The sequence below is a fragment of the Pan paniscus genome, chromosome 10, assembly GCF_029289425.2.
Source record: "Pan paniscus chromosome 10, NHGRI_mPanPan1-v2.0_pri, whole genome shotgun sequence".
Lineage (NCBI taxonomy): Eukaryota > Metazoa > Chordata > Mammalia > Primates > Hominidae > Pan > Pan paniscus.
Genome location: NC_073259.2, coordinates 28,184,223 through 28,300,644, shown reverse-complemented (window position 1 = coordinate 28,300,644; position 116,422 = coordinate 28,184,223). Strand labels below are relative to the sequence as shown.

At 38.7% G+C, this 116,422-nt stretch overlaps 2 protein-coding genes and 1 long non-coding RNA gene across 3 annotated transcripts; 1 reads left to right on the top strand and 2 right to left on the bottom strand.

The window, feature by feature from the left end:
• Positions 1-70,974: 70,974 nt before the first annotated feature.
• On the bottom strand, positions 70,975-78,175 carry LLPH (LLP homolog, long-term synaptic facilitation factor). The gene is made up of 3 exons (XM_003824791.6): positions 78,040-78,175; positions 76,225-76,442; positions 70,975-71,352 (listed from the first exon to the last, which is right to left on the bottom strand). Exons 2-3 carry the CDS (start codon positions 76,433-76,435, stop codon positions 71,174-71,176), a joined length of 390 nt encoding a protein of 129 aa, XP_003824839.1. The 5' UTR covers positions 76,436-76,442; positions 78,040-78,175; the 3' UTR covers positions 70,975-71,173.
• Positions 78,176-78,182: 7 nt separating this feature from the next.
• LOC134728470 (uncharacterized) lies at positions 78,183-111,854 on the top strand. Its single transcript, XR_010108892.1, has 2 exons — positions 78,183-78,310; positions 110,845-111,854. It is a non-coding gene; the product is annotated as an uncharacterized LOC134728470 (long non-coding RNA).
• Positions 82,030-115,316, bottom strand: TMBIM4 (transmembrane BAX inhibitor motif containing 4). The gene is made up of 7 exons (XM_003824789.5): positions 115,194-115,316; positions 98,427-98,535; positions 97,358-97,463; positions 92,990-93,023; positions 90,933-91,050; positions 83,817-83,862; positions 82,030-83,259 (listed from the first exon to the last, which is right to left on the bottom strand). Exons 1-7 carry the CDS (start codon positions 115,288-115,290, stop codon positions 83,053-83,055), a joined length of 717 nt encoding a protein of 238 aa, XP_003824837.1. The 5' UTR covers positions 115,291-115,316; the 3' UTR covers positions 82,030-83,052.
• Positions 115,317-116,422: the final 1,106 nt, after the last annotated feature.

Here is a 116,422-nt window from a genome sequence, read left to right as displayed (position 1 = left end):
TGATTCAATTAGGCTGGGTTGGTTATTTTCACAAGCTGATTGGGAAATGAAAACTACATTGTGGTGAAGCACAAGCTGGAATGAGGACAAGATGACACTTATCTCAATCAAAGAAGTACCAGTGGCAAATATGAGCTGTGGATAGACAGATCACTCAGCTCCCAACATATTTGAATTTGCTTTCATCACAGATCATTTTCAGTTCCCTTCCTAGATACTCCACCCACAGTCCTACCCAGAGAGCACAGTTGTTAGAAACTGTTTGCTAACACAGTGCTAGTCTGCCAAATACTGGCCCAGGACCTGACATTGCCAAATCTGCCTGCCTTTCTAAGAGGACCTGAGCAACCTATTTCTGAGAAAGCACCTGCTGAAGAAAGAAAGAAAAGCTTTAGCGCTAGATAAAAATAGATCAATATTACTGCTTGTCCTGAGAAGAAGTAAGGATGACCGTGTGACTTTTTTTCCCATGCTCTTCGAATTTTCCATAGTTAAAATGTAACTTTCACAATTGGAAAAAGTAACTTTTAAAAAGTAAATAAGGAAAGGTGTATCTTAAATTGGAGTGTCCTAGCATTAGAAATTATAGTATAGAGTCATTGTAATTGCTGCTGTTATCAGATATTCTTGTTTGTATTTTAAATTCAAACGCGTGTTAAATTCAATAATGTAGTCACTTTGAAAAAGGACCCTCAACAGAATACACACAGTTGCTTTTTTCTTGGATGACAAGATTTCAAGCATGAGAGAGATCGAAAATGGTTTTGTTTTCTTCCTTTTCCCTCCAAGTTTTCTAAAATAAGCATGAATAACTTTTATAAATTAGAAACATACCAATAAATGTTATTATTTGGAAAGAAGATTTTAGACTCGCTGAAGCCCACAGATATTTGGACTTTGCCCTAATTTATTTCTACTCTCCAAGATTTTGCAGGATTTCAGAGTGGTGGACAATTTCTTAAAATAACATTCAATAAATTCATTTGCTTTTATGATTTTATAATTAGATACCTTGTAAACATTCTTGATTTAAGTCTTTTTGGTGTTGGCATGAATTGAATTCAGGAAACTGTACAGTTAACACAATTCAATCTCATTTGGATATGGCCTTTTAAATGAGCAAGCATCAGATTGACAATGTAGGGTTTGTGAAAGTGTCTCATTACCTAGGATTATCATAATCCTGGAAATGACACATTTTTAAATTTGTAGATTCATTTTAAGACCACAGAGAAAGCTGAAAGAAGGATCCTATATTTATTGTGACCAGGTGTTCCTGGCCCACTATCTTTAATAGCCAAGACCACATTGCTCTATCCCCAGAGCTCTGTTCAGGAAGGTATAAAAGGTATGAACATTTAAGAGGGCCTGGTAAAATCTTCACCTTAACTGCTCAAAGTGTACCTCATTCTAGGGGTAAAACTTAGCAGCTTCCAACTAAAGGTGAGTGGCACATTTCTTAAAACAGATGTTGAAGTCAGTAAACTCAGTCTTTGTCTAACGTATCATCCTACTGGACCAAATAAGAGTTTAGGAAATTGAATTCATTAAAACAAACAAACAAACATGAAAAGGCAAACAAACATGAAAAGGCAAATGATAGAACTGGCCAGTTCCATTTCTAATGGCCTGAGTGGACTCATTCTAGAATTTTTTTTTTTTTTTTTTTTTTTTTTTTGAGACAGAGTCTCACTCTGTCACCCAGACTGGAGTACAATGCTACAATCTTGGCTCACTGCAACCTCTGCCTCCCAGGTGCAAACAATTCTCCTGCCTCAGCGTCCCGAGTAGCTGGGATTACAGGTGCCCACCACGACGCACAGTTAATCTTTGTATTTTTAGTAAAGACAGGGTTTCACCATGTTGACCAGGCTGGTCTCAAACTCCTGACCTCATGATCCACCTGCCTCGGCCTCCCAAAGTGTTGGGATTACAGGCATGAGCCACCGTGCCTGTCACATTATAGAATTTCTATGTTTCCACTTAATGACAATCTTTAACATTGAAAAACACAATTTAAGACATATAGTACTTTAAAATAATACTACTCAGAAAAAAGAGAAAGATGCACACATCAATCTGTTTTAACTTACAGGATCTGCATTTATAAGCCTAAAAGAAATTATACATTTTAAATACAACTCTGAATAATTGCCTTCTTCAATGGGTGCATCACTGAGAAGAAAGTTCTCTTAATACTTTATTCCATTAACAGCTTTTTCCACAAAGACTGGGTTGATCTTTAAAGATGTATTACTTTATTTTTTTATTTTTATTTTTTTTTTGAGACAGAGTCCCGCTGTGTCACCCAGGCTGGAGTGCAGTGGCGTGATCTTGGCTCACTGCAACTTCCGCCTCCCAGGTTCATGCCATTCTCCTGCCTCAGCCTCCCGAGTAGCTGGGACTACAGGCACCCGCCACCACACCTGGCTAATTTTTTTTTTATCTTTAGTAGAGACGAGTTTTCACCATGTTAGCCAGGATGGTCTCGATCTCCTGACCTTGTGATCTGCCCACCTCGGCCTCCCAAAGTGCTGGGATTATAGGCGTGAGCCACTGCGCCCAGCCAAGATGTATTACTTTAAGCAGCAAAGTTCAGCTCAGTGAATGGCCTACTGAAGGGCACACGAGCAAAGTGTTCAGCACTGAGACCCAGAGGCCACTGGTTTCTCTGCAAGGTTCTGTAATTACTGGTGAAGTCCTTGGGCCTGAGCTAGGCTGTCTGTGGTTTGCTTTGCATATACTGGGATGTGAAAGGTAATGAAGCATATGGTTAAGGGCTGGCACTATTCTGCAGCCAGACTGCTTGTGTTCAAATACCCAGGTCCCCTACTTACTAGCTTGTGATCTTAAGTGGCCTATTTTAGTTATTTCTGCCTCTGTTGCCTTGCCTACGGATGAGGATAATATTAAAAATATCACTATATCATAAGGTTGTTGTAAGGTGTCAGTGAAGTTAATTCATGTAAAATTCTTCAGGCAATGCCTGATACATAAAAAAGTGTAATGTAAGTATTAACTGTATTTATAAACGCAGTCAGTGTGAAGATACAAGTGAGAGAAAAATCAAGAAGGAAGTAAGAGCACTGCCGAAAATTGTCTTAGAAAAAATTACAAATGATATGAAAGTCATCTTAGAAAAAATTACAAATGATATGCATGGTTCTAAGTTATGAAGTCTCAGAGGGTTTGTTGGGTTTTTTTTTTCTTCCTCTTCCATCTGGGTGAAAGTCTCCAAAAAATTTGAATAGAGACTTCTATATCATCATCCAAACTTTCCCATAAACAAAAAATAATCTCCCACAAGGCTGAGATAGAATTTTAAAGAAATAGCAGACACTTGTGAAACATGTTCCCCCATAAAATTAATGACCAAAACTTGTTCTCAATTTCACGCAGAACCTATTGTGTTAAGAAGTGAATCACTGGGGGACTGAACATCAATTGCTTGCCCGTGTTCAAAATATTTTTTAATCACAGACCGCCAGTGGGAAATGGCACAGAAGAATAAGGAGGCTATCTAACGAATGGGAGGCACAATGGCAAGAGTCTAATTCAGCAGATTTTTCAAAGGCCTTTCCAACAGCTATTATAGCAGTCAAATGAAGGGGAAGGTAACAGCGGATTATTACCTTTCACTCAACACTTTTTCCTCTGCCAAGAATTTTTTAAATGTCACAGGAATATAATTCACATGCTTCACAGATTGTGAACAATTTTCTCTAAACCTTCAACCATGTATCCAGCAGCACCTAAGCTCAATATAATCCGAGCACGACAGCAAATGGCCAACACACCATCTGTCCTGCCACTCCAACTCCCCAAGGTATAAATGAGAGGACTCCATGCGGCACTTGACCACAGAGGCAGAAAAACAAATGCTGCTGGGAGTGGTGTGATGTGAACATGCTGTAGCTCTGCCAAAACACGTGAAAAGCTGGGAGCCATAGCACAGAACGAGTGCAGTGAGAAACTCTTCTTGATGGTCATTTTATCAACTTGGCTGACTGTAGAAAGGGAAAGATCCTCCTGAACATTGCAGTGCCAGTCATTCACGAGCTGTGAAAGCTTGCTGTATGCCAGGCACTGTGCTAAAAGCTTTACTGCAAGTATTATCTCATTTATCCTATAAACCCTATTTTACACTTAAGAAACTGAGGCACATGCAGGTTAAGTGTTTTACCCAATGTCTCCCATTAGCAATTGTGATACTGCATAATCAACACTCACTATGCACTTGAATGAGTAAGTGAATAAATGAGTGAATGCATTTCAGAGTAGCTAGTTTCTCAACATACAAATTCACTAGGTATTCACATATTGCTAGATCTGAAGGGAAAGGACACCATAAAAGGGTGAGGATCTTTGAAAATGACTCAGATTCCTTAACAGAATGGCAAAGAATCATTAATTGCATATTGCAGAGAAACATAGTGACCATCACACACCCTCCTCCTCCTTATCTTTTCTTCTGCTGTTGAATTTCCCATGAATATGTTTAAACTGGCTTTTCACGGTTCTGGGTAACCATTATGATTGTGGTTTTGTTTGGAGCTAGCAGTTTATTGGTCTCCCATAAATGGTGGCAATTCTCTCACAGTAGCAGTCATCTGGTAGGAAGCCAGGCACTCATTTGTTCGTTCATTTATTCTACAAGTACTCATGGACTATCTATCAAATGTCAGGCCCTGAAGATATGGTGGTGAACAAGATTCAGTCCTGCTTTCAGAGTCTTACAATCTAGCAGGAAAGCCCAGTGGTAAACAAATAACTAATTGCCCAAGAGTTAATAAATTACAGTTGACATACATGTTATCACAAAGAGGTACATCACACAGAAAGATGTAACGGTGTTGTCAGCCCAGCCTGGAGGAGTCAAGGAAGGCTTCATTGACATGACGTTCAAGCTGAGACCCATGGAAAATGAATGCATGTTTGTTGAGAGGCGTGGGGATCAGGTAGCGTTAGGTAAAAATATTCTAAACAGAGCATTTGCAAAGACTTTGAAACAGGAAGGAGCTGGATGCAATATGAGTGTTCATTTTAATTATTAAATAATGAACAAGTGGCTCATGCCTGTAATCCCAGCAGGGGAGGCTGAGGCGGGAGGATCACTTGAACCCAGAAGTTCAAAACCAGTCTAGGTAACATAGGAAGACCTCTTCTCTACAAAAAAAATTTTAAAATTAACCAGGCATGGTGGCACTCCCCTGTGGTTCTAGCTACTCAGGAGGCGAAGGTGGGAGGTTTGCTTTAGCCCCAGAGGTCACATTCCAGCCTGGGCGATGGAGCAAGACCCTGTCTCAAAAAAAAAAAAAAAAAATTAACTCTTTATTGATTGGCAATAGAGTAGTATCTTCTGGAAACTGCCATATAAGCTGAGCACTAAAAAATAAGATGCTACAAAACAGACCCCAAAAATGTATTCAAACCCTAAACAATCACCATTGGCAGTGGTATAGAAACTCTTTTGGAATTATTTGCTTTAGAAGCAACCTCTGAAGTATTCATGAATCCACCATGAAGATCCTATGTCCTCTCTCAGCATCTGCCTGCCCCAATCCAGCATAAGATGGCAGAGGGAAAGGGGGAGAAATAGAAAGAATTCTACAGTCTCTGTCTGTTTAAAAAACATTATTTCCAAAACATTCATTTGATGATGATTCTGCTCTTCCAGCAAAGCAAAGCAGGGTGGCAGCTGGCCCACTGCACTTCCCTGGCCCCGCCACCCCACACACTTCCTTCCCTGAATTCCTCCACCCACCTTTAAAGTTAGACGTATGCATTTGCCAAAGTAAACAGAGATGCCTTAAAAATATATATATATATATAGGAGGGAAATGCGGAGACAGGGGAACATAAATCCCTCCAGGACTTCTTGCACTTCGTGATTCACACAGCAAAATCATCTGAATGCCAACCTGACTCCTGTAGCTTTTCAAAACACGTGAAAAACCCGGTTCCCCAGCTTAAGTGGCCTAAAAAGCAGGCCCCCCAAATGATCGCATTCAAGGTGTGTGGTCCAGAAAATTAATCCATTTGGAGGACAAAGCCCACACCTCTTCTTTGCAAGTTCATTTGGTTTCCTTACTCATTGTTTTCTTCAGGTAATGCCTGCAACCTAAGTAGGATCAGTAAATTAAGTAGCCCTTGATAAAGGGAACACAGGAAACATAGGCGGGAGGGAGGGAAGGAGCGGGTAGAGGGAGGTGCCGAAGAGGGAGTCGGGAGGCCTCCTTCATACTGGGACCTTAGGAAGAGATTGATCAAAGCCTTCTGATGCTTCAGGTTCTGGGTAATGCAGCAAAGAGCTAAAATTACTAAATTTTTACTTAGAAATGATTATGAAGCTGAATCACGGGTCACTCAGCATTTTCCTAATTTGGAACCCCTGGAGGCTACTCTGACTAAAACAGTCCCAATTTGGCATGGAAATGAACTAAGAGCCTCCCAGCGCACATGGGCTTTTCAACAATCTCAAACCTTTTTCAAGACGCCAGGCAGGGATTTAACTTTGCCCACCTCTCTACACAAAATCACTCACAGTTTATGACTGGCTTTTAAAACTGAATTCTGAAGAAATTATGTACTGATTCAGCTTATTCTGAGTTCTGTTTTGAGTTTTAAAGCAATCCCATTGTTTTAACCAAACAAAAAAGTTTTGACTTCAGCATAATAAATAAGAAAAAAAAACATATAAGCTATAGATTGAATTCTCTTTTCTTCAGAAGATTTCCTCTCTACCAATAGTTCTTAAAGGAAAATCAGGGCCTCAAGGCTAATGTTCTCATTTTCATTTTGTCCTCACTCAGTTTCCACAAGCACAACCACTACCTTGCCCAATTGCAGGAAACATGGTTTTTTTTTTTGTATTTTGTTTTTGTTTTTTTGTAAACCGTAGTGTGAATGGTACAATGTGGAATAACTGTTCCAAAAGTATATCAAGGATGGAGGTTGTAGAATATTCTAGAACACTGGCCTTATGTACATCAGCTTCTACATTTCCACTGTGCTTCTCCCAACCACTCTCTCTCCAAAATAATTCTTTTTGTCACAAAATCCCAGTGCAAGGGAGAAAAAGAGGACTAGGGGAATCCGGGCCAGGTGAGAAACAGGTTTATTAGAAACACACATTCAAACATCCTTCTGAGCCACTGTTGCCCTGAAGAAGCCTAAAGTTGATTTCCTTTTTGCATCTTCTTAAATTGATGTATTTTCCACAGAGTGCCATTTCATCCCCCCTCATTGTGAATACCACACAAAGATTCACACAACTTTTGGAACATATAACTATAGTTCATTTCACGCTTGTAACCTTGAGCTTCTTGCATCAACTTAGTTTCCTGTTGTTTCCCCCAAGCTTTTGCTCTTCACAGAGGGACATCTCTGTGAAGTTTTTGCTGATAAAGTTAAATTGACCCTAGTGATATAGGGCAATTTGAACTGACAAAGAATTCAGACTAGGTAGGATAAGGAAAGGTGCTTGGAAACTAATGACTTAGTTTTTGAATGCTCTGTTCCCAGGCTGTACTCCCGGGAGTATCAAACTTCTAGGACACTTAATATGTTGCTGAGGGTGTGCTACTTCAGCAATGAACTGTTTACTATATAGAGAACAAGAGAAAAAACAGATTTCCCCCAAAAGTGTTGGAGAATGCAAAGATATATTTAATAACATTTGATGGGGGTGGAGAAAGAGCTTTTTTTCAAGAACTTTTTTTGGCACCACAAAATTAAAGGATTTTCTAACCCTGTCTTCTTTTCGTCTTTCCCAGAGAAGGAAATTGTAAAGGCCAGCCCTTGAAAAATAATATAGCAAAATCTAACTTTATTCCCCTAATCTCTTAATAATGCTGCAGCTGGCCATGATCTATTTAGCATAACACAAAAATAATGCATTTGTACCAAGCAGATTTGAAATGCTTTAAAATAATGAAAGCTATTTACTTGATTGATTAAGTTAAAGTGTTTACATAAAAGTGTCATATTTTGACATCAGTCATACAACACCACATCTGGTACTTCTAATTAAATTGTGTGAAAAAGACTACATTTTTTATTCGGTTGCAACAATATGGCTAATGGGAAGTACAAACGTATTCGTCATGCCCAGAGCCTGTGATCTGCAGTTATGGCATGTGGCTGCTAAAATCCCCAGATTTGGATTTTGCAAAGCTTTCGTAGGCTCTAACACATGTTTTGCCTGAACAAAGACTGAAAAACTGAGCTCCACCTCTGTGAGTCAACGGTTACTATTTTTCCTATTTTGATTTAAACCTCTCCAAGCGCCATCAGAGAACTAAAATGTAATGAGAACTAGAATAAAGTTGTCTTAAGGAATTGGTGCTCAGAGCCCAGGTAAGGCACTTTGTTTTGTTAAGCTTTAGTCCTGCAGATTAGGAAATAAACTCAAGAAACTTTAATGGGGGAACAGGGGAGTGAAATCCTATTATTCATTCAGAGCAGGAGCTCATTTATATCTTAGGTGAAGTGTAGAACTCATACATACCTCAAAAATGGCCTGCTCCTTACTGAAGCACTTGATTTAAACCACGGAGATTTTTTTTCTTCCAAAGTTAGGATGAAATATTTTACATATAGCAAATAAAGGACAAAATGGCTTGGCAAGTTAAGGCATGCTTACTTCACTTTTAATATAGACAAATAATAATTCAAAATCCTCTTTTTATTTTTTTAAGTAAAATTATGTCCATCCCATGTGCAGATTCAATTTACAGACTAAGTACACAACCAAATCTAGCCTCCCTGGGAACCATCCACTCGCTTAAGAAGGTGGAGGAGACACTGCTGTATTTTCTTAAAGAGATTTCTGGCATTTTTTTCCTCCTTCGTTTCGCCTTAAAGACTACCTTGAGAAATGTTGCCCAGCAGTAAAAGGAAAATGAGTTCAAGCTTCAAAATCAGGAAATTTGGGTAGTAAAATGTATGTTATAAAGTCAATGTTGATCGAAAAATAAATCGAGCCCTTTTAAGTAGGTTGTCAGCCATGAGAAGTGAAGACCATCTGACTTCCTATAGAATTATTCAGCCTTCCCCAGGCAAAGGCTGCCTCCAGAAGGCTCGGAAGGTGCAAAAGTCTACGTTGACCCAAGACGGTAAAGCATTTGAACACACATATGGGATATGCACTTATTTACCATGTACTATGTTCAATTTAAAGAAAATAAACGCAAAGGCAGGAACCACGAACAAATAGAGGGTACGATTTTCCATAATTGCAAGGAGACTTAGGTAATGCTCTATGCGGTGTTTGATTTAAAATGTTAAAATATTAACAGAAGTTTTCTACAGCAGAGTGTTCCTATCACAGTGAAATGACTCATAAGAATGCTAAATTCAAACCAGATGGGCACAAACATTAACTGAAAAAAAAATCGGATATTTAGGGGTCAGCATGGGTCTTCATAAAAATGAAGACCTTGTCTGAGTTATTGAAAAATGAACTTTCAGTGATAAAAAAGAAAACAAGAGAAAATAGTAGTGACTTTATTTTAATTATACAAGCCACTGTCAATTAGAAGAGCTAACATTTACAAAACTTTGTATTGCCATTTTAATTTGAAAAAGATGACTATGGTGATCTTGAGACTTCAGATAAACAGGGATGTCAGTATCTCCTTTATAGCCAGAGTCAGGGACTCATTAGTTCAGCTGTGTGCCATGCTAATAGTCTACCAGAATCTCCTCGCTTCTCACCGAGAAAGAACCATCATTGAAGATTTGTGTAGTAGAGAAACCTCCAACCGTCAATCTGCAGCATAATGCCAGCCTTTGCTCTTCCTTCAACAGACCACAGAGGAAAATTCTCATTCCTGGGTCAGACATCCCACCAAATCTCCTCTGCTCTCTTGTTAAAAATATGTTTTCTTGCATTTCTCCTTTTTTGTTTGTTCCTCCAGAGCTTTTTACCATTTGCAGATTGTCTGCAACATGTGCTGGGTTTAAATGTGTACATACCCTACAGGAAGAAAAATATGCGGGCTCAGAATTAATATTGTTTTTGACTTATAGGGAAATTCCAGTTGTGTTTAACTTGGACTGTGGGATCCAGGAACTTTACAGAGAGGAGAAACCAATGTGTTTTGAGCAAAAATGTGTATGGGGAGTTCCCTACTGTTTTGTTGCTGGAATCTTGGACAACACAGAGAAAAATGACAAGCACATAATTTAGTCTGGCAGCCATACCACTCTGTGCTGTGAGCCTGTCAGTTCTTTCTAGCTAAGTAAGGGCTGGCCTGCTTTGGTGCAAGGATGAGAGACCTCCCAGGAACAAGTAGGTACTTCAGGAAATGGTGTTTCGCATTCAGTAGGTGGCCTCTCCTCTCCGGGTCCATGTGAATCGATGCCCCGCGTGGTGTTAGGGGGCACTGTCTGCACTGAGCTGTTTACCTTTTGTATGAAACTTAAAACCACAGACCTAACCATTTGTGGTCACCAGAGATCTTATGGCAGACTTTCTAAGAGCAGTTGTGTTAACTCCAGAATCCTGGCCGGAGTCCAACTAAAGTAATTACATTCTGCCTCCCTAAAATCCCCCCTGCAGTTTCAATTGAATACAATAGTCTTAGCCCTCTGTCTCAAAGCTGGGCATGATGTTAGCATTCCATGCAGGAACAGCCTGTGATTCCATGCTAAAAGAAGTGATTCCCCAATCCTCACCAAGGTGTAGTGATGCTTAATTAATTAGTGCTCATAAAAGCCTGTGGAGAACCACAGTTTCAAAGTGCTCACAGTACGCAAAGTGGCAGGAATGTTCACATGTTCATCTGTCTGTAAGAGCCAGCAGTCAGTGTGGTCTCAGACTGCCTTCACAGAAGCAGAAATTCAGGACAAGGGAGGTAGGGTTGTGTCCCATTGCCCTCTGGCCTGGAAATATATCTGGAGCAGTGTGCTCAACTCTGGAGATGCACTTAAAAAGGGTACCTCATCTAGGTAGAGCAAGTCCTCAGAGGCCATCAGAATGAGGAAGGATCTAGAAATGATGTCATATGAGGGATGGTTAAAGAAACTTGGGGCGTTTAGCTAAAAAGGAAGGAAGGAAGGAAGGAAGGAAGGAAGGAAGGAAGGAAGGAAGGAATCCATTCACCAAGACCAAATTCAAGTCTATCAGATGAAATGCATTCCTCCAAGAACTCATTTAGTCCTCACTGTCTGTAGCACTAATTTGGACCTTTTCATAGACTCTTATTGGCTATCTAATTAATTCTGAATGTCTTCACTCTTTCAACATGTTTCTAAGACTTCCCAGAGCAGGCACCATGCTTGATAGGTCGTATCTGTAGTAGTGGTAAGCAAAGTAAATTCAACTCAGTCCTTTGCAGGAGCTGTTTATTAAGAACCTGTGACATGTGTGCTGGGTGTACAAAGATGAGTAAGATAAACCTGCCATCAAGTGTGACTTCTAACTGTATGGCATAAATGATAAAAGAACAGATAAATAAAAGAAAGAAAAAAATCCCACCAAGTTAGAAGGTTCAGGAAAGATATTTATGAAGGAAGAACACATTTTTTAATAAGTTAATATGTCAGGGGAAGATATTTTGCAGGGAAAGAGCCTTAACCCTTTCTCCACTTAGAAAAAAAAAAGTGCAGCTTTCTGCCAGCACTCATTTAATTTGACATAAACACACTCCTTGAGGCTGAAGAAAATCTGACTGATTTTCAATGTGAAAATAAAATATAAAAACTGTTCTTGGAGTTATTTCTAAACAGAACTAACATCAGAATTGTCTGATTCATTGAAATAGTCTATTTCAGAAAAAAATCAGATTCATCAATCTTCAGCTAACAACTGTTTGAGAACAATGTTATCACGTATAGGAATGTCACATTTTCTAGGATTTGACATTTTCAGCAATCAAGAATTACTCTCTCTCTATATATATATACACATACACATATATACATGTATACACATATATTATATATACGTATTTATATATTACATATAAACATATATACATAAAATATGTATATATTATATATACAATATATACATATATACATAAAATATGCATATATTATATATACAATATATACATATATACATGAAATATGCATATATTATATATACAATATATACATATATACATGAAATATGCATATATTATATATACAATATATACATATATACATAAAATATGTATATATTACATATAAAATATATACATTAAAATATGTATATATTATATATACAATATATACATTAAAATGTGTATATATTATATATCCAATATATACATTAAAATGTGTATATATTATATATACAACACATACATAAAAATATGTATATATTGTATATAAAAAACATACACAAAAATATGTATATATTATATATACAACACATACATAAAAATATGTATATATTATATATACAACACAAACATAAAAATATGTATATATTATACAAACAACACATACATAAAAATGTGTATATATTATACATACAACAGATATATAAAAATGTGTATATATTATATATACAACACATGCATAAAAATATGTATATATTACATATACAACACATACATAAAAATATGTATATATTACATATACAACACATACATAAAAATGTATATATTACATATACAGCATATACATAAATGTGTATATTTTATATATACAACATATACATAAATGTGTATATATTATATATACAACAAATACATAAATGTGTATATATTATATATACAACATACACATAAATGTGTATATATTATATATACAACATACACATAAATGTGTATATATTATATATACAACATATACATAAATGTGTATATATTATATATACAACATACACAAATGTGTATATCTTATATATACAACATATACACAAACGTGTATATCTTATATATACAACATATACACAAACGTGTGTATATTATATAGACAACATATACACAAACGTGTGTATATTATATAGACAACATATACACAAACGTGTGTATATTATATAGACAACATATACACAAACGTGTGTATATTATATACACAACATATACACAAACGTGTGTATATTATATACACAACATATACACAAACGTGTGTATATTATATAGACAACATATACACAAACGTGTGTATATTATATAGACAACAAATACACAAACGTGTGTATATTATATAGACAACATATACACAAACGTGTGTATATTATATAGACAACATATACACAAACGTGTGTATATTATATAGACAACATATACACAAACGTGTGTATATTATATAGACAACATATACACAAATGTGTGTATATTATATACACACATATAAACATATCTGTGTATATTAAATACACACATATATAAATATGCGTATATCTTATATATACACATATATAAATATGCGTATATCTTATACATACACATATATACATATGGGTATATCTTATATATACACATATACATATATGTATATATATTATATATACACATATATGTGTATATATTATATATACATGTGTATATGTTATATATACACATATATGTATATATTATATATACACATATACACACATATATGTATATATAATACACACATATATACACATATATCCATATATAATAGATACACATATATGTATATATTATATATACATATATATACACGTATATGTGTATATTATATGTCCACTTACATACATATATGTATATATTATATGTCCACATATATACATATATGTATATATTATATGTCCACATATATACATATATGTACATATTATATATACACATATGTCTATATATTATATATACACTTATATGTATATATTATATATATGTATATATTATACATACACATATGCATATATTATATATACACGCATACACGCATACGTGTATATTATACATACACACATACACGTATACGTGTACATTATACATACACACATACACGTATACGTGTACATTATACATACACATATATACACGTATGCGTGTACATTATACATACACATATATACACGTATGCGTGTACATTATACATACACATGTATACACGTATGCGTGTACATTATACATACACATGCATACACGTATGCGTGTACATTATACATACACATGCATACACGTATGCGTGTACATTATACATACACATGCATACACGTATACGTGTACATTATACATACACATGCATACACGTATACGTGTACATTATACATACACATGCATACACGTATACGTGTACATTATACATACACATGCATACACGTATACGTGTACATTATACATACACATGCATACACGTATACGTGTACATTATACATACACATGCATACACGTATACGTGTATATTATATATACACATGCATACACGTATACGTGTATTATATACACATGCATACACGTATGTGTGTACATTATATATACACATGCATACACGTATGTGTGTATATTATATATACACATGCATACACGTATGTGTGTATATTACATATACACATGCATACACGTATGTGTGTATATTACATATACACATGTATACACGTATGTGTGTATTACATATACACATGTATACACATATGTGTGTATATATTATATATACACATATACATATATGTGTGTATGTTATATATACACACATATGTATATATTATATATACAATATATACACATATATGCATATATAATACATACACATGTATACACGTATATGCATAGATAATACACATATATACACGTATATGCATATATCATACACATATATACACGTATATGCATATATAATACATACACATATATACACGTACATGTATATAGAATACATACACATATATACACGTACATGTATATAGAATACATACACATATATACACGTATATGTATATATTATATATACACATATATACACGTATATGTATACATTATATATACACATATATACACGTATATGTATATATTATATATGCACATATATACACGTATATGTATATATTATATATACACTATATACACGTATATGTGTATATTATATATACACATATACACGTAATTGTATATGCTATATATACACATATACACGTATATGTTTATGCTATATATACACATATATGTGTATATTATATAAACACATATACACGTATATGTATATATTATATATACACGTATATATGTGTATATTATGTATACACGTATATGTAGATATGATATATACACATATATATGTGTATATTATGTATACACATATAGGTGTGTCTATTATACATACACATAGGTGTGTCTATTATATTTACACATATAGGTATGTCTATTATATACACACATATGTGTCTATTATATATATACACACCTATATGTGTCTTATATACACACCTATATGTATATATTATATATACACATATATACACATATATGTGTGTATTATATAGACACATATATACACATATATGTATATTATATGTACCCATATATGTGTATATTACCTATACACATATATACATACACATATGTGTACATTACATATACACATATGTGTACATTACATATACACATACATACACATATATACACATACATGTGTATATGATACATACACATATATACACATATGTGCGTTATATGTACACATATAAACACATATATGTGTACATTGTATGTACACATATAAACACATATGTGTACATTGTATGTACACATATATACACATATGTGTACATTGTATGTACACATATATACACATATGTGCATATTGTATGTACACATATACACATATATACACCTATATGTTTATATTGTCTGTACACATATATACACAGATATACACATATGTGTATATTATATGTACACATAATATACACATATATACACATATGTGTATATTATATATACACATATATACGCATATATGTATATTATATATACACATACATACACATATATACGCATATATGTATATTATATATACACATATATACACATATATACGCATATATACGCATATATGTGTATGTTATATATCCACGTATATACACATATATACGCATATATGCGTATGTTATATATACACATATATACACATGTGTATATTATATATACACATATATACACATATGTGCGTATATTATATATACACATATATACACATGTGTGCGTATATTATATATACACATATATACACGTGTGTATATTATATATACACATATATACACATATATACACATGTGTGTATATTATATATACACATATATACACGTGTGTGTATATTATATACACACATATACACGTGTGTGTATATTATATATACACATATACACGTGTGTGTATATTATATATACACATATACACACGTGTGTATATTATATATACACATATACACACGTGTGTATATTATATATACACATATACACGTGTATATTATATATACACAAATATACACGTGTGCATATTATATATACACATATATACGCGTGTGCATATTATATATACACATATATACGCGTGTGCATATTATATATACACATATATACGCGTGTGCATATTATATATACACATATATACGTGTGTGCATATTATATATACACATATATACGCGTGTGTATATTATATATACACATATATACGCGTGTGTATATTACATATACACATATATACGTGTGTGTATGATATATACACATATATACGCGTGTGTATATGATATATACACATATATACGCGTGTGTATATCATATATACACATATATACACATGTGTGTATATCATATATACACATATATACACATATATACATATGTGTGTATATTATATATACACATATATACGTATGTGTGTATATTATATACGCACATGTGTGTATATTATATATACGCACATGTGTGTATATTATATATACGCACCTATGTGTATATTATATATACGCACATGTGTATATTATATATACACATATATGTATTAGATAACTTTGCCACAAAATATCTCACTTTCATTGTTATTATTTTTGCATCGCTCTTATATAGTGACCTTGGAAACAAAAGACATCTTTCTATTTATAGCATTCTGCTTTTAGTAATCATACTTTCATTTTAAAAATATAGTAATTTTTGGCCTGGCGTGGTGACTCATGCCCGTAATCCCAGTACTTTGGGAGGCCGAAGCGGGCTCCCAAAAGTCAGTATATTCCGAATTGACCCTTCCTTCTGTTTTCTTTTCCTTCCCTAACTACATCTTCTACTTCAAGAAACATCTTTACATAATTTGCAGAAATTACTCTGTGTTTTCCCACTTTCAGGCCCTTGCACTTACACCCTCTGCCTGTTTGCCTCCTGAATACATATATATACACATATATATACACATATATACATATATATGTATGTGTGTATATATATATAATAAATATATATACATATATATTTTTTTTTCATAGAGAGTTTTGCTCTTGTTGTGCAGGCTGGAGTGCAATGGTGCAATCTGTGCTTACCACAACCTCCGCCTCCCGGATTCCAATGATTCTCCTGCCTCAGCCTCCCGAGTAGCTGGGATTACAGGCATGAGCCACCACAACAGGCTAATTTTGTATTTTTAGTAGAGACGGGGTTTCTCCATGTTGGTCAGGCTGGTCTTGAACTCCCGACCTCAGGTGATCCGCCCGCCTCAGCCTCCCAAAGTACTGGGATTACAGGCATGAGCCACTGTGCCTGGCCAAAAATTACTATATTTTTTAAATGAAAATATGATTACTAAAACCAGAATGCTATAAATAGAATGATGTCTTTTGTTTCCAAGGTCACTATACAAGAGCGATGCAAAAATAATAACAATGAAAGTGAGATATTTTGTGGCAAAGTTATCTAAGGGCAAACACTGTGGCCGCAAGCTCTGCCGGCAAGTATTCAGGGGGCAAACAGGCAGAGGGTGTAAGTGCAAGGGCCTGAAAGTGGGAAAACACGGAGTAATTTCTGGGAATTATATAAAGATGTTTCTTGAAATAGAGGATATAGTTTGGGAAGGAAAAGAAAACAGAAGGAGAGGTCAATTAGGAATATATTTTGGAGGGCTCTGAGAAATTAGTATTGGCTATGGTTTTAATGTGTCCCCCAAATTTTATATGTCGGAAACGGAATCCCAGAATTCATATGTTGATGGTATTTGGAGGTGGGGCCTTTGGGAGGTAATTGGGATTAGATAAAGTCCTCAGGGTGGGGCCTCCATGATGGGACTGGAGGCTTTCTAAGAAGAGGAAGAGAGACCCAGGCTGACACTTGGGCTCCTACCCTCTTTCCCTGTGGCTCCTCTGCCGTGCTATGACCCCGCATGAGGCCCTTGCCAGAAGCTGACCACATGCAGCCTCTCAACCTTGGACTGCTCAGCTTCTAGAATTGTAAGGAACAAATTTCTTTTATTTGTAAATTACCCAGCCTCAGGTATTCTGTAATAGGAACAGAAAACAGACTGAGATAGTGCATTACTGTTCAGCAAAGAGCAGTTGGCTATTGAAGGGGGAGCTACTGAGATGAGCCCTCCACCTCAGGATGCTGCTGTAGCAGGGCTGTGCCAGGCAGATGAGAGAGCCGAAGGCTGGAGTCCAGGTCATTTCTAGGCTAACCAGGGAGGGGGGCTATGGTGCAAAAGATGTGGGAGTGGGGGCCCCTTTCTCGATATCATAAGTAACCCCATACTGGTTACCAACTTGACTTTCTGTGAGTGGCATAGCTCACCCTCACTACTTTCCCTGCTGCCCACCACCCCCACACTGGCAGGCTAACTGCATGGTACGCCCTGGGGGGAATAGGCTGAGAATTCTGAGCCTCAACCCCACCCAGTCTTGGAAATTCTAGCCCTTTATCTCTTTGCCCCTATAACCTGTATCAGAAGCTTAGATTAATCGCTGAGGGACTGCACACAGGGAGGGATGGGGTGTTACTGGGGAAACTGGATTTACCCTCTAGTTGCTAGGTCTGGCTCCAAGCTAGGTTTCCTCGTTCCAAGTTCTAGGACCCTTGATATGAGCCATTCCTCTGGACCCTTTCCTCAGGGAGTTTGGTGAGGAAAGAACATGTTAGCATATCCTTAGAGACTGCTGTGGCCTAAGAATAGAAAAAGAGGAAATCACTGCATTGTGGGGGATTCCAGTCCCTCCACTTCATGCTTCTCTTGGGCCCAGAGAGAAGCTGTTGTCCTTTACAAACAGTGCAGTGCATACATCCAGGGCATAAGAGTTTTGTTCTTTCCTGCGCTTTGAGGAGACTACAGTGTATTTTGCCTTAAATATATGCCCCAACATTTACCAGCTTCACAGTCTGCATATTTCACTTCTAACACTGAGGTTAAAACAAAAATGAATACAATATTTTCTAGACGTGAATGAAATCAACAAGTTTTGTTTTGTTTTTTAAACTTTTGCCATAAATTGTGACTAGTTTTAATGATTTCACAAATTGCTATCTCTAAATTCTAGGAATGTGTGTTTGAGGCTCCCCTATTTTGAGATTATAGACAGGCCAAAGATACAATCTGAACAAATTTTTTATCAAGATAAGGGATAGGGGCTGGTGACATAGAATAAGGGTGTTTCCAAGAGGGTTCAGGACTGGGAGGGAAAATAATCCAAAGTTGTGACCTGTGTTGGACCAACAGTGAAACAAAAACAGCATAAGCTTCCTCTTAGAGAGTTGTGGGAACCTAGAAGTTCCTCTTATGCGAACACCTTCACTTAACAAGTGAGAAACATTAAAACTGAAAGAGAAATTTTCCTAAGCCCTGTTATAAGAAATAAATGTGTAGGAACAGATTACAAGGCAGTATCTATAGTTTTAAGGGTTGGTTCATCGAGCCTATGTTTTGTTGATCTACTAACTACAAATTTGAATGCGAGAGGGACCAATATATAAAAATCCATTCCTTGTCTGAGTTCTTCAACCTGCAAACACACTCAATGATAACTGAAGAATATCAGGATGTGTCTATTGCAAGCTGTTTGTCTTATTTCAGCCTATTAGCATCCCTGGGAGGACGGCATTATCACCTCGTTGTAAAGATGAGGAAACTTGTTTGGCTAAAGTGACTCAACTTGTAAGATATCAAAGTGTGATGTGTCTGGCTTCCAAGCCTAATGTTTTCAGTTGCAATGTAACTTTTTCTATGTTGATTTCCCATTAGCGCTAGGTCTACATGTGAAAATTTCAGTTCTAATTTCCGTTTTAGGAATGGTTCACACTCTGAATCATGTGAGGTTCGTTACGTGGCTTGCGACCAACTGGCCATTACAGTTAATCCCTCAAATCTCTTCCAGGGTATCACCAAATCATTCTCCAAATAAAATTATTCAAAAATGAAATCCAAAGATAAGAAAAAAGTGAGCAGAGGGGAGTCCATTAAGTTTCATCTTCTTCCAATTAGTTCAACACTCTTCACTTATTTGGCTGTTCCAAAGATATTTTGTCCTTCTTAAAAATGGAGGTGCGGCCGGGCGCGGTGGCTCACGCCTGTAATCCCAGCACTTTGGGAGGCTGAGGTGGGCGGATCACGAGGTCAGGAGATCGAGACCTTCCCGGTGAACACTGTGAAACCCGTCTCTACTAAAAACAGAAAAAAATTAGCTGGGTGTGGTGGCGGGTGCCTGTAGTCCCAGCTACTCGGGAAGCTGAGGCAGGAGAATGGCATGAACCTGGGGGGCGGAGCTTGCAGTGAGTGGAGATTGCGCCACTGCACTCCAGCCTGGGCAACAGAGCGAGACTCCATTTCAAAAAAAAAAAAAAGGAGGTGCAAGGTGCAACAACATTCCATTCAAAAAACAGCTAGCATATCTTCTGGCATTTTTAAAAAAGAAGTTTAACCCAGAAATCCTATAAGATTCTTTTTTTTTTTTTTTTTTTTTTAGACAGAGTCTCCCTCTGTCACCCAGGCTGGAGTGTAGTGGTGCTATTTCGGCTTACTGCAACCTCCACCTCCCCGGTTCAATTGATTCTCCTGCCTCTGCCTTCTGAGTAGCTCTGAGTACAGGTGCATGCCACCACATCTGACAATTTTTTTTTTTTTTTTGTATTATCAGAAGAGTTTTGCCATGTTGACTAGGCTAGTCTCGAACTCTTAGCCTCAAGTGATCCTCCCACCTCAGCCTCCCGAAGTGCTGGGATTACGGGTGTGAGCCACTCACCCGGCCAATTCTGTAAGATTCTATAAGTTCTCCTGCACTTGCCAGGTGTGGCAACTCATGCCTATAATCCCAGCACTTGGGGAAGCTGAGGCAGAGGCCAGGAGTTCTAGGTTACAGAGATCTATGATCGTGCCACTGAACTCCAGCCTAGGCAACAGAATGAGACCCTATCTCTATTTTTTAAGAAGGGAGGCTGCTGGTTGAGGTGGCTTACACCTGTAATCTCAACACTTTGGGAGGCCAAGGTGGCAGGATTGCTTGAGGCCAGGAGTTTGACACCAGCCTGGGCAACATAGCAAGACCTCATCTCTGCTAATATATATATATATATATTTTTTTTTTTAATTAAATGAGCATGGTGATGTGTGCCAGCTGAGCTTAAGTCCAGGAGTTCAAAACTGCAGTGAACTATGATCATGCCACTGCACAGTCCAGCCTGGGCAACAGAACAAGACCCTGTCTCAAAACAAAACAAAACAAAAACAAACAAACACAAAAAACCACAAAGTTTTCTGCAGTTGATCATGAGAGGCAAGCTGTCTCTTAAACTGAGAGCAGAAAAACAATGGCAAGGAATATAGGAAACTTTTTTGATATCTTCAAGGTGTAGAAATTTTATAGTGGAAAAATACACTGCAATGCATTCTGTAGTTAATGCAACCATTTGTTCTTTTAACAAATACTTATTGAGTACTTATGATGGATTAGACACTATCAAACTTGCAATATAGCCTCATAATTGAGATCTGAAATAAATAAAGATTTAGGAACTCTTACCTCACTAACCTGGAAATATGATCTTAGCAGTAAGCTGTATATTTCCATCCAGTGATGATAAAGAAAAAAGGGGGAAAATTTTGTTGTAGAAGCCATATGTGTTGATAGTAGTTGCAAGGAATAACAGCACACACTTCTTATGAACTTGAAATAATGCTTCAAGCATTTCTTGCTTTCCACACAAATATATATCCGGCCACAAATGTAAACACTGTCCTCCCACATAGTCCTGGCATTGCAGAAAGAAAGAAGGATGAAACAAGGAGATCTCACCTCATGACCTCTGTATCCCAGCTCACACACAGTAACAGGACCTTTCCTGATGCACTGTAGTGAAAGTTCAATCAGATATCCTTGAATGATATACATACTTTTAAATACAAAAGAAGGAAAATACTTTTATGATATTTTAAATTTGATCCTCTAGAAAGAAAATAGATTTCAGTGATTATACTATCACTATTACTATTGCTATTACTACCTTAGACATAAATAACAGAAAACATTTTTCTTAGAAAAAGTCAGAGGGTTTCTGACACAAAAAGTGAAACACAGATTATTATTATTTTTTATTTTTTGAGACAGAATCTTGCTCTGTCACCCAGGCTAGACTGCAGTGGTACGATCTTGGCTCACTGCAGCCTTGACCTCCTGGGTTCAAACGATTCTCGTGCCTCAGTCTCCCGAGTAGCTGTGATTACAGGCATCCACCACCACACCCAGCTAATTTTTGTCTTTTTAGTAGAGATGGGGTTTCACCATGTTGGCCAAGCTGGTCTCGAACTCCTGTCCTCAGATGATACACCTGCCTTGGCCTCCCAAAGTGCTGGGATCGCAGGCGTAAGCCACCATGCCCCACCCAGATTAATTAATTTACCTAATCACACAGGTGGTTTCTAAAGGACAAAAGTAAAAACTACATACTATTTTTGGAATTGATACTACTATTTGGGGACACAGCATTCACTTCCAGAAATTTATTCTACAGATATGCTCACATGAGCGTGCAAAGTGTACAAGGATGTTCATTGGTGTTAAAACAGAGAAAAATCAGAAATGAGAAATCGAGTGTCCTTCAACAGAGGATTGGTTAAATGAATTATGTTACATCCACAAATGGAAAATGAAAATTTCCTTTAAAAAATGATTTAGGCCAATATGGGATGATATGGAATAACCATAATATATAAGGTCTTTTGACTCTAAGTTTAGTGTTCAATACACTATGTTGTCCATTTTGGTTAAAGTTGGGTCAGGAAAACAGAAGTCACTCTATGGAGGAAGGGCTTTAATGGAGGGAAGTAGAGGCTTACACAAACATTGGTAGGGTTGGGGAACAAAGGTCAGGGAAGCCATCACCCGTTATCCCAGTCTGCAAGACTATGTGAGCGGTTCTCAAGAGCTCTTCCGGAGGCTCTCAGCCTGCACTAAAGCAAATGACTCTCAAAAAGCCATTACCAACTACAGCAGCCACTTGCAGGACCAAAGCAGGTAATCAGCAGGAGCTCACCCAGTAGCAACCATAGACCATCCATGTGTGATCAGCCCACACGCTGGCCTGAAACTGCCTCTGGAGAGTAATAGTCTCTCCTCTTCTCCCTTCTAGATCTCACCATGGATCTCGCACTGGCCCACTCAGGCCCAGAAACAAGTGAAGAGGGAGATTCTTGGAAATGTGTTGCAGAAGAGACTGGGGAAGCTGGGGTGGCAAAGATGAGGATTTGACCCCAGATAGCCCATCAATTGCCATTTACAATTGAGGTTACCATTGTAACCTCATTTGTAACCATTGAAACCATTGTTACATTTTATTTATTTATTTATTTATTTATTTATTTATTGTAACCATTGTAACAATTACAATGGCAATCTATTGCCATTTACAATAGAGGTTAGCATTAGGATCCTTTGACTGGTGGGCCAAGGCATATTTGAAATATAATTTTACAAGAAAAATTTTAACTTATACCCAATTTCTCTAAAACAGCATCTTTGGGACATGTGCTCAATTCTCTCTTGAAGGTAGAAGTCATCTCTTATTTTCAAAACTGAGAAATCAAAAAGAACTTCTGAGCTTCAAAAAATGTGCTGCCTTTTCTTTGAGTCCTTGCAGTAGAGGGAAGAATCTACAGAAAAGTTTGGCCTTTTGATTTACATAATAATAGCATCAGTTAACCCTTCAACTAGTGTAGTGCTTATTTGTGCAAGTGCAGTTGCACCCAAAATGTTTTGTGTAATCCTCCAGCAATCCCTGAATTAAGTAGTAGCAGCCTCATTTTACAGTTGAGAAAAATCAAGACTGAGAAATTTCCGCAAGATCACGCTGTACTGTTTTGTGGAACCTAGACCTGAAGTCCAGCTCACTCTAAAACCCATGTTCTAATCAACTCAAGGATCCATATCTTCATGAATTGAAAACTCTAAGAATGATGTCCTTTATGAAATATGATTTGTGAGGCTGAGGCAGAGAGAGGAAAATGCCTTATCATGAGTTGAGGCAAGTATTTAATAAACCTTGAGTTTAAATAAAAATGTTGAATGCTTTACAATCCCCTCTAAAATATTTGCACTATTGTTATTTAAGCATCTGTATCGCCAGTCGTACCAAGTCGCCATTCTTCAACAGTACCGTTTGCTTCAAAAGAGGCAAAATTCACAGTGCAGAAGGATGAAACTAACTTTTTTTCTTAGAGAAAAAGAAACGGAATTTCTCTGAATGTCTTGAGTACATGGTATAAGAGAATGCACTCTGGATGGGAAAAGAATTTTCATTTTCAAGAGGAATTTGATTTTACCCATGGGCGAATAGGTGGTTTTATCTGTGCCCTGAGGCTTTCTCTTCCACCTCTGCTTTTGCAATATCTCTGCTTTGTTTTTGATGAGGTTAGTTTCCAATGGGTTACAGTTCTTGTACTGTCTGCACAAAGCCTATTAAGCTACAGGATTTTTATGAAGATGGTCTTCAGAGCATCAGATGAGTGGCTACTTGATTCAATTTGATTCAAGTATAAGGCAATTTGATTCAAGCATAAGGCAAGTTCAAAGAGGATCAAAACTATTAGTAACCTGGTAAATTAGTAACCAGGTAAAGTCTGGTTCTAAGAGAGCTCCAAGTTCCAAGAAGCTTTCTTGAGTTAACAGCTGTGCTAAGAATAGACCTGGGTCATTGGTTTCCCCTGGTTAGTATACCTACAATGGACCTGATTGAAAGGCTAAGCCTCAGCAATGTCACTTTGTCCCTTTGATTCTTGATAGCCTATGCCACTGTTTGACCTTCAAAACACTCTAGAATCCCCCCCTTCTTTCTACCTTCAGATGACAGCCTAAGCTCAACCTCTGTTCTGCCCCTCCTCTTCTTGCACTTTGTCCTATGCTTCATGTCTTCCTAAAAGAAAATGTGATGAATAATATAGTATATAAATCTCTTAGATACAAAAGACAGAAACTTACTCAATTTAGCACAGGAAAAATAAAAGATATTTAACTGGCTCATAAAAATGATGCCTATTCTATCATCAGACATAGTTGCATCCAGGGACTCTGACAATATCAATTACATTTGTTTTCTCTACCTTTTGACTCTGGTTTTCTCAGTGTTATCTCCATTCTCCCAATTTCTGCCCTCATGTTGGCAAGAGAGCTGCCAGAACTCCATGCTTACAGCCCATCTTCTCAGCAACTTCAGTAGAAAGGGAGTTTTTTTTCTTAAAGCTGGTTTGTCAAAAATTATGAAATTGGGTTTACAGATCTGATTGGTTCCATGTCCACACTCAAAGCCAGGAGCGGAGTCAGCTCTCCACAAACTGCAGGGGGTAAGAGTGGAGACAAGAAATTAGGCAGCTGTCATCAGAAAAAGGGGGAATGAACATTGAATGGATAAAACAAAAACTATATGCACTACAAAGATAGGGTCCTCCTTACCCCAGAAGTCAAGTCTTGTGAGGGAGATATATACACAAATAGATAATTACCAATCTTGTGCCATCCTGCAGGTCTTCATATTTCCCAAAGAAGTATATCTGTACAATAAGTATTGCCAAGAGTTTATTTTACTTCACTGCTATTTTTATGAATTGCTGCTGTTTTGAGGCAGAAATACTAAAACTGATTTCTTTGTATCCAATTCCATAAGAAATTCTTTTAATTTTGAAAAAAAATATCTCATGCCTGACAACTATTTTATTTTTGTGACTTTAGGTCTTTGTTTTTATGCATACATATATTTTTTATAGTTGAAATCTTGGTGATAAACAACATTTTGCATTCGATTTTTTAAAAGTTATATAATTATAAAAATCTTTCCTTATTGTTATAAAAACAATCTAATTATCTGATCCAGTGATTGCATAATATTCCCTTGAGCAAATCTCCTATGGTTTCCTTAACCATCTCAAAACATATGTGGTTTCCAAATATTTACTATTATACAATCCACTGCAGTAAACATCTGTGTATATGCAGGGTTTTTTTCTAAAAAATTACTTCCTTAGATTACATTTCCTAGAGTAGGATTATTGGGACAAAGAGATAAAATACACAAAAAGAGTTACAAACATGGGATTTGAAATCAGATATCCCTGAGTTCGAATCCCAGCTCAGTCATCTATGTGACCTGAGACATGTCACCGATCCTGCTTTTCTGAATTTCCATATCCTATCTGTAAAATGGGCATGAAGATATCTATTTCTTAAGATTGTTGACAGACGCATGAAGATATCTACTTCTTAAGATTGTTGACAGACTCATATGGAATCATTCATATAAAGTATTTAGCATAGTATATGACACACAGTAAGCACCTCCAATTATAATTATAGTTAATATTGGGGCTGTTGTCCTATGAATCTTGATGACATATTGTGATATTGCTTTCTTAGAAAATTTTACTAATCTACACAGAAATCTACCCAGTATTATTACATTTGTAATGAATGTTTTATTATATTTGTCAATCTTACAATTTACCAATTTCAAATGGTACTACAAGGCATTTTAACTGGAAGTTTTCTGATTACTAAATAAATTAAACTTTCCCCATGTATTTCAAAACCAATTGTTCTGAACTAAAAGGACACTATCCTTTCAAACCTCAAGAAGAGGGTCACTTAGGATTGGTTGTTCCCAAGATTTTCCTAATCAAAAAATACCCAAAGGATAGGATGTATCTCATCCACAACAGTGACATTTTATGGCAGAGTTTTTTTCACCTGAGGACCATATCCCTTGGATGTCATACTAGAATTGGAAAACACATGGTTTGAATAAGTCTCTCATTTGACTTACCTCATTCAGTTAAGAATCAGTCATCTAAATAAACATATACATTCAACTGTATCAATGGTTTAACATAGAAATATCCACACCTTTTCATCATCCTGGTTTTTCTATCTATGAATGTGAGACTGGTCAGTCCATAAGATTGGAGGATTTGAGAAACAGGCAATACAGAGTGGGTGTGTGTGGAGGTCCCCCTCAAATGCGACCTCAGTCATACACTTGCTCTACTTCTTATCAATATAGAGACTCAATTCTACCATTACCCCTGTAGCTGCAGCAAAAGCCAGCAAGTACTGGGGTGATAGGAGAGTGATGTGGTGCAGTGAGAGACAGAAGGCTCATTAACACTTGCTGACCCAATGATTGGTTTCCCCACCCCTCCCCTGACCCAGTGATAGAAAGGAAATACAACCATGAAGGACCATGGATGGCCCCAACATCAAAAGGCCTCTCTTCACACAGGGTCAGTGTTTTGGGCCCAGGCAGGACAGAGGGCATCATTCAGTAAATAAAAACAAGAAAAACAAAAACAAAAAAACAGTGAAACAAGGGAGAAGTGGGAAGAGAGGCTCCATGGGAAAGGAGAGGCAGAGAGCTAATTTATAAAGAAAAAAATGTAGTGTTGCTATCTTCTTTGCCATTTTCAGCTCAGAAAGAGAAATCAATACTGGATTTCTAAGCCCATAAATTGGCCTTATAATATGGACTTCCCAATACCACTCCCAATACTCACTGAGGGTGGGTAATATGTAGCAGTTTCTGTAGTTCATGCACACCGAAGATCAAACTGAGCAGCCCTTGATATGAAAGTGATGGAGTTATTGCTTTAAACCATGATTCCTGTCTGATAACATAGCAGGAAAGAAGCCTCCTAAATGACTGAGAAGAAATTTACATCCAGTCAAACAGGTTACAGACTGAAGCAGAATAAACTTCACCTGGGAAAGTCAGATAGGCTTCTGGCTGAAGATGGCATTAGCTTCTGCACTCTCCCAAGACTTAACTAAAGCAACAATAAAGAAAAAATTTCAAAGCGTATACCCACAAGTATAAAGAGAAAGAGAAAACAATAATAACAAAATTTTGGAAGCGAGAAAGCTGTTGGACAAATGGAAAGGCATTTGGCAGACTTGAGAGCTAAAACTTAAGCCAACAACTCGGAATGCTGACGAGCATCTTGAATTACGCTGGGGACCCACAAAAGGCTTAAATATTGGTGGCACAACATCTTTGGTAGCAGGGATGAGGATGAGACTGAAAACAGAACTGTTGGAAATCTCTTTAAGAAGTAATTAATCCCTCAACCGATCCTTCTATTCCACTCCATGCAGTTAATTAATTGCTCTTTTTCCACCCCAGCAGAAGACAGGAGGCTCAATCTCCAGAGAATAAAACAGAGGGTCTCCAGACTGGAGGACACCAGGCTCAGTCAAGTGCAATGATGTTATGTTGAAGACATAGGGAGTAAGAGAGAAGTGACATTCTTTATGTTGAGATTACCCAGATTTCTTCTCCCATTGAGCTTCCAGAACCCTGAAATGTAAGCAAGAGACTGGAAAAGTCTTCTCCAGTTTATGTGATTAGCTTTTGAGAAAAATCCTCAACAAAATGGCCCAGCCAGCTACTAGTCCACACACTCCAAACCACTCCCACATGCACAGAGCTTCCAATCAGCAGGATAAAGTTCAAATTTAATATAAGCAGACAATAAGGATCACTAGACCTTTGAAGAAATCCTCTAATGCAAAAAACAGAGGCCCAAGCAAACAAGGAGAATAAAACAATGCAGGGGAAACAAACTACACAGTAGAAAAAAAAGTCAAAAAGTGCCCTGGAAAGCCTAAGAAAGATAAAACAGTTGTAACACAAGAATAGAAATCTATTAAAAAAAAAAAAAAATGTTCAGAGAACAAAACAGGGATCTTATATATTAAAACATAGAATAGCAGACATAAAAACTGAATTGAAGGAATTCAATTACATTTTTTATTAATTTATTTTTTTGAGACGGAGTCTCACTCTGTCGCCTAGGCTGGAGTGCAGTGGCGTGATCTCGGCTCACTGCAAGCTCCGCCTCCCAGGTTCACGCCATTCTCCTGCCTCAGCCTCCCAAGTAGCTGGAATTACAGGTGCCTACCACCACGCCTGGCTAATTTTTTTTTTTTTTTTTTTTTTGTATTTTTAGTAGAAACGGGGTTTCACTGTGTTAGCCAGGCTGGTCTCGATCTCCTGACCTCATGATCCGCCCGCCTTGGCCTCCCAAAGTGCTGGGATTACAGGCATAAGCCACCGCACCCAGCCTCAATTACATTTTTTAAAGGTCAACATTAAGAACATATTTACTATTTGTCATGTCTATGAGGGTAGGGAATACCTTAAATGATTATCTAGTCATTTTGAGATATGCATTAGCAAGTAGGAGTTCATGTGGAAATGCTCTAGATGTGTACGATTACCATTAATATGTGGAGCTTTAAGAAAACTTATAGAGGCCAGGTGCAGTGACTCACACCTGTAATCCCAGCACTTTGGGAGGCCGAGGAGGGTGCATCACCTGAGAGCAGGAGTTCGAGACCAGCCTGGCCAACATGGTGAAACCTTGTCTCTACTGAAAAAAAAAAAAAAAACAAAAATACAAAAATTAGCCCCAGGCATGGTGGTACACGCCTGTTATCCCAGCTACTCAGGAGGCTGAGGCACGAAAATTGCTTTAACCCAGAAGGCAGAGGTTTCAGTGAGCCGAGATCATACCATTGCACTCCAGCCTGGGCAACAGAGTGAGACCCTGTTTCAGAAAAAAAAAAAAGAAAGAAAGAAAGAAAAAGAAAACTTATAGAAACAGTTCATCGAATTTTAGCATTTGAAAGCATGGTTTCATATCACCAAATCTGTACCAAATACTTGGTACTTTACAATCACCACCACCTCATGTCAATTTATTGGAAGACCTACTTGGTAGATTCGATTACTTTTTGGATTTCCTCTCCATTCCACTGATGTTAGGCACAAACAAGTGATTTGTTTTGGTCAATGGAATGTGGGCTGAAGTAATAGGGCACCAGTTCCTAGCTTAGGCTTTAAAAACCATCACTTGTTCCACTCACTTCTCTGGGAGCTTTTGGCTTCTGCCATGGGAAAAACATGCCTCAATTCACTGTTGTTCCTCCTGCTTGGACACTAGAACCAGGCATGATAAGCAGAACTGAATTCCATTTGCATCCTAGCCAACCCATTGACATATGAGAAAAAACTACATGCTTACTGTATGTATTGCAGTTGGTTATCACACAGCAAAAGTAACTAATAAACTTACAGATTTTTCAAGCATGCTTCCAAATTCTATTTGAAGAAAGGCCTCCCAAATTTCACACTACTTAGAAGCTATATACAGAAAAATATTCAGGCTTTATTTTCCCTTCTATGTGACATTCATATTACTCCTCATTTTTATTTAGTTTTGTTTTTATTTTATAGGTACCATTTTCTGAATTGAGCACGTGTTCATACCCATTTTTAGAATCCCATTACTTACCCCTAGAGCATCAGCAATCTTCCAAACGTGGCAGAACTAAGTCACTTAAACCAATCTTTCCACTGATGCAAATTAAAAGAGTGGAAGTATCATCTTAAAAAGCATCAAGAAGCTAACAAAATAGGGTAGTATTATTGGGCTAAAATCAAGTTGAAGACAAGACCCTAGAGAGGTAAGCCTAGCATTCAAAGCTGCTTTGCCCTGAGGGCATTTGTTGATCCATAAGAAACAAGTTTTGAAACTAAACTATGCTTTGAGTGGGCTTCAAAGTTTGACAGGATGAAAGTAAAAGCCTGGAGCCTACCAAAGGCAAAGACTCTGATAAACTCTCTCTTACTTTTAGATCAGAGTAAGGATGATGTGGGAGTAACCCAGCCTTCACATGGATATACAGCTAGCATCATCTGGGTAGTTCATGAAACTTCAAGCCTTGAAGGTGTATTATGGTGGTCCCATATTGTTCTTGTTCCCAGGCTCATGGTTGAAACAAAATAACGTACTGTAGAGCAAAATTGATTTGTAGGCATCAAAGAGAGTTTCAAACTAAAGTCTGTGTATCTAATACATTTTTCTAAATATGATGCCCAGCACACAGCCAAAAATAACCAGGCACACAAGAAAACAGGGCGCTGCAAATGACCACTAAAAGAAATAACAGATAACAGACCCACAAATACCAAAGACATAGAAAGTATCAAATGAAGACCATAAAATAATTATGCTTATTTTTTACAAGGAAATAAAAACCAAGTCAAAATATATCATTGGAGAACTAGAAACTATGAAAAGTGGCAGAGCATATTTGAAAAAAAAATTCTACACATTCAAAAATATAAAAAATCAAGATATTAGACAAATAAAAGGAACTATCTCTATCAGATGCAGCAGGGCAGACTATGATATTACCCTTCTTCCAGGTTGACAAATTTCTGCAGCAATAATTCTGGCTGTTAGAAGAGAATTCATATAATTATTTTAATTTTTCTAGCTATTTCTAATAGTTGGTGTACAAGTAAGGCCGCATGAGGGAAAAGCTGTCTATGTGCCAACATGGAATGCACTCTGTTAAGTAGCAATATCTTATCTGACTTTAGTTTGAATCTCTCTCTTTGTCTCTCAAAGAATGAATTATTTCTGTTGACTGGAGTAGAAAGCCAAGTCAAAAAAATACAACAGACATTGATCTGTTCTGTGATTTAAGGCAGTGGCTGGCAAATGTTGAGCCGCCAAATACAATCATTTTAAGGAGCAGTTCCATTATAGGATGCTGGACCGCAGTCCCCACTAGCTATTTGTGCCTATAAGGCAATTTGTTTCAGAATGTAGGAGGAATGGATCCAGAAGAAAATTTAGAAGATAACAAAAAGCATATAAGGAAAGTCCAACAATATGTCTCTCTCTTTCTTACTCTTTAAAATAATAATAATAATAATCCAGGCTGGGTGCAGTGGCTAACACCTGTAATCCCCACACTTTGGGAAGCTAAGTGACAGGATCGCCTGAGGCCAGGAGTTTGAGACCAGCATGAGCAATATAGCAAGACCCCACCTCTACAATAAAAAAATTAGCCTGCCACATGGTGGTGCACACCTGTAATCCTAGCTACTCAGGAAGCTGAGGTGGGAAGATCACTTGAGTCCAGGAGTTCCAGGTTGTAATGAGCTATGATCACACCACTGCACTCCAGCCAGGGCAATGCATCAAGACCCTGTCTCAAACAAGCAAACAAACAAACAAACAAACCCTTTACTTTTAAATGTTTTTACCAAAGGAAGAATAACCTGTCATTAGTGGACCCTACAAATTAACTCTGGCATATTGGTTTTCTCAGCCTTTGAGGAAAATAACTTCCCTATGATACAAAGCCCTGAATCAGCATCTAAGATGTAAATACTTATGGACTTTTTAAAAAGTGAGCTGTGTTTAGAATATAGTAGGCATTCAATAAATATTTAGTAATATTAATAATATTTCTATGTTCATTACTAACATGCCTTAATCTTTAAGATAGATACAGTTGTCAAACTAAGGCTCAGAGAGGTTAAGCAACTTGCTGAAAATCACACAGGACGTACGGGAGCAACAACTCAAAACCAGCTTGGATACGAGATAGCACTAGACAATAATATTCCTTGTTGAATGAACTGAGGAAACTCCCAGGCTTTCCAATACTTTTAACTCCCTGTGAGGTGGGGAGAATCAGACTTAGCTTGTTTTTGTCATTTAGCAGCCATTAGGCATATTTTTCTCCCTATGCTTTCTCCTTTTAAAAGTCTTAAACATTCCTGGGGACACTACAGCAATATATTGGTCTCATGATTAACTGTTTGCTGGAACAATGGCCTGGGCCCTTTTTGTGTATTTCAGGCAATTCCTCAATAGTGTTCATATTTAGTTTTTATGGTTTGCCATTTGAAAGATCTATTTGGAAGACTGAAAATAAAACTGTTTTTCCCACAGACTAGTTTCTGTTTCCATTTGGCAAACTTTAACACTTCTTTCTCCTCATCTTTGGAATTCAACTGAGGTCAATATGGCTTTGTTTTTGGCCTCCTTTTTACTATTTTCATCCTTGTGCGCCAGGAAGGCCAATGAGCTCATGAAAACATGGCTGCCCCAGGAAAGGATGATACAGACTCCTAAAGCTGAGGACATTTGAATCTGTGTCCCAATGCCATATACAAGGGCACTTTCCCCCATAGGTCAGCGCTCCTACTGACACTAGAGACTCCATCGCTGCTAACAACAGGACTTGGGTGAAATCTGTTGACCAGGATTTCACCAGCTTGTCCTTACCTGCCACTCAACTTCTTGAAGGAGTTTCCCAAACCAACTTGCAACTCAAATAATTGAAATTCCCACAGACACCCAACACCTGCTCACCCTCTCTGGACATTCCGAGGACTTCTACTTCCCTTTGATATCCAGTTACCTCAAAGAATGAGTATTTATTTCACCATCTGCAAGATATAACTCTGTGTCAAGTGTCAAAGCTAGCAATGAAATAAACTCTGAATAAATAATGGGAGTCAATATTTGTGATTACAAAGAGATCAGTAAGTCTGTCAGTCGCTGCATACAAAAAGAAAGAGTGCCCTTGAGAAGGGCAAAGAGGCATCCCTGAGGGAGCCCTTGCACCTTCAAAGGGAACAAAATTACAAACAAAACACATTCATCCCAGGAAGCTCATCTTGTTCTGCCCACAAGTTGTGTGTGCCTTTAGTTTTGAGTCTTGAGGGCTCCCAGTTTCTCCTCTTATGTGTACCTATGGAACTTTGCTATCTCTCATTAATATTCTTCTGATTATTGGTCCCCAATTTTGCTTCATGTCTCTCCTTAATGTTCTTCTGATTATTGGTCCTCAGTTTTGCTTCAGTCTCAAATAGTTTTGTCATGCAACTTGAGTCTCTGATCTTCCAATCTGTCCTTTAGTTTTTGTTTGTACTCCACCACATCTTCTTTGACCACTTACCTAGTAAGAAAATATCCACACAGAGACAGTGGAAGGTTTTGTTCAGACTTTCCACTCAAGGCAATGGTTTTTTTTTGGTTAAAGGATTGCTTATCTTCCAAATACTATATCTATCACTAAATTCTAAGAGTTATTCCCTACTCTAAAACCTTTAGGTTTGAGTGTGGGCTGGAATCTGAGATAGAGTGGCATTCCTATACTAAACTATATCCATATATCTTCTCATCTTGATCTTGCTGTACGTGTTTGTGTACATAATTCCACATAGATGCATATAGCAAAATAGAAACATTTATTTCAGTTGTTCTTTAAAAACACACAAAGTATCGCACTGCATTTCTCTTTCTTCCTATGAGTGCGTTTCTTTCACAGGGGTATTTAGATAACCAAAAATATTCTCCTGAGTTTTCCTGAGCATTGGTATGACACATAACCACTAAACCTCATATTAAGAAAAAGCTGGCTTAAATAAGAAATTGAAAAATCTGCCTGCAAATAATACTGTAGAAGTTTACAGTCCATCCTAACCATCAAGGATATTTTCCATAACTTTAGGGTTTGATAGTAAAATATATACACACACATATGTATGTTTCTAATAACACAGCACTAAAGTAAAATAAACCTGCTTGTCCAAATACGGTTGCGTTTCAGTCAAAGTTTTGCTTAATGTTTTGAGAAGCGCTTTGGTGAAGATAAATATTCTCAGCCTTAGATTTTATGTCAGATGCTCAGGGTGCCATCTACTGGCCGACTCTGGATTGGGACAGTTTTGATTTCGGTAGGAACCAAACTCCATGTTGCCACTGATCCACAGCTTCAATGGTGGCCCAATTTTAAGATAATGCCATCTGTGTTGATTTCCTTTTTCACAGAAGGACATCCAGATTGTTGAGTTTTATTAGAATGAGAAGGCATTTTGTTTTTGAACAGCGATCTTTCTTTCTTCTTCTTTTTTTTTTTTTTTTTTTTGACAGAATCTTGCTCTGTCCCCCAGGCTGGAGTGCAATGGTGTGATCTCTGCTCATGACAACCTCTGCCTCCTGGGTTCAAGCGATTATCCTGCCCCAGCCTCCTGAGTAGTTGGGATTACAGGCATGTGCCACCATGCCTGGCTAATTTTTGTATTTTTAGTAGAGACCGGGTTTCACCATGTTGGCCAGGCTGGTCTTGAATTCCTGACCTCAGGTGATCCACCCGCCTCAGCCTCCCAAAGTGCTGGGATTACAGGCGTGAGCCACCGAGCCCGGTTGAACAGCGATGTTTCTAATGACACGAGGCCTGAGCTGCGTACTGCCCTGTCACATCAGATTGCTGTGTAACTGCAACCCGATGCCTTGCTCTGTCTGGGACTGTCTGAGTATCAGGTTGAGGATAGGGAGCAGGACTGGCCAACTATGTCTTCATGGAAATACCATCCTGGGAGCATACAGCATTCCCAGTAAAGTGATGCCGATGAGAAACGAGGGAAGGGGTTGTGTGTTGGTGCCAACACAGCCATCTCTCTGAAAAAAGAGACCTCCTTTCTGCCCTGCAGAAGCCAGGAGGTTACTGCAGGCTGCAGAAGATGTGCACCTTCCCAAGAGATTTTTTTGGCAAGTTCTCTCTTGAGGTCCCTTCCTGAAGAGCAGGTCCAATGCCTTCCTCCTTCATGATCTGCCCAATGACTGCATGCTCATTTTATGGTATTTTATCTTTCAGAAGCCAAGCTTGTGCCGCCCGGCCCCTTTAATGTTTTCTGTGTCTCAGGTGCAAAAGGGTTCTTGTGGACATTCCACACAACACTAAAGAATCCATTTATCATCCTGCCCAGCCCCCTGTGGAGCTGCTCTGAGTTTAGAGCTCCCACCGGCCTTGACGCTTTTGAAGGTAAGTCCACCTCGGCCACAGCCAGAGGGTTTCAGAGCTGCCCCAGTTGTTGTTGAAGCTGGGGACTGAGCAATCATGGCCGTTTTACCCAAGGGGGTTGTCCACAAATCAGGAAGTGTCCTGTATGTCTCTGTGTGGAGACCACCTGATCATACTTCTAAAATCTCTTATTAAAAAAAATTTATGAAGAAACCATTTTCCGAGAATTAAATTAAATTCCAAACCTGATGTGTATGTTGAGGCTAGAATCCAAGATTCAGAGGAGGATAGAGTCCCTCTTCAACCAAGTATCAAGCTAGCCCCTTTGAAATGCTGTGATTGCCTGAGGTGGCTAAAAAAAGCTTATGTAAAAAAAAAAATTGGTAGAAATTGGGAATCAAAGATAATGTCTTCACCCTTTACATCAAACACAGGTTTATTTGTATGTCCTTAAAAATATTCACATGAGCCCAGCACAGTGGCATGCGCCTGTCTTCCCAGATACTTGGGAGGCCGAGGCTGGAGGATCACTTGAGCCCAGGATTTCGAGGGCAGATTGGGCAACATAGCAGGGCCCCTATTCACATGACTTATGCAACAATATCAGAAGCATACTGATCATTTTAACAATTAGTCTCTCTCCCTGAGAAATAAGAATAGAAACTTGGAAAAGACCGTGGTGTTTCCAAGAGCATACAGCATAAAGTCCTGGACCCCAAAGAGAATTTTAAACAACACATTCTACAAGCATAAGTGATTTAAAAAATAAAGGTTGTTCACAAACATTGTTTTATCTTAAAGAGCCAGTCTCACTTCAGTTGGCACAGAAAAGAGACATAGAAAAAAATGGATGTGTCCCGAAAGATTTGATGATGATGAAAACACTGCTACAAACCAACTAATACTTCACGTGTCAGTATGGTAGACGGAGGTTTCATTATCCAAAACAAGATGGCGGTTTTTCTGCCTAAGAAATCTGGACTAAGAAGACTTTCAGAAAATGATATGTCTTCAATAATTTAACCAAAAATGAAGGGATACAAAACAGATTTGTGAAGCTCAGAGAAAGAATACAAGATAAAATATTGACATCTTCTGTTGTGTCCATTCAGGATCCAAATCCAGCTCATATAATTTGCAACTATTCGACTGGATAAAGGAACATAATAGAGGTGCGAGTTTTAGCCTGGGGCTTTTAAAGATTATCTTTAAAGTTTTCCAAATAAAGCTAACAATTTGAAAGTACTGTTTTTACTACAAGAAGGAGCCCAGATGATTCTAGAAGAACACCAGAAACATGGCACATCCAGGAAAAAAAAAAAAATGCCTCTATTGAGTTAGAACAATGAGCTTATCTGCGCAGCACAGAGAAACTAAGGTAATCTATTCAGTGCCTAAACTTCCTGCTATTCCAAGCATTCATTGGTCTTTTTCTAAAGAAAGGTACCACACGTTCTGAATTTCCTGTAACTGATTTCCTGTTATATTCCAAGGATCTGCTGGGATCTAAAGAGTACAGCAAAGGAAAATTAAGGCATGTTGAGTTCAATGAAAGAAAGAAAAGAGTGATGAAGGGAAAGAGAGAAGAAAATATCCAGAGAAGAGAGAGAGGGGAAAAGAGAGAAATCATCAGAGAGACGAGAGGAGGTGAGGGGATGAAGGCAAGAGAGAAAAAGTGGCAGAGAAAGGAAGTTGAAGGAAAGAGGGAGGAAAAAAGGAAGTGAGGGAAAGGCATAAGGGAAACAAATCAACAGAGAAAAGATAGAGAAAGAGGGAAAGGGACGCAATTTCAAGAAGGAAAAAAATGAAAATGCCAAAGGGCAGGTCGGGAGAGGAAGATTCCTGGAGAGGAATCGAAATAATAAAATCGTTATCCAGTCATTTAGAAACTCAGCAGGTCAGAGCTGGAAGGAATATTATAAGACATCTTGTGCAACCCTTCTGAGTACAGATTCATAAATAGAGGCCCAGGGAGGTTAAAAAACAAAATGAGAGCCACATAGATGAATACTGTTTTTGAAAAAAAAATTCTTAGTAACAAAAGAAATAGGTGCCTTAAAGGCAGCTTTTTTGAAAATTGAATGTCTGACCAGTACCTCCACACCTTGCACTGATGTTGCATGTTAGTCTGAGAGCTGGGAATGGACGCAGGGTATCAGTAAGTGGTCCATATCCAGAAAGAATTCAGAAGCAATTGTTATTCAGCATTGTCTGTATCATTACTTGGCTCGAAATCAAATCCCAGTGCAACTGACAGCTCCATAATCCAAGAGAAGTACAAAAATAAAAGAGCAGTAATAACAAAAATCGAACCTGTCTGGTATTTAGAAGAGAGTAAGAGCTTGAACTCCAGGATTAGGCTGCCTCGCTGTGAAACCTCCTTGAATCATCATCTGGGTGACCTTGCAAAAGCATTTTCTTTACCTCAGTTTCCTAGTCCATAAATTGAGACTTTCTGGCCTCTCTACTATATAATAATAAGTTGATGCAAAAGCAACTGAGGTTTTAATATTAGGTTGGTGCAAAAGCAATTGCGATTTTGCATTACTTTTAATGGCAAAAACCACAATTCCTTTTGCACCAACCTAGTAGTATTTGGCACCCAATATTGTTGTGAGAATTAAATAATCTGTGTAGTGTGTGTTTTTTATACTTTTATTTTACATTTGGGGATACACGTGAAGGTCTGTTACATAAATACGTGTCACAGGGGTTTGTCGTGCAGATTATTTCATCACCAAGGTATTAAGCCCAGGATCCAATAGTTATCTTTTCTGCTCCTCTCCCTCCTCCCACCCTCCCACCTCACCTCAAGTAGACTCTAGGTATGTTGTTGCCTTCTTTGTGTTCATAGATTCTTTTCTTTTTCTTTTTCTTTTTCTTTCTTTTTTTTTTTTTTTTTTTTTTTTTGAGATGGAATCTTGCTCTGTCACCCAGGCTGGAGTGCAGTGGTGTGATCTCAACTCACTGTAACCTCTGCCTCCCAGGCTCAAGTGATTCTCCTGCCTCAGCCTCCCAAGTGGCTGGGATTACAGGCGTGTGCCACCACACCTGGCTAATTTTTGTATTTTTAGTACAGATGGGGTTTTGCCATGTTGGCCAGGCTGGTCTTGAGCTCCTGACCTCAGGTGATCCAACTGCCTTGGCCTCCCGAAGTGCTGGCATTACAGGCATGAGCTACTGCACCATGCCAAGTTCTTATCATTTAGCTCCCATGTAGTATGTTAAGCACAGTGCCTGGCTCCCCAAAAACAAATAGCTCCCAAATCTTGTGGCTGGGCATGGTGGCTTACTCCTGTAATCCCAGCACTTTGGGAGGCCAAGACAAGAGGACCAGTTGAGGCCAGGAGTTCGCGACCAGCCTGGGCAACATAGCGAGACCTCGTCTCTACCAAAAAAATAAAAATAAAAATAAGAAAATTAGGCAGAACGATTGCTTGAGTCCAGGAGGTAGAGTGCCACTGCACTCCAGCCTTGGTGACAGAGTGAGACCCTGCCAAAATAAATAAATAAATAAAGTTAAAAAAAAAAAGGCTAAGGCGTTGGCTCATGCCTGTCATCCAGCACTTTGGGAGGCCAAGGCGGGCAGATCATTTGAGGTCAGGACTTCGAGACCAGCCTGGCCAACATGGTCTCTACTAAAAATATAAAAATTAGCCAGGCATGGTGGCACATGCCTATAGTCCCAGCTACTCAGGAGGCTGAGGCATGAGAATCGCTTGAACCTGGGAGATGGAGGTTGCAGTGAGCCAAGATCATGCCAGTACAGTCCAGCCTGGATGACAGAGTGAGACTTTGTCTCAAAAATAAATAAATAAATCAATAAATAAAAATTTAGAAAGACGAGAAAAAATTTTAAAAAAAACACATAAGGGGAAAAAATAGTCAACATGTGCCATGTCGTCAGGAAAAAAAAAAAAAAAGTTTCTGATTCATTGTTATTTGAGCCTCAGCACCTCCCAGGCTGTGTTTAAAGCATTGAATTTACTATGCCATTTTTATAAAATGTTTGGTTATGAAATGTCTTTGACATTTGCTATGAATGAGTAAGATGGGGTAGTTACCAGGCTGGCATCAAGCCACTTGAACCTCTCTCTGAGACAACCTGTCAGTGGGGTTTTCCCAGCACTATTTCCCTATTTTTGAGACCAGTTACCAGCCCTAGTTATGAAGGAGAAAGTTATTTTGGTGTTGGACCTGCTTGGCTCCAGACCCACTGAATGCTATTTGCTTGAAATGAAAACAGAAAGTTTAAACAAATGCAGGACTTATTAACTTACAAACATTCATGTTGATCTGTTGCTTTTACTATTAAAATCGCCTTCTATCCATTTCAGCTGAGGTGCTGATCCCTTGGTGATCGCTTCCCTGGCTTTCATGTCAATTCTGAGTGCTCTTTTATTACAGGAAGTGAAGTAAATCAGTGGGGAGGCTGATTAGAATCCCCGTTAGAGGCAAGTGGATAAAAATGAGGTTAGGGAATGTGAGTGCATCTCTAAATCACTGCACTTGACCAAACAAATTACTTTTAAGTATGCCTTCTCTTCAACCCAGAGCAGCACATAGTGATCCAGGAAAAAAAGAGATTCAAACTCAGAGAGATATGCAAGAGGCCTTGGCTTTTCATATGGATGCTCGCATGTACACACACACTCACACATGCACATAAGTGCAAGAGTGATTTTCTTTAGTTGAAGCGCTATTTTGCCTCTGTAAAACTTCTCCAGATGTCTTAAGTCCGCTTTTCAATAACATTAATTCCTATTTATGGTGTACTTTCTAAAGGCCAGTCACTGGGCTGGGAGTGTTACACATGTAATTTCATTTAATTTTCACAACAAGTCAGTGACATGCAAATTGTTGCCCTTTTATAGATAATGAAACCGAAGCTCAGAGAATAATAATATTAATCATAATAGTTACATTTTTTGAGTACTTATATGTGCTAAGTGGTTTTACATATGCTGCTTCATTGAATCTTTTAAACAATTCTGGGAGATAGATTTGTGTCCCTATTTTAGAGGTGAGGAAAGTGTGGCTTATAATTATTAATAGTTTGCAATAGCTACCACTTACTGCATACTAATTGTGTGCCAGGCACTGTGTCATATCTTTTAAACACAGCACATAATCTTTTGTAATTCTTACAACCTACTAGGATAAATCTTATCCCCTTCACTTTAAAATAAGTAAATGAGGGCAGAGCAAGCCAGACAACTTGCCCAGTATCATTCAACTAAGACAAGAGAGAGCCAGGATTTGAATTAAGAACTGGTGATTTCAAAGCCTGAGGAATCTATGCCAGGCAGTACACCTACTTCATTGCTTTTCTAATTTTGCTTTACTTTTTCTTTATTTATAGGAATCTAAAGGGTATAAGGAAAGAATATCCAGCTCTGAAAGACATGGATTCAAAACCTATTTAGAGGGGATCCTGCTGTCCAAATATTGGACAATTTGGACATCAAAATAAGTAATGATAGTAGTAGATTACAACTTATTTTGAATCCACACTGATATGAATGAATGGATGGATGAGCGAATGAGTGAATAAAGCAGAAGAGAAACCTCTTCCTTAAAGTAGAAACCATGCCAAAAAATACAGAAAGAATGATCAAATTAGAAAGCTACCATTTGGCAACCACTAAGTTATAATTAATTCTGGCAGAAAACATCAATGAATGCAAAACTAGTTGGTGAATGAAAAGTGAGGAATTAGATTTTGTATAACCTAAAAGTATCTCCCTAGAAAATATTTATTTATTTATTTATTTGTTTGTTTTTTGTTGTTGTTTTGGTTTCTTTTATTATTATTATACTTTAAGTTCTAGGGTACATGTGCACAATGTGCAGGTTTGTTACATATGTATACACGTGCCACGTTGGTGTGCTGCACCCATTAACTCATCATTTACATTAGGTATATCTCCTAATGCTATCCCTCCCCACTCCTCCCACCCCACAACAGGCCCCAGTGTGTGACGTTCCCCTTCCTGTCCAATTGTCCTCATTGTTCAATTCCCACCTATGAGTGAGAACATGTGGTGTTTGGTTTTTTGTCCTTGCAATAGTTTGCTGAGAATGATAGTTTCCAGCTTCATCCATGTCCCTACAAAGGATATGAACTCATCCTTTCTTATGGCTGCATAGTATTCCATGGTGTATATGTGCCACATTTTCTTAATCCAGTCTATCATTGATGGACATTTGGGTTGGTTCCAAGTCTTTGCTATTGTGAATAGTGCTGCAATAAACATACGTGTGCATGTGTCTTTATAGCAGCATGATTTATAATCCTTTGGGTATATACCCAGTAATGGGTTGGCTGGGTCAAATGGTATTTCTAGTTCTAGATCCTTGAAGAATTGCCACATTGTCTTCCACAATGGTTGAACTAGTTTACAGTCCCACCAACAGTGTAAAAGTGTTCCTATTTCTCCACATCCTCTCCAGCACCTGCTGTTTCCTGACTTTTTGATGATTGCCATTCTAATTGGTGTGAGATGGTATCTCATTGTGGTTTTGATTTGCATGTCTCTAATGGCCAGTGATGATGAACATTTTTTCAAGTGTCTGTTGGCTGCATAAAGGTCTTCTTTTAAGAAGTGTCTGTTCATATCCTTTGCCCACTTTTTGATGGGGTTGTTTGTTTTTTTCTTGTAAATTTGTTTGATTTCATTGTAGATTCTAGATATTAGCCTGCCTTGTCAGATGAGTAGATTGCAAAAATTTTCTCCCATTCTGTAGGTTGGCTGTTCACTCTGATGGTAGTTTCTTTTGCTGTGCAGAAGCTCTTTAGTTTAATTAGATCCCGTTTGTCAATTTTGGCTTTTGTTGCCTTTGCTTTTGGTGTTTTAGACACAAAGTCCTTGCCCATGCCTATGTCCTGAATGGTATTGCCTAGGTTTTCTTCTAGGGTTTTTATGGTTTTAGGTCTAACATTTAAGTCTTTAATCCATCTTGAATTAATTTTTGTATAAGGTGTCAGGAAAGGATCCAGTTTCAGCTTTCTACATATGGCTAACCAGTTTTCCCAGCACCATTTGTTAAAAAGGGAATCCTTTCCCCATTGCTTGTTTTTGTCAGGTTTGTCAAAGATCAGATGGTTGTAGATGTGTAGTATTATTTCTGAGGACCCTGTTCCATTGGTCTATATCTCTGTTTTGGTACCAGTACCATGCTGTTTTGGTTACGGTAGCCTTGTAGTATAGTTTGAAGTCAGGTAGCGTGATGCCTCCAGCTTTGTTCTTTTGGCTTACGATTCTCTTGGCAATGCGGGCTCATTTTTGGCTTCATATGAACTTTAAAGTAGTTTTTTCCAATTCTGTGAAGAAAGTCATTGGTAGCTTGATGGGGATGGCATTGAATCTATAAATTACCTTGGGCAGTATGGCCATTTTCACAATATTGATTCTTCCTATCCATGACCATGGAATGTTCTTCCATTTGTTTGTGTCCTCTTTTATTTCATTGAGCAGTGGTTTGTAGTTCTCCTTGAAGAGGTCCTTCATATCCCTTGTGAGTTGGATTCCTAGGTATTTTATTCTCTTTGAAGCAATTGTGAATGGGAGTTCACTCATGATTTGGCTCTCTGTTTGTCTGTTATTGGTGTATAAGAATGCTTGTGATTTTTGCACATTGATTTTGTATCCTGAGACTTTGCTGAAGTTGCTTATCAGCTTAAGGAGATTTTGGGCTGAGATGATGGGGTTTTCTAGATATACAATCACATCATCTGCAAACAGGGACAATTTGACTTCCTCTTTTCCTAATTGAATACCCTTTATTTCTTTCTCCTGCCTGATTGCCCTGGCCAGAACTTCCAACACTGTGTTGAATAGGAGTGGTAAGAGAGGGCATCCCTGTCTTGTGCAAGTAGTTTTTAAAGGGAATGCTTCCAGGTTTTGCCCATTCAGTATGATATTGTCTGTGGGTTTGTCATAAACAGCTCTTATTATTTTGAGATACGCCCCATCAATACCTAATTTATTGGGAGTTTTTAGCATGAAGGGCCATTGAATTTTGTCGAAGGCCTTTTCTGCATCTATTGAGATAATCATGTGGTTTTTGTCATTGGTTCTGTTTATATGCTGGATTACATTTATTGATTTGTGTATGTTGAACCAGCCTTGCATCCCAGCGATGAAGCCCACTTGATCATGGTGGATAAGCTTCTTGATGTGCTGCTGGATTCGGTTTGCCAGTATTTTATTGTGGATTTTGGCATCGATGTTCATCAGGGATATTGGTCTAAAATTCTCTTTTTTTGTTGTGTCTCTGTCAGGCTTTGGTATCAGGATGATGCTGGCCTCATAAAATGAGTTAGGGAGGATTCCCTCTTTTTCTATTGATTGGAATAGTTTCAGAAAGAATGGTACCAGCTCCTCCTTGTACCTCTGCTAGAATTCTACTGTGAATCCCTCTGGTCCTGGACTTTTTTTGGTTGGTAAGCTATTAATTATTGCCTCAATTTCAGAGCCTGTTATTGGTCTATTAAGAGATTCAACTTCTTCATGGTTTAGTCTTGGGAGGGTGTATGTGTCGAGGAATTTATCCATTTCTTCTAGATTTTCTAGTTTATTTGCATAGAGGTGTTTCTAGTATTCTCTGATGGTAGTTTGTATTTCTGTGGGATCGGTGGTGATATCCCCTTTATCATTTTTTATTGCATCTATTTGATTCTTCTCTCTTTTCTCTTTATTAGTCTTTCTAGTGGTCTATCAATTGTGTTGATCTTTTCTTTTTTTTTTTTTTTTTTGAGACGGAGTCTTGCTCTGTCTTCCAGGCTGGAGTGCAGTGGCACGATCTTGGCTCACTGCAAGCTCTGCCTCCCGGGTTCACGCCATTCTCCTGCCTCAGCCTCCTGAGTAGCTGGGACCACAGGCACCCACCACCATGCCCGGCTAATTTTTTGTAGTTTTAGTAGAGACAGGGTTTCACCGTGTTAGCCAGGATGGTCTTGATCTCCTGACCTTGTGATCTGCCCACCTCAGCCTCCCAAAGTGTTGGGATTACAGGCATGAGCCACTGTGTCCAGGCTCTGTTGATCTTTTCAAAAAACCAGCTCCTGGATTCAATGATTTTTTGAAGGGTTTTTGTGTCTCTATCTCCTTCAGTTCTGCTCTGATCTCAGTTATTTCTTGCCTTCTGCTAGCTTTTGAATGTGTTTGCTCTTGCTTCTCTAGTTCTTTTAATTGTGATGTTAGGGTGTCAATTTTAGACCTTTCCTGCTTTCTCTTGTGGGCATTTAGTGCTATAAATTTCCCTCTACACGTTGCTTTAAATGTGTCCCAGAGATTCTGGTATGTTGTATCTTTGTTCTCATTGGTTTCAAAGAACATCTTTATTTCTGCCTTCATTTCGTTATGTACCCAGTAGTCATTCAGGAGCAGGTTGTTCAGTTTCCATGTAGTTCTGCGGTTTTGAGTGAGTTTCTTAATCCTGAGTTCTAGTTTGATTGCACTGTGGTCTGAGAGACAGTTTGTTATAATTTCTGTTCTTTTATATTTGCTGAGGAGTGCTTTACTTCCAACTATGTGGTCAATTTTGGAATAGGTGCGGTGTGGTGCTGAGAATAATGTATATTCTGTTGATTTGGGGTGGAGAGTTCTGTAGATGTCTATTAGGTCCACTTGGTGCAGAGCTGAGTTCAATTCCTGGATATCCTTGTTAACTTTCTGTCTCGTTGATCTGTCTAATGTTGACAGTGGGGTGTTAAAGTCTCCCATTATTATTGTGTGGGAGTCTAAGTCTCTTTGTAGGTCTCTAAGGACTTGCTTTATGAATCTGGGTGCTCCTGTATTGGGTGCATATATATTTAGGATAGTTAGCTCTTCTTGTTGAATTGATCTCTTTACCATTATGTAATGGCCTTCTTTGTCTCTTTTGATCTTTGTTGGTTTAAAATCTGTTTTTTCAGAGACTAGGATTGCAACCCCTGCCTTTTTTGTTTTCCATTTGCTTGGTAGATCTTCCTCCATCCCTTTATTTTGAGCCTATGTGTGTCTCTGCACATGAGATGGTCTCCTGAATACAGCACACTGATGGGTCTTGACTCTTTATCCAATTTGCCAGTCTGTATCTTTTAATTGGAGCATTTAGCCCATTTACATTTAAGGTTAATATTGGTATGTGTGAATTTGATCCTGTCATTATGATGTTAGCTGGTTATTTTGCTCATTAGTTGATGCAGTTTCTTCCTAGCATCGATGGTCTTTTCAATTTGGCATGTTTTTGCAGTGGCTGGTACCGGTTGCTCCTTTCCATGTTTAGTGCTTCCTTCAGGAGCTCATGTAGGGCAGGCCTGGTGGTGACAAAATCTCTCAGCATGTGCTTGTCTGTAAAGGATTTTATTTCTCCTTCACTTATGAAGCTTAGTTTGGCTGGATATGAAATTCTGGGTTGAAAATTCTTGTCTTTAAGAATGTTGAATATTGGCCCCCACTCTCTTCTGGCTTATAAGGTTTCTGCTGAGAGATCCGCTGTTCGTCTGATGGGCTTCTCTTTGTGGGTAACCCGACATTTCTCTCTGGCTGCCCTTAACATTTTTTCCTTCATTTCAACTTTGGTGAAACTGACAATTATGTGTCTTGGAGTTGCTCTTCTCGAGGAGTATCTTTGTGGCGTTCTCTGTATTTCCTGAATTTGAATGTTGCCCTGCCTTGCTAGGTTGGGGAAGTTCTCCTGGATAATATCCTGCAGAGTGTTTTCCAACTTGGTTTCATTCTCCCTGTCACTTTCAGGTACACCAATCAGATGTAGATTTGGTCTTTTCACATAGTCCCATGTTTCTTGGAGGCTTTGTTTGTTTCTTTTTACTCTTTTTCTCTAAACTTATCTTCTCGCTTCATTTCATTCATTTGGTCTTCAATCACTGATACCCTTTCTTCCAGTTGATCGAATCGGCTACTGAAGCTTGTGCATTCAACACGTAGTTCTCGTGCCATGATTTTCAGCTCCATCAGGTCATTTAAGGACTTCTCTACACTTGTTATTCTAGTTAGCCATTTGTCTAATCCTTTTTCAAGGTTTTTAGCTTCATGGCGATGGGTTCGAACTTCCTCCTTTAGTTCAGAGTAGTTTGATCGTCTGAAGCCTTCTTCTCTCCACTTGTCAAAGTCATTCTCCGTCCAGCTTTGTTCTGCTGCTGGTGAGGAGCTGCATTCCTTTGGAGGGGGAGAGGCACTCTGATTTTTAGAATTTTCAGCTTTTCTGCTCTGTTTTTTTCCCATCTTCGTGGTTTTATCTACCTTTGGTCTTTGATCATGGTGACATACAGATGGGGTTTTGGTGTGGATGTCCTTTCTGTTTGTTAGTTTTCTTTCTAACAGTTAGGACCCTCAGCTGCAGGTCTGTTGGAGTTTGCCGGAGGTCCACTCCAGACCCTGTTTGCCTGGGTATCAGCAGCGGAGGCTGCAGAACAGCGAAGATTGCTGAATGGCAAATGTTGCTGCCTGATCTTTCATCTGGAAGTTTCATCTCAGAGGGGTACCCGGCTGTGTGAGGTGTCAGTCTGCCCCTACTGGGGGGTGCCTCCCAGTTAGGCTACTCGGGGGTCAGGGACCCCCTTGATGAGGCAGTCTGTCCTTTCTCAGATCTCAAACTCCGTGCTGGGAGAACCACTATTCTCTTCAAAACTGTCAGACAGGGACATTTAAGTCTGCAGAGGATTCTGCTGCCTTTTGTTTGGCTATGCCCTGCCCCCAGAGGTGGAGTCTACAGAGGCAGGCAGGCCTCCTTGAGCTGTGGAGGGCTCCACCCAGTCTAAGCTTCCCGGCTGCTTTGTTTACCTACTCAAGCCTCAGCAATGGTGGGCGCCCCTCCCCCAGCCTCACTGCCACCTAGCAGTTTGATCTCAGACTGCTGTGCTAGCAATGAGCAAGGCTCCATGGGCATGGGACCCTCTGAGCTAGGCATGGGATATAATCTCCTGGTGTGCCGTTTGCTAAGACCATTGGAAAAGCACAGTATTAGGGTGGGAGTGACCCAATTTTCCAGGTGCCATCTGTCACAGCTTTGCTTGGCTAGGAAAGGGAATTCCCTGACCCCTTATGCTTTCTGGGTGAGGTGATGCCTCGCCCTGCTTTGGCTCACACTTGGTGCACTGCACCCACTGTCCTGCACCCACTGTCTGACAAGCCCCATGAGATGAACCCAGTACCTCAGTTGGAAATGCAGAAATCACCTGTCTTCTGCATCACTCACACTGGGAGCTGTAGACTGGAGCTGTTCCTATTCGGCCATCTTGGAACTGCCCTCCCAATACTTATTAATAACAAGGGGAAAAGTAACTTTACAGTAGAGAGGCCAGAAAGATACCCCAGTCTTAATTAAGAGGTGAAGGTTAACACCACCAGTAAGAGGGGAAAAAAATCACATGCCTGTCAGTAAGATGCATTGAAAAGAACACAGCATTCATGATATCTTGTCAAAAAATGTATACCAGGGTCTCATCATGAGAAAACATTAGAAAAGCACAAATCAAGAGACAGTCTACAAAATGACAGATGTATAATCTTCAAAAATGTCAAAGTCATGAATAGATTGAGGATCTGTTTCAGTATAAATGGTGTGGAGACATAATTGAGTGCAACTTGTGTCCCTAGATTGGATTATTTGCTGGAAAAGTTGGAATGAGTTCTCTGAGAAAAAAAAAAAATATATATATATATATATAGCAAATATATATATATAGCAAATATATATATATATAGCAAATATATATATATATAAAGACAGAGAGAGTGCTTTGTACCATTCTTGCAACTTCTTGTTAAGTTTAGAACTTGTAAAATTTTTAAAAAATTTTTCTTTTTCTTTTTCTTTTTCTTTTTTTGTAAATCCAACCACTTTCTTCGTGACCTTTGGCAAGTCATTGGACTTCTTTGAGTTTATTTTGTTTTGTGAAAATAGGAAAATAATTGAGTAGTTTTGTTGAAATGATAAAAATGAGACAGTATATACAAAAACACTTAGCATTTATTAGATGATTAATAAATACTAGTTTCCCTTTTTCTTTTCAACCTGCTTATCTAATACTCTGAACTTGATCTGTGGGTGTCAGGAGGAATAGCATGATATGTTTTGTTTCACAGAGTGAACAAGTGTCAGTGTTAGAAACATTCCAGAAACTTCACACTCAGGGCTTTATTTTGGGTGACCTTTTAATCTGCTTAAGAATTATTTTATAGGTCAGTGTTTTCCAAAATCAGGGTCCATAGATGTATTCTTGGAGGTCCAGAGAGCTCTCTGGAGTTATCTTTGTGTGTTTTCATTTAAACTATAATAAAATTAATATTCTCTTATTAGCATGATCAGATTTAATTGAGTGATTTCAGTGTCCATATGTGCAATGTCTTTGAAATTTTCAGAGCCCACATTTACAATTGCCTAAATACCAAATAGTTCTACTTTTATTATCATGGGTGAATGAGAAAAAGAAGTAGACTCTATAAGTTATTATGCATTTGCACCAAGTGAAGGCCACTGCTAACAAATATGGAATCTTTGCATGACTACAAAAAAGATGTGCCTTACCTCTGCCTTTCAAACAAACTGTCTTGCTATAAACAATAAACCTAATAAAGTAGTAAGTTATATGTTGCTTAAAGGTGATAAGTGTTATGAAAAGAGAGAAGGCAGAATAGGTTAATGAGAATCAGGAGTACTAGAGCAGGATTGGGGAGGGGTGTCAGGTTGCAATATTAAATATATTGGCCAGAGTTGGTCCCATTAGGAAAGCAACATTCAGCAAAGACTATTAGCAGGTGAGAGAGATATCTGGGGCAAATATCTGAGAGCAGCAGATACCTAGAGGACAAGTGCTTGAGAAAGAGAAAGCTATGTCACTAAAGCAAGAGTATGGCTGATGTGTTTAAGAAACAGCAAGGAGTCCAGAATGGCTGGAGCAGAGTAAGTGAAGAAGAGAACAGCAGGAAATGATTGTCAGAGAAATAAAGTGTAAAAAAATGATAGGGCATTGTAAGGATTTGGGTTTTTAGTTTAGATGGAATGAGGTTTTGAGCAGAAGATAACTGGATGTGAATTACATTCCAAAAGGATCGCTCTGAGTAGACAATAGGTTGGCAAAGTAAGAACAAGGAGACCTATTTGGAGGCTATCTTAGTGGTCCAGATGAGAGATGACCATGGCGTAGACAAAGATGGTAATTAGTGAGGATGCTAAAAAGTGGTAAGATGCTGATTCAATTCTGAAAGTAGAACCAATCACATTTGTCAAGAAATTGTATAAAGATGTGAGAGAAAGAGAAGATTCAATGATGACTCCAAGGATGTTGGCCTAAATGATTGGAAGATGGATTTTCCACTTTGAGAGAAGGCTGTAGGTAGAGCAATTTTGGAAGGGACACACTTGAGTTTGAGACATCTGTTAGACATTCAAGGGGATTGTGCCTCTGGAGCTCAGGAGAGCTGGTCGGAGATGGAACCATGGGTGTCCTTAGTATTTACAGCTATGAGAGTAGTCAATGGAAAGGAATGAGCCCTGGGACTCTCCAGTGGTGAGTGCTTGTGGAGAGAAGAAGGAGCCACAAAGGAAATTGAGAGGGAAGCTCCAGTGAGACAGGCAGAAAACCATGAGTGAAGTGTCTTGGAATCCAGATGAAGAGTGGCATTATAAGTCCAACTCTCCACTGGCATAGTTGGAATGTGTCCCTTGCAGTGGGATTAGGTGCCCTTATAAAGAGGCTTGACAGAAGTTCATTCCTTCTTGCACTTCCACCTTCTGCCATGTGAGGACACAGCACTCTTCCCCTCTAGATAATGCAGCCCTCACCAGATACCAGATGCCAATGCCTTGATTTTGGCTTCCCAGCCTCCAGAAGTGTGAGAAATAAATTTCTAGGATTTATAAATCACCCAGTCCCTATAAATCATCCAGGTATTTTGTTATAGCAGCACAAATGGACTAAGACATTTATTAACCTGTAAGAAGGCTATACATCCATGCCACTTGCCATGCAGCTTCACAGCGCCCTCCCACTGTGGGTGAAGGTACTTTCCCACCCCTGCACTGGGCTTGGGTATGTGACTTGTGTTGGTAGATGTGAATGAAACAGAGGCTTGAAGTGGACTTGCCTTGTTTCTTTTATCTCTTGCATTCCTGGCATTTTCCTTGAAAAGGACATGTCCTGGATAGCTGCTGATTGAGGGAGAATGAAAGACTCATGGGGCACAGCTGAACCCAATGTATGGTTTAAACCTATCTGCCCTCATCTAACCAGCAGACCTGTGAGCATAAGAAAGCAATGCTTATTTTTATAAGCCACTGAGTTTGAGCTGATTGTTATAACAATGATAAGCTTGCTGGTTTATTATTATAAGCCACTGAGCTCCTCATGCAACATCATTTCAGTTAACTGTGTCCCCAGTTACACAAGTCCCCAGAAACACTTATACCACCCAAAGAAAAGGAGAGTCTCCCTACCTTGATCAGACCTGACTTCATTTGATTTAAATAGATGTAACATTTCTTCCACCTGCATGATGTGGCAAAAATTTGTTCCTGCTCATGCATGCGTGTGTGTGTATGTGTGTGTGTGAATATTTCTCAGTCCATGCCCATGGTCATCCTTTAGAACCACTAGATTAGATGACCTCTAAGGTTTCTTCCAAATCTAAAATTTCATGATTCTGTATCGTCCAGTTCATGCCATTTGTTCACTGCTTCACCTGTATCTCCTCCATTCTGGCAGCTTCTGCTTCAAGTTAAGTGGAGGTCATTGTCTGCCCCCTCTGCTTTAGTGTCATTATTTCTGAGATCCTTTGCAACCAGAAAAGGCAAGAGGCCTCCACCCATCCAGAGGTTTGTATCACAGCCTTAAGATAAGAGGGCAAGGGACGAGTACAGAGATGGAGTGCATGTGGTGTGAATAATCCCACGGTGTGGGGAGGAGCAGTAGGAACAGTTGTTGCTGGAGGATACCAACCTTGATCCTAGACTTCCAAATCAAATTGCTGCTTGCAATGGGTTAAGTCAGCTCTGGGAAATAGGGCAAATAGATTTGCCATTTGAATAAAGAGTATACAACAAAGGAAGAAATTTACATAACTGTGGAATATTGGAAAGTCTCATCATCATGGATATCCCACTGACATCTTGGAAATTCCTAGACAGGGCCTGTCATTAAATACAGGTGGATATTGGGAGAATAATTGCTGTGTGCTCTCTCTGTCTGTCTCTGTTTCTGTCTCTCTCTCTCTCTCGCTGTCTCTCTCTCTCTCACACACACACAGACGCGCGCGTGCACGTGCACACACACAAACACACACACACACAGAGAAGCTTCCTATAACTTCTGGGGAGCATTCAAAGCTAATGGGATATAAATTCCATCTTTTAAGGAACTCCTGGGTCCTTTTTTAAAAAAAGAAAATTTTAGAGAGAGTCTCTCTCTGTCTCCCAGGCTGGAGTGCAGTGACGTGATCATAGCTCACTGCAGCCTCAAACTCCTTGATTCAAGCGATCCTCCAATCTCAGCCTCTTGAGTAGCTGGTAGTAAAGGTGTGCACAACCACACCTGGCTAATTTTTTTTTTAATTTTGTAGAGAACCTTGTCCCTGAGCACTTTTAGAGTTACAATTCGTAAGATGTCAACATAGAAAGCAGACTGGCATTCACATTAGCCATGAAAAGACTCTTTCTATCTAAAGAGCTTAAAGTTTACTGGATTAAAAAGGAATTTCCTTCTTTATCTATAGAGATTATAGAATTGCTTCTTTTGTGATTTCCTTCTCTGTCTCTCCCGGAAGGCTGATCTACTCCTACTTTATTCTTACTGATCCAAATCATCCTACTCCAAAGAAGCTGAGTTGAGGTTTAGACAGACCACAGACTCTGTTTTATTGTCTCACTACTATAAAAGAGGGATAAAGATCCAATAAGCACTGCTCACTTTTCTTGAACATCTTGAGACCCTGGTCTCTTTCACTGGTAACCTTTAATTCTGGTTCAAGTGGTGAGAATGTATGTGTGTGCACATGCAAATGCATATGTTAGAAATGAGAATACATTTTAAAGCACAAAATAAACTTTTCAGAAGCATACCCGATATTAAGTCACTCTGGGAAGCCATATGCTTATTGCAATTTTGAGGCATTCATTCATCAGCAAGGTTTTGAAGGCTGGCTACACTGAGTGGAATATGGTCATTTAACAATGTAATCTTTGTAAGGTTCATCAATCTCATTTGAATAAATATATCAGTTAAATAGATCAATTTAAGTTAAATAAAATTATGGTACATACATAAGATGGAAAGTATTTCCAACTCTGAAGCTCTTAAAGAGAATTATTTAGCCCACCTCCAAGATATGCTGTTAAGTGAAAAAAGACAGACGCAACAGTGTGTTTCGTGAGCTACCATTTATGTAAGGAAAAAAAGGATATATATGTATATGCTTATATTATAAAAGCCCAAAACGTTTCTGAAAGACTACATAGGAAACTATAACTGTGGTTGCCTGTGGGAGGGTGGCCCTAGACAAGGCATGAAACCAGAGAAATGTATTTGCGACTGTGTATTTGAATTTGTCGTACATGTATATATTTTGCCTATTCAACAACAACAAAAAACTCAAAATAATAAAAAAGAAGTCACCTTTAGTCCCATCTTTAGTAGTTATGTGGTAGAGCACTCTACTGACATGAGGCTGGGCTTTGGGATCAGACAGGTGAAAATTTGGATCCAGGAAGGGCTCCGTGGCTCACGCCTGTAATCCCAGCACTTTGGGAGGTAAGAGGGGAAGATCGCTTGAGCTCAGGAGTTTGAGACCAGCCTGGGCAACATAGTGAGACATCCATCTCTATTTCTATTAAAAAATAATAATAATAAAATAAAACAAAAATAAATAAATAAAAGATTTCAATCCACATGTTAACTGGGAGGCTTCCTGGAGGTGCCTTACCTTCTCTGACTACCCATTTACTTCTATGTAAAATGAGGAAAATGATAACCACCTAAAAGGATGGCATCCAGGATTAAGAAAAATAATGAAAGGAAAGACCCAGTAGGCACTCAGAAAACTTTATTCCTCTTTCCTCCCTGCATGTAGGAAGGATCCTGGATTGGTTATATGATGTCCTTAGTAATTTTTTTTTTTTTTTTTTTTTTTTTTTGAGACGGAGTTTCACTCTTGTTGCCCAGACTTGAGTGCAATGGCGCCATCTCGGCTCACTGCAACCTCTGCCTCCCAGATTCAAGCGATTCTCCTGTCTCAGCCTCTGAGACAGTAGCTGGGATTACAGGCACATGCTACCATGTCTGGCTAATTTTTTTGTATTTTCAGTAAAGACGGGTTTCATCATATTGGTCAGCCTGGCCTCGAACTCCTGACCTCACGTGATTCGCCCACCCTGGCCTCCCAAATTGCTGGGCGCCCGGCCTGCCCTTAGTAATTTTTGAAGAGTTAATTGATTGCAGCCTGTTTACATTCAAAAATATTTGATAAGAAGTGCCTCCATGTGCTACAGGAACAGATCCTGGGAGCCGACCTCGGTGCCTCAAAACCAAGATCCCAGCTGAAGCATTGTCTTGGAAGGAAGGTGGGTGTGAAGAAAAAAAGGAAAGAAAGGAAAAAGCAAATTTTTCTCTTTGTCTCAGTGCATGAAATTTCACCATTAAAGTTCTCTCTTTTATATCTTGGTGGCTAGTAAATCCCTAACAGCCCTAATATAGATGATATTTAAACCTCATCTGCTAACACTTTGCAGGGAATTCGTTTAAGCAATTAAAATCTTCCCTTTCCTCAAACACCGCCATCCGTAAAACAGAGAACCGTGAAAGGGAAGGCCAATGGCCCTCTAGTCTAGTCCAAACTGCAACCTGATAAGATTTTAGAAGTCACTCCTTCCTCAAGACCCTTTACTGCCATCTGCTGGAAAAATCTGGTATTAACACACAGATTGCCCTATGACTACAAGACAATGGACCCTCTGGGATTGTGCAACAAACACACCGCCTGCAGAACTGTGAGCAATGCCCCAAAACAAGCTTCACAGTTTTGCCAAGGGCTGGCACTACTGCAGCACAGCCGCCCTTGATCGGTTGCTGTCCCTTCAGGCGTGCGTCCCATGTGAATTCTTTCCTGCCAGGACTTTCCTGGATAACTCTTGCCCATCCATGGTACTAGATGATTATAGCTCCCTTTCCCCAGAACCTCTAGAATGGAATATCTGCAGGGCCCCTTCAGACCATTTCAAAGACCCCTTTAGGTGTCCATGACCTCCCCAGGTGAAAAATTTTTTAAGGAATGTGAATTCATTTTTCCATCATTACTTGAGGCAGCACCATAAATTGTGACAGTGGAGGCCTAATGGAATGCAGCATCGCACGCGAGCCCCATGGATGGGAAACAGACCTGATTAGGTGCCATCAAAACAACACAACTGGCCATTGGAAACTCTGCTGAGGTCTCAGGTGCTGAGGAGCAGGAGAGAAGAAGAGAAAGAAGTCCTGTGAGGCTCACACAGCCGGCCAGCCTCTCATCTCAAAGACAGAAATGAGGTTTGGCTTCATTCTTTTCTGCCCACTGATTGCTTTATTTCAAATTACCCTAACTACTTAGCATGGCAAATTAAGTTAAAACCCCCAAAAGTTTGCGGAGAATGTCATCTAATCTGATTAAAAGGAATAGTCCCGTCACAAGCTAGGGAGGAAATGGAAATTACTCTGAGTGCAGTGCTATTAAATAATTTGCATAGACTTGCATATGGTATACATCAGAAAAGCATATGCTCTTTAGATTTAATGAAATAATTTTCCCTCTCTAAAGACTCTTACAGTCTCTGTCCTTCCCTATCTGTCTTTTCCTCTTCCCAGCTGTCTCTTTTTGAATGCTAAAATTATTTCATGAGGAGGGTACATAGCAATGCACAAATTACATGAAATATGTTAATAATCTTCCTGCTGGCAGGGCTGGGAGGCCCTGAAACTGCATTGCCAAACTTCCCAAATGTCCCCCTTGTCAATCTCACATAATTAAAGGCTCCCTTTACAACCTTAAAAGGTTCAGTTTGATTCATTTGGGGCGTCCATTGATGGGGGAAGGGTGGTTAAAACCAATCCTTTGGCTCTACTTTCCCAAATAATGTCTTCCTAACTCTATGCAATAGCATCTAAATCAAAATGAAAATAAAAGGAAAAATTGCCATCAAGCCCATGTCATCTACATCAGTTGAGTCTGTGACACTGCCATTGCGGTTGCACACATACAATAATCATCCTTGAAAGATTTTTGTGCCTGCTCTGCTTTTCAGGATTCAAAACCCTTGACAAATGTTAGCTGCTATTAAAGCATCACCCCCATTCTATCAATGGAAACAAGGAAGCCCAGATAGGGGAGTATGATGGGCTAGTGGCTCTTGGCCGGGGAAGGGAAGGGGAGGGGAGATGAAATCTAACTATTTTTGTATTCTCTATGGATATTCACTAGTTTTTTAGTAATATTTTAGCAGATCTCATGTTCAGTTGTAATGTAGCCAACAGAGGAATTCTAGTGAATTCCCCAACAAAATTACATTAGGATCAAATGTGATCGTTATAAACACTATCCAGATGTTGGGGATGGACTGGATATAACTCTTTAAGCTCCAAATTACAGTATAATAAATGCAAGCATGGGGATCTGCCAATACATCTGAACTTCATGTCGGAAACCAGGTCTGACCTTAATTTAACTCTGTAAGGACCTAAGAATTTCCCCACTTGTATAGTTAGGATGCATTCAAACATCTCCAAGTGCCATATTGTCATGAGTTTTATCACTTACTTGAAGCATGACCATATCAGATTCTGGAGTCAAGCCAATCTTAATGCAAGCATTTTATTAACACATTTAGAAAGGAAACAGAATCACAACTAGAAATAACTATTGAGGTTATGAAACAAACCTGTGAAATGAAATACAATATAATATTAAAATCACATTTGTCCTTGGTAAATCTCAGGGAGTTAAGATAGTATAATAAGCACACACTAAAATATTGTACTACGTAAACCAGCAATGCAAATTACTACAGGCCCACAGAGAAAGAAATAATTTGGCAAGAAAAAATTTCATCTTCTGCCCCTGAAATCTTTTCATTATGCAGGGTTGTTAGAAATTGATAACTTTGTGTGATAGCTCAAGATCAGGACCGAATATATCATAATTAGAATATCAGTGGTTATAGGGAAGATAAATAGTTCAAATATTCTAGTGTCAAATATTTTAAAATAATAGGCCCTTTGGAAAGCTGGAATCAATAGACTAACCAATTTATTAAGTAGTAAACTATGGGATGACTGCTATCTGTGTGATATCGTGTTGGGTAATGCTGGAAGAAACAGAAAGTAAAAAGAAAGATTTTAAGGAGTTTCAAATATGTATCAGGTCCTTTAAGAAATGCACGTTCTTTATCTGATTTTAATGTAGGATGTATCAAACCACAGAATGGTCTCCTCCCTGGGGAAACTTAAAATATAGTGCCAAAGTTATGAAATATACAACCCCCCAAAATTCAGAAGTTAAATCATCAAACAAAATAATAGATGTCATGGCCGAGTGTGGTGGCTCACACCTGTAATCCCAGCACTTTGGGAGGCCGAGGTGGGCAGATCACCTGAAGTTAGGAGTTCGAGACCAGCCTGACCAACATGGCAAAACCCCATCTCTACTAAAAATACAAAAAAAATTAGCCGGGCTTGGTGCCACATGCCTGTAGTCCCAGCTACTCAGGAGGCTGAGGCAGGAGAATTGCTTGAACCCAGGATCCAGAGGTTGCAGTGAGCTGAGATTGCACCACTGCACTCCAGCTTGGGTGACAGAGCAAGACTCCATCTCAAAATAATAATAATAATAATAATAATAATAATAATAGATGTCACAAGTCAGCATAAGTAAAGCATTGAGGGTCTCTGTGCATCTCCCACCACCAACTCTCCAAATGAAAAAAGCTATTTGTATCAGTTGAAAAGTATTGAAAACACCTGAAATCTGCTACCAAAAATGTGAATGCTATGTCATAATTGTTTACCAAGAGTTTTTTTAAATCATTCTTTTTTTACAAAAAAAGTAAAAATTTATCATTATCACATTCATACAGCCTGTGAATCTCACTTTGCTCCTTCCTGCTCCCAGCCCCTTATGTTTTTGTCACTTGTTATATGACATTGAGGTAGACCAACAAAAAAAGAGTTCTCAGAATGGCAAATTTGAGTGAGCTGGCACTGTGGGCCTCAAAATCATCTCAGAGGAATAATCAGAGGAATATATATCTGTCCATTGACAGATAACCTGATACACAATGTGTGATATATGCATACAATGAGATATTCCTTGGCCTTAAAAAGGAATGAAGTACTGATGCATACTACAAGATGGATAATAGAGAACCTTGAAAACGTGAGGCTGAGTGAAAGAAGCCAGACACACAAGGACAAATATTCCATGATTCCCTTTATATGAGGTATCTAGAGTAGTCAAATTCAGAGAGAGCAAGCAGAATACTGGAGACTAGGGGTGGAGGGAGGGGAGAATGGGGGGTAATTGTTTAATGGGTGCAGAGTTTCTGTTTGAAATGATAAAAAATTCTGGAAACAGTAGTGACAGTGGTGATGATTGCACCACGCTGTGAAGGTACTTCATGCCACTGAATTGCACACTTAGAAATCATTAAAAAGATAAATGTTTATGTTTGTATATTTTACCACAATAAAATATCTACTGTTTTCTCTCAGGAAAAAGCAGTAGAAGCCAAGATGCCCTGGCAGTGACAGCCATGGAGTGTGCGAGGAAAAGAGATTACAGAGCGTAGGTGGCATGGGTTTACCTAAGGCAGTTTCCTCCCAGGGCCGGTCAGTGTGTGTCAAACAAAAGGGACTGTCTAGCTAGAGATCACTTTAGAAGTGTCTGACCCATCTAAAGGCAACAATCTCATCAAAAAAACAAAGCAGAACACTGTACAAAGTCTCTCCAGGGCAAGGGTACCAATTTGTCACTCCTGGTATTAGACATCAATATAATGTTAGACCTGCCAGATTGCAGTGGTTGTGAAATCAACTGGAAGTGAAGAAATGGAAGAGAGTATGCTAAGAAGCTTCAATTTGGTCTTGCAGCCATAGGAAGTTTCCTAGCAGGAGAATGACTTACTGAAAGGAATGTTTTAAAAGGCTTAAATTTTACAACCCTTCAAGGGTGCCCCAGACAAGCACTCCCACACTCCTGGAAGGATTACTAATTGTTTCAGCCTTTCAGGAGAGCAGTTTGGCAATACAGATAAGGAGTCTTAAAGAAAAGTTCATACTCTTCTAGAACCCTTCCTCAAGAATATAATCAGATAAGGATTAGACTTACATGTAGGTCATTAATATTACAGAGAAGTATTTTAATAGCCAAAAAAAAAAAGTTTTTTCAGAAAAAAATTAAATGTCCGAAAGTAGACAAATAAAAAAATATATAGTTTATCACAAGACAGAATGAGGGAACTTTTCAAACAACACTCTTAAAAAATTTCCAGCAGCATGGGAAAAAAATCCCCATGATATAAAGCTAAGAAAGCAGAATATAAAATTATACAGTATTAAGACAATTATGAAAATATACACAGAGTTACACATTCTCTGGGTGGTTGGATTATGAATGATTTATTTCATTTATACTTTCTTGGGTTTTAAAATTTTCTACAACATACATGTGTTACTTTTATGAGAAAAAACAATAAAAGTTATGGAAAGAAAAAGAAGTTGACAACCACACAAGATGAATTAGAAGGGAAAGAGTAGAGACAAAAACAAAAAAAATCTGGCCTTTGATGGAGGGCATGGGGGAGGGGGGAAGTTTGTTACTGTTGTTTTGTTTTGTTTCAAGTAAAAGATGTTATACTACCTGTGGAACAAAGAGGCACAGCCACCAATAGGAAAGGATTGGTTATTAACTACGGTAGAAACAGACCTACAGAAAAGATCACTAGTCACACACCATAGCTTTATTTAACAGCTCCTCTTTTTATAGAAAAGAATACAATTAATTTTGACATTAGTCCAAATGTTATTATTTGTGTGGTTAATTGTCACCTATTTATGGTTTTGAAAAAGATTGGTCTGTGAATACAAAGACTCTTGGGCTCCTGGTCTCTGCCATGAACTACTAACCTCTTGGGGAAATTGGCCTCAGTTTCTTCATCTGTTAAGAAGCACAAGTTAAAATAGATGATCTCTAAAATGTTTTCCAGCCTTAAATGCTATGACTATTTTAGTCCATATTAATTTCATATTAATGAAACCAACCTGTAAGTGTATTTTCAGCTAGACCACCCACCAAATCAAACTAAATTGGAATGTCTTTACACGTGCCAGTATTCTAGGTGCCATATTAAATTAAAAGAGTTCTTTCTCCAGCATTTAACATTTTCAAAAATTGTTTGTAGACTTAAGGGAAAAGTGAGTTATGAGATTTGTGAAAAAAGCTCTACAATGGGACAATCTTTTTTTTTTTTTTTTTTTTTTTTAAGTCCAAAGACTAAAAGAAGCTTAGTTGAGGTGGCAGATGGGGAACACACCTAAACATACAAACAACCTTTGGTACCACCTGCCTTGCGTTGATACAGAGTGAGGGTAAGCTTGTCTTTTTTTTTTTTTTTTTTTTAAATACAACTGCCTTCCAATAAGAAACTTGGAGGGATTCTCCAAATATAAAATGCAACAGGATGGAAACATAAAACCAGATCCAACTCACCTGAATTTTCAAATAAAGAACAAAAGCCTTCATTTAATAAACAGAAAATATTTCATTTTTTTACTTTTCATTTTTCTTTTCATTAGTGGTACTTCTTGCTATAGAAAATATTTTAAAGCAGCAGTCTGCAAACTTTTTCTTAAAAGGCCAAATTTTAATTTAGGCTTTGCTGATTATACAAGAATCTCTGTCACAACTATTCAGTTCTGCCTTTGTAGCACAAATTATTCATAGACAATTCATGGACAACTGGACATGGCTTTGTGCCAATAAAACTTTTTTACAAAAACAAAGGGCCAGCCCATTTGCATACTATCTTAGTCTATTTTCTGTTGCTATAACAGAATACCTGAGACTGGATAATTTATAAAGGAAAGTGATTTACTTAGCTCACAGTTCTGGAGGCTGGAAAGTCCAAGATCAGGTTAGCGCATCTGGCAAGGGCCTCTTGCTGCTCCATAGCATGGCAGAAAAGAGGACGGGCAAGTGAGCCTGTGTACAAAGAGGTGGGCTAGCTTTATAACAACCTGCTTTTGCAGTAACTAATCCAGTCTCAGGAGAGGGAAAACTCACTCACTCGAGAATTAAATCAGCCCCTCGAGAACAGCATTAATCCCACTTAATGACCTAATCACCTTTTCAATGCCCCACATCCCAACACTAGCAAACTGGGGACAAAATTCCCAACACATGAATTCTGAGGGACTCAAACCATAGCACCTACCCCTGTTGTAAAGCATTTTTTCAGTTCACATTGAATCCAGTTATTAGAAGATAAGGGTGAAAAGGAAGAGTAAGAAAAACATAATGAGTGGAAAGACTGAGGTGTATGGGAGGAATGAGTGGGAGGGAGATAGAGAGAAAATGCAAGAAGAGTAGTGACTTGAGCCCAAGGAGGAAATTAGAGTTAATACTCACACGGTAGAGGCCAATGCAGAAAGAAAAAAAAAAAGAGGGAAATGAAGAGGAAGAAAGAGAAAAAGTGATAAAGAGAAACAGCACAGAAGCATGAAACCTGTTTCTATTATTGTCATTGGGCCACAAAGAAAAATGCTAGGGGTTATTTATAAACAGAAAGCACTTATAACTAAATTTGGTGTTTTTTTTTTTTTTTAATGTTTGACTTGCAGCCTTAAATCTTTTATTGTGCAATGGCTTCTGTCTGTAATTCCAGTACTTTGAGAGGCCATGGCAGGAGGATCACTGGAGCCCAGGCACCTTGGGCAACATCGCAAGACTCCGTCTCTACAAAAAAATGAAAAAATTTGGCCAGGTATGGTGTCATGCCCCTGTGGTCCCAGCTAGTCAGGAGGCTGAGGTAGGAGGATCACTTGAGCCTGGGAGGTCAAGACTGTAGAGGGCTATGATTATGCCACTGCACTCCAGTCTGGGTGATGGAGTGAGCCCCTGTCTCAAAAAAATCAATCAAGATTTATTTTTTTAAAAAAATTTAAAAACCTATAAGAAAAACAGACTGAAGGAGAAAGGCTAAAAGTAAAGGAATCCAAAGAAAAGAATTTATAACAATTCCTGAAAGGAGAGCACCAAATGGGAGCAGGGGCAGGACACAGTGACAGGCAGGAGAAAACGAAAAGCAAAGGGTCATTTTTCCTGTCCTCTCAGTCTCTGCTTCCTGGAATTCCAGGTGCCAAGTCTGATCTGCAACCCCTAGAAATTTCCTGTTCAAAATGGCCAGTTGACACATGTCCAGCAATGGCTTGGCAGCCATCCCTCCTCAGCCCTCCACTCATCCCAAGCCCAAATGGTCTCAGCCTACCAGTCACTTGCCTTTCCAGAAATGGCTAAATGTCAAATCCCTCCCTGGCACTGTGAGTGTGTACACTGACAAGGGTGGAAAATTAAGCATAGATCCGTTTCCTCATCCATTGGTCACACCTTAGCATTTCCTTTCAAGTAAGAATTACATGGAAAGGACCTCCAGACCTAGGGGTCCTGTAGCACTTTGGTTCTAATGACTAAAGCAGACTTTTCAGTTCTGACCTTGTAAACATCATAACCTGGGGTGTGGGTGACAGAAAGGAGAAAAAAGGCCTAGGAGCCATTGGGCAGAATTACATTTAAGCCATCTCAATTAAATGGGCATTAATCTCTCTCCCTGCCCCTTCTATTTCTTTCTCGCATGCTCCATTTGTCCTCCAGAGACAACTCAAACGACCTCTTTTCAATCCATACCTGGCTTTAAATAACACTCACATTCAGGAAGTTCTTCTTTACATTTAACCCAAATCCTTTCTGCTAAGTTAAAACCTGTTTCCTCAGTGGAGATTTGGAACAGCTGGTTCCCATTCTCTTTACGGCAACTCTTCTTAAAGATTCATAGGCTTATAAAGGATGTCCATACCAACCCCACCTAAGGCATACAGCTCCCTTAAGCATTTTCCAATAATATTTTCCTATGCATTTATCAATAATCAATTGCCTAGTCTGTAGAGATCTGACTCATTGCGCAAATTTCTACAGCTCAAGGAAGACAATATCCAGTAACTCAAGGGGCAAAAGGGCATAAAGGCAATCATTTTTTACTTGAATTATTAAATACCTGCTTTTGTGAAGACACTGCTAATTTGAAGTTTGGGACAGAACAAAGACTAAAACTGAAGCAGAGTGTGTATGTCTAAGGAAGGAAGCATGTGGGAATGACCAATCCTTAGCCAACTGCCTACAGCTCTGCTCAAGAACATTATCTCTTTGTGAGAGCAAGGAGATGGATTTTAGAATTTTAACAAATAGCACCCAATGTTGGTCTCTCAATAAGATTTGTAACTGTCTTCTCCTGATCACATATCTCAAACCATTTCTTCTCTAAAGCATTAAAAAAATATATCCATAATAATACAAAAGATGACTTTTAGGAGCAAACAACATATGTTCTTGAACATCTGTGCTTTTCCCATGCAATTTTTTTTTCCATTATTGTCAAGAGAAAACTAGTTTAGTGGAAAGTTTCTCCACAGAGGCACAAGTCTGTAATACTCCCTGTTGATTACATATAAAAGACACAAAATATTAGTTTATTAAAAGCAGCTTCAACCACTGCTGTACAAAGCAGTTCTCTGATGGAACAGATTTATGAAGTAACAGCTGAAAGGTATGCAGATCACAAGATACATGACAAATGTACTTTATTACATGGATCAGAAATACCACATGTACTAACAGTTACTGTACAATGATACACAACACCCAACTAAGACTATTTAGAGGTTTTGCTGATATTGAAAACTATAAAGACACAATGTGAGAGTAAGAAAGTGTTTCATAAGATAGCATAATGCCAAGACAATTCATCGCTTTAGGATATTAAATACATTCCGCATATTAAAAACTTAATGTATTATAAAGCTATGCCATTCTTTAAATGAAAATTCGAAGGACTTTACGCCATTCATTTTTTTTTACAGGACTATTGCAGTACCATTCATTGTTTAAAGCAGATGTTTATAACATTTTTCCATACTTTAAAGTGGAACTTAATGGAATGAATACCAGACCTAACATTAACAAAATTAAAGAGATTTCATATTTTATTTCCACCAAAAAGATACTTAAGTCTACGGTTATGTAGTACCAAAAAACTATGTAGAGCAAAACAAGCATGATACATTTCAAACATGACAATTTATTACAAGGCATTTTTTTTTTTTTGGCTGAAAAGAACTTTAACAGCTTTCAACCCAAATTCCAAGAACAGTTGGCCCTCTGTATCTATGAATTCTGCATTTGGTGCTTCGTCCTGAGATAAAAAATATTCAAAAGAAAACTACAGTTGCATCTGTACTGAACATGTACTGACTTTTTTTCTTATCATTATTCCCTAAATACAGTATAACAACTATTTACATAGCATTTTCATTGTATTATAAGTAATCTAGAGATGATTTAAAGTACAGTCATGCATTGCATGATGACATTTCAGTCAATATAGGCAGTGGCCTCATAAGATTACAGTAGAGCTGAAACATTCCTATGGCCCAGTGACACTGTAGCCATCTTAACATCACAGTGCAATGCATTACTCACGTGTTTGTGGTGATGCTGGTGTAAACAAACCTACTGTGCTGTCAGTCATATAAAGGTATAGCACATACAATTATGTACAGTTCATAATACTTGATAATAATGACTACGGTTTATGGCTTTATTATACTTTTTATTTTAGAGTGTACTCCTTCTACTTAAAGAAAAAGTTGACTGTGAACAGCCTCAGGCAGGTCCTCCAGAAGGTATTGCACAAGAAGGTGTTGCTCTCATAGGAGATGGCAGCTCCATGCCTGTTACTGCCCCTGAAGGCCTTGCAGTGGGACAAGCTGTGGAGGTGGAAGACAGTGTAGATGGAGGCTAATGTGTTTGTGTCTTAGTTTTTAACAAAAAAACTTAAGAAGTAAAAAAAGAAATTAAAAAATTAAAAATTGTGGAAATAGAAAAAAGCTTATAAAAATATAAAATATTTGTGTACAGCTGTACAATGTATTTGTGTTTTAAGGTAAGTGTTATGACAAAAGGGTCATACAGTTTAAAAAATTAAAACGTTTATGAGGTAAAAAAGTTACAGGAAGCTAAAGTTAATTTATTATTGAAGAAAGTTTTTTATAAGTTTATGTAGCCTAAGTGCACAGTGTATATAAAGCCTACAGCAGGCCGAGTACAGTGGCTCACGCCTGTAATCGCAGCACTTTGGGAGGCTGAGGCAGGTGGATCACCTGAGGTCAGGAGTTCAAGGCCAGCCTGACCAACATGGAGAAACCTCATCTCTACTAAAAATACAAAATTAGCCGGGCGTGGTGGTGCATGCCTGTAATCCTAGCTAGTCGGGAGGTTGAGGCAGGAGAATTGCTTGAACCCAGGAGGTGGAGGTTGAGGTGAGCTGAGATTGCGCCATTGTACTCCAGCCTGGGCAACAAGAGTGAAACTCCATCTCAAAAAAAAAAAAAAAAATCTACAGCAGTATACAGTCATGTCTGAGGCCTTCACATTCACTCATGGCTTACTCACTGACTCACCCCAAGCACGAGTCCTCCAAGCACTATTCATAAGTGGTACAGGTGTACCATTTTTTAATCTTTTACACTGTATTTTTACTGTACCTTTTCTATGTTTAGATACACAAATACTTCCCATTGTGATACAATTGCCTACAGTACTCAGTACAGTAACTTGCTTGACCGATTTGTAGCCTAGAAGCAATAGGCTATATCACATAGCCTAAGTGTAGTAGGCTATACCCTCTAGATTTGTGTAAGTACAGTCTATGATATTCACACAATGATTAACGATATTACCTAGTGACACACTTCTCAGAACACATCCCAGTCATTTAGTGACATATGACTATATATGGGAGGATGGGCATGGGTTATATGCAAATATTTCACCAGTTTATGTAAGCGATTCGAGCATCTGTGGATTTTGGTATCTGTGAAGATCCTGGCACCAATCCCCGATAGATTCTGAAGGATAACTGTACAATGTTTGAATCCATTTTGCTACATTCCAACCAAATGCCTGCCCACCTTAGACTGACACCTCAAGGCTCCCAAGGTGCCCATTTCAGCTCCCAAAATCTTGGTTAGAAGGCGCTTCCTTAAATCAAATAAAAGTCTGTCTCTCTGTAGCTTTCCATCATAGGTATTCATTCTATACTCTGGGACAGGCGGCTTGCTCACTACTTAGCAGTTGCATGACTTTGGGTAAATTTAGTTAACCTTTCAAACTGTTTTCTCATCTGAAAATAGGGATAATTAAAGTATTGATCCCACAGTGTTTTAAGGATTAAATAATACACGTAAAGCATTTAAGAGAGTACGCATTCTCTAAATGTTGGCTGTTGGGTTATTTTTACTGCTTGCCTACCAAATTAAGCTCATTTGGCAACACATTGTATTTTTTCCCCTGCTCTAAAATAACTGCAAAAGACTCTTGGCATTCAACTGCGGAAAATTTAGGGTTTTGTAAGCAGGCCCAAAAGTGGCCCCGGGCCTCCTGGCTACCTGACAGTCCTCTGGAAACAGCAGAGTGACCTTTGACCTGATGTAAGTATTTAACAGTCCCACCTCACCCCTAAACATTTCCTTGTAAAATTGGTATGTGTCTACTGCAACGGTGTTTTTATTAATACCTGCAGGCAAATAGAGGGAAAAAGACATATATTTTGTGTCTAGCACAAATTTGAATCACTCTGCCAGATGGCATCAGAAGTTAGTCACTTAACTAGTAAGATTAGCCAACAGCTTAGCATCTGCATTTCTATTGTAGTATTTATAAATTTGGCAATGCCTTAGATTCCTCCCAATTTTATGTTGTGGTCAGCACTTCCCTAAATTACACATTGCTGCCCCTCACCATCACCACCAGTCCATTTCAGATACTTGATTCAAGTCATTTATAGCTATTTTTCTTCTCCAACTCTTAAGCCATATTCCAGAAACACGGATCCAAATTTTGAAAATATCTGAATTTCCTAATAAGCAAATATATACTGCTGCATCCTTATTTGATGTGAATTACATAGTGGGAAGAGATATCTACACTAATGTGACAGTAGAAAACAGGATGTGGTCAAAACCACTACTTGATTCTACCTTAGAGCTTCAACTGCAGTTTGCATTTCTTCTCTGATTAGTACCTTGGGCAACTACTGATCATGGCCTACACCTTCCCCTTTTGGATTGGTCAGCCCATTCCTAATGAAGTGTCACCTGAGGAAATCCAGTCTGCCTTAGGCCTAGAGATTTGAGGAGGGTTCTATACATCATTATTCTACTTAAACCTGCTCTTTATCTGATCCTGAGCCCACATGAACCCAATCTATCACAGGTTGACCCAAAAATAGGTATTCTGTCCTAAAATCACCTTTCTCTCTTAGCAAGAGTTTGCACATCCTTGAGAGGCAGAATGGCATTGTAAGAGTATAGGCTCTAGAGCCACCCTGCCTAAATTTGAATCCCAGATTTCAGTTTTAGTTGTATGGCCTGTGTGCCTCAGTTTCCCCATGTGTAAACAGAGATTACATTAGTACCAAACTCAGATAACATTAGTACCAAACTCATGAGATTGCTGGGCAGATTAAATGAGTTAATACTTGAAGCAGTTTTGATCATCTTTAAATTGTATTTTGATTTCAGACTTAATTTCTTAAAACACAAAAAGTGTTACATTCAATTCCTAATGTGATTTAGCTCACTCAATCTAATTCCAAAATGATTTGGTGCTTAGCTTGAGCTCCATCTTGTGGCTTTACAGCAATTCTCTGGAAAATGTCAGTCAAAAAGATAACAAATTTCAAAAAAATAAGCTAATTATTTAAAAGATAAAAGGACTATGCTATACTTCTCGATTTGTAATCTTTAAAAATAAAGTGCCAAAGATGTGACCATACCCCTGCACTAATTTTGAAATGCTAGTCTAAATTTCCTGCCAATATTTGGAGGTGGGGAGAATCTTGCTGGCAGTGTTCAGGAACTCAGTGCCTTAGAGGGTACTGACAACACTGTGCCAGTAAACTTCTCTTCAGCAGTCGCCTTTCCAGAGGCCATGTGACACTTGAGAACATGATTCCCAAATATGTTTTTTGGTAATGGTGCTTTGATTTTTGATTTTGTTAACTTTCAAGTTAAATCCTGAATGGACAAACTTCATGACTGGACACAATGAAGTGAAAATCCTAACATCAGAGAGGCTCTGGATGAAAGCTCAAAGCTACTATCAACAGAATCAAATTAGAGGTTATCAGCCACAGAAAACATGAACATAACCCTGGCATTGGTCTCTACCTGACAATGCTGCCAAAATGTAAATAAGTGCCAACTGTGTAATATCACGAATGTAGACTTTTTTTTTTTTTTTTTTTTGAGATGGAGTTTCGCTCTTCTTGCTCAGGCTGGAGTGCAATGGTGTGGTCTTGACTCACTGCAACCTCTGCCTCCCAGGTTCAAGCGATTCTCCTTCCTCAGCCTCCCAAGTAGCTGGGATTACAGGCACCTGCCACAATGCCCAGCTAACTTTGTATTTTTAGTAGAGACAGGGTTTCACCATGTTGGTCAGGCTGGTCTCAAACTCCTGACCTCAGGTGATCCATCTGCCTCAGCCTCCCAAATTGTTAGAATTTGGTGCCTGGCCCCCTTTTTCAAAAATCATAAAAAATGTCTACATTAGGCCGGGTATGGTGGCTCACGCGTGTAATCCCGCCACTTTGGGAGGCTGGGGCAGGGGGATTACTTGAGTCCAGGAGTTTGAGACCAGCCTGGGCAACATGGCGAAACCCTGTCTCTACAAAAATACAAAAATTAGCTGGGCATGGTGGCACCCACCTGTAGTCCCAGCTACTGGGGAGGCTGAGGTGGGAGAATCGCTTCAGCCTGGGAGGTGGAGGTTGCAGCGGAGCCACACTTGTGCCAATCACTCCAGCCTGGGTGACAGAGTGAGATCCCATCTCAACAAAAAAAAAAAAAAAAAAAAAATGTAAATAATTCAGCTACTGTATTTAGGCTGATATTGTCAGTGGCTTAACTGGTTGTTTGCAATTTTTTTTATTTTATGAATAAAAATGTACATATTCACTTTTCCCTCACAAATGCTATTGTTATTCATACCTACACCAAAGGCAACAAAGATCATGAATGATATCTTTCAATTCATATCTTTCTTAGCTGTTAAGAAATTTTAAGCATTTAAAGTTATCTACCAACTTTTCAATAAACTATTGAGAAAAATAAGAAAAGCCTACTATATTTAAACAATTCCAAGAGTTTACTGGCATCAAATTTTATAAGCTTAAATTTTCTGAAACATTTGGGTCATGTCCTCTTTATTACAATACATGTCCATGTATTGTGCCCCAATTTAGCAGTGTGCCTGGCACAAAGTTTGTGACCTCATGACCAAGTGGCCTTATTCTATTTCACATTTTACTTGAGTTCTCCTGGGAAGTTAACATCTTCTTCTAAACAGATACACAGCTCTCAGCCCTATGAGAGCAGAAATCTTATCTTATTCAATCTGTCCCAAGCATCTGGAAAGTCCCTGGCCCACATACTAGGCACTCAGTAAGTATTTCGTTGTTCCAGTTAACATATGAGATGGTTAATCTGATTATAGTGAAATTCAGAGGGAATGCTAAGTTTAGATTGCTTAACTAAAAGTAAAATAAAAATGAATTTAGCAAACTGTAGTAAGACAGATTTAACTAAAAATCATTTCTCAGAAAACTAGTTTCAAAGAGTAGACGCTAAACAGGTTTCTTTGCTGCTGGAACCCTGTAGGACTATTCTAATCCTAAACTAAAATCTTTTGTAAATCTTCAGGTATGTAGCATTTCCCAAATCGATATGAACACAATTTATTTTTTTTAACCAAGCATCCAGAGGAAACTGATACTGAAGAACACACTCTGGGGAATGCTGCATGATACTATATTAGGCCACACAATATTAACACTAAAGAACATTAAATCAGTTTCCATGAAAAACCTGAAATGTTCTAATTTCCTAAAAAGCATACTGATTTGTATATGTTAATATTCTACCTAAAATTAAGACAAGAAAACATTTAATTGAAATCTGGTCTTCTCTAGGACTAAAAAACCTTAAGCATACATGAAAGAAAAAAAAATCAAACTTGAAGATCTACACACAAAATATCTTTTATTCTGTGGAATCAAAGCTCCACACAAGTACTTTATAAGATCCATTAATATTGTATTTTTTTTTTTTTTGAGACAGAGTCCTACTCCATTGCCCAGGGTGGAGTGCAGTGGGGCAATCTCGGCTCACTGCAACCTCCATCTCCTGGGTTCAAGCAATTCTCCTGCCTCAGCCTCCCGAGTAGCTGGAACTACAGGTGCCCGCCCCCATGCCCGGCTAATTTTGTATTTTTAGTAGAGATGGGGTTTCACCGTATTAGCCAGGCTAGTCTCGAACTGACCTCGTGATCCACCTGCCTCGGCCTCCCAAAGTGCTGGGATTACAGGTGTGAGCCACCATGCCCAGCCCTAACGTAGTATTTTTAAATGATATGATTATACAACAACTTTCTTTAAAATCTAAGTTCACAAAAATTTGTCAGTACATCATCTGTTTTATCTCTATTGACTATAATTACCAGTTGTAAGAACAATTCTAACCATATTAATACCTGACAGAACATTGAGGCCTGATTATAACTGGATATTGGGTAGCATCCAATTAAAGTATCAGTAGAGCTTGGATGTATCCAAGAAAATATTTTATTCAAGTTCCCAAAACAAACTTGCGGAGTTATGCTGGGTTTGAATTGAAGAAAAAAGGCCAAGTTAAAATAGGAAAACAAATGGTTTTCATTTGGTGGCAGATGAAATCAAAGTATACAGGTGTATACATTCTAATCCGTCATCTATCCCATGTGGCATTTTCCAAGGTTTTAAGAGTCTACCAGGCCAAACCCTTTGCCACTTTCACTGCTTTTGCTTTGCTTTTCCCCTTTCTTTTCTCTCGCTTTGCCTTCAGCCTTTTTCTTTGCCTTTGGTTCATCCATATTGGGTACTGTCCATGCTGGTCCAGAAGAGTCTTTTTGTTTCTCTTAATATCAGTCTCCATTTTCATGTCATCTGCATAAAAAGATGGAAAAACTATTAACACCATGTATGAAAAAAACCACCCTGTGAAAGCATATTAATGCATTGAGAACATCAGAACATTAGAACTGAAGGTAGACCGAAAATAGAGAAGAAAAAAACTTTCTAAAGAATGTTGGCATGACTGTCCTTCCTTAGAATAGTAATGTTAAATAGGAAACATTTAGGATGCATGGCTCTGAGTTAGTACATTAGTAGATATATGGTTCTGAGCACATGTGAGTTACAACAACATTTCTCATATTAAGTGATTCCTTGAGTTCAGTAAGCATACCTACACTTCTAAGGGATACACCTTAGATGTAATGAACTGATTAGGAATGACTGGCCATTTCTTATGAACTTGAACTAAATTATAATGAACTGAGAACGAACTTCTAATGAACTCGATGGAGTAGTCAGCAGCAGGGTTGTAATGGCAGAGACAGGCACTCAACAGAGAAGACCTGGACACATCCTGGGGCTGGCATACTTTTCCTAGCTAGGTAACACCCAGAGATCCAGCTCTACTGATAGGAGACTTGGCAGGAAGCTCACTGCAAACATGCTGTGGTACACCTATCACCTTCTCCACTGTGAAGGACATGCTCAGAGTCCCTCACTGGGACCTCCTTATCAGGATACACAAAGTCTTCTATTATCTCGACTACCTGGCATTATATTAGATATTCGCCATTGTTTCCACAGTATCTAGAATAGTGTCTGGTATATAACAGCCACTCAATAACTAGGTGTCGAATGATTATTTTAGGTGCTGTTCTAGTTTATGGGGATATAGTGGTCCATATGAACTCCTAGCCCTCACGGAGTTTATAGTGTTCTGTTGACGGGAGAATAACAAAGCAAACAGAAAGAAAACCTCAGCCAGGTATAGTATCTATAGGCATTTGTAGTCTCAGCTATTCGGGAGACTGGGGTGGGAGGATCATTTGAGGCCAGGAGTTCAAGGATGTTGTGGGCTTGGTCACACCTGTGAACAGCCACTATATTCCAGCCTGGGCAACAAAGTGAGATCCTGTCTCCCCCCCAAAAAAAGAACTGGTAGGCGCTGGTAAGAACATGTTAAGATAATGAGGTTTTTAAGCATGGCAGTGATATAAACTGATTTACCTTCTGAAAAGATCACACTGGTGGATATGTAGAAGATAAATGAGAAGGGAACAAGAGCGGAAGAGAGAAGTAAAAAGGCTCCTATAATAGTACAGGCAAGAGATGACGGCCTTCTGAATCAAGGTGAAAGCAGGAGAAAAATGGATACAGATTTCTAATGTATTTTTGGGACAATCAGTAAGACTTGCTAATGGTTTAGATGTGGGGAATAAAGGAAAGAGGAATCAAGGATGACTACTAGGTTTACGGCTTAAGAAATCAGGCAGGCAGTTGAAAGAGTAGAAATAAGGAAAAACATGAACTTGAGGGTAGAGATGAGAGCCAAATTGATAACACATAGATTACTAAATGGGGAGACTCCCTCAGTCTCAGTCCCACCACCCTTTAGCTCCTAAAATATCTAAGAATAAGGGCATCCAGAATTCCCCAGGCAGGACATAAGATAATTTCTCTCTGGGGATGATGAGGAAAAAAAAAGACTTAACAGATTCTGATATAGGAGATCTCCGAATAAAACCTCCTGGAGCCATTCCAAATCTTCTATACATCTAGCAGTTGACAGACCCTCTCCCACACCTTGTCTCCCTCCAGCTTCCAATCATCATTGTAGTGCCACACTTTTAAATACAAACAATGACCACCGATCACCAGACATTTGAGAAAAGCTTCTAATATGAAAGAAAGAGACAAAAGTAAAGGAATGGAAGGGCTTGGGAGGGAATTCCAAGAGGAAAGACAGATAATACATACCATAAATAAAAATTTCAAAAGCAAATTGTAATTAATACCCTTAGGAGAAGATATATGCCCATTTAGAACACAGAGTTGATGACTCAAGGGGCATTTACAAAACACAAAGAACACAAAGCTATGAAAAAGGAACAGTAGGCCGGGCGCAGTGGCTCACGCCTGTAATCCCAGCACTTTGGGAGGCCGAGGCGGGTGGATCACGAGGTCAGGAGATCGAGACCATCCTGGCTAACATGGTGAAACCCCGTCTCCACTAAAAATACAAAAAATTAGCCGGGCGTGATCACAGGCGCCTGTAGTCCCAGCTACTCGGGAGGCTGAGGCAGGAGAATGGCGCGAACCCGGGAGGTGGAGCTTGCAGTGAGCCGAGATCACGCCACTGCACTCCAGCCTGGGCGACAGAGTGAGACTCCATCTCAAAAAAAAAAAGTAAAAAAAAAAAAAGAAAAACTTTTAGAAATTAAAAATATAAGAGAAAACCAAGTAATAAGAACCAGAATACAAGGTCAAGGAAATTAGAGGGTATAACAAAATAAATAGAAAACAGGAGAGAAAAGAAAACAGGATCAATCCAAAAGAATCAAGAGTGGATGTGGGCATCTGGTATCTAGAACATATAAAGAACTCTTAACAACCCGATAATAAAAAGACAAACAACGTAATTGAAAAACAAGGCAAAAGACTTGAGTAGACCTTTCTCCAAAAAGATAATACAAATGGTCAATAAGCATATGAAAAAATGTTCAGCCGGGCGTGGTGGCTCACACCTGTAATCCCAGCACTTTGGGAGGCTGAGGCAGGTGGATCACTTGAGGTCAGGAGTTCAAGACCAGCCTGGCCAACATGGTGAAACCCCAACCCTACTAAAAATGCAAAATTCAGCTGGGCATGGTGGCACACGCCTGTATTCCCAGCTACTTGGGAGTCTGAGGCAGGAGAATTGCTTGAACCTGGGAGGCAGAGGTTGTGGTAAGCCAAGATCATGCCACTGCACTCCAGCCTGGGCAACAGTGAGACTCCATCTCAAAAAACAAAAAACAAAAAACAAACAAACAAAAAACAAAAAACACTTCATTCAATGTCATTAGTCATTAGGAAACTTCAAATCAAAATTACAATGAGAATCTATTTCGTACCCTCGAAGATGGCTATAATCCGAAAATGGAAAACAAGTATTAGTGAGGATGTGAAGAAACTCAAATACTCAAACACTGCAGGTGGGAATGTAAAATAGTGTGGCTGATGTGGAGAACATTAAAAAGAATTACCATATGACCCAGCAATTCCACTTATCAAACAAAACCTTGTGCACCTGAATGTTCACAGCAGCACTATTCACAACAACCATAAGGGGAAAGAAATCCAAATGCCCTGCAACTGTTGAATGGATATGAAACGTGGTACATGCAATGGACTATTATTTAGCCTTAAAAAGAAAGGAAGTACTGATATATGCTACAATGTGCGTGACCTTCAAAAGCACCATGCTAAGGGAAATAAGCCAGGCACAAAGGTCTCATTATATATGATTCCATTTATAAGAAATATTCAAAACAGGTAAATTCACACATGAAAAGAGCATATTAGTGGTTGCCAGAGGCTGGGGGGAGGAGGAGGAGAGACAGACTCCTTAATGGGTATTAAGTTTCCTTTTAGGGTGAGGAAAGTGTTTTGGAACTAGAGGTGATGGTTGCACAACATGAATGTACTAAATACCACTGAACTGTACACTTTAAAATGGTTAATTTTATGTTATGTGGATTTTGCCTTAACAACAACAAAAAAGAACCAATAGGGAGGGGTGATGTGTGTGTGAGGAAATGAAAACAGCAAGTGAAGGCAAGTGTTTCAAAAAGTTTCAAGGACAGCTGAAATAAAGCAGCAGATTGAGAGAACTTGAGATCAAGGGAGAAATTTTTCTTTCTTTCTTTTGACATTGAACATCCCAGAACACATCTATGCTGTTGGCAATGACCCAGTGGAGGAGACTGATAAGGCAGATGCATGAGTACAACCCCTGAGAATGTTAACGGTGGAGAGGATTCAGAACACAAGTGGAGAAACTGGCCTTGGAGAGAACATTAATAAAAAAGGGAAAACAGACTATACAACATTTGAATTCTTACAGACTTGGGTAGTGGAAAGATGAGGATATTTCTTGGTTGGCCCCTTTTTCTCACAGAAGTTGAAGTAAAATGCTTTTTGTAATTTTTATTCATACGGAGTGGGAGAAGGATGAAATGGGAAGAAGAAAAAGTTAAAAACAGCCATTTTTAAAGGGAAAAAAACCCCCTAAGGTTGGGAGATTGAGAAATACTGCTCTTTTCCTTGGGCATAAGACATCAAATAAATGTATTTCTATTTTAAAGTCTGGGTATTGCGAATACTTAATTTAGTTTGCTGCCAAATTGGTGCATTAAATGTGCAAAAAGCAGCATTATATATATATCCTCCAACTTCATGATTAAGACACAAAGGTTCCTAGAATCTGTCAAAATAAATAGTGAAACCCTGTGATTTTCAGGATAATAGTATAAGGGCATAGGACTCATAGAATGGGAATTAGATCTTACAAAGAGTAAAATGAAGACCTATGCTGCCTAGGCCCTGAGTGAACTGTGTACCCTTCCAACCAGAGTATGCCTAGATTTGTCTACTCCTGTAGAACTGTTTATTCCTGAGACATGGAGGCTATTGTATAAGCACCAAAGACCCACTCTAAATAATCCAAAACATACGTATATACATGAACAGGCTTGACAGATTTTTTTTTGTTTTTAAATGAAGCGCAGAGGGGCTGGGCACTGTGGTTCATGCCTGTAACCCAGTGCTTTGGAAGGCTGAGGTGGGAAGAATCCGCTTCAGTTCAGGAATTCAAGGCTGCAGGAAGCTATAATCACACCACTGCACTCTAGCCTAGGTGACAGAGGGAGGAGACCCTGCCTCAAAAAAAAAAAGAGAAAGAAAAAGGAGAAGCACACTCACCTTTTTCATCTTTTACCTCACATTGCATTTTCTCTTGGCAATGTTTGGGTTTGGGTACCACCACAGTTGCTATCTCTTGAACATCTTTCATTAAAACATCACCGTCTAGTTTGAGAATACTTTTAAGCCTGCTGGCCTCCTTTGGGGCATTCTTTTTTCTCTTTTCAGCACGCATCTTTCTTTTCCACTTACTCCGTAAGCTTTTAGCCATGTTTTACCTGAAGTTAACAAAAACACACATTCAAAAGCAAATCTTTAATACAAAAAAGAAAAAAGGCAAATCCTTAGAAAACCAGGCCAACAGGCATCTCTACAAAACAAGTGAAAAGTAAAACTCTTCAATCTGTTCACTTTTTAGGACTTAACATGCAACTTATATGAAGATCAACATGGTACATACAGTCACTAAATAACAAGATATCAAATCAAACTTGTGGTCATAAGCAAACTACAAATCAAAGCAATTCTGAAAGCACCTTGCATTTCTTTTTTCTTTTTTTTTTTGAGACGGAGTCTTGTTCTGTGTCTCAGGCTGGAGTGCAGTGGCGCGATCTCGGCTCACTGCAACCTCCACCTCTCAGGTTCACGCCATTCTCCTGCCTCAGCCTCCCGAGCAGCTGGGACTACAGGCGCCCGCCACCACGCCCGGCTAATTTTTTGTATTTTTAGTAGAGACGGGTTTTCACCGTGTTAGCCAGGATAGTCTCGATCTCCTGACATTGTGATTCGCCCGCCTCGGCCTCCCAAAGTGCTGGGATTACAGGCTTCAGCCACCGCGCCCGGCTGAATTTCTTTACAAAATACAGAAATTTAATTTCCCCAGAATGCAAGCGCGTCATCACCTTACATTTATGCAACAGCTTACAAATTACAAATGATTTTTATAAACACTTCACCTCATCTTCATTATCCATCCTCTCAAGCCAACTTAACGACTGTAAACTTATCTATTCCTACTCTTGTTTTCTTTCCACTCAGTTCCGCCCTAAATCCTCCACAAGGTGCCCAGTGTGATCTTTTAAAAGAGCATTCACTGCCTTTCTTCGAGTTCTTTAAAGACCTCCTCCCTCATATATATTCAAGATCTACAAGGTCATTTGTGATCTGTCCCCTGCCTCCTTCAACTCTATTTCATTTCATTCTCCATCCCCATCCCCGCAGGCACCAACTACGTCTGTAAAGAGTCCAAACTATCTCTACGTCAGTGCCTTCATATTTGCTGTCCCTATGCCTGGCAACTGCTCTTCTCAAGGCTTGCTCCTTCATTCGATACCTCAGAAAGGACTCCTCTGACCTCCGTAAGCTCCCTTCCCTGCTTATTAAGTGTTACAACCTGAAACCATTGTTTTCTGTCACGCCCCCCGACCCTCTCCCCAGACTGCAGACTCCACGAAGGTAGAGGGAAAGGTCTTGTTCACTGCTGAGTCGCCCAGTGCACAGAATTTTGCCTACTTGTTGAACGAACCACTAACATTTTTTGAACGCCGGCAATCACAAAGTCATTCCGCTCCCTTGTCTACATAACTCAACCCTTGCGAGGGGCTAGGAAAGCGGGCGGCAAACAACCTTGAGGGCCGAAGTTAACTTCAGCGGCAGTGAACGACAGGGGTGGGCTCCACTTTACCCAGTGCACTCGGAAGCCGGAGGGCCTCCACCAAGAAGAGCACGGGGAACCCTCGCCCTCAACAAGGCCTGCATCTCCGGACTGGAGCTCAAGTATAGCCCAGCGAGTGTCAAGAAACGAAATTCTCCAAGGGTGGCGGAATCAAGCCCCAAGTCCCATGTCTCACTGGACCGGTGAGGAACCGAACTCACCTGAGAAACGAACACCCACACCTCAGGCTCACGCCGACCGGAAGTCTTTGCACTTCCGTCTTCCGGGCGGAGGCCACCCGGGGCGGACGCATTGCACGCCGGGAGACAAAATGTCTCAAGAAGCCTTGAGAGGCGGGATTTTGGAACCCAGGCGCTGACGAGCTTCCGCCATTGGTGTGATCGCGGACCTAGAAACTTGGTCCGTCCCATACAGGTGTCGAAGTCGGATTTGGAGAATGCTGACGGGTGTCCGGTCAAGGTTAGGCCCCAGGTAGGTCCGCTTTCCGGACGTGGGCAGGGTAGCCCCGAGACTAACCTATGGAGTGAACCTGGCCAGGGGACCCTACTTGTCAGATAGGGAGCTCCGAGCCGACCTTTAGATCTGACCTCAGCCTTTACATGATACTCATGTATTTCCTTAGATCAAGTCAGCCTAGATCAGGTGTTCTTCCAGAGGCCGTATTGAGATCATTTTTATTTGCAGCCTGTGCATTTTCTCATCTCGGGTGATGGCCTCACAGATGTACACATATGTAAAACCGTATCAAACTGCACACTTTAAATATGTGGAACTTATTGCATGTCAGTTATACTCAAAGCGGTTACCAAAAACAGAAAACAAGCTTTTCCTACCCCAGAGAAGAATTTAAAGGGTAAAATGATCAAAGGATTTCAGTTCTATCAATGTTTACCTGTCTGATCACTTACATATCAGACACAATGCTAAGCCTAGGACGATTGTCTTAACTCACGAATAACACTTACCGTACAACTATTTCTACTGGCATAGGCTTTGGAACCATATAGGTCTGTGTTGTATTCTTGCTTCCAACACTTGTGAACCATATGGGTGAGTAATTAATGTCATAAGGGCCTGAATTTCCTTGTCCCTAAAGTGAACATAATACAACCTAATTGATGCTGTAAGAGTTCAACAAATGGCACCCTTTTTACATTATAGTTTCAAAAGTATAGCTACACAGTACTATTTGTAAGCAATGTTTCCAGAGATTTACGACATATACCCAAAAAACATGTCTTTAATGATGGCCCGGTAAACTCCTGCTGGTTGCCAGAAAAAGGGGTTCTGAGACAATCTATGGGTACCTTTTTTCTTTAAATTTGTGTCCTTTATGAAACCATGCATAGTATGGAAATTACTGAATTCAGAATATAGCAAGGTTAAAGAGGCTGAAAAAAACCTAGAACATTTGATGTAAAAAAAAGGAAGCATGCCTAAGAAACCTGGTTTATTTAAATGAGATTTCGTTCTTATAAAGCAAGTGAATTTCTGTTTTACAAGTTAACCATATACTGTACCTCATCTTTCAAATGAGAAGTTAGCTACCTCACCCAAAAATATAAGTGCACATTGCATTTTAGAGAAAACTTATATTCTGATAGTCCATATTTACTGTATCTTGTTTAACATACCAGGACAAGACTTTTGAATAGGCACTTGGCACCAGAAAAAATAATTTACCTATTATGAAAATGTCATGTTGTTAAAATACCATGCCATGATTTAGCATTACAAGTGCTTTAAACAGCTGAGTAAAACACCCTTTTACTCCTTTTTACTTATGTCCCCTCACCAGTTATATAAAAGCAGTTCTAGAAGAGTTAAGTGGCCTTAGTATATTTAAAAGTCTAATTCATTCCTTCATTCATGCCTTTGAATATGCACTCTATTATAGGCACTATGCTGAATTTGCAAAGATGAAGGAAACTAAACTACTGTTTTTGGGAAACTTTATCTCCTAATGGACAAACAAGGCTTAAGGGTCCAACTAAACATTGCAGTGGCTCATCACAGAGCTGGAAGGAGCCTATATATAGAACTAGAGGCACAGTGGGTGGCCCTGAATACCTTACAGGAAGCAGACTGATTTTCTCATCCAAAAGGCATGCTACATGATGCAGAACAGTCAGTGGGGCCCCTGCAGTCAGGCCTCTCCCATGGAATCCCTGATCTGCACAATCACTTAGTAAGGAACAGGAAGACTTCTGGGATTCAGATAGTGACCCCATGTTGCCCATTCCCTAGATAATGGGGACTTCAAGACAAAGCTCTAGAAAAATGAAAGGAAAAAGCAAAAAGTATCTAAGTCCTTAGCTGCTCCAAAAAAAGGCCTGCAGCTGGCTGTTGACCACTAATCCCTGGCAATGCATCAAGTAGACTGAAGCTAGGTCTGAGAAGAAATCAAGGCAGGTGTATACGGCCTACTGCATCTCTTTTCCCAAATTACATTCAAGAAATACAGAAGTTCTCAGATATTGCTCTTTCCTCATTTTCCTCCTACCTCTTAGCTGTTCTTCCTTTGGCCCTTGCACACTGAGTTGCCTGTTGCTCTGTCCAAGTCCTGCTAATTCCATGTTCTTTTTTTTTTGAGACGGAGTCTCACTTTGTCACCAGGCTGGAGTGCAGTGGCACGATCCTGGCTCACTGCAACCTCTGCCTCCTGGATTCTAGTGATTCTTCTGGCTCAGCCTCCTGAGTAGCTGGGATTACAGGCGTGCGCCAACACGCCCAGCTAATTTTGTATATTTAGTAGAGACGGGGTTTCACCGTGTTAGCCAGGCTGATCTCGAACTCCCAACCTCAGGTGATCTGCCCGCCTCGGTCTCCCAAAGTGCTGGGATTACAGGTATGAGCCACCATGCCCAGCCCTAATTCCACTTTCTATTAATATTTCTGGAGTCTGTGTATTTTCACCTTTACTTAATGCAATGCTTTAAAATGGTCGAGGTATATTCCCTACCTAGAAGAACTCATACCTATACACAGTGGGACACATACACGGACTTACATACCACATAAAATTCATTGACAGAACACAGGAATAAATCAATGGTTGATTTATAAAATGTAATATTTTGTACCAAAGGTTTTCAAACTTCTTGGTCTTGGGATTCCTTTACACGCTTATTATATTGATCATATCAGAAATTAAAACAATTTTTTTTGGAAAATTTAAGTCATTTAGAAAGGATAAACTTATTACATGTTAGCATTTTTATGGAAAATAACTATTTTCTAAATAATAATTTAGTGAAAAGAATGGCATTGTTTTACATTTTAAAAATGTCAGATCTACTTTTGCTTATACAGAATCTTTAGTCACAAATCAGTCCATTCCACCTTTGAACTGAAAATGGTATTAATACCATCAGCTGACATTAATTAAGCACTTAGTTTATTTATCTATCTCATTTAATCCTTATAACAGCCCAATAAGCTAGACATCATTATTCCCATTATGAAGATGAGGCAAAAGACCTAAGGAAGGATAAATAATTCACCAAATGTCACTTAAGCACCTGGTTGGACTGCAAGGATTCTAATCTAGATGCTTTTACCCACGATGCTATGTTAAACTTGATTGCACTGCATCATGCACTTGATAATTCAACAGTTAATGATAATAAAGTCAAATTTACATCTACAAATCATGCAAGCTTAAATTGATACTACAAGTTTATTTCAACTTAATAGCTGGGAAATACTTAGGGGGTGTTATGGGCTGAGTTGTAGTCCCCCCAAAATTCACATGAAGAAATCCTAATCCCAGCACTTCAGAATGTGACTGTATTTGGAGATAGGTTTTGAAAGAGATAATTAAGGAAAAATGAGGTCCTCAGTGTGGGCCCTAATCCAGTATGACTGGTGTCCTCATAAGAAGAAGAAATTTGGGCACAGACAAGTACAGAGGGAAGGCCATTTAAAGACACAGGGAGAAGACGGCCATCTACAAATCAAAGAGAAAGGCCTCAAAGGAAACCGACCCTGCTAACACCTTGATCTTGGACTTTTAGCCTCCAGAACTGTGGGAAAACAAATTTCTTGTTGAAGCCACCCAAGCTGTAGAACTTTGTTATGGCAGCCTAACAAACTAGTACAGTGAGGGAATTTGACAAAATTTCATTGGTTACTGGTACACTGACCTAACATGCTGTGTGGACCAACACAAATGAAACCACAAGACAATATTTCCCACATATTTTAATTTTGAAATAGATATACTTAATGGCTGATGACCCAGTATATTTGGTGTCCTCTAAGCACATTAGCATTCTATAATTTCAAATGAAATCTATACTTTAAAAACAATTAATGTCAAATTTTGTCATAATATCTGACTTTCAGGCAGACTTTTAATGTTAGTACAATTTAAAATAAAAAGTCATTAACATTTTAATGTAATACTGAATAATTCTCTGTGGAATTTATCTTTTACATTTTTTTCCTTTTAAGTAAAAAGAGATTTACAGTTTATAATGGTAAAGACTCTACTACTTCAGAATCAAAGCCAAATCAATATTACTTAATAATTCAGGGAAAATTTAGATAAAATCACTAGACAATGGTAAACTGATATTCTTATCTACTCATAAAATTATTTTTGAATTGCAAGCAAACTGCTATGCGTGGCTAATTTAGGAAGAAAAACTTTTTTTTTTTTTTTTTGAGACTGAGTCTCGCTCTGTCACCAGGCTAGAATGCAGTGGCGTGATCTTGGCTCAGTGCAGCCTCCACCTCCCAGGTTCAAGCGATTCTCTGGCCTCAGCCTCTTGACTAGCTGGGACTACAGGCGTGTGCCACCACATCCAGCTAATTTTTGTATTTTTAGTAGAGACGGGGTTTCACCATGTTGGCCAGGATGGTCTCGACCTCTTGACCTCGTGATCCATCTGCCTCGGTCTCCCAAAGTGGTGGGATTACAGGCGTGAGCCACTGTGCCCAGCCAGAAAGGCATTTTTAATAGAATTTTGATAGCTCTTAACTGAGATCCTAAATCAAGGATTTAGAAATGAGGTATCATAAAGAATAGTAAGATTTTAAAGCTCTCAAAATTACATATGATACAAATAAAGATTGTAACAGTATTTAATCATTGTTTCAAACTTTATTACTTAATGAAACAGTTTCTATATACTGCTTCCAATTACTTTAATCCTTTTATCTCGTTAAATTTTTTTTGTTGTTCTTCAGTTGAGCTGAGATACTTTTAATTACTTTTTATTAACTGCTTCCAGAAACCGTAACAGGTGCAGGAATAGATTGATGATATCCAAGTAGAGGCTGATGGCAGCTAATACGTACTCTTCAGGTGACAGTTTATGCATCAGTGAGTGTGTGTCATAGATGATGAATCCACAGAAAAGAAGGGCTCCTGCAGCGGCTAAGACCAACTCCATTATCTCACTATAAAAAAATAACTATAGGGAAGAGATTAAAGAAATATGTTTATATTTGAGAACAGTATTAACAGAACTTAACTTACTTCCTCTAATGATTTACTGCTACATTACACATTTGACAATGGTGTACAACTTTGAATACAAATGTTAAAAGCAGAAAAAGGCAAGGCAGGTCCAAACTTGCCTCTGTTGGATGGAAGGATGAATGAGTGGTTATATTCCATTAAACTAAATTACCCACTTTGAAAAACAGCATTCCACATATAAATTCTTTAAAAATATATTTCGTTTTTCACAATTAAATGTGCCACTGGAGCTTGGCAGTTGTAAGCAAGGGCCTCTTTCTATGTAATTTAATTCATTTATTCATTCATCTTTTTTTCAGTCAATAATAAGGACCAACACAAGACCCTGATTTTCTAAAGGGATAATTCTATAATCATTCCATATACAAATGTTCTGGATAATTATAACTAAGTGTCCTATCATAAGAGTATCTCTTATAGCTTTTTGAGGTTATTTATATTGACACAGCCAGAATTATATTTCAAATTAGCCATTATAACATAACTTACCTTCAAGAATCCTGACAGGCACAATATCCACAAAAGAGCAAACAGCCTATAAAAATACAATTTTAGTAATTTGCAATATTGTTCCTTACAAAAAAACTTTGTAAACCCATTCAACACTTTCTGAAAAAAACATCCATCTGGATTTTTTGCTGAAGAATAACTAAAATGTAAGAATTTGTAAACATACAATGAATATAATGCCCATCTTGGATCTTTTTTTCAAAGAAATTGAAAGAACAGCTATTTATTCAACATTTGTCTTTATGGTATACAAACCTAGTTAACAGTATAATTTGTGAAGTTTTGGAACATAAAATACAGATAAAAGCAGAAATATCATTACAAGTATTTTAATTCAGAGACATATAAAAACTTTTAGAAAATATATAAACAAATGAAATAGGATTGCACTTTTAAACCAAGTAATAACAAGTTATTCTGTGAACATGTCTATCGAAGTTCACAATGTACTTTCCATTTTATTCTTATGTATTATGGAACTTAATTGATGGACACATCTGACACTGCTATAATTTTATGAGTTACAATTCAATTGTTATATATAGAGAGTATAAATTATATGAGAAAGGACATCTAAGAAGTCAGTCTTTTGTTATAAAATATGGGACTTATCAGCTGCTTCAGGTCACAGGGAATTACAGAGGCCAAATTTATCCTCCTTCCTTAAATAAAACCAGACAAAATATATGAAACAACAGTTCTTGGACACTGGACAGCAAACAGCACAGGACAGGGATTCCTGAGATAAAGGATACAAAGAAAGTGAAGTCTATATTTGCCCCAGCTACAGAGGGTTTCCAGGCCAGCGTGTAAGGATAAGAACCCATACAGTCACTTGCGGTCTCCTTGAGTTGAATAGACAAGAATTCAGAGGTCAGGGAAGCCAAGGTAGCTAGAATTTGCAGGGCAGAATATCAGAAAGAAGAGAACTATCTACCAAAAGTGAGCACTCTGGTGTATGCACAGGATTCCCCTAGAATCTGTAGCTACATTCTGATTAATACATGCATGTTAAGGAGGTGACCAAGGCTGGAGAAAGAACCACAATAGAGAAGCAGGCAGAACAATCCTCAGAGTTCACACAGGACTGGGAATAGTTTGCATTCACACAAGCTGGAGTAGAAAGACCTCGTAAGACATGCACTGAGTAGTATGCTGAAGGGTACTGTCTCAGCAGTACCCTTAGGGCCAAATGAGCCCCTAAGCTAAAAGCTGTTCTGGACCTGCCTAACAGAGCCTCAAAAGGTTTACTTTCCAAGGAACTTAACTGCATCCTAGGAGAACAATGCCAAATATATTTAAAGTTAATACAACAAAATTCAGCACCCAACCATGTAAAATTTATAATGACCAGCATCCAATAAAAAATTATAAAGGCATGCAAAAGAATGAAGGAAATATGACCCATAACAAGGAGAAGAAACAATCAATAGAAACAAATCCAGAAATGACACAATGATAGAATGCATAGATAATGACATTAAAAATATACTCCCTAGTTCAAGATCGAGGAAAGAATGATCATGAGGAGGAGAGAAATGGAAGATATTATTTTTTTTCAAAAGACACAAATTGAACTGAACTTTAATTGATTAAAAATACAATATATGAAACACAAATATTCTGATTGGAATTAATAGCAGATTAGACACTGAAGAAGATTACTAAATTTGAAAACAGCAACAGAAACTAACCAAAATGAATCGCAGAGAGAAAAAGACAAAGAAAAACAAACAAACAAAAAAAACAGAACAGTGAATTAGGGGACAACATCTAGAAGTCTAACACAGATGTAACTGGAGTCTCAAGCAAAGGAGAAAGAAGGGGAGACAGACAAATGTTTGAAGAAATAATGGCCAAAAATTTCCCAGATTTGAGCTGTGCACAGTGGTGTGTGCCTGTAATCCCAGCTACTCAGGAGGTGGAGGGATCACTTGAACCCAGGAGTTCGAGTCCAGCCTAGGCAACACAGCAAGACCCCATCTCTTAAACAATTTTTTTCCAAATTTGAGGAAAACTTTACATTGTCAGATCCAAGAAACAGAAGAAAAGTGGAGGGGGAGGGAACCACACCAAGGAATATTGTAATCAAATTACTGCAAACCAGTGATAAAGAAAAAATGGTAAAAGTAGCTCTGTATGTGTGGAGGAAACATATACAGAGGAATAAATATAAGAAAGATGGTAGACTTCTTGTCAGAAACTACATAAGTCAGAGGACAGTGGAATGACATCTTTAAAATACTGAAAGCAAGAAAAAAAACCCCAAAACCTAGAATCTTACACCCAGCAAAAATAACTTTCAAAAATAAAGACAAAGGTCTTTTTCAGACACAAAAGATGACCAACAGACAATAAGAAATGTTAAAAAGAAGTCCCTTAGTCAAATGATATTAGGTGGAAATTTAGATTTACATGAAGAGATGAAGAAGAGTAGAAATGGCAAATACATTGGTGAACATAAAAGGACTTCTATTTTTAAAATCCCTTTAAAAGATAATATAATTTTTAGTGCAAAAATAATAATGTATTATGGAGTTTATAACATGTAGAACTAAAAGTTATGGCAACAATGGCACAAAGGTAGGGAAAAGGAGATACAAGTATACATGAAATGGTATATTATTTGAGAATAGACTAATAATTTAAAGTCATGTATTATAAAACCTAGAGCAACCTCTAATTAAAAGAACTATAGCTAATAAGCCAATAAAGAAGATAAACACAACCATCTTAATAATCACAATAAATGTAAATGGACTAAATACACTAACTAAAAGCAGAGGTGTTCAGATTAGATTTTTTAAAACCAAGATCCAACTATGATTTCTAAAAAAAAACCTTGTAAATATAAAGACACAAATACATTAAAAATAAAAGGATAGAAAAAGATATACGATGCTAACATGCTAACACAAATTAAGAAGAAAGCTGGGGTTGCTATATTAATAACAAAATAGATTTTAGGGCAATTATATTACTAGAGCTAAAGAAGGTCACTTCATAATGATAAAGGGGTCAGTTCACCAAGAGTACATAACAATCCTAAATGTTTCTGCATCTAAAAATGAAGTTTAAAATAATATGATGCAAAATTATACAATTTACATAAGAAATAGACCAATCCATACTTGTAGTTGGAAATTTCAACACCCCTCTCACATTAATTGATAAAACAAGTAGGCAGAAAATTAGTAAGCAAATAGAAGACTTAACATTGTGAACCAACTTTACCTAATTGACATTTATCAAATCATCTGACAGCAGCAGCAAAATACACATTCTTGTCTAGTGCACAAAGAACATTTACCAAGATACCATTAAAAAATAAATAAATAAATGCAAAAGGACTGAACTCATACAAAATAAGTTCTCTTACAATAACAGAGTTATTTATTGTAATGCCATTTGGTGAAATGAAGGCATGATGAGAATCTAGTCCTCAGCTGTCTCTCTGAAATGGCCCTAAAATTTCTCAGGATACATCTGGCATACCTAAGTGAGAATGAGGTATCATGCTACCTCACAATATAGATCCTTCAGGACTGAAAGGGACTTAGGATTTGCTTTTTCATTCTTAAAGCCTAGGGAAATTCCAAAGTTCCTGCACCATGGGGTATGGGGAAGGTGATATTAAGAACTTACAGCATCCGAGATATTACCCTACTTGCAGGCGAACAAGTTAGCCTGGCACAGTTTCATGGATGCATCAAGCTCCTAGGTCTGAGATAAAGGACAGTTTACAGTAATAACAGTAGTATCAGCATTTTTATGACAGGGCCCAGGTGATGCTAAGAGGGACACATGACACCTACACACACAGTGGGTTGTGTTACAAGAGAGGAACCTTGAATTTAGGGAAGCAAGTCTTTTTTATAATGGAAAGTAAACATGCTTGCCCTCTGCTCTAGTGAGCACTATTTCTATCTTTCCAGGCTGTTCACTATTGGAAAAAAAAAAACCCTTAAAAAGATTGTCTGGAACAAAGAGCAGTCAGCACATCATTCACAAGACATTCAGAAACACAAGAGACCCATGAAAAATCCTCTCCAATTCTTGTGGGCTTCTAATAAGACATTAGGATTGGGCTGCCAGAGGTCACTGGACATTAATTTACTCTTATTCACTTACTGGACAAGATCCTACATTTGAGCCTGATCAGACACTATTGACAATACATATTAAAACAGATACCTTTTCTCCACTACAACACCCAAGTTGAAATCTGACACACTTAGGCTCCCTGGTTAAGCAGCATGCCCCACCCAGCAACCTAAGTGTACACACACTAAAACGGTTATTTAGGGTCACAGGCTCCATTTGGTAAGTTTCTGGTAAGAAATTCAGCCTAAGACTTGTCAGTTTATGACAGCATTCTCTGTAGATACTGTAACAGGGTAAAGATTTGAAAGTCATGTCCTACAAATATTCTGCCTAAGTTGTTAGTTCACTCTACTCTGACTCACATCTCATTAAATATTTAAGCATCAAAGAGAGCAAATTTTCTGAGAATATAGATAAGATATACCATGGACATAGTGCTGATTTTGCTATTCTAACAACTCCATCTAGAGGACTGACAAATCCTACCCTCTTCCCTCTCAACAAGAAGCACAGAATAAAAAATAACTTACAAACAGTGATGTACCAGTAAACTGACTTTCTAGGAAAGAAAATGAGCCCTGATTTGTAGTGCTTCTTAATTTCTGTGGTGTACATACATCCTCCATGGCCTACTTTAAGCTTCCAGCAGTTTAACAACTGACTTGCAAGATGCCTCATAAGCTGGCACAAGGCAACTCTAGCACACCAATGACCAGTTGCCATAGTTATCATATGTAGTTCTGAGATTTAATTCCTTTTGTGGCAGAATTACCACAGGATAATGATGTTGTAAAAACATCACAGCTTTAAGTCAATCTATGAAGCACTGCCACCATTGCCTGATACTACCATACATCCAAACATTTAACACACTTCTCCAGTCCCTATTATGTCCCATAAACAGGTCAGAAGGAACAGCCTATAAACTTTTTAGAAAATGTTTTCACAGAAAATCTTTTCCCTCGGTCTTTATATCCATTTTGGCACTCAGCTTCCACAACCACTTTGGCTTTGAGGCGTTACAGTAGTAGTGCCATTAAGTTTTATTTAAAATGCAATAAAGTGCTACTCTTAAGTAGCTGAATCTATGGCATACTGACCAAAGTATAATTATTATTAGGATTTTGCTAGAGAGTCATTACATGGCAATATCCAGTAACTAATAGCAGTAGATGTGATTCAATGGAGAACTGGGCTGTATACCAAGAGCAGTAGTGAAGTGTTAGGGTTTTAAATAGGTATACTGTAATCAAGTTTCCATTTTTGTATCACCCAACTGCTTGGTGGAAAAGAGGCTGGAAACTGTTAAGACTGGAGAATAGAGAGGCTGGTTGTAGTAATACAGGTAAGAGGCAATTTTGAAAGGGTTCCGTTTCCAGTACTACAGCAAGTAAGAACTATTCCAGACTAATTACTGCCCCTGTCCCACCCCGAGAAACTACTGAAATGATGCATAAAAGAGAAAACAAAGAATACCTTCTTAAAAACATCAAATAACTGTCAAGGTAGAATGGAATTATCAAGTCAAAATCTAGGTAAAAGTGGAAACCCAAAGAAGTAATCATAGTACTGTAGCTGAATTTGCCCAACTACAAGAAAAGTCATCAATGCACTAAGCAGGGGTAAATTGCGGGGTGGGGGCAGAGAAGAACCATCCCTGGGAAACTGTCACCACAAGCTATCCCTTTGCTGATTTGTAGTCTAACTGAAGAACACCTGTGTGGTTGGGAAAACATCGTAAGCCATGAATTTAGTTTCAAGTGGACCCAATCCAATAGTTTTCCCAGATGCTAGGCGAAAACCCAAATACTGTATGGAAAATGCACCTTCAACCAAGGCCTCAAAGAAATTCAACAAATAATTTTTCAAGGACAATTACATAGTTGAAAATAACTGAACACTTAAAGAAAGAAAATATCATAAGAATTATCAGAAACAGCAGACACAGACAGACGCACTTCAGAAATATCTGGTCTCAGATCTATATATGATCACTGTAATACCATTTTTATCAATCAATGTAAATTTATTATGAAGAGGCTGAAATATAAGGCAGATTTACCAGAAAAGGATTTAAGAGAGATGATACTGGAATTAATGAAAGGGAGGGAACAGTTGGAGACTGGGTTGAGAAGAGGAAGTAGAACAAACCTTTCATCATATATGCCACACAAATATGTATGAAACATCCTTCCAAAGAAGGAAAAGAAAATAGAAAATGTTACCTCTCCCTAAATCAAACTCCATTCTAATGAAGCTATTTAAGCAGCTCGCGCAATTGTCAGTGTTGGCTGACCAACTATATTTTATCTCAATAGAGACTTCTGGTGTTCTGGATTACCAGAATAAAAGGGGTGGGGGAGGAAAGAAAGTTTAGCAAGAGCAGAGTTTTGTAAATAGTGTTGTAACAGGAAAAAGAAAATGGTTGGGTGACTGTGCCAACAGGAAGCCACTGTGAGCTTAGAAAAGAGTCTATGCATTCCTACCAGGTGAGGGCAATGCTGTACCATAATCCTAATATAAAAAGGATCATTCCGTATATTTGTTTGAGGAAGGATACAGGTTAATCTAGATGGATCAAAAGGTCTTAAAGTTCATGCAGACCCTTTCAGTACCTGTACTAATTACAGTACTTTTTCCACGAAGACGTGGATGGTCTTGGTAACATTTATGCTAAGACAAAGACTGAAATAATTTCAGTAAATTCCATAATGTTAATAAAGCATACAAGCTTAAACTCTCTGGAAAGCTTTTTTTTTTTTAATTCACTTCCCTTTCACTATAGGAGAGAAGCAAATAAGTCAAAGCCACTTTCCATTTCTGTGTATGTTCTGGGAGTAGGACCTGGCCCTAGTACTCAAAGAGATGATCTCTTATTATCCTCCATTTTAAAAGACAGTACCCAAAAATAACAGTGTAGCACATTCCTCAAAACCACCTATAATAATTAAAGACATCTATCTATTATATGCAAGAATATATACAACTTACCCTGCTCCAAATTTGCTGAAATCCTTCTTAGATTGTAGAGTATACACAGTCAAACCAAAAAATACTGTAGTAGTCAGTATGAAAGCTTGCAGAATAATATATACATCATAGAAAGTAACTGTAAAATTAAAACACTGATTAACATGCATATAAACATGCTCAATACAAAACAGCTTTTTCTGGCATTTTACAGAAATGCTTCATTTTCTCCTGTACTTTATGCCAATAAAAACAATTAGAAAAGATTTCTTATCCATCCTTGACTACATGGGTACAGTGAAACCACACCCATAATGCAATTAACAGTCTCAAAAAAATTCATTCATACAAAATCAGAGGTCACATTATTACCAAGTTAATGAAATGGCTGGAGAGCTATTACGCCTGTAGTCAGTTTGGAGTTTTACGGGTATGGCAGAGTGATTCTCAGCCATCTCTGTCCCAGGCACAGTTTACCACCATCTGTGGTGATTGTCCATTATGGTTTAAATATCAATAAGGATGATTCTGGGTCTCCTGCCTGGCTGGGAATTCCGGGACAGTAGCAGCAATTCCAGCAATCATCTAGTTAGTTATACTTGGTTTATCAGCCCAAATCAAGGAAATTGGGAAAGAAAAATATTAGGGCTGTCTGGGGTTGCCTACCATTCACTTACCCTGCAGAGGACAGAAACCAACCACTAACTGCTTTATATCCAAATGTGTATTATCTTGGAGTACATTATTTTGGGGTTTACTGAATATATGCCAAATTCCTTTCTGTAATTTTAGAATAATCATCCAGTCAATTATGGCTATTGTAATAAAACTCCTTAACATTTTAATAAATTGCAAAGTTATAACCTCTTGGAGGTTAACTGCTTTGAACCCAAAGCCATTTAAGTAATTTTTAATTTTTCAGGGAGTAATTATTCATGTTCTTTCTATCATTAAATGCTACATGATTGGAATTTCTCTGTTTATGCCATTACAGGATTAGGAAGGTGAACATGGAAAAGATAAGACATGAAGTCCATTTTGCTTCTTGTCAGTAATTTAAGTATACGATTAGGTTGAAAAGATATTGCAATTACTGAGGAAAATAATGTTCTCAGATTACCTCATCTATGTTTTTCTACCCCCAATTCCAATAATCCTGAAATGAATCTGTCTCCTACATTCTTTTTACATAGTAGGGGTTGGAGAAGGGAGAGATGGATTTGATAACCTTAATAGTAAGTAACATTAATAAGTAAATATTAATAATACTTCCTTTCTATGTTAAGAAGCTTCAATCCTATTTATTATTTATTACTATTTATTTATATTGATTCTTTTAAAAAGAGATTACAAAAACATACAGATTAAACAAAACTGGCATAGAAAGGTTAAAAAAACTAATGACAAAGTAGGAAGAGTTAAATATATTAACTATAAGGATAAACAACTTGCTATTATGGAGAGTAATTAACTCTGACCTTTTTGGTACTCAAGGTTAACCATTTTGAGACAATCAGAATTTCTATTCTTAATTTACTGAAATTTTTTATTTGAGGCATTACATAGGGTACATCAAGTAATTATAACAGAAACGGCCTTCAAACACATATTTAACATGAAATACAGAGCAGAAATTACCACTGTTTCTTGCAGTGCCATTTGATAAAATATGAGGATATAATGTTAAAGCACAGTTCAGTTCGGCACAGGCCAGTTAAAGGAGTTAAGCTCATACATATGATCAAAGTACGTGGCTCAAAACACATGTTCTCAGTTACTTGAGGATAACTTTAAATTAGGGAAAAGATTAGCTATAGTTGTCTTATTTTTCTAAATGGGTAAACAAATGAAATACTGTTCTCCATTCCTTTTTCTTTTCCACTTCTAAGCTCAGCTGAAATATGTAAACGATAAATATCTAACTTTTGCTTATACTTTAGGAATTTTTCGTCCTATGCTATATTTCTGAAATATGATATTCCATGATGTTAAACTTTAGCCCCAAATACCTTTTTACCTGAAAGATTTATCTACATTAAAAAGTTATTATAACATATAGAAATGCAATTACGGCTTACCAACAACTGCCACAGTCAGAGCTTCCAACAGCGTCTAATGAAAAGAAACTTAAATTAATGACTGTAAAATTTATACTATCTCATGTACATTTTCTAATTTCTAGCAGCTTAATGTGATCATATGAATGATCTCATTTTAGCTTCAAAGCAGCCCTGCGAAGTATATGGGGCAGTTAGTAAACCCACCGTAATGAAAATGAGACCTCAATATATTGAGTGGGAATATTTACATTCTAATTGTGATACTATGACTCTTTAAGCTCTAATCGCATATTTGTAACAGGAAGACTATAAATATAGAACATTCTGTTTTTCTTACTGTGTAATATAAATAAAAATACAATTGCAAAATTATGTGCACATTTATAAAAAATACCTCACACAAACATAGGAAGAATAAAATATTTAGGTAGTACTTTGGTGTGGGAGTCTTGAAAGTGTTTCCCAATATTCATTCTCTCTTTCTTCCCTAATAACAGAATTTTTACCTGGACACATGGCTGTTCAGATTAAACTGCATTTTTTCAGTCTCCTTTGCAGCTAGGTCTGACTACGTAACGATACTCTAGCCAATTTAATGTGACTAAGATAGGAATTCAACTTCTGGATTGTGCTCTAAAAACAAAGACAGACTTGCTCTCCCCTTCCTCTTCTCATTTGTTTGTATTAATAACTGGATACTCTGTGGCTATGGAAGTGATCTATCTTATACCATATGATCTATCATATACCACTCTAGGAATGCCTGGACCTTAGCAGAAGCGTGGGCCCTTGTCACCTTCACTAAATTGTCATTCAAATTTTTACATGAAGAGAAATAAACTATCTTGTTTAAGCCATTGTTATTTTGTCACTGTTTAAGTCAAGTCAGAAGTAGCTGAACCCATATCCTAAATAAAAGACTTGGGGATACTGAGCCATGTCCTCTAGCCTCTCTTTCCCCTTAATTACAGTATCTTTATTTTGTCTTATATCCTTACTCTAGATAGATTTTATCAATTATCTGATAGACCATATCACAAAGGCAAAGCCAGAAATAAAGGCAGTGGCTGTATAGTCATACTCCTGGTAGAAGCATCCCTGTACTCCACCCTATCTGATATCAGGAAACCATCAGCACCAGAGCAAAAATGGTATTAGAAATTGTACATAGACGTGGAGGCAATGGAACTGCTGTCACATTTTAATGCTTTTAGTAGTGCCAGCAAAAATGGTAGCAAAAGATGATAGAAATTTTTTTCTGGGCTGGGCATGGTGGCTCACACCTGTAATCCCAGTACTCTGGGAGGCCGAGGCAGGTGGATTGCTTGAGTCCAGGAGTTTGAGACCAGCCTGGGTGACACAGCAAAACCCCCTCTCTACTAAAAACACAAAAAAATTAGCCAAGGATGGTGACGTGCACCTGTAGTCCCAGCTACTTGGGAGGCTCGGAGGTGGGAGGATCGCTTAAGCCCAGGAGGCAGAGGTTGCAGTGAGCCAAGTTCGTGCCACTGCACTCCAGCCTGGGTGACAGAGAGAGACCCTGTCTCCAAAAAAAAAAAAAAGAAAGAAAGAAAGAAATTTTTTTTGGGGGGGGCAACATGATTATACTATATTCTTGCTATTTATGACAAGATTTTAGGAAAGAAATCCCATACACATTCAAGTATCTAAGGAAACAGGATGGTATAAATAGGCGTTAAGATAAGACTAGGAAAACATGATAATGCCCCTTTAAAACATATACACACATGCTCCTCGAGTTACAATGGGGTTACATGCCAATACACCCCACTGTAAGTTGAAAATATCGTAAGTCAAAAATGTAGCTCAGAGTGTCTTTGGTTAAAGAATCACCAATGCTTAAAGTCTGAAATTTCGTGGTTGCATATTGCTTTGACACCATCATAAAAGTGGAAAACATTAAGGTGAATGATTCTAAGTTGAGGACTATCTATCTGTCTGTCTGTCTGTCTATGTGCATGCATACACACACACACACACTCCTACTAGGGGAAGATAAGATTCACCTCCTTTCTTATCTTGGTGGATCAGGACCAAAAAACTCCTAACGTTAAAGGTCCCTGAGTAATTTAAGGAAATGTATTGTACATACTTATTTGTTAAACCATTTTTAGCTATGGGCATGATGAATAGATTTAACAATCAGCGACTATCTTGCCTATAAGCATTTGGTTGATGCTTTTCTAGTGGTACCTCTCCCTGCTGGGCAAAAGTTGAACCACACCCTCTTCCCACACAGAAATCAGTCTTTCTGAGAGGAGGCTACATGTAGATGCGAAGAGGAATTCTATATGGCCGCCTTTTTTTTTTATACTTCCTCTTTCCTGAGACATAGCTGACTAGGCCAGGAGTTGGCTCTTACCCAAGGCCTGGCAACCCATATATTGACTAACAGCCTACAATGTGACCTGTGCCAACAACCAAGTGTACCAATCAGATTCTTTCTCTCTCCTTTCTTCCTTCCTTCCTTCCTTTTCCTTTCTTCCTCCCTCCCACCCCGCTCTTTCTTTTTAAGACAGGGTCTCACTCTGTCACTGAGGCTGGAGGGCAGTGGCACAATCTCAGCTCACTGCAACCTCCACCTCCAGGTTTAAGTGATCCTCCTGCCTCAGCCTCCCAAGTAGTGGGACTACAAGCACGTGCCAGAACATCTGGCTAATTTTTGTATTTTTTGCAGAGACAAGGTCTCACTATGTTGCCCGGGCTGGTCTCGAACTCCTAAACTCAAGCAATATGCCTGCCCCGGCCTCCCAAAGTGCGGGGATCACACAGGCGTGAGCCACCACGCCTGGACCAGATTCTTTCTGACTCAGGAATCTGAACTCAGAGATTGAAGCAATGGCAGTGGGAGCTAAAGTTAAATGACTCTGGGGGCAAACAATGGGTCATATAAAAATTAAAGATAGAAAAAGGGAAAACAATGTATAAGGACAACTGAGGTAGAGAAGAGATGTAATAGAACGAGGGAGAGGGGAACACAAACATTTGTCACTGAATTTCCTATGATATCATCATTTCTGGAATCTTCCTCCAGTTCTCCAGTCCATCTTCTTGAAGAGGATTTGGGTTGGTGGGTTCTCAAGCTTTTACATCCTTAAACTCCTTGTTATTTGCGATAACTTGAGTTAGAATTGACAATCTTGCAAACAAAAGAACTTAAGATTTAAATGAATAATCTTTCCTATTACTGAAACTTTCAAAGTCATCAGCTTTTCATTTTAACACAAACTCATTATCAGAATTCATAAACGTCTTTAGTTTAAAGCATTTTAATCTAATCAATAGCTTTTCTCACTCGTATTTGACTACAAGTATTCTTTTTTTGTTTGTTTGAGATGGGGTCTCACTCTGTCACTCAGGCTGGAGTTTAGTCACATGATCTCAGCTCACTGCAGCCTCCACCCGGCAACCCCGTTACAGTGATCCTCCCACCTCAGCCTCCCAACTAGCTGGGACTACAGGTGCACACTACCATGCCCAGCTAATTTCTGTATTTTTTTGTAGAGATGGGGTCTCACTATGTTGCCCAGGCTGGTCTCAGACTCTTGGACTCCAGCAATCTGCCCACCTCAGCCTTCCAGAGTGCTGGGATTACAGGCATGAGCCACTGCACCCACCCAAGTATTCTTAATATTAGTTTGGAATGTTCTGAAGTAAATTTTTAGGTTAGAATCTAGTCATACTGGATGAGAAGAGGCAAAATAATTTTTTAGACACAAACTTGAGGCTTATCCCCTTATTCTGGTCATATTCTAAACTGAATTTTCATAAGTGGTAGTTTGGGTTTTAATTTTCACAAATATCTCAACATACATGACTTAAAGTTGGGTTCTCCCAACTATAATTTTGAAAAAAGTTACTAATGCACACAATTTGAGCAAAATGGTTCTTTAAAAGACCAGAGTGATAAGATAATAACAAAGAAGAGTTAATAATTAAGAATTTGAATTTTATGAAATTAAAGCCACAACATAATTTTCTCCCAAGAAAATAATAGAATATTAGAGGTAGAAGGTATCACAAGGATTTATCTACTTTAAAATTCTCATTTTACATATGAAAAAACTTAGGCACAGAAAGGATAAATGGCTTGCCAAGTGTCACATAATCAGATAGCAGCAAAGCCAGGTCATCTGATTCCAATTCAGCATTTTTTCCACTACATACTAATATTAATAGAAAAACCTTTGAAACTAATAAACTGTTAAAAGTTTTAAAAGACTATAAAATTACAAGTAATTTCCTAAAGTACTCTAAAAAAAACTCATTAATTTTGTTCTGCCATTGTTATATATGTATTATATATGCATTTATTTAAAACTCAGGAATAATTGTTAAGGGAATAGAGAAAGTCAGAGTACTCACAAATCCAAAAAGTAGGTACAGGTTAAGGGGATACTTATGTCTGTTTAAAGTCAACGCAAAAATCAAACCCAGAGATCCGAGGGCAAACAGCAAAATTAAGGCAGGACTGAAAGATATAATATTAAGTGTTTCAAGTTAAAGAAAAAATAGCATGAGCAGTATTATCCAATTTAATAAAATTTATCTATTTTATATGTTTACGAAAGTACAGGGAAAAAAATCTGGAATGATCCACACCAAACTATCAAATTATTTTATATCTGGAAAATTTGAGGAGTACAAGGTAGAAAGGAGCCTCAAGACAAAGAAAAGAGCCCAAAATGAATGGGGGTAACTTTTTCTTTTTACCATATAAACTTCTATCATATTTGAATAATGTTTGCAATTAGCATACTAATATTATACAATAAAGAAATTTAAAAATAACAACTACTTTCTTAGGATATTTGCCATATGGTTGTAATTTAAATTAAAGAATTTTACCTCACATAGCAAACTAATAGTTCAAGACTCCCCTTTGGTGGGGAGAAGGGAAGGGAGGACAGAAATTCTCTACTTCTATGAAAATATTCATTAGTTCTCCTTTCCTTTAATATAACGAAACTGTATCATGGAAATAATTATGATTCATCCCTGATTAAAGATCAGAGATGAATCATGTGGCGCTCTTTTGAAAACTTCTTGGTGAAATTATGCTAGTCATGAGCCAAAACTAAAATGAATGCACATTTATTTTTCAAGTACTGTCTTAGGCTTTGAGCACAGGGAATATAGTCTAATAAAGTTTTTAAAAATTAAGACTTTTAAAAATGGCATGCAGTAAAAATTCTTAATTTTTACTGAGGGTTTAACCCTAAGAAACTGAAGCTAAAAAGTTCAGAGGTAAATACCATGTTGTGGAGTATTTTTCTTCATCAAAACAAAACTAATCAGGCTTATAAGAGTAAATGAACCTTTTTTACATTTTAACCTCAAAAGTTAATAGAAAAAAAGTGGATTTTGTTTATAATATGCCTTTTTGATCATATGCAATGTCTGAAAATTATTCATTACCATCTCATTACCTTACCTCTCATGTACAAATGTCCGTATAGACTCAAAGTATAAAAAAACTGTTGAAGTCACTGTAGTTAAGAGAACCTGCAGAGAAAGAATGCTGTAGACTTTTCTCAGAAAGGCTAAAAGAGAAAAAAAAATACATTACTATTTTCTTAAGCATTTATCATAGAACAGTAAAATCAAATTTCCTCTTTAAAAAATTGTTTTTTACATGTATTCTTTCCTAATTTTCCTCCTAATAATGTAATGTATAACTAAAACTAGACAAGAATACAAAGCTTCCAAAATAATTTAAAAATTGTAAGAGATATCTATACCTCTCTCCAAAAAGCATGAGCCTAAAAAAAATTAGTGGGCCAAAATGTAAATGTTTTCATCAAAATGAAAAATGTATTAAATGCCTAGTTGTACACAGCAGGATACAACATAGCAAAAGACTAAAAGCAGAACATTTTAAAAGAATGATTATATCTTGAATCTGAAAAGGAGAAATAGAAAGCATATAAATGTAAGTTTTTTTATGTCTTAATTTCAAAAATAGTAAAACTATTTCCCCCAAATGAAACTTATCCTGAAAAGGCAAGTAATATATAAACTTACTTTCACTCATCTATTATTATTTCTCATTTATAGTACCCCTGACTCTAGTTTCTATACAATAGAAAATCCTTTCATATTTTGTTATCAATACCCAGAAATCACCTCTAAGGCTTAATGATTCAATGCTTATTATTAAAGTCTTCTGATATACAGTGATACAAATAATAGAATGAACTTCCAAGAACTCATTACCACCTTCAGAAATAAAACATTAATAACAGTTCCCACCTTCTCTCTGTGATATCCCTCTCCCTTCACACTTCCGGCTAACTACAAATCATCTTTCAAGATGCAGCCTTTCTCAGTTCCCCATTCTGAATTAGATGTTTCTCCTTCATGTTCCTGAGGAACCCTAAACATACCATTAATCACTTTATAATTGATAAGTCTACTTGTCCTTCACCCCCATTAGACTGTAAAGACCAAAAGCTCCCTAATAATCGGGAAGAAGCCTAATTCATTTCCTTACCCCCACCACTCAGCCTAGTGGATGGCATTGAATAAACAGTCGTTAAATTTTATTTGCTTTTAAATAAATTTTTATTAAATTAATGAAGGGTAAATTTTACTAGTCAGGGAAGAGAAAAAGTATTATTCTGAAATGAAACAGAATAATGGAGCCACTGCTTAGAGGACTGTGCTTAGGCAGGCAATAAAAATCATGTTGAATGACTTTTACCCAACAAAAGAAAATGTGATGTTGTCTCTTGCCTATCATGGCAATGCTCATGGTAGATGAGCATTAGATGGTGGATGTTCCTTTTGAAAAACATTCCTACTAAAGACCTGGCTTTCCAAGGAAGGGTGAAGTGCTTTGATGGCATGTCAGCCAAATATCAAGTTAAAAAAAAACAAAATCTTTCATAGGAATAAGGGAATTTTCATGAATACTAAGGATTTAATAATCAAAATGCCCAAATATTAAATCTTAATTTTTCCCTCTGGCACTCTTTCCAAAATCTAGAGTGAGTTTTTCCTGATGTCCTAAACAGATTTTACTGGGCATATGATTTAACCACTGACTCATAAGAACACTGAGTGTCCATTGTATTTTGGCTTAGAGATAAACAGTTCTCAACTCCACAACAGATCTATGACTTACTTTCTTAAAAAGGCCCTGATGTCTGAATGCTTTGGGAGGTCATTTCTATCTTTTTCATAAAAGCAGAGTAAAGAATATACTACTGGCATGGACAATGTTATTTGGGCTATCTTTCTGCAAATTTCATTATTAAACCAAAGGTCAAGCCATTACACCTGCAAGGGATTTTCTGGGCTATGAGAAAAAAAATCATATTCTTTACACTACAGCCTCCATGTCCTGGATTCAAGCCATCCTCTAGACTCAGCCTCCCAAGTAGCTGGGAATACAGGCCCACACCAGGATGGGGTGTGTGTGCGCACGTGTGAGAGAGAGAGAGAGAGAGGCAGGGTCTCACTCTGTCACCCAGGCTTAAGTGCAGTGGCATGATCATGATTCACTGCAGCCCCAATCTCCAGGGCTCAAGCAATTCTCCTAACTCAGCCTGCCCAGTAGCTAGTACTACAGCTGCATGCCACTACGCCCAGCTAATTTTTTTGTAGAGATGGGGTTTTACCACATTCCCAGGCTGGTCTTGAACCCCTGGGCTCAAGTGATCCACCCACCTTGGCCTCCCAAAGTGTTGGGATTACAGGCAGGAGCCACCGTGACTGGCCCTGGAATGTATTCTTTACTTTTGATACCCTATTATGTACCTCATATAACTCAAACCCAATCCATATGATATATATTCTCTCAAGCAGTGGAAATTAGTGTTATTTCTTACCATTTTGTAAAACTGATTTACAGTTCAAAACAATGTGCACATTAAGATCTAATGTTTATTTGTATATGTGTATATGTACACAAGTGCATATGTAATAAAAGACTAGAATAATATACATCCAGGTGTTCGTATACCCTGGGCAGTATTACTAAGGATAATTTTCATATTCAGTTCTTTACTAATCTGTATTTTTTAGATACCAGCAGTATGTATTACTATTGCAATTAAAAACATTTTAAAGAAACTTGTGCTAAGCCTTTAAGTTCATACTAAAAAATTCTCCTTATGCAGATATTCCAGACCATAACTTTTTCTATGCTTTAGTATCATGAACCAAATCCCAGGCAAAAGCAGTATTGACACCCATTGTGAATAATATAAAAAGTAGCAAAGGACATGCATATACAGCTTTCAGGAAAATATAAAAGATTCAATATGAAAAGAATACTAGTCAAACAGCAAGATTTTCCAATTTTTGTTGAGTCCTGATTTCTTCCCTTCTATTTGACATCTCAAAACTTAACATGGCCAAAATTGGAGCTCTTCATTTATCCAAATTTGCTGTTCTCCCAGTCTTCTCATCGATAACCAGCACCAACATCCTCCAAGCCAAAAACATAGAAGTCATCTTTGATTACCCCCTCCCTGTTCCCAATCTATCAGCAACTACTGTAGTTCTACCTTTGAAAGTACAACGTATCTGCCTCTTTTGGTCTCCTCTGTTACCTCCCTAGTCAAAGTGTGCCTAATCTCTCACCTGGACCACTGGAGGAACCTTCTAATTGGTCCCCATGCTTTCACTCTTGTCCCACCTATTTCTCAACACACACTGTCAAAGTGATTTTTATGTAAAGTAAACCATATCATGTGACTCTGCTTAAATACTTAAATAATCGTTCCACTTAAAATAAAATGTGAAAGATTTTATAGGACCTACAAGGTCCTACATGATGTAGAACCTTTCCAATCTCATCTCAGCACTCTCTCTCTTCCTCACCATGCTTTACCCACATTAGTCACTTTCCTGCTTCAGGGCCTTTGCACTTGCTCTTTCCTCTACTTGGAATGCCCTTATCCTTCTTTACATGAAGTAGTGGTTTAAGGTAAGTCACAGTTCTTTGACACTCCCTTCAAGTGAGTCCTAACAAAAAGAATGATGCAAAAGTGGCAGGGTGCTACTTCTAAGACCAAGTCATAAAAGGCATTATGGCTTCCTCCTGCTCTTTCTTGGATCATTTCCTCTGGGACAGTGTTTCTCAACCTTGTTTTCATTATTCCCCGCCTAAGTAGCCTTCTAGGTACTTTTTTCCTAATAGCCCCCTCAATAAAATTTTAATGCCACAAATATACTATATATCTGTTGCACCATCGCCCTTTGGAAGGATATACACCATTATAAAATCTTAAGTTTTTTTAGATCTTTACATCCAACTATCATCTAATGGGGTCAATAGCACCCCATTAAGAATGCATACTCAGGGAAGGCCAGCTATGTTGTGAGGAAACTAAGGGCACCCTATGGAAAAACACATGTGGGAGGAAAGTGAGGTCTCCTGCCAACAGCCAGCGAGAAACTAGGGACTCCTATGAATAGCCCTGTGAGTAGCCTGTCTGGGGGCATATCCTTCATCCCCAGTCAAGCCTCCAGATGACCAGCACTAGCCAATATCTTGACCACAACCTAGGACAAACTCTAAACTAAAACTACCCATATTCCTGACTCTCAGAAACTGAGATAATGTTTATTCTTTTAAACCACTAAGGTTTAGGGTAATTTGTGACACAAACAGAATATATATCTTGGTACTTGGAAGTGGGGCGCTGCCATACCAAACACCTAAAATATGGGAGAGAGCCTTTGGAATCAGGCAATAGATGAAAGCTGGCAGATCTGTGAGATGAAGGCTAAAAGAGCCTTGAAGAAACTGTTTGTAGAAAGTTAATGCCTTTGAGACTGCTGCAGGTGAGGGCTTAAAGGAAAGTGGGTAAAATTATATGCAAACTGGAGGAAAGAGAATGCTTATATACTCAGAAAAAGTTGAGCAACAGTGTTAGTTATGGTAACATCAAAAGTAGAAAATGTGCTTAATGAAGTAGGTGATCAAACTAAGGAGACTCCCAGAGTGTTGAATGTACCTGCTGGCTTCTTGCTGTTTATACTAAAATAGAAGAGATACAGAGCTAAAGGAAGAAATGTTAAAAAGATGGGCCGGGCATGGTGGCTCATGCCTGTAATCCCAGCACTTTGGGAGGCCAAGGTGGGCACATCACGAGGTAAGGAGATCGAGACCATCCTGGCTAACACGGTGAAACCCCGTGCCTACTAAAAATACAAAAACTTAGCCGGGCGTGGTGGCAGGCGCCTGTAGTCCCAGCTACTCGGGAGGCTGAGGCAGGAGAATGGCGTGAACCCGGGAGGCGGAGCTTGCAGTGAGCCGAGATTGCACCACTGCACTCCAGCCTGGGCAACAGAGTGAGACTCCGTCTCACAAAAAAAAAAAAAAAAAATGAAAGGCTTCTGACTCAGGTAATCAAAAAATACATAAAGAGTATAATTATAAAATCCTTAGTTAAGACCTCACAAATATCCAAAATTGTGCCTCAAAAAAACATTCAGGCCAGGTGCAGTGGCTCATGCCTGTAATCCCAGCACTTTGGGAGGCCAAGGCGGGCAGATCACGAGGTCAGGAGATCAAGACCATCCTGACCAACATGGTGAAACCCTGTCTCTACTAAAAATACAAAAATTAGCTGGGTGTGGTGGCGTGTGCCTGCAATCCCAGCTACTCAGGCTGAGGCAGGAGAATCGCTTGAACCAGGGAGTCGGAGGGAGTCAGAGCTTGCAGTGAGCCGAGATCACACCACTGCACTGCAGCCTGGTGACAGAGCAAGACTCTGTCTCAAAAAAAAAAAAAAAAAAAAAAATTCAAACAATAGAACTTTTGAGAAGCTTAAGGAAGTTGTCACTCAGCAGTCTTAGCCAAAGATCATGCTAAGACACTTTTGGGTGTGGCTTTTATTGAATGGAATGAAACCCAGTGAGAATCACAAGACACCCACTAAGTTCTCTGAAGAATTATATTGGCAAAAATACCACCTCATATTATCCACCACTGGATGTTGACTATGGCAGTACAGATCATTTGTCTTTTTAGGTTAAAAGTCTTTGAGGGGAGCTGTATTTAAGGAACTACACCTAGGGAGCTACACCCAGTGAGCTTCAACAACACCTGGGGTTGATTTAGATGATGAGATTCTGAACTTTGAGATGATGCTATACTGGGGTATTTTGGAGGATCTTAATTTGCATATAGAAGACAAATAATTTGTGACCAGAGGGAAGACTGTGGTGGTTTAAAATACAGCTACAGATTATTTGGCACTAGCTTTAAAAGGTGGAACCTAAATCCCCTCCCCTTGAGTATGGACTGGACTTAGTGACTGGCTTCTGATTAACAGAATAAGGAAGATGTAATGATGTGTGTGATTCCATGACTAGGTCATAAAAGGCACTGAGGCTTCTTCCTTGTTCTCCCATGGATTGCTTGCTCCAGAGGAAGTCAGCTGCCATGTCATGAGGACACTCAAGCAGCCCTATGGAGAGGTTCATGTGGCAAGGAACTGAGGCCTCCAGTCAGTAGCCATGGGAATGAAATTTCCCAAAAGCAGATCCTCCAGCCCAGTCAAGCCTTCATGTGACTGCAGTCCTGCAGTCATCTTGACTGGAGCCTCCAGTCCAGCATCTTGACTGGAGCCTCCAGTCCAGCATCTTGACTGGAGCCTCATGAGAGACCCTGAGTCAGAACTACCTGGGTAAGACCCTCCCAAATTCCTGACATTCAGAAACTGTGTGTAATAAATAACTTGCTGTGTTAAGCTACAAAATTTGGGGGCAATTTGTTACAAAGCAATAGACAGCTAATCTGCCTGGCTAGCTCCTTCTCATACAATCCACCCGCCATCTCCCTTAAGAGTTCTTCCTCTGGCCATTCCTTAACTAAAATAGTTGCCACCCTAAACGCTAGTTTCTACTCACACCTGTTTCTTTTCTTCAGCGCTAGAGGGTTATTTATTGCTTACCTCTTTAGGGTCTGTCTTTCCTACTGCCCCATCCAAATGACCACTATGGAGGATTGAGACACTGGTCACCACTAGATCCCTAACATCTAAGACACAGCCTAGTCAAGTTTTGTAAACAAAGGAAAATGTTCACCTTCACTCACATAGCTAAAAGACATAGAAATTAACACATGATTACATTTTTTACCAACCATAAGAGTCAGCAAAGTATGGCCCGTGGGCCAAAGCCAGCCCACTACCTGGTTTTGTAACTGAAGTTTTATTGGGACACAATCACACTCACTTACATATCCTCTACAACTGCTTTTGCACAATGGCGGAGTTGAGGAGCTGCAACAGATATCTTATGGCCCAGAAAGCTGAATATGTTTCTTACTTGGCCCTTTGTAGAAAATGTTCACCATCCCTGATCTACCAGATTGCCAGAGATGAAAAAGTCTGATGATATTCAGTGTGGCTGAGGGTGCAGAAGGTATCCTCATATATTGTTTGCTGAAGGTACAATCTCTCTGGAGAACTGATTAAATCAATCAAATTTAAAATGCACGTACTCTTTTGACTCTATCATTTCACTTCCAAAAATTTATAGTAAAGTCATAATGGAGAAATTTACAAAGATATAGAAGGATGTTCCCTGAGGCACTATTTGAAGGAATTAAAAAAAGGTAACAATCATCAAGTGGGGATGGTTAAATAAATTATGGTATATACATACTATGAAACTATGAAATACTGCAGAATAAACTAGCTTAACAGACTATATCACGTATATATTACAATAGACTAGTTATATATACTAGTTTAATCAGCACTGTAAAAGTGCGCAAGTAAGAGACTATACTCAGAAATTCATTCTCACATAATTTTTTTTAATTAAAAAGTAAACTTTAATGTCGAAAATGCAAACTTGGGGAGGGCAGAAAGATCACACACAAGGCTGTTACCTCACACTTGGAGGGTTGCACAGTGGCCGAGCAGAGGCGCTCCTCACTTCCCAGACAGGGCGGCGGCCGGGCAGAGGTGCTCCTCACTTGCCACACAGGGCGGCAGCTTGGCAGAGTCGCTCCTCACATTCCAGATGGGGCGGCGGGCGGGCAGAGGTGCTCCTAACATCCCAGACGGTGAGGGGGTGGGGCGGGCAGAGGCGCTGCTCACCTCGCAGACAGGGTGGCGGCCGGGCAGAGGCGCTGCTCACTTCCCAGACAGGGCAGCAGCTGGGCAGAGTCGCTCCTCACATTCCAGATGGGGCGGCAGGCGGGCAGAGGTGCTTCTAACATCCCAGACGGTGGGGCGGGGGGGTGGGGGGTGGGCAGAGGCGCTGCTCACTTCCCAGACGGGGCGGCTGCGGGTCGGATGCGCTCCTCACATCCCAGTCAGTTGGACGGCCGGGCAGAGGAACTCCTCACTTCCCAGACAGGGCAGCGGCTGGGCAGAGGCCCTCATCACTTCCCAGACGATGCGGGAGGCCGGGCAGAGGCGCTGCTCACTTCCCAGACGGGGCGGCGGCCAGGCAGAGGCGCTCCTCACATCCCTGTCAGTTGGGCAGCCGGGCAGAGGAACTCCTCACTTCCCAGACAGGGCTGCGGCCGGGCAGAGGCGTTCCTCACTTGCCCGACGGGCCTTCTCACATAATTTTTTAGTAGCTTCATGATTTGTTGTTTTCCACCAATGAACCTTGACATTCTAGATGTATATTATTCAAAAAGTATCTTTCAGGAAATGTACACATTACAAGCAGCTAATTTGCTTTGTTTTGTTTTGAGACGGAGTCTTGCTCTGTCGCCCAGGGTGAAGTGTAGTGGCGCAATCTCGGCTCACTGCAACCTCCGCCTCCCAGCTTCAAGTGATTCTCCTGTCTCAGCCTCCTGAGTAGCTGGGATTACAGACACATGCCACCACGCCTGGCTGATTTTTTGTATTTAGGTAGAGACAGGGTTTCACCGTGTTGCATAGGCTAGTCTCGAACTTACGCAATCTGCTCGCCTTGGCCTCCCAAAGTTCTAGAATTACAGGCGTGAGCCACCACACCCAGCCACTTTATTTATTTATTTTTTTTTGGTGGAGCATTTTTAACCTTTTAAGTAGTAACGCACTGAAGACAAATGAGAACCACTTATTTAGTACTGGTGTAGTCAGCTTAAGTTACCAACCTAGTGATAAGGACTCCTAATAAAATGCTCCTGCATAATTTAAATATTTGTGGTGAACAAATACTGAGTATCTGCTATTGCAATCAGCTTTTGTAGTGACGTGAGGGACGTAGAAGTAAATCAAGAATAAAATTAATTCTTTCCTTAAAACAGTCTATAGGCCAGGCGCATTAGCTCATGCCTGTAATCACAGCTCTTTGGGAGGCCAACATTGGAGGAGTATTTAAAATAAAATAATTGCTTGACCGTTAAAACCACTTGATATAGTTGGAAGAACAGCCAATTATGCCTCTTTTACGGATAAGCAATCTAAGAATCAGAAAGGCAAAGTAACCTGCTTCTCTACGTTGCTGTCAACCAAGACTGTGTTTAATTTTCAGACCCTTAAATCCAGGGCTCTTTCTACTACACTGTACTATTCCCCAACATCACTAAAAAAAAAAGGCCATTCTTCTCACTATAATGTATGGCATGCCATTCCCACCTTTCCATGCCTCATCACAAATTCTGTCTCCCCCATCTCCACCCCATGAATTCCCTTCACAAACAGTAGATCTCTCTTGTCTGCAGTTTTGCTTTTCAAGGTTTCAGTTACCCCACAGTCAACTACAGTCTGGAAATATTACCTACAATGAGATATTCTGAGAAAGACCAATTCATATAACTTTTATTATAGTATATTGTTATATTTGTTCTATCTTATTAATAGCTATTGTATTAACACAACATGGAATGCATTTGCCACAGATAAAGAGGGACAACTGTATGCAAACTCAGCCCTCCACTGGCATTTCACTTCCTTTTACAGCTCTCCTAGATTATTCCAGTTCACACTGTAAAAGTGATTATATGTCATACCCAACTAAATCACAGTCAAGGGGCCGGGGGAAAACTCATTCGGGGTGAATAGCCTGGTTTTACCTAGCAGCTGCTGAAACAATCTGCTGTGACTATCAAAATAGTTGTTTGCCAGTTCCCAAACGCTTCTGTAGTGCCAACGAAGGTTCTTGCAAAGTGATACATAACATTGTTCTTTCTAATAAAATCCCCAACCTTCTCTTTGTTCTTCAGACATACTGCAGACCACCCCAATCTGCACGTATATCCCAAGTTGCAATTTTGTTATTCCCAAACAAAATGTTTAATTTACAGCTTTGTCTCTTTATTTTGTTTTCAACAACACACTCTTGATTCCTTCCCCAGACTCCCTCCAAACTTGGCGCTTTAGAATTTAATTATGCTGCTATCATAGTTTGGCTAGTGGCCAACCTAACTAATGCCTTAAGAACAGTGACTGTGACTTCCAAAACTTTTATTTATCTCACTGTCTTTACATACATTAGAAAGGGGTTGTCCAAAAAATATTTTTATTTATTAAATGTATGTTAATGGTTCAAATGTTTCCTTAATGGTGGTACCTTGAGTCACCAAGGCCTCTCTAATGAATGCCTTCTATTCACACACCGGATACCACCTCTACTCATTTAACTTGCTTCAATGGCTGCCATATTCTATCCCTGTCCTTCCCTGAAGTGACCCATTGTCTCTCTTCCTTATTTCTGGGACTAGCAGGGACTCTTTCTCCTTGGGGTATCTATGAGTTAAATGGTTCTCATGCACTCCTATTTCTTGCAGTACTAGTTCTTAATTACTCTAATATATCACATCGTCACTGTTCATTTTACAGATGGATGGTGTATTAGTGCATTCTCACACTGCTATAAAGAACTCCCCGAGACTGGGTAATTTATAAAGGAAAGAGGTTTAATTGACTCACATTTCCACAGCGGGGGAAGGCCACAGGAAACTTACAATCATGGTGGAAGGGGAAGCAAACATGTCCTTCTTCTCATGATGGCAGAAAGGGGAAATGCCAAGCAAAAGGGGGAAAGGGCCCTTATAAAACCATCAGATCTTGTGAGAACTTACTATCACAAGAACAGCATGAAGGTAACTGCCCCTGTGATTAAATTACCTCTGACCTGGTCCCTTCCACAACACGTGGGGATGATGGGAATGACAACTCAAGGTGAGATTTGGATACGGACACAGAGCCAAATCCTATCAGACAGAATCTGAGAATGTCTTATTGGTTAAAAGACATATACTTTAGAAAGCTGAGCTTCAACACAAATCCTCAAACTCTTCCAAAAAACTGAAGAGGAGGGAACCCTTCAAACTCATTTTATGGAGCCTGCATTACCCTGATACCAAAGCCAAAGACACTACAAGAAAACTGCAGAGCAATGTCCCTGATGAGTACTGACGTGAAAATCCTTGACAAAATACTAGCAAACAGAATTCAACAGCACATTAAAAGGATTATAGATCACCACCAACCAGTATTCCTGGACTGTGAGGATGGTTCAATACATGAAAATTAATCAATGTAATCAGCACATTTACAGAATGTTGGGGGAAAAAGAAACATGATCATCTCAACTGATGCAGAAAAAGCTTTTGACAAAATTCCACAACCTTCATGATAAAAACTCTCAACAAAGTAGGAATTGAAAGAAACTACCTCAACATATTAAAGGCCATTTTTCCACAGTAGTAGTTCTATGCAAACCTACCCCCAAATTCCAAGAAAGCTGAGAGGCTGGCAAATCCATTTTCTTAGAAAAAAACATTTAATAGGGACATAAGAACAGAAGCCATCTCTGTGTCTCTGTCTCAGGCAGAGAAAAGATAGTGGATCTACAGGCCATAAATCCCCTGACCTAGGGCTTATATACCAGAGGGAAAGGGTGATTCAGAAGGGATTGTAGGACAACTGAAGGAAGACAACATCAAGGTTGTTTTGACCTAAGGACAGGATTTATGGTAAGTACATGCTCTTATACAAGGAACCACAGATAAATTGGAAATCTTAGAGGGTTTCCTGGAACTGGGGTTAGTCAGAAGTCAACAAGGCAGATTAGCAACCAAGATGGAATTACTTTGGCCTCCACAGCCATATATGAAAAGCCCAGCACTAATGTCTTACTCAGTGGTGAAAAGCTGAAAACTTTTCCTCTAAGATCAGGAATAAGACAAGGACGTTTGCTTTTGCCATTTCTATTCAACATAGTACAGGAAGTCCTCGCCAGAACAATTGGGCAAGAAAAATAAATAAAAGCCATCCATATTGGAAAGAAAGGAGTAAAATTATCTCTGTTCATAAACATGACCTTACATGTAGAAAACCCTAAAGATTCCATAAACTGTTAGAATAAATGAATTCAGCAAAGATTCAAGATACAAAATTAACATGCAAAATTAGTTACATTTTTATACACTAACAATGAGAAGGTTGGAAAGAAAGTTAAGAAAACAATTCCATTTACAACAGCATCAAAAGGAATAAAATGCTTAGGAATAAACCTAACCAAGAAGACAAATTTGAAAACTACAAAACACTGATGAAAGAAATTAAAGACACAAATAAATGGAAACACATCCATCATTATACATTGGAAAACCGATATTCATACTACCCAAAGTAACCTACTTTGGGTAGATTTAATGCAATCCCTAACAAAATCCCAATGGCATCTTTCACAGAAATAGAAAATCCATTCTAAAATGTATGTGGAATGTCAAGGGACCCCAAATTGCCAAAACAATATCTAAAAAAAAAACAAAGTTGGAGATCTCACATTCCTGATTTCAAAACTTATTACAAAGCCACAGTAATCAAAACAGTGTGGTACTAACATAAAGACAGAGACATACAGACCAATGGAATACAACAGAGCTCCAATAATAAATCCTGGTATATATGATCCTTTTTTTTTTTTTTTTTCAGACATGGTCTCACTCTGTTGCCTAGGCTGGAGTGCGGTGGCACAATCACAGCTTGCTGCAGCCTTGACCTCCCAGGCTCAAGTGATTCTCCCACCTTGGCCTCCAAAAGTGTTAGGATTACAGGCGTGAACCACTGCACCCAACCTTGTGAATCTTCTTTAGTGGGGTATGTGTTCAAGTCTTTTGCTGTATTTTATTCAGGCTATTTGTCTTCTTATTGTTTAGAGTTCTTTTGTATATTTTGGATAACAGTCCTTTATTAGATATATCTTTTGCAAATATTTTCTCCCAGTATGTAGTCTATCTTATTTTCTTGACTTTCTTCACTTTAAAATCAGGTTGTTTTTTGTTATTGAATGGTAGGATTTCCTTATGTATTCTGGATATTAGCCGCTTATAGGATATATGATTTGCAAATATTTTCACCCATTTTATGGGCCTTTTCACTCTGTTGAATGTGTTCTTTGATACACAGAAGTTTTAAATTTTGATGTCATCCATCTATTTTTACTTCTGTTGCCTGTTTTTGGTGTCATGCCCAAGAAATCCATTGCCAAATCCAATGTCCTCCTATGTTTTTATCTAAGAGTTTTATAGTTTTAGGTCTTACATTTAGGACTTCGATCTTTTTTGAGGTAATTTTTGTATACAGTTTAAGGTAAGCATCTAATTTCATTCTTTTGAATGTGGATATTCAATTTTCCCAACACCATTTGTTGAAGAGACTGCCCTTTTCTCATTTGATTGGCTGGGCACAGTGGCTTATGCCTGTAATCCCGGCACTTTCGGAGGCCAAGGTGGGTGGATCACTTGAGCCCACGAGTTTGAGACCAGCCTGACTAACATGACGAAACCTGTCTCTTCTAAAAATATAAAAAATTAGCTAGGCATGGTGGCATGTGCCTGCAGTTCCAGCTACTCAGGAGGCCGAGGTGGGAGGATCACTTGAGCCTGGGACATTGAGGCTGCAGTGAGTTGTGATTGTACCACTGCACTCCAGTCTGAGAGACAGAGTGATACTTTGTCTCAACAAAAAAAAAAAGAAAAAGAAAAAGGAAGAAGAAACACAAATGGCAAATAAGTATATGAAAAGATGCTCAACATTATAAGTCATTAGAGAATTACAAGTTAAAGCAACAAGGAGATGCCACTACACACCTATTAAATGGTCAAAATCTAAAACATTGACATCATCAAATGCTGACGAGTATGTGGAACCAACAAGAACTCTCATTCATTGCTGGTGGAAGTGCAAAATAGTACAGCCACTTTGTAAGACAGCTTGGTGATGTCTTATGAAACTAAACATTCTCTCACTATACAACACAGCAATTGTGCTGCTTGGTATTTACCCAAATGAGTTGAAAACTTATGTCCACACAAAAACCTGCACATGGATGTTTACAAAGCAGCTTTATTGACAAAACTTGGAAGCAGCCAAGATTTCCTTCAGTAGGTGAATGAATAAACTGTAATGCATCCAAACAATGGAATAGTATTCAGCACTAAAGAAAAATGAGCTATCAAGCCATGCAAAGACATGTAGAAAACCTTAAACGCATATTATAAGTGAAAAAGGCCAATTTGAAAGGTTACATGATGATTCCAACTATACAGCATTTGGGAAAAGACAAAACTATGGAGACAATAAAAGATCAGCAGGAAGGGAGGGATGAACAGGCAGAGCACAGAGGAAGGCAGTGAAACTATTCTGTATGATACTATCATGGTGGATACACGTCATTAAACATTTGTCAAACTCATAGAATATACAACACTAAGAGCGAACCTTAACGTAAACCTTGGTCTTGGGTGATAATGAGGTGTCAGTCTAGGTTCACTGATTGTAACAAACATACCACTCTGGTACAGAACGTTATTAGTGCAAGAGGCTTGGGGAAAAGCAGAAAGGGTATATAAGAACTCTGTTCTTTCTGCTAAATTTTGCTATGAACCTAAAATTGCTTTTAAAAAATTAGTTGGGCAAAGGACTTGAATAACATTTCTCCAAGGAAAATGTATAAATGCCCCACACGCATACTTTTAAAATGTGCAACATCATTAAATCATTAGAGAAATGCAAATCAAAACCAAAAGGACATACCACCTCACACTCATTTGATGGCTATTTTCATTTTAAAAAAGAAAGAAAAGAACGGAATGTGTTGGCAAGGATGTAGAAAAAAGGTGAACCCTTGTGCACTGTTGCTGAGAATGTAAAATGATGTAGCCCCTATCAAAAACAGTATGGCCGTTCCTTAAATAATTAAAAATAGAACTACCACACAATCCAGCAATTCCACTTCTGGGTATATATTCAAAAGAATTAAAGCACGGTCTTGAAGAGGTATGTGCACACCTATATTCATGACAGCACTATTCAAAGTAGTCAAGAGGTAGAAGCAACACAAATGTCCATCAATGGATGAATAAACAAAATTTGGTATATACATACAAAGTAATACTATTGTCTTAAAAAGGAAATTCTGCAGCCAGGTGCAGTGGCTCATGCCTGTAATCCCAGGACTTTGGGAGGCTGAGGTGGGAGGATCGCTTGAGTCCAGGAGTTCAAGATCGGACGGGGCAACATGGAGAAACCCGTCTCTACCAAAAGTACAAAAAAATTAGCCAGGCATGGTGACCTGCATTTGTAATCCCAACTACTCGAGAGGCTGAGGCGGGAGGATCACCTGAGCCCAGAAGGTAGAGGCTGCAGTGAGCAGTGATCTCACCACTGCACTCCAGCCTGGGTGGCAAAGTGAGACCCTGTCTCAAAAAAAAAAAAAAAAAAAAAGGAAATTCTGACATATGCCACAATATGGATGTATTTGAAGACATTATGCTAATTGAAAAAAGCCAATCACAAAAAAACAAATACTGATTGTATCTAGAGTAGCCAAATTCACAGAGAGAGAAAGTGAAATGGTGGTTCCAGGGACTGGGGGAAGGAAGGAATGGGGAGTTAATAAGTATAGAGTTTCAGTTTTGCAAGATTAAAAAGTTCTGGATATTGGATGGTATATAAGTTTAGTCTAAAGCTATCCCTTTAGATATTTTAAGTTCGGCCTAGGGGTTCTCGGTATATAGTGAACTATAACCTAACTGAATGTGTAAACAGGCTGTAACCTACGCTTGAACCAATCACTGAGTTTCAGCCAAAGATGGCCAAGTGTTCAAACCATGTTCAAATGGGCAAAAAACAAGCTGTAACCAATCAACTCTTTCTGTACCTCACTTCTATTTTCTGTACCTCACTTTACTTTCTCTCTCTATAAATTTTCTCCCACCAAGCGGCAGGACTCATCACTCTGAACCTATTCTGGTTCCGGGACCTGCCCAATTCGCAAATCATTCTGTGCTCAAACTCCGTTAGATTTAATGTGTCTAAAGTTTTTCTTTTAACAGTGCACAACCATGTGAATAACTTAACACTACTGAACTATACACTTAAAAATAGTTAAGACGGTAAATTTTGTTATCTGTATTTTACCACAATTAATTTTTTTTAAAAAAGCTGAGTTCACTTGCCAAAATAATTTCAAAATTCAATCCAAAAATATAAATGCTAGGCACCAAGATTCTTGGTGCATCAGAACTATCTTCATCTTTCCTTTTCCAGAACAAGTTCCAGCTGCCTAAACAGGCTGCAAGTCTGGGGCTGTTTCGGCGATCAAATGACCAAACTAGAGCAGGCAATGGCTTCCACGTAGATGACGCTGAGCATTTTAAATTCAAAAATTTCTGCCCATTGGCTACTACGTAATAACTTAAAACACCATTTAGACTGACTTAGGAAGCTTCTTTGTTGAGCAACTTCCTCAATAATACTCAAAGACCTGTTGCATTCTGGGCCCTGCGGAGAGGAAATAGTGCCGTCAGGGAGCTTCCAGCCTAGCACAGGACGGTAAATATAAGCCTGTAACGCGAAACCCCACAGAACAAAAACATCAGGCCGTGGATTCCACTCGTGTGTACGTCACAGTGATCAACCGACTCATTTCCACCACGTTTCTTTTCACTTCAAGATGCCAAATTCAGGCTGCGGCGGTTTCCATCCGTCCCTTCCTACACCGCGGCGCCCGCTGGGTAGCCGGGGCGCACACAGGACAGCCGCAAGCCTTCTGGGCCTGGCACCCTCCCACACCCGCGAGGAGGGGAGGAAGCGCCTCCCCGACTCCCTGAGGAGGGCGCCAGTCCTCTGGTACCCGGAGAAGGAGGGCCGGGAGCTCAGTGAGCACTCCTTGTGAGTCCCAGGAGATGGCCGCTCTCCCTCGGAAGCCGGAAGTCGGCTTCTAGAGGCCGAGCAGTGCAGACGAGCGGCTGGGAGGCACTGGAGAGGGGACAACGTACCCATTCGGATGTGCACGCTGGCGGAGGCCACGCTGCTGCCATAGTTGAAGTCGTCCTCGATCGAGGAGCGAGGGTACCGGGGGTCGGGGTCAGCCATGATGGCAACAGCACCCCTACCGGTCCCGGTCGACTAACCGCAACCGCCTCCTCCCCACTTCCGCGAGGAAGAGCCCAGCCCCAGCAAGCCGTGCGGCGTCGGCGGGCGAACCCCGAGCGAGTCGATTTTCTCGCTTCAAAAATTCCAGCTGGGCGGAGAAAGCGGGCATGGCTCCGAGTTAGAATGGAAGAGAAAACGGTTTACATTCCCGGCGTCATCTGAAGTGAAACTTTTCTCAACACACTTTTTTTTTTTTTTTTTTTGAGATGGAGTTTCACTCTTGTTGCCCAGGCTGGAGTGCAATGGCACGATCTCGGCTCACCGCAACCTCCGCCTCCCGGGTTCAAGCGGTTCTCCTGCCTCAGCCTCCCAAGTAGCTGGGATTACAGGCATGTGCCACCACACCCGGCTAATTTTTTTGTATTTTTAGCAGAGACGAGGTTTCACCACGTTAGCCAGGATGGTCTCGATCTGCTGACCTCGTGATCCGCCCGCCTCGGCCTCCCAAAGTGCTGAGATTACAGGCGTGAGCCACCGCGCCCAGCCTGAACACACTTTTTAAGTCCTCTCACCTGGAGAGTTGCTAAAGTGATAGAACCCATGTCCCAGTCACCCATCCACTCAACAAATACCCATCTCATTCATCCACTTTTTCAATAATCACACCGAGGATGCATTTTCACTTCTATTATTTTAAAATAATAATAATACCTACATTTATTGAGCACTTTCTATAAACCAGGCTTTCTGAATGAAGTAATATTTAATCCCGAAAGGCAAGTAGGAGCCAACCAGAGAAAGAGCAGCGATGTAGGCTGGGCCTCAAGGGACCAACGTCTGCAAAGAGGGAGACGGTGAAGCTCAGCTGGTGTAGGGGACACGTGGCAAAGAATGAGGCTGGATAGATAAACAAAGGCCAGATCATCCTAGGCCAGAAGTAGAATACATTGAAGAGGGCCATTACCAAAGGCAGAGAAAAAGGGATAAAGTTGTATTACTGTAAGAGAGAGATGATGGTGGCAAATACAATGGATTAGAGTGAATATTCATGATATTGTTGTCATTCCAATATAAAGAGGTGTAGACATACCCAGAGTAGTGTCATCCTAGGGTCCCTTGGAATTGTTTTGAT

Bases quoted from the DNA above. Each gene is read 5' to 3' on its own strand.
- LLPH (XM_003824791.6), bottom strand. From the start codon at position 76,435: ATGGCTAAAAGCTTACGGAGTAAGTGGAAAAGAAAGATGCGTGCTGAA. The intron at 71,353-76,224 runs GTGAGTGTGCTT...CTTTTTATGCAG, and splicing joins TGAGGTAAAAGATGAAAAAG to ATGACATGAAAATGGAGACT.
- TMBIM4 (XM_003824789.5), bottom strand. From the start codon at position 115,290: ATGGCTGACCCCGACCCCCGGTACCCTCGCTCCTCGATCGAGGACGAC. The intron at 98,536-115,193 runs GTACGTTGTCCC...TTTCTCTTTTAG, and splicing joins CAGCGTGCACATCCGAATGG to CCTTTCTGAGAAAAGTCTAC. The intron at 83,863-90,932 runs GTAAGTTGTATA...GTATTTTTATAG, and splicing joins TTCAGCAAATTTGGAGCAGG to GCTGTTTGCTCTTTTGTGGA.